This window comes from Bufo gargarizans, chromosome 5, assembly GCF_014858855.1.
Source record: "Bufo gargarizans isolate SCDJY-AF-19 chromosome 5, ASM1485885v1, whole genome shotgun sequence".
Classification (NCBI taxonomy): Eukaryota; Metazoa; Chordata; class Amphibia; order Anura; family Bufonidae; genus Bufo; species Bufo gargarizans.
The window spans coordinates 1,699,862-1,844,040 of record NC_058084.1 but is presented as its reverse complement, the minus strand read 5'-3'; the positions used below and the strand labels follow the sequence as shown (position 1 = coordinate 1,844,040).

At 48.8% G+C, this 144,179-nt stretch overlaps 2 protein-coding genes across 2 annotated transcripts; one reads left to right on the top strand and one right to left on the bottom strand.

Moving 5' to 3' along the window:
• The first annotated feature begins 25,026 nt into the window (after nt 1-25,026).
• LOC122939645 (alanine aminotransferase 2-like) lies at nt 25,027-45,044 on the top strand. Its single transcript, XM_044295770.1, has 12 exons — nt 25,027-25,160; nt 25,391-25,574; nt 38,849-38,938; nt 39,034-39,142; nt 39,316-39,449; nt 40,357-40,600; nt 43,005-43,084; nt 43,170-43,306; nt 43,384-43,558; nt 43,655-43,810; nt 44,084-44,196; nt 44,272-45,044. The coding sequence occupies exons 1-12, from the start codon at nt 25,048-25,050 to the stop codon at nt 44,360-44,362; spliced, it is 1,626 nt and encodes a 541-aa protein (XP_044151705.1). The 5' UTR covers nt 25,027-25,047; the 3' UTR covers nt 44,363-45,044.
• A 5,403-nt stretch (nt 45,045-50,447) lies between these two features.
• LOC122937768 (alanine aminotransferase 2-like) lies at nt 50,448-142,194 on the bottom strand. Its single transcript, XM_044292803.1, has 12 exons — nt 142,106-142,194; nt 113,158-113,288; nt 112,595-112,684; nt 111,594-111,702; nt 97,663-97,796; nt 61,859-62,102; nt 60,726-60,805; nt 55,990-56,126; nt 53,035-53,206; nt 52,510-52,665; nt 50,861-50,973; nt 50,448-50,677 (listed from the first exon to the last, which is right to left on the bottom strand). Exons 1-12 carry the CDS (start codon nt 142,167-142,169, stop codon nt 50,587-50,589), a joined length of 1,521 nt encoding a protein of 506 aa, XP_044148738.1. The 5' UTR covers nt 142,170-142,194; the 3' UTR covers nt 50,448-50,586.
• Between the last annotated feature and the right edge of the window lie 1,985 nt (nt 142,195-144,179).

Below are 144,179 nucleotides of genomic sequence, written 5' to 3'. Positions count from 1 at the left end.
CCGTCCTTGGTGTGCTGTCTCCAAACCACTGATATAAGAGTTATTACAGTAGGACATAATACAGCACCTCATATGTGCTCTCCTTCTGGACGACCTCATCAGGACATGACAGGACAGGACAGGACGTCCTCCAGACAGGAATGTGCCAGATGTTCCAGCTTGTTGTGTCCTCACAGTGCCCCTCGGAAGAAAGTGTGGCAGCTGCAGCGACTGCTCATAGTCATCAGGGGGTCACTCCAATATGCGCCAATCTTCAGATCTGGAGTATAAGGATTATTATTGGTTCCTTGCAGTCACCTGACATGCTGGGTCAGACAGAACCTAAATCCCTGATCCTGCACTTGTAACCCTGACCTCATATCTTCATCCTGGACTTGTGACCCTGACCTCATATATTCATACTGAACTTGTGGTCCTAGCCTCATATCTTCATCCTGGACTTGTGACCTTGACCTCATATCTTCATCCTGAACTTGTGACCATGACCTCATATCTTCATCCTGAACTTGTGACCATGACCTCATATCTTCATCCTGGACTTGTGGTCCTGACCTCATATCTTCATCCTGGACTTGTGGTCCTGACCTCATATCTTCAACCTGAACTTGTGACCCTAGCCTCATATCTTCACCCTGGAACTGTAACCCTGACCTCATATCTTCACCCTGGAACTGTAACCCTGACCTCATATCTTCACCCTGGAACTGTAACCCTGACCTCATATCTTCACCCTGGAACTGTAACCCTGACCTCATATCTTCACCCTGGAACTGTAACCCTGACCTCATATCTTCACCCTGGAACTGTAACCTTGACCTCATATCTTTATTCTGGACTTGTGACCCTGACTTTGTATCTTCATCCTGGACTTGTTACCCTAACCTCATATCTTCAATGACCAATTCCCTATAGATGGGTCTCAGTACACACAGAGCAGCTGCCCGCTGGGGAATGAGGGGGATAATATTTCCTGGCTGCTGTAACCTGAGGCCTGGACCCACGTGTTACATACTTTCTCCCTCCAAACCGTGTGACCGTTAGCTTATAATCCCCAAAAGACCAGTAAGGAGAACGGTCTGCGGCCACCACACACACACAAGCCGGACAGCTACAGGTAAGGGGGTAGAGAGAGAAGGCAGGTGGCCCTAAGGTAGCAGGTTCTGACTAGAAGTCACTGTTCTGTTATCTTGCAGCTGATATCTAGAATAGTCCGAGGTTGAATCTATAGATCTAACCACCCAAGAATTACCTGGAGCTCCTGACCACTACCTAACCACCGATGACATCACTGGCGGAGCATCCCAGAGAATCATGCTGGATAGGCTTTATAGATTTGTATAACCTGTAGCTCTCATTCACTGACAACAAGCAGTGATCTTGAAATTGGTGAAGAGGAAAAATGTAAAGTCTATTAGATAGAGAACTTCTCACTATATAATAGTGAAGCTTCGTTTGCATAGAGACGCTTTTCTCGATAGGGACGTCCACCGACCTACAGACATCCCATCAGTTCTGACCCCTCAGATGTGGTGTTACCTCTGACTCCTTGCGGACTTGAATATGTTGAAATCCATCATGCTCAACCAGATTCTTAGCTAGAGGTTCAGCACAGGATGGGCCAAAAAATACATCCATCGTCTGAGCGCGACCTCCGGGACAGCGGTACCCTCACGCAGACCTCCGGGACAGCGGTACCTTCACGCAGACCTCCGGGACAGCGGTACCTTCACGCAGACCTCCGGGACAGCGGTACCTTCACGCAGACCTCCGGGACAGCGGTACCTTCACGCAGACCTCCGGGACAGCGGTACCTTCACGCAGACCTCCGGGACAGCGGTACCTTCACGCAGACCTCCGGGACAGCGGTACCTTCACGCAGACCTCCGGGACAGCGGTACCCTCACGCAGACCTCCGGGACAGCGGTACCCTCACGCAGACCTCCGGGACAGCGGTACCCTCACGCAGACCTCCGGGACAGCGGTACCCTCACGCAGACCTCCGGGACAGCGGTACCCTCACGCAGACCTCCGGGACAGCGGTACCCTCACGCAGACCTCCGGGACAGCGGTACCTTCTCGCAGACCTCCGGGACAGCGGTACCTTCTCGCAGACCTCCGGGACAGCGGTACCTTCTCGCAGACCTCCGGGACAGCGGTACCTTCACGCAGACCTCCGGGACAGCGGTACCCTCACGCAGACCTCCGGGACAGCGGTACCCTCACGCAGACCTCCGGGACAGCGGTACCTTCTCGCAGACCTCCGGGACAGCGGTACCTTCTCGCAGACCTCCGGGACAGCGGTACCTTCACGCAGACCTCCGGGACAGCGGTACCTTCACGCAGACCTCCGGGACAGCGGTACCTTCACGCAGACCTCCGGGATAGCGGTACCCTCACGCAGACCTCCGGGACAGCGGTACCCTCACGCAGACCTCCGGGACAGCGGTACCTTCAGAGTTCAGAAAATAATATAAAAAAAAAAAAAACTAAAAACATTTTAATGGAAAGAGGCTTAAAATAACAGCAGTGAGGAGTGAAATTGGTTTCTTTTGGCCCTTTTTTTGAGACAGGAGGGCGTCAAATGTTGCACATGTTGGTTATAGGGCATTTCCTTCTGAAATGCTGGGGGAAATGAGTAGTTTCAGACATTGTTCTGATGAAGAACCTACTTTGATTAAAAAGAGGGGGAAAACATACAGAGAATTGTAGCAAATGATAGGCTGCTCAGCTCAAATCTCAAATAACTTGAAGTGTCAACCAAAACCTGAAAGACACAGGAGGAAGCGGGGAACTACTGTTCAAATGGATGGAAGAATCACCAACATGACAAAGGCTCAGCCAATTGTCAACTTCAGAGAGATGAAAGAAGCTCTAAAGTCACCATTGATGTCACGACCCTTGGCTAGGTCGCGACTCTGTCTGCACGTGCGGTTGCCTTGGGCAATGTGGTTTGCATGTGAGGCATTTCCCCATTTTGGTGTGCACGGGGTTAAGGTGTGTCTGCTAGGTGTGGTGGGTGTGACCTCAGGCCTCCTATGTTGGTGTGTTGAAGCCTGTGGTCAGTGTGATTTTGGTGTCTGTCTGTGTAGGAGCTCTGCTCCCTGGCTGAATGTCTTAGTCTGTGTGAGCCACCCTTATTCGTTATATTGTTTACCTTGCCCTCGCTGTGTGTCCCCTCCGGTGTGTTTCTCCCCCACCTGGTGTATGTTGTTTTGGTCTGGTCTTTGTTTGGAGGTTTATATGTTGGTGTGCCTGCTCCAAAAGGGGCTCGCTTTCCTGGAGGGGTTTAAGCAATAGCAAAACTGTGGGCTTCCCAGCCTAAAGCCGTCCTTCCATCTCGGCTGCGGCAGGTAAGTGTGGATAGCATTTGTTTTGTTGCTGTGTTACTTACCTGCTGTACTGCTTATCCCATAGTCTTGCACCCTGACAGATACTGGGCCTCTGGGGACACCATTCAAGTGGTGAAGGATGAATGGGTGGTCTCTGCCCTGTCATCAGGTCTAGGGTACAGCAGGGATACCTAGGGTTCTAGGTTAGTGAGCATGAGCCCCCTTACCTTCAGAGGCGGCTCATGCACTAGGTGTCTAGGGAGATTTCAGGGTTGCATTAGGAGGTGACCTGTTCCTTGCTATCTGGCGTTGCAGCCGCTGTCATTGCACGGTGGGGGGGGGGGGGGGGTTCCCTTCTCCCAGTCATGACAATTGAGCACTTCTATAATCAGAAGACAATGAACTGAAGCCAATGATCACCTCCAGAAAGATGACAGAAGGTCTGGATTCACTAGAGAACACTGCCACAATCAAAAAAGAGGATGTAATGAAGCCAATGATCACCTCCAGAAAGATGAAAGAAGATCTAAAAAGTCACCAGTGAGTCCTGCTACAATCAGAAGAAGATGAAGTAAAGCCAAGTTACCAGCAAGAAATCCCTGCAAAGTCCTGAAAAAAACATGTCCTGAAGAGGTTAAAATCTGCCAAGGAACACATTGACTGGCCCAAAGAGAAATAGAGCCACATTCTGTGGACTAACGCTGGGTTCACACCTGAGCGTACTCTGTATGCGCGATTTTATCGGGCGTTTACATAAGTGGCTCCGGAAACAAGCAAATGCCCATTGTCACGCGTTCCTGGAAGTCTATGTGCGGGAACGTGCGACATTACGCCCCAAAGAAGCTCCTGTACTTCTTGGTGCGTAGGGCGTTTTACAGCGCGTGCGTACGCGCTGTAAAACGCTCAGGTGAGAAGCGTGCCCATAGGGAATCATTGGTTCTTGCCTGTTGAGTGTTTTATAGCGCCTAGGAACGCGCTGTAAAACGCTCAGGTCTGAACCCAGCCTGATTCAGAACTGTTCTTCTTCAGTCTGATGGCCACGCACAGTAGACACCCCCGGGCACTGAATTCAGGCCTCAGGCCACTGTGAAGACAGTAAAGCACCATGGTGCTAGGCCTTTTTATTGCATACATGGATCCGCGTGAAGAGATCAGAATACTGGAGATCATGTTGCCTATGCCGAAGAAGAAATGCCTTGAAATGGGCGATTCAACACGACAATGACCCAAAACGCACCAGTAAGAGAACACGATTGAGGTAATGGAGAGGCCCCTCCAATCCCCAAGCTCCATCCCATAGAGGAATTGTGGGGTGACATCAAAAATGTGGCTTCTGAGGAAAAAAAACTAAATGCAGAAGAAGAGTGGACTGTAGTGGAATGGTCCCGGACATGGACCTATTCAGCTCCAGGTGGCACGCGGTTCTCACAATGGTGATGCTGCAAAATGTTAGATCAGTAAATCAGAGTAAGGGACATCTCCGACATTTCCTCAGTTTATATATTACGTTTGAGTTTTTAAAGAAAAATCCTGGAGCTTCTATATTTACGAGCAGCCAAATATTCCTTCACACGAGATGGGCATTTCCATCCAGGTATCATTTGTATCTTTTTCTAATCTGATGTGTTTTCTGTGTATTCTGAGACCTCTCCTTTCTTGGCATGGTCGCAGCTATAACCCATTGTCTCCTATATACTGCCAACATAATACTGCCATATAGCATCCACATAATATAATACAATACTGTGACATAGCGCCTGTATAATTACTGCCATATAGCACCCACATATAATACTGTGACATAGCGCCCGTATAATACTGTCATATAGCACCCACATAATATTATACTCTGATATATCGCCCATATAATACTGCCATATAGCATCCACATAATGTAATACAATACTGTGATATAGCACCCACATAACACTGCCATATAGCACCCACATAATATAATACTGTGATATAGCACCCATATAATACTGCCATATAGCAACCACATAATATAATACTGTGAGATAGCGCCCATAGAATACTGCCATATAGCAACCACATAATATAATACTGTGATATAGCACCCATATAATACTGCCATATAGCAACCACATAATATAATACTGTGAGATAGCGCCCATAGAATACTGCCATATAGCAACCACATAATATAATACTGTGATATAGCGCCCATATAATACTGCCATATAATACTGCCATATAGCACCCATATAATACTGCCATATATCACCCACATAATATAATACTGCCATATAGCACCCACATAATATAATACTGTGATATAGCACCCATATAATACTGCCATATAATACCCATATAATACTGCCATATAGCACCCACATAACACTGTCATGTAAAGCCCACAGAATGCTGCAATTCAATGATGTCCACTGATGAGTAAGAGCTTGTGCCATGTCATACGTGGACATCACCGTACCGCCAATGGGGTTTGTATTGAGGACAGTTTGTGGTCAGCTGATGAAGATGCAGAAAGATCATGAAGTTCCTCCTGGAAAGGTCAAGTCCTGGTGAGGCCTCTCACCCCCTGCATCTTCTCCACAGGATATTAATACACTGAAGAATTGTGATCACTGAAGAAGGTCAGAGACCGCGGACAAAGGAAAACACGGAGGAGTGGTCCGAGAAGACACCAGAGACGACCCATGAAAAGGTGAGCCCCGGCTATAGAGGAGAGGACATTAGACAAATGGATACGATGAGGATAGTCCCAAGGTACAATGCAGATAGTTTATAGGAGAGGACATCAGACACAGGGCTATGAGGAGGAGAGTCCTGGGGTACAGTGTAGAGAGTCCAGAGGAGAGGACATCAGACACAGGACTATGAGGAGGAGAGTCCTGGGGTACAGTGTAGAGAGTCCAGAGGAGAGGACATCAGACACAGGGCTATGAGGAGGAGAGTCCTGGGGTACAGTGTAGAGAGTCCACAGGAGAGGACATCAGACACAGGGCTATGAGGAGGAGAGTCCCTGAGTACAGTGTAGAGAGTCCAGAGGAGAGGACATCAGACACAGGACTGTGAGGAGGAGAGTCCCTGAGTACAGTGTAGAGAGTCCAGAGGAGAGGACATCAGACACAGGACTATGAGGAGGAGAGTCCTGGGGTACAGTGTAGAGAGTCCAGAGGAGAGGACATCAGACACAGGACTGAAGAGGAGAGTCCTGGGGTACAGTATAGAGAGTCCAGAGGAGAGGACAGCAGACACAGGACTAGGAAGAGGAGAGTCCTGGGGTACAGTGTAGAGAGTCCAGAGGAGAGGACATCAGACACAGGACTATGAGGAGGAGAGTCCTGGGGTACAGTATAGAGAGTCCAGAGGAGAGGACATCAGACACAGGACTATGAGGAGGAGAGTCCTGGGGTACAGTATAGAGAGTCCAGAGGAGAGGACATCAGACACAGGACTATGAGGAGGAGAGTCCTGGGGTACAGTGTAGAGAGTCCAGAGGAGAGGACATCAGACACAGGACTATGAGGAGGAGAGTCCTGGGGTACAGTGTAGAGAGTCCAGAGGAGAGGACATCAGACACAGGACTGAAGAGGAGAGTCCTGGGGTACAGTATAGAGAGTCCAGAGGAGAGGACATCAGACACAGGGCTATGAGGAGGAGAGTCCTGGGGTACAGTGTAGAGAGTCCAGAGGAGAGGACATCAGACACAGGGCTATGAGGAGGAGAGTCCTGGGGTACAGTGTAGAGAGTCCAGAGGAGAGGACATCAAACACAGGGCTATGAGGAGGAGAGTCCTGGGGTACAGTGTAGAGAGTCCAGAGGAGAGGACATCAGACACAGGGCTATGAGGAGGAGAGTCCTGGGGTACAGTGTAGAGAGTCCAGAGGAGAGGACATCAGACACAGGACTGAAGAGGAGAGTCCTGGGGTACAGTATAGAGAGTCCAGAGGAGAGGACATCAGACACAGGGCTATGAGGAGGAGAGTCCTGGGGTACAGTGTAGAGAGTCCAGAGGAGAGGACATCAGACACAGGGCTATGAGGAGGAGAGTCCTGGGGTACAGTGTAGAGAGTCCAGAGGAGAGGACATCAAACACAGGGCTATGAGGAGGAGAGTCCTGGGGTACAGTGTAGAGAGTCCAGAGGAGAGGACATCAGACACAGGGCTATGAGGAGGAGAGTCCTGGGGTACAGTGTAGAGAGTCCAGAGGAGAGGACATCAGACACAGGACTGAAGAGGAGAGTCCTGGGGTACAGTATAGAGAGTCCAGAGGAGAGGACATCAGACACAGGACTGAAGAGGAGAGTCCTGGGGTACAGTATAGAGAGTCCAGAGGAGAGGACATCAGACACAGGGCTATGAGGAGGAGAGTCCTGGGGTACAGTGTAGAGAGTCCAGAGGAGAGGACATCAGACACAGGGCTATGAGGAGGAGAGTCCTGGGGTACAGTGTAGAGAGTCCAGAGGAGAGGACATCAAACACAGGGCTATGAGGAGGAGAGTCCTGGGGTACAGTGTAGAGAGTCCAGAGGAGAGGACATCAGACACAGGGCTATGAGGAGGAGAGTCCTGGGGTACAGTGTAGAGAGTCCAGAGGAGAGGACAGCAGACACAGGGCTATGAGGAGGAGAGTCCCTGAGTACAGTGTAGAGAGTCCAGAGGAGAGGACATCAGACACAGGGCTATGAGGAGGAGAGTCCTGGGGTACAGTATAGAGAGTCCAGAGGAGAGGACATCAGACACAGGGCTATGAGGAGGAGAGTCCCTGAGTACAGTGTAGAGAGTCCAGAGGAGAGGACAGCAGACACAGGACTATGAGGAGGAGAGTCCTGGGGTACAGTATAGAGAGTCCAGAGGAGAGGACATCAGACACAGGACTATGAGGAGGAGAGTCCTGGGGTACAGTATAGAGAGTCCAGAGGAGAGGACATCAGACACAGGGCTATGAGGAGGAGAGTCCCTGAGTACAGTGTAGAGAGTCCAGAGGAGAGGACAGCAGACACAGGACTATGAGGAGGAGAGTCCCTGAGTACAGTGTAGAGAGTCCAGAGGAGAGGACATCAGACACAGGACTATGAGGAGGAGAGTCCTGGGGTACAGTGTAGAGAGTCCAGAGGAGAGGACATCAGACACAGGACTATGAGGAGGAGGAGAGTCCCTGAGTACAGTGTAGAGAGTCCAGAGGAGAGGACAGCAGACACAGGGCTATGAGGAGGAGAGTCCCTGAGTACAGTGTAGAGAGTCCAGAGGAGAGGACATCAGACACAGGGCTATGAGGAGGAGAGTCCCTGGTACAGTGTAGAGAGTCCAGAGGAGAGGACAGCAGACACAGGGCTATGAGGAGGAGAGTCCCTGAGTACAGTGTAGAGAGTCCAGAGGACATCAGACACAGGACTATGAGGAGGAGAGTCCTGGGGTACAGTATAGAGAGTCCAGAGGAGAGGACATCAGACACAGGACTATGAGGAGGAGAGTCCCTGAGTACAGTGTAGAGAGTCCAGAGGAGAGGACAGCAGACACAGGGCTATGAGGAGGAGAGTCCTGGGGTACAGTATAGAGAGTCCAGAGGAGAGGACAGCAGACACAGGACTATGAGGAGGAGAGTCCCTGAGTACAGTGTAGAGAGTCCAGAGGACATCAGAGACGGGACTGTAACGAGGAGATGGCAGCAGATTCCAGTGGTTGTCACTCTTGTATCCGTACCATGCTGTTGTCACATTTTTACTCTGCTTTTGAGGGGCTGCACTGAGGAGACCAAAAGTTTCTCCCTTCAAAAAGAGAAGCTGAGAAGTTGTTACAGTGTGTCTGTGCAGGTAAGAGCCACCAGCCTGGCGTCCAGTACAGGAGAGAGCTATGCTTGTATATATGTAAGTAGACAGTTTTTTATGGTATACCTCCTCACATCAGAGATAACCCCCCCCATGTGTCCTAAAAAGTCTTGATCGGGAGATTCTAGTTTTCTTACTTCTGCACAGAAATTCATGAAAACCTCTATGAATATTGGCAGGATCTGCAGGAGATAGCATAATGGAGGCGACTGCAGAGGGTGCATGACCCTGGGAAAGCCAACCATCTTCTACAGGTGCCCCCCCCCCCCCCCCCTACTGTCGGCAAATCCTTCTCCAATCCCAGATCCTTTCTGTCTGATAGTGCATGTACCAGCCCCTCGCACACCATCATCCAATGTCTTACTCCCACCTCGAGTCTCTCACACCTCTGTGATGGAGGGCACCATGTCTTCTCCCTTTAGGTCAGTCTGCCCTCTGGGTTATACATGGCCGAAGTCATATCAGTTACTTTCCCCTCAAAACCCTTTCTGTCCCGCTCTGCGAACAACCAAGACCTCGTGACACTGAAGATCTTCTCTGCATCTATGGTGGCCAGGTCATGTGCAAAAAAAAAAAAAAAAAAAAAAGTTAAATTTCCCCCCAATTATTCTGCACTTAATACCCCATAATGAAAAAGTAAAAATAGAATGAGACAATTTTGCTAATTTATTGAAAAGGAAAAACTAAAATTTGGCCTGAACATAAGTCTTCAGCCCCTTTACCCGGGACATAAAAGTCTTCAGCCCCTTTGCTCTGATACTTGACATTTACCTCTGGTTCCTCCCATTTCTGGGATCATCTCTGAGACTTCTGCACCCTGATTGGAGTCACCTGTAGTAAATTCTGTGGCTTGGAGCTGATTTGGAAGGACTCAGCCCTGTCTATATAAGATCTCACGGCTGACGATGCATCAGAGCAAAACCCAAGCCATGAGGAGGAGAGAACTGCCTGTAGAGCTCAGAGACAGGATTGTGTGGAGGCGCCGATCTGGAGAAGGGGACAAAGCATTTCTGCTGCACTGAAGGTTCCCCGGAGCACAGGGGTCTCCAGAATTCTTACATGGAAGAAGAACTAGGACTCGTCCTACAGCTGCCGCCCCCAAACTAAGTAATCGGGGAGAAGGACCTTAGTAAGAGAGGAGACCGAGAACCCAATGGTCACTCTGGCCGAGCTCCAGAGATCCTGTGTGCAGATGGGAGAAACTTCCAGAAGGTCGACCATCACTGCAGCCTCCACCAATCTGGGCTTTATGGCAGAGCGGCCGGAAAGAAGCCTCTCCTCCGAAATGTCTGTAGGAAACCAGGCGCCGCTCATCACCTGCCCAATGCCATCCCTATAGTGAAGCATGGTGGTGGCAGCATCATGTCTGGAGGAAACCAGGCGCCGCTCATCACCTGCCTAATACCATCCCTACAGTGAAGCATGGTGGTGGCAGCATCATGTCTGTAGGAGACCAGGCGCCGCTCATCACCTGCCCAATACCATCCCTACAGTGAAGCATGGTGGTGGCAGCATCATGTCTGGAGGAAACCAGGCGCCGCTCATCACCTGCCTAATACCATCCCTACAGTGAAGCATGGTGGTGGCAGCATCATGTCTGTAGGAGACCAGGCGCCGCTCATCACCTGCCCAATACCATCCCTACAGTGAAGCATGGTGGTGGCAGCATCATGTCTGTAGGAAACCAGGCGCCGCTCATCACCTGCCTAATACCATCCCTACAGTGAAGCATGGTGGTGGCAGCATCATGTCTGTAGGAGACCAGGCGCCGCTCATCTCCTGCCCAATACCATCCCTACAGTGAAGCATGGTGGTGGCAGCATCATGTCTGTAGGAGACCAGGCGCCGCTCATCTCCTGCCCAATACCATCCCTACAGTGAAGCATGGTGGGGGCAGCATCATGTCTGGAGGAGACCAGGCGCCGCTCATCACCTGCCCAATACCATCCCTACAGTGAAGCATGGTGGTGGCAGCATCATGTCTGTAGGAGACCAGGCGCCGCTCATCACCTGCCCAGTACCATCCCTACAGTGAAGCACAGTGGTGGCAGCATCATGTCTGGAGGAGAGCAGGCGCCGCTCATCACCTGCCCAATACCATCCCTACAGTGAAGCATGGTGGTGGCAGCATCATGTCTGTAGGAGACCAGGCGCCGCTCATCACCTGCCCAGTACCATCCCTACAGTGAAGCATGGTGGGGGCAGCATCATGTCTGGAGGAGACCAGGCGCCGCTCATCACCTGCCCAATACCATCCCTACAGTGAAGCATGGTGGTGGCAGCATCATGTCTGTAGGAGACCAGGCGCCGCTCATCACCTGCCCAGTACCATCCCTACAGTGAAGCATGGTGGGGGCAGCATCATGTCTGGAGGAGACAGGGAGACCAGTCAGGGTGGAGGCAGCATCGTGTCTGGAGACCAGTACAAGTAGAAGTCCATAGGTTTCTGCAGAGTCCCAGCACTTCCAGTGTTGACCTGTCTTTCTTCTGCAGTACGCCCTGGACGCTGGATCTCAGCTTCTGGGCCACTTCCTGACTGGTGACCCATTGTTGTCCAATCAGTGCCTGGAGTTTGTCCACCTGCCTTTTGAGGATTGACCTCAGGTTCTCTGTGGGACTGAGATCTGCAGTTTCCTGGCCGTGGACCCAGGATTCTGTTCAGCAAGCCGCTTTGTCTTGTGACATGCTGGAAGAAGCATTCATCACCACATTGCTCCTGACATTTGTTTTTACGGCGTTCCCTGTGAGATAGGGCCGACCCCTGGGTACAGGTACATCACCCACTAAACCCTAACCTGACCCAGGGAGTAAATCAACTCAAACGTCCCTTTTATTTGTGTAATCACAATGGCTGTGAGCCGACACGCGGGTAGACCCTTTGTGGACATGTCTCCTGGCCGGGCGTCTCCTGGCCGGCACAATCTCCTCTCGCTCCCGGCACTGATTAGCAGACAGTCCGTTTCTGTCCCGGACCCCCATCTCAGTAATGCCGCAGAGAAAGGTTTGCGTTTCGATCGGACACTTTACCAGTAGTTGTCAGACCTGGGATTGAACGGCAATTCATCTGCTGACATTGACACGCGCTGGATACGTGGCCGGGTCTGTGGTGTAATCGGTGACTTCACTGATCCTCTGACAACGGTGAGAACGTGTCTGACCCGGTGTCAGCAGTTGTCAGATACTTAGCTATTTACACACTGACATTTCTGTGCCAAAGCTGCATGGCAGAACCAGTGCGCCCTTATTTTGGGAGCTGCCAGTTGTAGGATTTCCAACCCGTTACTTCACTGACACAAAGGCTTTGAGGACGTCGGCCAAATGCAGGGTTTACAACAGCAGATTGTCAGAGGTCACATTAACGGGAGGGAACCAGAGACGCTGGGAAAAGCCGATCGGCTTCCACATGCGCCCTGCGCTCCCAACCCGCCGGACGAACCTCAGCGAGGCAGGGCCTGTCCTGATCACGTGATGCGCAGGTCCTGCTCTGTGCTGTAGCTAATGAAAGATACTGACTGGCCATCGCGCAGGATCTGCGCAGCCAACATCTGCGCGCACACTTAGTGGGACGAGGAAAGACCACGTCACCAGTGGCCGGGCTGATACGCACCAGGGGGCCTGTCCTGATCACGTGATGCGCCCTAGCATTACCTACCGGGGAGGGAAAAACCTCACGGACTTGTCGGTCCATAGTCTAGATCGCTCTGCAGTAGGCACTTTTCCCTGTGGTAAATGTACCTTTTGCCAATACGTCAAAAAAATGAAAAACTTTAGTGAATTCTGTTGATAACAAAGAATATCCGATACGACAATTTATTAACTGTCAAACAAAAGGCATTTGCAGTGACCAGGGACGGGGGCGCTGACGCCACTTATGCAGTGGGTCAGGATATGGGTGGTTAATAGTCTATAGTTTGTTCGTGACGCCAATTGCAGCGTGACCAGGGTGCCATCACAGGGCCCTTTAAGCTGTTATAACGCATGTCCCAGGTTAGGAATGCCAGAGTGGTGTAATGGCCTATAAGGTCTCTGTGTGGTGGTGATAATGGTGTCAACGGTGTCTCCTACCTGGGTGCGGCTGGACTCCTGGATCCTGGCTCACTTGCAATAAATTGGGTGTAGTGATAGGAGGAGTAATAGAGGGATTTTGCAGCAGAAATTGATGTCCAGACCTTTGGTGGAGTTGTCTTTACTGAGGGTAACTTTCATCCAAGCAATGTACAGCTTTGGTCTTAGGTCCCAGCAGGTATTGGCAATGTCTGGCAGGAATGACTCTTCTGCTCTATAAACCTGGAGCTTGCAGGATAAGACATCTGCTTTGTAGCTCTATAACTGTGGCAGGAATTTGGCTTCTGCACTTCTATTTATCGTCTTCTTTGTGGGGTCTGAGTAGCTGAGGAGGAATATGGCTTCTCCTGGGTCTCTGGACTTTACTCACAGATAGGCTCACGGGGAATGCTTTATTCCTGGAACTGCAGTTGTCTGCTTGCTTCATCCAGCTGAGGCTGCAGGGCTCAGGCTGGGGATTTGAACAATATCTCAGCCGAGACAAGATCCTGGGTTTCTTCCCTATATCGGGGAGCTCCTAACACACACACACACACACCCTACCCTTAGCAGGAGGTGGGCTACACTGAATCTAACTTCCCTTCTCTCCCAAGCTACAGGATGTGGGAACAGTCCACACCTCCACAGAGGGGGAGCTAAGGTGGAATAAACCATTCCAGCCTAGATATACTAAACTCAAACTAGCTCCTTACCAATGCTGGTGAATATGGGAAATTAAAAGGAAATTTACATTTAACACAGTTTTAAATGCACAGTTGTGAAAACATGAGCAAAATGATATCATATGGCAATGCAACGGCTCTTAGAAGCCAGCAGCGGGGTAGAGGCGTGTAGTAACAACCCTGGGGGGGTCACACATTGTGTATGTAGCACAACGTCCCTGTAATAAGATCTATGTAGGAAAGACAATCCAAGAGTTTAGGCGTCGGATAGGCCAGCATTAAGTAGCATTAATACCAAAGCCGACAATATCTAGACGTGTCAGAGAATTCCGTGGTGGAGATCCCAGACGTCAGAGGCGATCTGGAGGTCCTCGTGTTTTAGGAAGAGACTAAACAGATTTATCGCCTTGATCCTAGCCCTAAGGGGCGGACTGAAGGGTTTGCGTTGTCGTCTTTCCTACAGGGCCAGTGAGGAGACATGGCGCACGCAGATATGTATTCAGTTATCTTCAGGTAGAATAATAAGGCGAGCCTCACGTGTATAGTCCACGATTCCCAGCCACGGTTCATACTGACGGGAGGGTACCTATGGCATACAGCACAAAACATGGCTGTATATAATAAAGAGCTATTAGCTGGGTGACCATATTCGTTCCAATTGGTGGCATCCACTTAGTGTGCAGCTTTGATGCTGCGGTTCTCTGTTCGTCCGTCCTGCACAGCTTATTGTATAGGCATCAGAATGTGCAGCCTTTGTGCTATGGCTATCCCCACGCCAAGGGACATAGTATGTCAGTCGGGCCCATTCTGTGTGGGCAGACACTTATACTTTCTAGCTGGTGCGTATCAGCCCGGCCACTGATGACGTGGTCTTTCCTCCTCCCACTAAGTGCGCGCGCAGATGTTGGCTGCGCAGATCCTGCGCGATGGCCAGTCAGTATCTTTCATTAGCCACAGCACAGAGCAGGACCTGCGCATCACGTGATCAGGACAGGCCCTGCCTCGCTGAGGTTCGTCCGGCGGGTTGGGCGCGGAGGGCGCATGTGGAAGCTGATCGGCTTTTCCCAGCGTCTCTGGTTCCCTCCTGTTAATGTGACCTCTGACAATCTGCTGTTGTAAACCCTGCATTTGGCCGACGTCCTCAAAGCCTTTGTGTCAGTGAAGTAACGGGTTGGAAATCCTACAACTGGCAGCTCCGTGCAGGGTTTACAACAGCAGATTGTCAGAGGTCACATTAATGGGAGGGAAGCGGAGACGCTGGGAAGAGCCGATCAGCTTCCACATGCGCCCTCCGCGCCCAACCTGCCGGACGAACCTCAGCGAGGCAGGGCCTGTCCTGATCACGTGATGCGCAGGTCCTGCTCTGTGCTGTAGCTAATGAAAGATACTGACTGGCCATCGCGCAGGATCTGCGCAGCCAACATCTGCTGCGCAGAAACAAATTCAGTCACCGGAAGCAGGCAGTTCTGAGAACAGCCCGATGAAGGCCCCCGGCGGCTGTTCTCAGAACTGCCTGCTCCCGGTGACCGCATTTGATTGCGGCACAGGCATAGGCAAGGACTTACCTGTGCATCGCCGGACGGGCAAGTCAAGATGGCAGCTCACATGTGTTCGTTGGCGAACACTGCGAACTGGCCATCACTGTCCGTGTACACAAAGGAGTGGCAAACAAAGGGTTTAACCTGCGTGTCGGCTCACAGCCATTGTAATTACACAAATAAAAGTGACATTTTAATTGATTTACTACCTGGGCCAGGTTAGGTTTGAAGCCATTTAGGCTTTAGAATATTCCCTATGAGATAAAACTGACCTGTTCCCTTCATTCTCCGGGTCAGTACGATTACAGTGATACCACATTTATATAGTTTTATGGGTTTTGTGTTTACAGCGTTCCCTATGAGATAAAACTGACCTGTTCTCTTCATTCTCCGGTCAGTACGATTACAGTGATACCACATTTATATAGTTTTATGGGTTTTGTGTTTACAGCGTTCCCTATGAGATAAAACTGACCTGTTCCCTTCATTCTCCGGGTCAGTACGATTACAGTGATACCACATTTATATAGTTTTATGGGTTTTGTGTTTACAGCGTTCCCTATGAGATAAAACTGACCTGTTCTCTTCATTCTCCGGGTCAGTACGATTACAGAGATACCACATTTATATAGTTTATGGGTTTTGTGTTTACAGCGTTCCCTATGAGATAAAACTGACATGTTCCCTTCATTCTCCGGGTCAGTACGATTACAGTGATACCACATTTATATAGTTTTATGGGTTTTGTTCTTACAGCGTTCCCTATGAGATAAAACTGACCTGTTCCCTTCACTCTCCGGTCAGTACGATTACAGAGATACCACATTTATATAGTTTATGGGTTTTGTGTTTACAGCGTTCCCTATGAGATAAAACTGACCTGTTCCCTTCATTCTCCGGTCAGTACGATTACAGAGATACCACATTTATATAGTTTATGGGTTTTGTTCTTACAGCGTTCCCTATGAGATAAAACTGACCTGTTCTCTTCATTCTCCGGGTCAGTACGATTACAGAGATACCACATTTATATAGTTTATGGGTTTTGTGTTTACAGCGTTCCCTATGAGATAAAACCGACCTGTTCTCTTCATTCTCCGGTCAGTACGATTACAGTGATACCACATTTATAGTTGTCTACAGCGCTTATTTTTTGCTGGGCAATCAATTATCCGTAACAACCTGCTGTATAAAAATATCACATGACCTAACCCCTTAGGTGGAGAACATAAAAAATAAAAACAGTGCCAAAAAAGCAATTTTTTGTCACCTTACATCACAAAAATTGCAACACCAAGTGATCAAAAAGGCATATGCCGCCCAAAATAGTACCAATCTAACAGTCACCTCATCCCGCAAAAAATGAGACCCTACCTACCCTCTGTCAAAAAATAAAAAAAGCTATCACCATCCGTATTTTTTGATGATCCGTTTTTTGCGGACTGCAAAATACTGAAAGACATGCGGTCGTGTGCGAGAGGCCTTTCCCATCTTTAGGTTCTCTTGTGATCCCAGAGCTCTCCCCGCAGACTCCAAGCCTCACTCCGCTTTGGAACTAGAGAAGTTATGGAGTCAGAAATTGGCAACGCAAAGAAGAGTAGTAAACAATAAAAACGAGATAAATGTGGTATCGCCGTAACCGCGCCGACCCACGGAATAAGGACCGCATGTCATGTTTAGCACATAGGGAATGCCCCAAAAACAAAAAAAAGTAGAATTTTTTTTGTTTGTTTTTTGTTTATTTCACCTGATAATTTTAGGTTTTGTGAAAATGGTGCAAAAAAATTTAAATAAAATAAAAGCCCTCACGGCTGAAGATGGAGAAGGTTACGGTTCTTGGAAGCCGGATGCTGAAAAACCGCTGCGGTCCTTAAAGCGAATGTGTCATCAGCGCATGACCTGCCGTTTAAATCACATTTTTTATGTTTAACATTTTAATTTATTGATGATGTTTTTAATTTTCCATGTATTCCATATATATAAACAAAAAAGATTAAATCCTGCAGTTTTTCTTGGTCTGTACTGATCACTTTACTGCAGTTATCTGCCATTCTAATCCTGCCTGTAATGATAACACCTCTGTGTATAGATACCACAGGATCCACCATTCACAAGAGGTGATGGTCAGAGCTCATCTACTCCACCTCCCTGCACAACGACCTCTGCACAGGTCACCGAGCATGCCCAGAAGACTCCCCTATGGGAGTCACTGAGGTCCCCCCCGACCACTGTGTCTATGGCCCATGGGGCTGCCATAAAGCAGTTTTATTAACGCTTTCTAAATGCTGTTAAGATCAGCTCAGGCAAGATGGCCGCCCCCATAATCATGTTCAAGATGGCCGCCCCCATAATCATGTTCAGGATGGCCGCCCCCATAATCATGTTCAGGATGGCCGCCCCCATAATAAAGTTCAAGATGACCGCCCCCATAATAAAGTTCAAGATGGCCGCCCCCATAATAAAGTTCAAGATGGCCGCCCCCATAATAAAGTTCAAGATGGCCGCCCCCATAATAAAGTTCAAGATGGCCGCCCCCATAATAAAGTTCAAGATGGCCGCCCCCATAATAAAGTTCAAGATGGCCGCCCCCATAATAAAGTTCAAGATGGCCGCCCCCATAATAAAGTTCAAGATGGCCGCCCCCATAATAAAGTTCAAGATGGCCGCCCCCATAATAAAGTTCAAGATTTTAGAGCTTTGCTACAGACCTGCAATGGCAATCATACTTGCCTCATCCCCGCTCCATCGCTACCCCCCGCCCCCGCTGTCTCTCCCGGTCCTGGGTCACGCAGCGTCCGGTTTGGCGTGACTGCTGCAGCCATTGACTTCAATGGTGAATATATTGAGCTTGGGAAGAGATGAGGGCAGTATAGTGGTAGGAGGTAATGTGAATGGAGTCCAGTAATCATTGGGTAATTCTTGTGTCCATTATTGAGAGAATTAAAACAACCGTCCTGTGCTCCTGAAATTGTCTTTACTGATACACTGGAACAAACCCTCAGCAGTGTGGGCAGGACAGGGGTCTGTGCTTCTGCTGCGCTCAGCTCACAGGTTCCCAGCTTCTTGGCGTCAATAGGCTGGTTCCCATTCATTGACAACAAGCAGAGATCTTGAGAATGGTGAGGAATGTACCATGAAAAGCCTTATTCAGAATGAAGTCAGATAAAACTGCCCATAGCAACCAATCAGAGCTCAGCTTTCACTTCTTAAGCAGCTCAGGTAAAATGAAACCTGCACTGTGATTGGTTGTTGGGGCAGCAGTCATAAATCTGCCCTGTAGACTATTAGGCCGGTGTGATTGGAGTTCATGGCGAGGTCGGTGAGTCGCGATTACATTCAGCGCAGACACAGGAGGTAATATTATTAACCCTCTCAACTCCAGCAAGCATCAGGTGAGGTTGAAGAAACTGGTGCAGATCCCACAGAGCTGCAGAGCATATCAGCCAATCAGAGTCCAGCTTTCATGTCTCAGCGACCCTTTGCAGAATTAAAGCTGTGTCCTGATTGGCCGCTACTGGTAACGGCTCTGTGGTGTTCCCCGCTGTGTTGGGGTGCTTTATGAACATGAGGGGGCGCCATGTGTCCGAGGGTCAGCATTGCCGCCATCTTTACTAGGTGGCTGTAGTTGTAGGTCTCCTCCCTGTCTGACAGGTTTGGGTTATGGTTTAGTCGCCCCACTGACCATTACCTGCTCACCCTCCAGTAAGATCTGCTCCATTTTACAGACTCTCCATATATCACCGCCTCCGCTGCAGCGCTCATTATACAACGGTGAGTTACAGTACACGTAGAGTTGGGATAGCATAGAATCCAACATGGCGGCCTCGGTGACCCCTCTAGCTGCTGGCCCTATGGCGCTCAGCTCTATCCCTCCACTAGGAAGGCACGGGGGCAGACGGACCATCAGGGGCATCGTCAGGCCTCACAGCAAATATGTGCCAAAGAGCAGGCGTAACGGTATAGGTGCGGTGTTATATACGGTATATAGGTGCGGTGTGGTGTTATATACGGTATATAGGTGCTGTGTCGTGTTATATACGGTATATAGGTGCGGTGTTATATAAGTGCTGTGTCGTGTTATATAATGTATATACAGTAGGTGCGGTGTGGTGTTATATACAGTAGGTGCGCTGTAGTGTTATATACAGTAGGTGCGCTGTAGTGTTATATACAGTAGGTGCGCTGTAGTGCATTGTGGTGTTACAAACTGTGCATACGTGCAGGGCTTTAGTGCTGAGAGCACTGTCTATGTGTGTCGGGTGCACTGTGTGTATGTGCTGGGTGCACTGTTTATACGTGCCAGACTATTCTGCCGGGTGCACTGATTATACGTGCCAGGCTGTAGTGCCAAGTGCACTGTGTGTATGTGCCAGACTATTCTGCCGGGTGCACTGTTTATATGTGCAGGGCTGTAGTGCCAAGTGCACTGTGTGTATGTGCTGGGTGCACAGTTTATTTGCCAGACTGTTCTGCCGGGTGCATAGTTTATATGTGCAAGGCTGTAGTGCCGAGTGCACTGTGTGTATGTACTGGGTGCACTGTGTGTATGTTAGGGGCTGTAGTGCCAGGTGCACTGTGTGTATGTGCGGGGCTGTAGTGCCATGTGCACTGTGTGTATGTGCCGGGTGCACTGTGTGTATGTGCCGGGTGCACTGTGTGTATGTGAGGGGCTGTAGTGCAGGTCTTCTGACACTTGCTCTCTGCTGTGTTGGGGGTTGTCAGGCTTCCTCCTATCACACGGCCAGGCTCTCGCACGCCCCCATAGGTGACACAACAGAGAACAAACATCTGGCGCCGGCTCCCAGTATAGCAGAGCTGACTCTGTGCTGTGATACAATCCAGTATGTACCGGGGAATCCTATACTGACCGCCCCCCCCCCCCCCACCACTGACAACCACACATCACATAGTGGAGGCACTGACCCCCCCCCCCCCCATCACTGACAACCACACACATCACATAGTGGGGTCAGTGTGATGTGTAAACCTGTGGTATTAGAGCTGGTGATAATTGTGGCGCCACGTCGTGTACGTCCACGGATCAATCCTCTGCGCTGAGGCAATCAGAAGACTCCGTAAATTGGACGAGTGATTCTCCATTCGGCCACCAGGTGGCGCCGCTATCTTGCACTTGTTGCCGTCCACACTGAGTTGCGATTTCTTACGTGTAAGGGCTCCTTCACGCGATCTGATGCCGCGCGTAATCCGCTACGTGAGAGCCGAGCCGCGCTCTGGTCAGCAGAGACGCGGATCAGTCACATGACAGATAACGCTCCGTGCCTCATCTTTTTACTTCAAAATCACAGTGACAACTGTATCTCACTGCACCGGCACCGACAGCGGGGCAGCCGCAGCGGATCCGGGCTCCGACAGCGGGGCAGCCGCAGCGGATCTGGGCGCCGACAGCGGGGCAGCCGCAGCGGATCCGGGCGCCGACAGCGGGGCAGCCGCAGCGGATTCGGGCGCCGACAGCGGGGCAGCCGCAGCGGATCCGGGCGCCGACAGCGGGGCAGCCGCAGCGGATCCGGGCGCCGACAGCGGGGCAGCCGCAGCGGATCCGGGCGCCGACAGCGGGGCAGCCGCAGCGGATCCGGGCACTGTCAGCGGGCCAGCCGCAGCGGATCCGGGCGCCGACAGCGGGGCAGCCGCAGCGGATCGCGGCCCCATTCACTTTAATGGTGTCTGTGATCCATCCGTCCCACAAGAAGAGAGGACAAGTTCTATCTTTTTGCAGAACGGAACCCCACGAAAGCGCTCCGTAGTGCTTCCGAAGGATTCCGGATTTGCAGACCCATTCAATACGGCCACAGGGGGCGCGCGGTCGTGTGCAAGAGTTGTCGCTGTTCGCACGGTCGTCTTATGCGGTGCACGATCTGCGCCATTTTCTTTCTATAGTTATTGTGTTGCAGACATTAGGGGGTCATTAGTTGCGATTTTCGGCCGCTGATCACACGTTGGCGTCTTTCTGTCTCGTTTACTTTTGTCCTCCCTGGTTTTTCGGCCACTTACGTGGTGCAATCAGATTGCGTGATTTAGCTGCGATTTTTGAGATACTGCGCCATACCTTGCATTCTGTTGTAATCCCGCAATTATACTGCAGCGTGACCGTGCCGCCGCATGCTGCTTCCTCCTCGGTAACTTCCCACCACCTGACGCCATCTTCTTAATTGCAGTTATAAGAGCTGCTAATTACCGGTAACGAGGTCCGCCCGGCAGACAGCAGCAGGTGAGGGGCAGCGCTGCGCCGCCGCCTCTAGTGGGGGTCAGTCACAGGAGCAGAAAACAGCAGGGTTTTTGTAATTTGGTGGAGGTTTTACAGGAGTATTAATAGAGGATTTGGTTGCGGTCTCTGTGCCTCCCCATTGTCAGTGACTGGAAACTCCTCGACTGGCTCACACGGTGCCTGGGAGGAATGTGTAACATCGAAGTCAATGGAGGACGTGTTTGGTGAGTTTTGAATGTGGGTTTAGCTGCTGAAGTGGCAGATTTTAGCCATGGCTGGAAGATATGCCTGGGTAGTCCTCTCTGCCTCCTGCGCCTGTCCTTGTTGGTCCTCGCCCCCCCCCCCTGCTCCTCGACACCCCCCCCCCCCCCCCCCATGGGGTGTAATATATACAGAGGTGGAGGGGATTATACACATGAGGTGTAATATACAGAGACAGAGGGGATTATATGATGAGGTGTAATATACAGAGGTGGAGGGGATTATACACATGAGGTGGAGGGGATTATATGATGAGGGGTAATATGCAGAGGTGGAGGGGATTATATGATGAGGGGTAATATGCAGAGGTGGAGGGGATTATATGATGAGGGGTAATATGCAGAGGTGGAGGGGATTATATGATGAGGTGTAATATACAGAGGTGGAGGGGATTATATGATGAGGTGTAATATACAGAGGTGGAGGGGATTATACACATGAGGCGTAATATACAGAGGTGGAGGGGATTATATGATGGGGTGTAATATACAGAGGTGGAGGGGATTATATGATGAGGTGTAATATACAGAGGTGGAGGGGATTATATGATGAGGTGTAATATACAGAGGTGGAGGGGATTATACACATGAGGCGTAATATACAGAGGTGGAGGGGATTATATGATGGGGTGTAATATACAGAGGTGGAGGGGATTATATGATGAGGTGTAATATACAGAGGTGGAGGGGATTATATGATGAGGTGTAATATACAGAGGTGGAGGGGATTATATGATGAGGTGTAATATACAGAGGTGGAGGGGATTATACACATGAGGCGTAATATACAGAGGTGGAGGGGATTATATGATGGGGTGTAATATACAGAGGTGGAGGGGATTATATGATGAGGTGTAATACACAGAGGTGGAGGGGATTATATGATGAGGTGGAGGGGATTATATGATGAGGGGTAATATACAGAGGTGGAGGGGATTATATGATGAGGTGTAATATACAGAGGCGGAGGGGATTATATGATGAGGTGTAATATACAGAGGTGGAGGGGATTATACACATGAGGTGGAGGGGATTATATGATGAGGGGTAATATGCAGAGGTGGAGGGGATTATATGATGAGGGGTAATATGCAGAGGTGGAGGGGATTATATGATGAGGGGTAATATGCAGAGGTGGAGGGGATTATATGATGAGGGGTAATATGCAGAGGTGGAGGGGATTATATGATGAGGTGTAATATACAGAGGTGGAGGGGATAATATGATGGAGCGTAATATACAGAGGTGGAGGGGATTATATGATGAGGTGTAATATACAGAGGTGGAGGGGATTATATGATGAGGTGTAATATACAGAGGTGGAGGGGATTATACACATGAGGCGTAATATACAGAGGTGGAGGGGATTATATGATGGGGTGTAATATACAGAGGTGGAGGGGATTATATGATGAGGTGTAATATACAGAGGTGGAGGGGATTATATGATGAGGGGTAATATACAGAGGTGGAGGGGATTATATGATGAGGGGTAATATACAGAGGCGGAGGGGATTATACACATGAGGTGTAATATACAGAGGTGGAGGGGATTATATGATGGGGTGTAATATACAGAGGTGGAGGGGATTATATGATGAGGTGTAATATGCAGAGGTGGAGGGGATTATATGATGGGGGGTAATATACAGAGGTGGAGGGGATTATATGATGGGGTGTAATATACAGAGGTGGAGGGGATTATATGATGAGGTGGAGGGGATTATATGATGAGGTGTAATATACAGAGGTGGAGGGGATTATATGATGAGGTGTAATATACAGAGGTGGAGGGGATTATATGATGAGGTGTAATATACAGAGGTGGAGGGGATTATATGATGAGGTGTAATATACAGAGGTGGAGGGGATTATATGATGGGGTGTAATATACAGAGGTGGAGGGGATTATACACATGAGGCGTAATATACAGAGGTGGAGGGGATTATATGATGGGGTGTAATATACAGAGGTGGAGGGGATTATATGATGAGGTGTAATATACAGAGGTGGAGGGGATTATACACATGAGGCGTAATATACAGAGGTGGAGGGGATTATATGATGGGGTGTAATATACAGAGGTGGAGGGGATTATATGATGAGGTGTAATATACAGAGGTGGAGGGGATTATATGATGAGGGGTAATATACAGAGGTGGAGGGGATTATATGATGAGGTGTAATATACAGAGGTGGAGGGGATTATATGATGGGGTGTAATATACAGAGGTGGAGGGGATTATATGATGGGGTGGAGGGGATTATATGATGGGGTGTAATATACAGAGGTGGAGGGGATTATATGATGAGGTGTAATATACAGAGGTGGAGGGGATTATATGATGAGGTGTAATATACAGAGGTGGAGGGGATTATATGATGAGGTGTAATATACAGAGGTGGAGGGGATTATATGATGGGTGTAATATACAGAGGTGGAGGGGATTATATGATGAGGTGTAATATACAGAGGTGGAGGGGATTATATGATGGGTGTAATATACAGAGGTGGAGGGGATTATATGATGGGTGAGATACAGAGGTGGGGGATTATATGATGGGTGGAGGGGATTATATGATGGGGTGTAATATACAGAGGTGGAGGGGATTATATGATGAGGTGTAATATACAGAGGTGGAGGGGATTATATGATGAGGTGTAATATACAGAGGTGGAGGGGATTATATGATGAGGTGTAATATACAGAGGTGGAGGGGATTATATGATGAGGTGTAATATACAGAGGTGGAGGGGATTATATGATGAGGTGTAATATACAGAGGTGGAGGGGATTATACGATGAGGTGTAATATACAGAGGTGGAGGGGATTATATGATGAGGGGTAATACGCAGAGGTGGAGGGGATTATATGATGAGGTGTAATACACAGAGGTGGAGGGGATTATATGATGAGGTGTAATATGCAGAGGTGGAGGGGATTATATGATGAGGGGTATGACTATTATATGATAGAGGTAGGTGTATATATGTGGTGCAGTGGGCACAGTTGGCAGCGGTCCAGTGGGGTGTTACCCTGCAGATGCAGTTTCCCGGGCTCTGCAGGTGTTTGCACCATGGCCAGTAGGAGAAAGTCCCTGTTGCTTCAGATTATCCTGCAGTGACTTGCCCCAGAGCAGGGAGGGAGGGGGCAGATGGCGGGGCGTCCCCTCTCCTATATAGAAGCACCGGCGGCGCAGAGTCGGCAGAGTCGGTGTGTGGAGCAGGTTCCAGGACCGGTTCTTCCAGTGAGTGCACACGTGTGGCAGTGAGTGCACCCTCAGCCCTCCCCCCCCCCCCCCCCCCCCTCTTCCGTCTCGTCCTCGCTGCTCTTAGATTCTTGCATTGTGTCTCTTGTGACTCATCTGCTGACAACTACCTCCTCTGCTCCGGTTCTAGACCCTGGGTTGTCATGAGTCTGCGGCGTCTTGTGGGGCCCTCTGGGGTTTGGGGGGGCCGCTCTGCTGCACTCAGTGCCCCTCGTTTGTCTTCCTTCAGGTCTCATTCAGGAACCCAGCTGGCAGAACAGAACCAGAACAGAATGCTGAGGATGTCTGAGAACGGGGCACAGGAGCGGATCCTGAACCTGGCGTCCATGAACCCCGCCATCAAGAGGGTGGAGTACGCCGTGCGGGGCCCCATCGTCACCAGGGCCGTGGAGCTGGAGAAGGAGCTGCAGCAGGTAGGGACGGAGGGCTCCGCAGGGGAGGATGAGGGGTACGAGGCGTAGTCCTGCCTCAGTACTGACTGCAGGAGGTGTGCTGTGCCTCGCACCTCAGTACTGACTGCAGGAGGTGTGCTGTGCCTCGTACTTCAGTACTGACTGCAGGAGGTGTGCTGTGCCTCGTACCTCAGTACTGACTGCAGGAGGTGTGCTGTGCCTCGTACCTCAGTACTGACTGCAGGAGGTGTGCTGTGCCTCGTACCTCAGTACTGACTGCAGGAGGTGTGCTGTGCCTCGTACCTCAGTACTGACTGCAGGAGGTGTGCTGTGCCTCGTACCTCAGTACTGACTGCAGGAGGTGTGCTGTGCCTCGTACCTCAGTACTGACTGCAGGAGGTGTGCTGTGCCTCGTACCTCAGTACTGACTGCAGGAGGTGTGCTGTGCCTTGTACCTCAGTACTGACTGCAAGAGCTGTGCTGTGCCTCATACATCAGTGTGCTGTGCCTCGTACCTCAGTACTGACAGTTGTCCGCTGCTGGAAGCCCCACGTTTACACTGTAGTCAGGAAGTGAGGTTTGAGGCATCTGCAGTGTTGGAGGCACAGATGGCTCTCAGATGTGGATAGTACACAGTGAGCGGCCGGGCAGTGGTCCCCTCAGTCCCCGGGGCCTCTGCTGTGTTACTTTAGGGAGAGGCGCGTGAACGCCCCCAGCCCTTCCACCCCCTCTTATTTGGGGTCCTATACATGCGGCAGGGGTGGTGCATATGGCCGGTCTTATTCGCTGACCCGTGCCCCCGCTTATGACGCCTAATGTGTGTATCTGGGGGTCATTCACCTCGTCCTCCGCACGGACAACAAACCTGCCTGCTGCTCCCACTGCTACATCACTGCTATTCTACCACATTAATGCCGCCATCACAGCATAGTTCCTCATTACACCCTGTAACTCCTAGCTCTGCTATTCCAGACCACTGCACCCTGTAATGCACAGCTCTGCTATTCCAGTATGACACCACTGCACCCTGTAATGCACAGCTCTGCTATTCCAGACCACTGCACCCTGTAATGCACAGCTCTGCTATTCCAGTATGACACCACTGCACCTTGCAATACACAGCTCTGCTATTCCAGTATGACACCACTGCACCCTGTAATGCACAGCTCTGCTATTCCAGTATGACACCACTGCACCTTGTAATGCACAGCTCTGCTATTCCAGTATGACACCACTGCACCTTGTAATACACAGCTCTGCTATTCCAGTATGACACCACTGCACCCTGTAACTCCTAGCTCTGCTATTCCAGACCACTGCACCCTGTAATGCACAGCTCTGCTATTCCAGTATGACACCACTGCACCTTGCAATACACAGCTCTGCTATTCCAGTATGACACCACTGCACCTTGTAATGCACAGCTCTGCTATTCCAGTATGACACCACTGCACCTTGTAATACACAGCTCTGCTATTCCAGTATGACACCACTGCACCCTGTAACTCCTAGCTCTGCTATTCCAGACCACTGCACCCTGTAATGCACAGCTCTGCTATTCCAGTATGACACCACTGCACCTTGCAATACACAGCTCTGCTATTCCAGTATGACACCACTGCACCCTGTAATGCACAGCTCTGCTATTCCAGTATGACACCACTGCACCCTGTAATGCACAGCTCTGCTATTCCAGTATGACACCACTGCACCCTATAATACACAGCTCTGCTATTCCAGTATGACACCACTGCACCCTGTAATGCACAGCTCTGCTATTCCAGTATGACACCACTGCACCCTGTAATACACAGCTCTGCTATTCCAGTATGACACCACTGCACCCTGTAATGCACAGCTCTGCTACTCCAGTATGACACCACTGCACCCTGTAATACACAGCGCTGCTATTCCAGTATGACACCACTGCACCCTGTAATACACAGCTCTGCTATTCCAGTATGACACCACTGCACCCTGTAATGCACAGCTCTGCTATTCCAGTATGACACCACTTCACCCTGTAATGCACAGCCCTGCTATTCCAGTATGACACCACTGCACCCTGTAATGCACAGCTCTGCTATTCCAGTATGACACCACTGCACCCTGTAATACACAGCTCTGCTATTCCAGTATGACACCACTGCACCCTGTAATGCACAGCTCTGCTATTCCAGTATGACACCACTGCACCCTGTAATGCACAGCTCTGCTATTCCAGTATGACACCACTGCACCCTGTAATACACAGCTCTGCTATTCCAGTATGACACCACTGTACCCTGTATTACACAGCTCTGCTATTCCAGTATGACACCACTGCACCCTGTATTGCACAGCTCTGCTATTCCAGTATGACACCACTGTACCCTGTATTACACAGCTCTGCTATTCCAGTATGAGACCACTGCACCCTGTAATACACAGCTCTGCTATTCCAGTATGACACCACTGCACCCTATAATACACAGCTCTGCTATTCCAGTATGATACCACTGCACCCTGCAATACACAGCTCTGCTATTCCAGTATGACACCACTGCACCCTGTAATGCACAGCTCTGCTATTCCAGTATGACACCACTGCACCCTATAATACACAGCTCTGCTATTCCAGTATGACACCACTGCACCCTGCAATACACAGCTCTGCTATTCCAGTATGACACCACTGCACCCTGTATTACACAGCTCTGCTATTCCAGTATGACACAACTACACCCTGTAATACACAGCTCTGCTATTCCAGTATGACACCACTGCACCCTGTAATGCACAGCCCTGCTATTCCAGTATGACACCACTGCACCCTGTAATGCACAGCTCTGCTATTCCAGTATGACACCACTGCACCCTGTAATGCACAGCTCTGCTATTCCAGTATGACACCACTGCACCCTGTAATGCACAGCTCTGCTATTCCAGTATGACACCACTGCACCTTGCAATACACAGCTCTGCTATTCCAGTATGACACCACTGCACCCTGTATTACACAGCTCTGCTATTCCAGTATGATACCACTGCACCTTGCAATACACAGCTCTGCTATTCCAGTATGACACCACTGCACCTTGCAATACACAGCTCTGCTATTCCAGTATGACACCACTGCACCCTGTAATACTCAGCCCTGCTACTCCAGTATGACACTACTGCACCCTGCAATACACAGCTCTGCTATTCCAGTATGACACCACTGTACCCTGTATTACACAGCTCTGCTATTCCAGTATGACACTACTGCACCCTGCAATACACAGCTCTGCTATTCCAGTATGACACCACTGCACCCTGTAATACACAGCTCTGCTATTCCAGTATGACACCACTGCACCCTGTAATGCACAGCTCTGCTATTCCAGTATGACACCACTGCACCCTGTAATGCACAGCTCTGCTATTCCAGTATGACACCACTGCACCCTGTAATGCACAGCTCTGCTATTCCAGTATGACACCACTGCACCCTGTAATGCACAGCTCTGCTATTCCAGACCACTACACCCTGTAATGCACAGCTCTGCTATTCCAGTATGACACCACTGCACCCTGTAATGCACAGCTCTGCTATTCCAGTATGACACCACTGCACCCTGTAATACACAGCGCTGCTATTCCAGTATGACACCACTGTACCCTGTATTACACAGCTCTGCTATTCCAGTATGACACCACTGCACCCTGTAATGCACAGCTCTGCTATTCCAGTATGACACCACTGCACCCTGTAATACACAGCACTGCTATTCCAGTATGACACCACTGCACCCTGTAATACACAGCTCTGCTATTCCAGTATGACACCACTGCACCCTGTATTACACAGCTCTGCTATTCCAGTATGACACCACTGCACCCTGTAATGCACAGCTCTGCTATTCCAGTATGACACCACTGCACCCTGTAATGCACAGCTCTGCTATTCCAGTATGAGACCACTGCACCCTGTAATGCACAGCTCTGCTATTCCAGTATGACACCACTGCACCCTGTAATACACAGCTCTGCTATTCCAGTATGACACCACTGCACCCTGTATTACACAGTTCTGCTATTCCAGTATGACACCACTGCACCCTGTATTACACAGCTCTGCTATTCCAGTATGATACCACTGCACCCTGTAATACACAGCTCTGCTATTCCAGTATGAGACCACTGCACCCTGTAATGCACAGCTCTGCTATTCCAGTATGACACCACTGCACCCTGTAATACACAGCTCTGCTATTCCAGTATGACACCACTGCACCCTGTATTACACAGCTCTGCTATTCCAGTATGACACCACTGCACCCTGTAATGCACAGCTCTGCTATTCCAGTATGACACCACTGCACCCTGTAATGCACAGCTCTGCTATTTCAGGGTTGCTCTGACAGCATCACATGTATAAAGGGGAACTTGCGGCTGCCGTCCTCCGGAGGACTCGGCTCCTCTGTTCTGCTGACGTCTCCTCTTCCTCCTGCACCTCATAACAGGCCGGAGGGCTGAGGGCCAAGAATCTGCCCCTGGCTCTGGCGCGGCTGCCCCTGGCTCTGGCGCGGCTGCCCCTGGCTCTGGCGCGGCTGCCCCCGGCCCCGGCTCTTGCGCGGCTGCCCACATTTCCAATGACAGTCTCCATTCTCCTGTTTTTAGGTATGTGTCAGTCTTCACTGTAGTTCTAGCATTCTGTTCATGAACCAGATAGCACTGGATGAACATGGCACGGAATTCTGGGAGCGAGGTGACTGGCGGACCCTCAGATTTTCTCCTTCTGTTGCTGATCTTCGGTGAAGCAGTTTGGGGGTTTGTGGATCTTGGGCCCCGGACTGACGGTCAGTCTTAACCCCGCGTGGGTTAGTGGGCAGCCGCCAGGACCATGTGGCCCCCGGAATGTGAGGGATAGTGAGGGCTGCTCCCAGAATTCCTGGCGTTCCTTTCTTCCCTCATCGCTATTCATTGCCATGGTAACTAGGACGGTCCATTCAGCCGGACAAGACTTTTGTGCTGGGGGCCACACTTAACCCCTGAAGCCCCAGGCAGGGTCGATCTCCCCACCATATTCCCGCGAGTGCGGGTGTCACTAGCTGGGTCCGGATCTGGGGGGTCCTGAATCAGACTTGGTGTTGAATTCCTCACCAAGATCGCTGCTTGCTGTCAGTGACTGGAAAGATTAGCAGCTAAACATTAAAAGTGGGTCTTGGTCTGTTCCCAGTTTCACAGGTGGTACCTGCACCGACACACTGTAACAGCTGATGCTGTGTTCATCTGAGAGGATTGTCTGCACTGATGCATTGTATGAACAGAACTAGGTCTGAGTGTAACCTCTAAAGGTTTCATTCACTGACAACAAGCTGAGATTATGAACTTAAATCCAGTCGGTTATGAAGCTCCAGATTGCTTCATGTACAGGACTACGCCGGCCCTTTAAAGGGGCACTCCAGCTTTCTCATTGACTTTATTCAATTTCTCATATTTTCAAGATCTGCTTGCTGTCAGCTACAATGTATCAGTCTAGAGTCCGGAGCATTGTCCGCACTGATACAGACCAGAACCAGCTATGAACAGGTTCACTGACAGCAAGCAGAGGTCCACAGTCCATTAGGAGCTGCAGACCCAGTGTGGTCTGCCGTCCTCCGCTGGTCACACGCCCGCTGCAGCCATTCCTCTGACTCAGGGGTCGTGTCGCTGGCACCAGGATACGGTTGTGTCTCACATTAGTAATGCCCACTGGCACCAGGATATGGTCGGGTCTCACACTAGTAATGCCCACTGGCACCAGGATATGGTCGGGTCTCACACTAGTAATGCCCACTGGCACCAGGATATGGTCGGGTCTCATACTAGTAATGCCCACTGGCACCAGGATATGGTCGGGTCTCATACTAGTAATGCCCACTGGCACCAGGATATGGTCGGGTCTCACACTAGTAATGCCCACTGGCACCAGGATATGGTCGGGTCTCACACTAGTAATGCCCACTGGCACCAGGATATGGTCGGGTCTCACACTAGTAATGCCCACTGGCACCAGGATATGGTCGGGTCTCACACTAGTAATGCCCACTGGCACCAGGATATGGTCGGGTCTCATACTAGTAATGCCCACTGGCACCAGGATATGGTCGGGTCTCACACTAGTAATGCCCACTGGCACCAGGATATGGTTGGGTCTCACACTAGTAATGCCCACTGGCACCAGGATATGGTCGGGTCTCACACTAGTAATGCCCACTGGCACCAGGATATGGTCGGGTCTCACACTAGTAATGCCCACTGGCACCAGGATACGGTTGGGTCTCACACTAGTAATGCCCACTGGCACCAGGATATGGTCGGGTCTCACACTAGTAATGCCCACTGGCACCAGGATATGGTCGGGTCTCATACTAGTAATGCCCACTGGCACCAGGATATGGTCGGGTCTCACACTAGTAATGCCCACTGGCACCAGGATATGGTTGGGTCTCACACTAGTAATGCCCACTGGCACCAGGATATGGTCGGGTCTCACACTAGTAATGCCCACTGGCACCACGATGCGGTCACTTCTACTCTGGCATCAGGGTACATTAGAGTCTTGCACTGGTAATGATTTCTGGCACCAGGATACGGTCGTGTCTCGCACTAGTGCGATAGTGACGTCACGTGTCTCGTACCTGGGCGCTGACGGTGATAACGGCGCTGCGCGGCGGTTGGCTGCCGATTCTCACACCCCTGTGTTTGCTCAGAATTAATAAGTGATCTCCTCAATTTCACTTGCACTGGAGATAAACTTCTGCTGACTGCAGAGACGCCCAGGAATGTGACTGGTGGACGGGCAGAGATCAGGGGGGACTGGGTGCCCTCTGTACCCATCCTCTGCGTGCATCGCCACTTAACCTCTTAACTCCCAAACAAGACTGACTTACAGCAAAGTTAGAGAGACGTGGTACTGTGCAGTGTATATATACAGGAGAGAAGTGGTACTGTGCAGTGTGTATATACAGGAGAAGTGGTACTGTGCAGTGTATATATACAGGAGAGAAGTGGTACTGTGCAGTGTATATATACAGGAGAGAAGTGGTACTGTGCAGTGTGTATATACAGGAGAAGTGGTACTGTGCAGTGTATATATACAGGAGAGGAGTGGTACTGTGCAGTGTGTATATACAGGAGAAGTGGTACTGTGCAGTGTATATATACAGGAGAAGTGGTACTGTGCAATGTGTATATACAGGACAGGAGTGGTACTGTGCAGTGTATATATACAGGAGAGGAGTGGTACTGTGCAGTGTATATACAGGAGAGGAGTGGTACTGTGCAGGAGAGGAGTGGTACTGTGCAGTGTATATATACAGGAGAGAAGTGGTACTGTGCAGTGTATATATACAGGAGAAGTGGTACTGTGCAGTGTATATATACAGGAGAAGTGGTACTGTGCAATGTGTATATACAGGACAGGAGTGGTACTGTGCAGTGTATATATACAGGAGAGGAGTGGTACTGTGCAGTGTATATATACAGGAGAGGAGTGGTACTGTGCAGTGTGTATATACAGGAGAAGTGGTACTGTGCAGTGTGTATATACAGGAGGAGTGGTACTGTGCAATGTGTATATACAGGAGAGGAGTGGTACTGTGCAGTGTATATATACAGGAGAAGTGGTACTGTGCAGTGTGTATATACAGGAGAAGTGGTACTGTGCAGTGTGTATATACAGGAGGAGTGGTACTGTGCAATGTGTATATATACAGGAGAGGAGTGGTACTGTGCAGTGTATATATACAGGAGAGGAGTGGTACTGTGCAGTGTATATATACAGGAGAGAAGTGGTACTGTGCAGTGTGTATATACAGGAGGAGTGGTACTGTGCAATGTGTATATACAGGAGAGGAGTGGTACTGTGCAGTGTGTATATACAGGAGAGGAGTGGTACTGTGCAGTGTATATATACAGGAGAGGAGTGGTACTGTGCAGTGTATATATACAGGAGAGGAGTGGTACTGTGCAGTGTATATATACAGGAGAGGAGTGGTACTGTGCAGTGTGTATATACAGGAGGAGTGGTACTGTGCAGTGTGTATATACAGGAGAGGAGTGGTACTGTGCAATGTGTATATACAGGAGAGGAGTGGTACTGTGCAGTGTGTATATACAGGAGGAGTGGTACTGTGCAGTGTGTATATATATATATATACAGGAGAGGAGTGGTACTGTGCGGTGTATATATATATATATATATATATATATACAGGAGGGGAGGTACTGGGCGGTGTATATATATATATATATATATATATATATATATATACAGGAGAAGTGGTACTGTGCGGGTATATATATATATATATATATATATATATATATATATATACAGGAGAGGAGTGGTACTGTGCGGTGTATATATATATATATATATATATACAGGAGGGGAGGTACTGGGCGGTATATATATATATATATACAGGAGGGGAGGTACTGGGCGGTATATATATATATATATATATATATATATATATATATATATATATATATATATATATATATATATATATATACAGGAGAGGAGTGGTACTGTGCGGTATATATATATATACAGGAGAGGAGTGGTACTGTGCGGTGTATATATATATATATACAGGAGAGAAGTGGTACTGTGCGGTATATATATATATACAGGAGAGGAGTGGTACTGTGCGGTATATATATATACAGGAGAGGAGTGGTACTGTGCAGTATATATATATATATATATATATATATACAGGAGGGGAGGTACTGTGCGGTATATATATATATACAGGAGAGGAGTGGTACTGTGCGGTGTATATATATATACAGGAGGGGAGGTACTGGGCGGTATAATTATACACAGTACAGACCAGAAGTTTGGACGCACTTTCTTCTCATTCAAAGAGTTTTCTTTATTTTCATGACTATGACAATTGTAGATTCGCACTGAAGGCATCAAAACTATGAATTATCACATGTGGAATTATATACATAACAAACAAGTGTGAAACAACTGAAAATATGTCATATTCTAGGTTCTTCACAGTAGCCACCTTCTGCTTTGATCACTGCTTTGCACACTCTTGGCATTCTCTTGATGAGCTCCAGAGGTAGTCACCTGAAATGGTCTTCACTTCACAGGTGTGCCCTGTCAGGTGTAATAAGTGGGATTTCTTGCCTTATAAATGGGGTTGGGACCATCAGTTGCGTTGTGGAGAAGTCAGGTGGATACACAGCTGATAGTCCTACTGAATAGACTGTTAGAATTTGTATTATGGCAAGAAAAAAGCAGCTAAGTAAAGAAAAACGAGTGGCCATCATTACTTTAAGAAATGAAGGTCAGTCAGTCCGAAAAATTGGGAAAACTTTGAAAGTGTCCCCAAGTGCAGTCACAAAAACCATCAAGCGCTACAAAGAAACTGGCTCACATGCGGACCTCCCCAGGAAAGGAAGACCAAGAGTCACCTCTGCTGCGGAGGAGAAGTTCATCCGAGTCACCAGCCTCAGAAATCGCAGGTTAACAGCAGCTCAGATTAGAGACCAGGTCAATGCCACACAGAGTTCTAGCAGCAGACACATCTCTAGAACAACTGTTAGGAGGAGACTGTGTGAATCAGGCCTTCATGGTAGAAGATCTGCTAGGAGACCACTGCTAAGGACAGGCAACAAGCAGAAGAGACTTGTTTGGGCTAAAGAACACAAGGAATGGACATTAGACCAGTGGAAATCTGTGCTTTGGTCTGATGAGTCCAAATGTGAGATCTTTGGTTCCAACCACCGTGTCTTTGTGCGACGCAGAAAAGGTGACCGGATGGACTCTACATGCCTGGTTCCCACCGTGAAGCATGGAGGAGGAGGTGTGATGGTGTGGGGGGGCTTTGCTGGTGACACTGTTGGGGCATACTGAACCAGCATGGCTACCACAGCATCTTGCAGCGGCATGCTATTCCATCCGGTCTGCGTTTAGTTGGACCATCATTTATTTTTCAACAGGACAATGACCCCAAACACCTCCAGGCTGTGTAAGGGCTATTTGACCATGAAGGAGAGTGATGGGGTGCTGCGCCAGATGACCTGGCCTCCACAGTCACCGGACCTGAACCCAATCGAGATGGTTTGGGGTGAGCTGGACCGCAGAGTGAAGGCAAAAGGGCCAACAAGAGCTAAGCATCTCTGGGAACTCCTTCAAGACTGTTGGAAGGCCATTTCAGGTGACTACCTCTTGAAGCTCATCAAGAGAATGCCAAGAGTGTGCAAAGCAGTAATCAGAGCAAAAGGTGGCTACTGTGAAGAACCTAGAATATGACATATTTTCAGTTGTTTCACACTTTTTTGTTATGTATATAATTCCACATGTGATAATTCATAGTTTTGATGCCTTCAGTGCGAATCTACAATTGTCATAGTCATGAAAATAAAGAAAACTCTGTGAATGAGAAGAAGGTGCGTCCAAACTTTTGGTCTGTACTGTGCAGTGTGTATATATACAGAATAAGAGCCGCTACTGAGGATTACACCCAGTATACAGGACAGGAGAAGTGGTACTGTGCAGTGTCCTTATGTGCAGGAGAGAAGTGGTACTGTGCAGTGTCCTTATGTGCAGGAGAGAAGTGGTACTGTGCAGTGTCCTTATATACAGGACAGGAGAAGTGGTACTGTGCAGTGTCCTTATATACAGGACAGGAGAAGTGGTACTGTGCAGTGTCCTTATATACAGGACAGGAGAAGTGGTACTGTGCAGTGTCCTTATATACAGGACAGGAGAAGTGGTACTGTGCAGTGTCCTTATATACAGAGAGAAGTGGTACTGTGCAGTGTCCTTGTATACAGGACAGGAGAAGTGGTACTGTGCAGTGTCCTTATATACAGGACAGGAGAAGTGGTACTGTGCAGTGTCCTTATATACAGAGAGAAGTGGTACTGTGCAGTGTCCTTGTATACAGGACAGGAGAAGTGGTACTGTGCAGTGTCCTTATATCCAGGAGAGAAGTGGTACTGTGTAGTGTCCTTATATCCAGGAGAGAAGTGGTACTGTGTAGTGTCCTTATATCCAGGAGAGAAGTGGTACTGTGCAGTGTCCTTATATACAGGGGAGAAGTGGTACTGTGCAGTGTCCTTATATACAGGGGAGAAGTGGTACTGTGCAGTGTCCTTATATACAGGGGAGAAGTGGTACTGTGCAGTGTCCTTATATACAGGGGAGAAGTGGTACTGTGCAGTGTCCTTATATACAGGACAGGAGAAGTGGTACTGTGCAGTGTCCTTATATACAGAGAGAAGTGGTACTGTGCAGTGTCCTTATGTGCAGGGGAGAAGTGGTACTGTGCAGTGTCCTTATATACAGAGAGAAGTGGTACTGTGCAGTGTCCTTATGTGCAGGGGAGAAGTGGTACTGTGCAGTGTCCTTATATACAGGACAGGAGAAGTGGTACTGTGCAGTGTCCTTATATACAGGACAGGAGAAGTGGTACTGTGCAGTGTCCTTATATACAGGGGAGAAGTGGTACTGTGCAGTGTCCTTATATACAGGACAGGAGAAGTGGTACTGTGCAGTGTATATATACAGGACAGGAGAAGTGGTACTGTGCAGTGTCCTTATATACAGGACAGGAGAAGTGGTACTGTGCAGTGTCCTTATATACAGGGGAGAAGTGGTACTGTGCAGTGTCCTTATATACAGGACAGGAGAAGTGGTACTGTGCAGTGTCCTTATATACAGGGGAGAAGTGGTACTGTGCAGTGTCCTTATATACAGGACAGGAGAAGTGGTACTGTGCAGTGTCCTTATATACAGAGAGAAGTGGTACTGTGCAGTGTCCTTATGTGCAGGGGAGAAGTGGTACTGTGCAGTGTCCTTATGTGCAGGGGAGAAGTGGTACTGTGCAGTGTCCTTATATACAGGACAGGAGAAGTGGTACTGTGCAGTGTCCTTATATACAGGACAGGAGAAGTGGTACTGTGCAGTGTCCTTATATACAGGGGAGAAGTGGTACTGTGCAGTGTCCTTATATACAGGACAGGAGAAGTGGTACTGTGCAGTGTCCTTATATACAGGGGAGAAGTGGTACTGTGCAGTGTCCTTATATACAGGACAGGAGAAGTGGTACTGTGCAGTGTCCTTATATACAGAGAGAAGTGGTACTGTGCAGTGTCCTTATGTGCAGGGGAGAAGTGGTACTGTGCAGTGTCCTTATATACAGAGAGAAGTGGTACTGTGCAGTGTCCTTATGTGCAGGGGAGAAGTGGTACTGTGCAGTGTCCTTATATACAGGACAGGAGAAGTGGTACTGTGCAGTGTCCTTATATACAGGGGAGAAGTGGTACTGTGCAGTGTCCTTATATACAGGACAGGAGAAGTGGTACTGTGCAGTGTCCTTATGTGCAGGGGAGAAGTGGTACTGTGCAGTGTCCTTATGTGCAGGGGAGAAGTGGTACTGTGCAGTGTCCTTATGTGCAGGAGAGAAGTGGTACTGTGCAGTGTCCTTATGTGCAGGGGAGAAGTGGTACTGTGCAGTGTCCTTATATACAGGACAGGAGAAGTGGTACTGTGCAGTGTCCTTATATACAGGGGAGAAGTGGTACTGTGCAGTGTCCTTATATACAGGACAGGAGAAGTGGTACTGTGCAGTGTCCTTATGTGCAGGGGAGAAGTGGTACTGTGCAGTGTCCTTATGTGCAGGGGAGAAGTGGTACTGTGCAGTGTCCTTATGTGCAGGAGAGAAGTGGTACTGTGCAGTGTCCTTATGTGCAGGAGAGAAGTGGTACTGTGCAGTGTCCTTATGTGCAGGGGAGAAGTGGTACTGTGCAGTGTCCTTATATCCAGGAGAGAAGTGGTACTGTGCAGTGTCCTTATGTGCAGGGGAGAAGTGGTACTGTGCAGTGTCCTTATGTGCAGGAGAGAAGTGGTACTGTGCAGTGTCCTTATGTGCAGGGGAGAAGTGGTACTGTGCAGTGTCCTTATGTGCAGGGGAGAAGTGGTACTGTGCAGTGTCCTTATGTGCAGGAGAGAAGTGGTACTGTGCAGTGTCCTTATGTGCAGGGGAGAAGTGGTACTGTGCAGTGTCCTTATGTGCAGGAGAGAAGTGGTACTGTGCAGTGTCCTTATGTGCAGGGGAGAAGTGGTACTGTGCAGTGTCCTTATGTGCAGGGGAGAAGTGGTACTGTGCAGTGTCCTTGTATACAGGACAGGAGAAGTGGTACTGTGCAGTGTCCTTATATACAGAGAGAAGTGGTACTGTGCAGTGTCCTTATGTGCAGGGGAGAAGTGGTACTGTGCACTTGCAGTCTCTTATCGCCCACTTTCTGTTTCTTAGGGTGTGAAGAAGCCGTTTACCGAAGTCATTAAAGCAAACATTGGAGACGCTCACGCTATGGGCCAGAAGCCGCTCACTTACCTTAGACAGGTGAGGCTGCAGTACACGCGACTTCCCCCGGAGGAGCTGCAGTGTGAAGATGGCGGCCGTGTCTTCCTATGACCCGGGCTGTTTTCCTCTTGCAGGTCACCGCCCTCTGTTTGTACCCAGAGCTCCTGAATGACAATAAGTTCCCGGAGGACGTGAAGCAGAAGGCGGCGCGGATCCTGCAGGCGTGTGGGGGGAACAGCATTGGTGAGTGTGGCTGCGCGGCCTGTGGGCGGCTTCGCAGGAGCTTGGTATAGGCAGGAAGTGGCAGAGGAACTGGCAGACCTGTCCCTTCATGGTCAGATGCTGCCCCCATAGTGGCACATGGGAGAGGTTGGTTTCTTGTAGGTGGGGTGTTCACACTGTGTCCCTCCTCGCAGGCTCCTACACCGCCAGTGCAGGTATAGAGGTCATCCGCCAGGACGTGGCCAAGTACATAGAGAGGAGAGATGGCGGCATCGCTTGCAACCCCAACAATATTTTCCTGTCCACCGGTGCCAGCGACTCCATCATGGTAAGAAGCGGCCCCCGACTGAGCCCACACTCCCCCGTCCCTCCATCACATGACAGTGGAGCACGCGACTGTCCCCCGACATCTCCCCATCTCTGCTGCCTTTCTGAGATTTCACTTACCCTATTTTCCTTCTTCAACAGTTAGCACCTCTGCTTGTTGTCAGCAAATAGAAATAATTTAACTTTCATGGTCTGAAGGTCTGCCTTGACCTAGTCTTCATGAACGGTTAACCGACTGTAGAGGAGAACCCTGAATGTTTACATTCATTGACTATGGTGATCTGTATGGGGGTGATGGTGGTGGTGATCTGTATGGGGGGATGGTGATCTGTATGGGGGTGATGGTGGTGGTGATCTGTATGGGGGTGATGGTGATTTGTATGGTTATGCTCTGTATGGGGGGGATGATGGTGGTGATGGTTGGGGTGATTTGTATGCTGGTGGTAGTGGTGATCTGTATGGTGGTGATGATCTGGATGGAGATGATGAAGGTGGTACTGATGATACAGTGCAGCATGTGAATGGGGTCATTCATCTCCAGCAGACCGTCTGTGTTGGGGGGGGGGGGGGATGTTCCCTCGGGATGTTCTGTCCCTGGCAGTGCCCTCTGAGGTCCTGGCACCGCATTCCTTGGCCTCGCAGCCTCTTTGTTCGCTTCTCCTCTGGTTTCACTTCAGTTTTTTTTTTCTTCCTGTTCTTTTATTTTCTAAAAAACAAACAAAAGCAAATGTAACTCTGTAAGAAAGTGCATCACCCTGGAGGGTCTGACACCTTCTATATGAGCATGTAATGATGAGTTGTCAGGGGCTGCTCGTCCACAGGATCGGGGGGTGATTAACCCTTGTGGTGCTGTAGTCTGGAGGGAGAGCCGGTCTAATGGTTCCTCACCTCTGTGTCTTCTCCAACAGACGATGCTGAAGCTGCTGGTGTCGGGTCAGGGCAACTCTAGGACCGGTGTCCTCATCCCCATCCCCCAGTACCCCCTGTACTCCGCAGCACTGGCAGAGCTGGAAGCTGTGCAGGTGAACTACTACCTGGATGAGGAGAACTGCTGGGCGCTGGACATCAAGGAGCTGCGAAGAGCGCTGGCCGAGGCGAGGAGGCACTGTGACCCCAAGGTCCTGTGCATAATCAACCCGGGCAACCCTACAGGTACCACCATGATGAGACCCCTGTGATGGGGCAGCCTGGGGTCCCCGATGTCTGGTATATACCAAGCAGACTGAAGCCCCTGCTGATTGGGGGGGGGGGGGGGGGCCAATGGGATGGTGTCCCCGCCGTATATACCCGGCAGACTGAAGCCCATGCTGATGAGGGGGGGGGGGGGGGGGAGCCTGGGGTCCCCACTGTCTGGTATATATCAAGCAGACTGAAGCCCCCACTGATGGGGGGGCAGCCTGGTGTCCCCGCCGTATATATCCGGCAGACTGAAGCCCCTGCTGATGGGGGGGGGGGGGGCAGCCTGGGGTCCCCACTGTCTGGTATATACCCAGCAGACTGAAGCCCCTACTGATGGGGGGGGGCAGACTGGGGTCCCCACTGTCTGGTATATACCCAGCAGACTGAAGCCCCTACTGATGGGGGGGAAGACTGGGGTCCCCACTGTCTGGTATATACCCAGCAGACTGAAGCCCCTACTGATGGGGGGGGGGGGCGGCAGACTGGGGTCCCCACTGTCTGGTATATACCCAGCAGACTGAAGCCCCTACTGATGGGGGGGGGCAGACTGGGGTCCCCACTGTCTGGTATATACCCAGCAGACTGAAGCCCCTACTGATGGGGGGGAAGACTGGGGTCCCCACTGTCTGGTATATACCCAGCAGACTGAAGCCCCTACTGATGGGGGGGGGCAGACTGGGGTCCCCACTGTCTGGTATATACCCAGCAGACTGAAGCCCCTACTGATGGGGGGGAAGACTGGGGTCCCCACTGTCTGGTATATACCCAGCAGACTGAAGCCCCTACTGATGGGGGGGGGGGGGGGGGGGGGGCGGCAGACTGGGGTCCCCACTGTCTGGTATATACCCAGCAGACTGAAGCCCCTACTGATGGGGGGGGGGCAGACTGGGGTCCCCACTGTCTGGTATATACCCAGCAGACTGAAGCCCCTACTGATGGGGGGGAAGACTGGGGTCCCCACTGTCTGGTATATACCCAGCAGACTGAAGCCCCTACTGATGGGGGTGGGGGGGGGGGGGGGCGGCAGACTGGGGTCCCCACTGTCTGGTATATACCCAGCAGACTGAAGCCCCTACTGATGAGGGGGGGGGGGGCAGCCTGGGGTCCCCACTGTCTGGTATATACCCAGCAGACTGAAGCCCCTACTGATGAGGGGGGGGGGGGCAGCCTGGGGTCCCCACTGTCTGGTATATACCCAGCAGACTGAAGCCCCTACTGATGGGGGGGGGGGGGGGCGGCAGACTGGGGTCCCCACTGTCTGGTATATACCCAGCAGACTGAAGCCCCTACTGATGAGGGGGGGGGGGCAGCCTGGGGTCCCCACTGTCTGGTATATACCCAGCAGACTGAAGCCCCTACTGATGGGGGGGGCAGACTGGGGTCCCCACTGTCTGGTATATACCCAGCAGACTGAAGCCCCTACTGATGGGGGGGAAGACTGGGGTCCCCACTGTCTGGTATATACCCAGCAGACTGAAGCCCCTACTGATGGGGGTGGGGGGGGGGGCGGCAGACTGGGGTCCCCACTGTCTGGTATATACCCAGCAGACTGAAGCCCCTACTGATGAGGGGGGGGGGGGGGGCAGCCTGGGGTCCCCACTGTCTGGTATATACCCAGCAGACTGAAGCCCCTACTGATGAGGGGGGGGGGGGCAGCCTGGGGTCCCCACTGTCTGGTATATACCCAGCAGACTGAAGCCCCTACTGATGGGGGGGCAGACTGGGGTCCCCGATGTCTGGTATATACCAAGCAGACTGAAGCCCCTACTGATGGGGGGGGCAGACTGGGGTCCCCGATGTCTGGTATATACCAAGCAGACTGAAGCCCCTACTGATGGGGGGGCAGCCTGGTGTCCCCGCCGTATATATCCGGCAGACTGAAGCCCCTACTGATGGGGGGGCAGACTGGGGTCCCCACTGTCTGGTATATACCCAGCAGACTGAAGCCCCTACTGATGGGGGGGGGCAGACTGGGGTCCCCACTGTCTGGTATATAACCAGCAGACTGAAGCCCCTACTGATGGGGGGGCAGCCTGGTGTCCCCGCCGTATATATCCGGCAGACTGAAGCCCCTGCTGATGGGGGGGGGGGCAGCCTGGGGTCCCCACTATCTGGTATATACCCAGCAGACTGAAGCCCCTACTGATGGGGGGGCAGCCTGGTGTCCCCGCCGTATATATCCGGCAGACTGAAGCCCCTGCTGATGGGGGGGCAGACTGGGGTCCCCACTGTCTGGTATATACCCAGCAGACTGAAGCCCCTACTGATGGGGGGGCAGCCTGGTGTCCCCGCCGTATATATCCGGCAGACTGAAGCCCCTGCTGATGGGGGGCAGACTGGGGTTCTCGCTCTAAGTTTTGCCGTTTTCTTTCTTCAGGTCAGGTGCAGAGCAGGAAATGCATTGAGGACGTGATTCGCTTTGCTGCTGAAGAAAAACTTTTTCTCATGGCTGATGAGGTGAGTAGTCATGCCCCCCCACCACCACCCCCATTCTGCGGCACAGCCTGATATGAGGGGTCCCACTAACGTCTCTCTCCCATAGGTCTATCAGGACAATGTTTATGCCCAGGGCTGCTCCTTCCACTCCTTCAAGAAGGTTCTCTTTGAGATGGGCCCCAAGTTCTCTGATGTGGTGGAGTTGGTGTCCTTTCACTCCACCTCCAAGGGGTTCATGGGCGAGTGAGTACTAACGGCTCCATGGATATCTTGTGGGGAGTCCCCCCTGTTTGCACTGAACACCTTGTGTCTCCCCCCAGGTGTGGTTTCAGGGGCGGCTACATGGAAGTGGTCAACATGGACCCAGCAGTGAAGGAGCAGTTGACAAAGTTGGTGTCTGTGCGCCTGTGCCCCCCTGTTCCTGGGCAGGCTTTGCTAGATGTGATTATGAACCCCCCTCAACCTGAAGAGCCGTCCTACAAGCAGTATATGGCGGTAAGACCATAGGAAGCGTGCATGTGGAATGCTACTGGATGATGGGGCAATGGTGGCAAGAATGTGGACGATCACTCCATACGTCTTCACTTCCAGGAGAAACAAGCTGTGCTTGGTAATCTGGCAGAGAAGGCACGGCTGACGGAAGAGATCCTGAATCAAGCCCCTGGGATCCAGTGTAATCCTGTCCAGGGAGCCATGTACTCCTTCCCAAGAATTGAGATCCCAGAGCGAGCTGTCAAACTGGCCCAGGTAATGTTCGCAGCCATGAGTCCTGCACAGAATGTACGTCTAATCATTTCCTCTTTACCTGCCCCCATAATGTGGTCCATCACAAGGTGGAGAATGTATATCCAAGTGCTCTACAAGATGCCTCCAAGGACACATGGAGTTGGAGTAAGCCGTACATAAGGTGTATGGCCGCCTAACGTGCGGCCTGTGCCTTCCTAGCTTCATGGAGTCATCTCCTCTCCCTCCTGATTTCAGATGTTCAGTCCTCATGTCCATTTCTCATCCTTCTCCCAGGCTGAAGGTCAGGCCCCGGACATGTTCTTCTGTATGAAGCTGCTGGAAGAGACTGGAATTTGTGTTGTACCAGGAAGCGGGTTTGGCCAACGAGAGGGGACCCACCACTTCAGGTAGGCACAGAGCTGGTCTTGTGGGCTGGTGGCCTCTCGCCATCTTCACTTTGACTGAATTCCTTCTTCCCTCAGGATGACCATTCTCCCACCGACAGATAAGCTGAGGATCCTCCTGAAGCGGCTGAATGATTTCCACCAGAAGTTCATGCAGGAATACTCGTAGGCGAGGTCTGGGGCCTCCTCCTCCCAGGAGCCGCTGGGTAGACAGTGGGGGGCCTGTAGTTGGGGTCTTAATTTTTGGTAGTTCCCATTCTTGCACCTTATTCCTCTGTCCCCGTCCCTGTGAGCGCCCGGCGGCCTGCACCTTCCCCACCACCTGATCCCGATTCTGTTTCTCTCCCCAGAATTTCTGCATGTTTTGGGATTTAAGGCCATTTTAGAGCATGTTCTGGTAGTCGCAGACGCCTGGCTGATTGTACCGTACAATATCCTGCAGGTAATGCCCTGATTTACGGTATAATCAGAGGCGTGAGACAGGCACGTCTCGCTGTTCACCTTAAGTCACATGGTGCCTATGAACTGTGTGATGGGATCACTCGGGGGTGCCCCCCAATATCTGCCGCCTAGCGTCATACCCGCAGAGCCTTGACTGGATAATAGCCCCCCTGATGATGCTGCTATGCAAAATGTCTGAACCTGATTGTCCTCCCCCGGCCAGTGGAGGTGTCATGTACCAGGTCCCTCCTGGTGCGGTGGGTTAAGCGCCAAACCCAGATGTGCCAATTATCGCCCCCTGCTGGCGGGCAGTTTGTATACAATGAACACGGCCAGTGATTTGCTGCTGACAAGGGCTAATAATGTGCGATGTCTGAACTGTGATCAATAAAGAGAAAACTGTGACTGTCTGAAGCCTCACTGTTCAGTTATGCATCATACCCCCCAACAACTGTCCACGACACCTTCTACAGACTCTGCAATGTGTCGCTCCCATCCTCCCTGACCCCAGGAGCTCACAATCTAATCTCCCAGTCTCACAATGAATCACTCCCATCATCCCTCAGCACAGAATCTGGATGTTCTTGGTTAGCGCTGCGAGATAGCTGCTGATCCCCACCCTGACGGTGTACCCAGCGGATGCATCAAAGGGGCGTGGCCATATGGTGCATAGTGTGCAGGTGAGGAGGAGACAGGTCGGAGCTGGTGCAGCACCATTAATGTTCCCCTGAGATGCCCACTCCCCCCCCCCCCCCCCCAGGCTTCAAGACCCCCGAAATTCACCCAAGAGCTGATGCTGGGTGAGAGCTTCAGGGGGTAATGTTACCTCCCAAGCATCAGGTATAACTGCTGCCTCTGCACCCCTATTGCTGTAGAACTACAAGTCCCAGCAGCACGCCTCCAGTCACCATCTATACGGCTAGAAGTCCACATCCTCAGCATTTCTGAGGGATACATTTCCTGCACTGACACATTGTAACAAACTATTAGGCTGGGTTCACACGGGCGTCACATTTTGGCTCCGGATGCGTCCCGGGTGCATTGCGGCAAACCTGCGTGAGTAGGTACGCAATTGCAGTCAGTTTTGATTGCGTTCCGTTTTTATCGCGCGGGTGCAATGCGTTTTGTACGCGCGTGATAAAAAACTGAATGTGTTACCCAGACCCGAACTTCTTCACTGAAGTTCAGGTTTGGGTTCGGTGTTGTGTAGATGTAATTATTTTCCCTTATAACATGGGGAAAATAATAGCATTCTGAATACAGAACGCTTAGTAGAAGGTCAATTGAGGGTTAAAAATAAATTAATTAACTCACCTCCTCCAATTGATCGCGTAATTGCCGGTCTTCTGTTCTTTCTTCAGGACCTGTCAAAGGACCTGTGGTGACGTCACTGAGCTCATCACATGGTCCATCACCACGGTGATGGACCATGCGATTGGACCATGTGATGTGACATCACCACAGGTCCTTTAGCCGGCAGCTCATGATTAAAGAAGTAAGAAGAGATCGGCAACTACACGATCAAGAGGAGGAGGTGAATTAAGCAGGGATCTTAAAAACCGAAGAATGAGGTATCCCCTGATCTGCTGGTCCTGTGCTTGGTGCAGCGCCTCCTGCGTCCCTCAGATCACCCACCCTGGCTTACGTGGGTGACATGCGTCCTCTTGTGCCCCCTTCCTCACCATCACATGCCGGGCTCTATAAGGGTCTATTCGCTTAGAGGTACGTCCTAGCTTACCCCAAGCTAGGTGAAGGTGTGCAGGGCCACGTCTCTTCGGGGTATGCACAAGCCAGCCAGAGCATTCTAAGCTCAGCTGGACATGGAGGCCAAAGCCTAGAGCCTCAGAAGCCAGGAGGAGTTTTCCCTGGACAAATCTAGAGACATTCCAGACTTGTGAGGGGAAGGAGCCGGTATGTCCTGTGTCTTTGGGATCATGTGCTGTTGCTACACAGGGAGGACCAAGTGGTAAAGTCACAAGCAGTGCTAACATCTTTAAAGGGTAACCCCGCTGCTAAAAGACATGTTCCTAAGTGCCCTAAGGGGAATGTGACGCTACCAGTTCAGTCATCAAGGTGACGAAGCGTAAAGCATAATTAGACCTTGTTGTATGAAGGGAATACAGGTAAAGCCACCCTTCTGTTTGCGGGGGTTTCATTGCATAGTGGCGGGATTACAGAGTGAGGTCATCCCCGCGCTTTCTTTGGTACTAGACCTCAGTATATTCAAAAGAAAGCCGGGAATGAGTGTTTGAGTGTTTGTTTTTTTTCAGACCTTTTGGTTCTCTTGTTTATATCGAGAAAAGGTGAATGGACACCCTACTCATATGGGCAGAGACCTAGTGGTAGCCATTGCTGTATCAGTCAGTAATGGTCTATATTCTCATGCATCACTCTAACCTTCCTTGGATACCCTTAGAGCACCTCCTAAGCACAAGTCGAGGACGGCTTGGTTTTAAGTAAGGGGGAATGTAACTCCCCAGAGTGGTGTTACCACTCCTACGCCTTGCTTCCATCTGTGTATTGTGATAAAGTGCACAGTAGAGGTATTGTGGGGGGTGTATTTCACCAGGTGGTCCAGCATAGCTAGGTGAGATAACTGAAATCCAGAAACGGTGCTGCTTCAGCGAGGCATAGCTTGCTGGAGATTGTTTTGTTTAAAGTTGTATGGGCTGGATTTCTTTGGACTGGGAGACAGATTGGCAGTGGGATTCTCTCGGTCCACACCCCTAGTCCATTACAGGTATTCCCTTTAGCTGAGGAGATCACAGGTGAGGTCAGCTGGGCTGTAATCAAGGAGGGATTAGACAAGCCTCTGTGTATTACTGTGGGAGGGGAAGTGGCCCTACAGAAAGGGTTGGAGCCCGAGACCCTGGGTGTAAACTGCGTTTTTGAGGTGAGTCAGGGAGAAGACCTCTGTACTATCTAGAGCCCAGACGGGCAGGTGTTTATTTTGGTCTATGTTTGTGCTGAAGTGCCAGAATGAAGCACCATTTGGACTTGAACTCTGTTGTCAGAGGAGAAATCTGTGATTGGGACCCCCTGTGAGAGAGCGATCCCTTACTATTGGTGGAGGATGCGTGCGGTGTCCATGGAAAAAGGGCACAACGATTGTTGCTATGGGCAACGGTGGGTGCTGCTGAATGCTGCTAATCCAGACACTTGCTATCTTGCATGAAACTGAGTTGGTCATTTAAAGGGTCGGAAGCCCAAGTAAAGAGACTGACCTATTGAGAGCTATTCCCCCCCCCCCTCCCCCCTTTTGGTTTGTTAATCTAATGTCCTGGGTAAAATCTGCAACTACAATGCAAAGTGCATCAAGTGGCATGAAGGAAATGATGAAGTAGCTGGTGCAGGCTAGCAACAGGCCATGGAGCAACGGCAAAGGTTGAATGCAGAGGATAAAAAGAGACAAACAGACCATGGCACAGCAGCATAACAGGCCATGGCACAGCAGCATAACAGACCATGGCACAGCAGCATAACAGGCCATGGCACAGCAGCATAACAGGCCATGGCACAGCAGCATAACAGGCCATGGCACAGCAGCATAACAGGCCATGGCACAGCAGCATAACAGGCCATGGCACAGCAGCATAACAGGCCATGGGACAGCAGCATAACAGGCCATGGCACAGCAGCATAACAGGCCATGGCACAGCAGCATAACAGGCCATGGCACAGCAGCATAACAGGCCATGGCACAGCAGCATAACAGGCCATGGCACAACAGCAACAGACCATGGCACAGCAGCATAACAGGCCATGGCACAGCAGCATAACAGGCCATGGCACAGCAGCATAACAGGCCATGGCACAGCAGCATAACAGGCCATGGCACAGCAGCATAACAGACCATGGCACAGCAGCATAACAGGCCATGGCAGAGCAGCAACAGACCATGGCACAGCAGCAACATACCATGACACAGCAGCAACAGGCCATGGCACAGCAGCATAACAGGCCATGGCACAGCAGCAACAGACCATGGCACAGCAGCATAACAGGCCATGTCACAGCAGCAACAGACCATGGCACAGCAGCATAACAGACCATGGCACAGCAGCATAACAGGCCATGGCACAGCAGCAACAGGCCATGGCACAGCAGCAACATACCATGACATAGCAGCAACAGGCCATGGCACAGCAGCAGGAAACAAATTGTATGTTAATAGAGCAGATTGCTGCACTTAGACTGCTGTGACTCAACCCCAACGAGTGGAGGGGATCCCCCAGTCACTGATAATGTGAGGAGGGTTGTGCAGCGGGCCTTGCAAAATATGACACCTGATGATGGCATTGAGGCCTACTTCACTGTGTTTGAGAGAGTGGCGGAAAGAGAGAGGCTCCCAGCTGCAGAGTGGGCAGAGGTGATTGCTACATTTTAAACAGGGGAACCCTAAAAAGCCTACCATGACCTCAGGGAGCAGGATGTCCAGGACTATAGCAAGTTAAAGTTGGAGATCCTTGCTCGCCTTGGAGTCACCCCAGCGGTACGTGCCAGGAGGGTCCGCGACTGGAACTGGAATGTTTGATCTGGTCCATTTGGTGAGAAAATGGCTGGAGCCAAAGACCTCTACACCGGCGGAGATCATGGAGAGGCTGGTGGTCGACCATTACTTCAGGGCCCTCCCTGCAGAGCTGCAACGCTGCGTTGGACATGGAGATCCCAAGACTGCTGACCAGCTGGTTACCCTGGTGGAAAGTTTCCTAACGACTAAAGATTACCTCAGTGATGTTCCTACTGTGCCAGCAACTCCCAGAAGTGCCAGATCCGTGACATCCGTGGGTAAGAGAGTTCCAGCTGGTGAAAGTGTGTGGGAAAATACAAGAGGGAGCAAGGCTCTGGAGGTTGGGCATGGTCAAAAGACTGATCGTGAATCCCAGGGGCAATCTGGTCCTAGAAAAGTCTTACCGCATGGAAAACCAGGGGTGCCAGTAGAGTTGATGAGGGCGAGGGTGTGTGTGTAAGGGGCAGCACCAATCTTAAAGTTGATGTGTTTTGCCTTGATGATCAGTTTTTGTGTGTTTTTCTCCATGAAGATCTGACTACTGAAGGTCTGGAAGGAGGAAAGCAAGATGGCAGCTCTTCACAGGGCACATGTTGAAATCTGTAATATAGGAGAGGGGAGACTCAAGTGGTCACAAACTGCCGGTGATGATGTCACTAGGTGGAGCTGCTGAAGGCCTGTTAAAAAGGGGTATCCTCCCACCCAGAGGGTTGTTTTCAAGGATTTCCTGATAGCCACAGTCCCTGAAGAGCGGTCCAGAGAGACAGAGGCTAGAGGGAGTGCTGCCTCCGAGTTCAGTGGGGGAAGCCATTATTGTGCACCAGTGGTTGGTGGTGTGGAGGGTTTAGAGCCCCATTAGAAGCTGAAAGTAGCGGGCCCAGTAGAGCCCCATGGATGCATCAGGCCCCAGAAAGCCATCCGGTTCAGTGTAACGTACCAACCATTGTGCCTCTGCCTGAGAGAACCGGTAACCATCATGCATTTGCCATCTCTGCTGTAGAGCGCACATTTTGCGCTGTTTCCTGGCTGTCGTCTACTCTTTCGTGCACCTGTCCTGGACTCGAGACTGGTAACAGTGCCACAGTTACAGTACCTGCCACAACCACCTATACATCGCTTCTGTCTCTCTAGCTATGGATCCCCTCTGACTATGGATGTCCTTTGGTAGTTCACAAATAACGGTATGGTTCGTCCACCCAGGATTATTTTGTGTGGTGGCTCACTCGTTGTGACATCATCAGTCCCCTGCAGCCTCCATGTATTACATCATTGTCTTTACGTCTTAGATAATGGACAAGGAAACGTTACGACATAAATTCTGTTTATTAAAGTGCAGCTTGGTCCTGGATTTCCCCATCTGCAGAATATTTGGGTGAGTTCTGGTGTCTCCTGAGAGTGGGGGGATGGGGCGATGAGGAGCGTGACCCCCAGATCACCGACTGTCAGGAATATTCTGTTGTAAAGCGTGTGTGGAATTGTATGATCTGCTGAAGAATGGACTTCAGCTCATCGATGGGATGGGTAAGAGTGATCCTGGGAGACAAAAAAGAGATCGATGACATCACACTGCGCAGTTGGGGGACTACTATCTGTGGGAGCACTCTACCACTGAAAGTGAGACTCCGTATATCCCACATTACTTCACTTTCTCAAGTTCCAGCCCACCTGTTTCTATGGTTCCTTCATTCAAACTCTGTGTGAAAGATGATGACATACCTGAAGTGGTAAGTCCCCGCAGCCTGTCCAAAGCTGTTACCAGCACACAGCACAATGCCAGTGTCTTCCAGTAAAAGATGGCAATAGAGGTCATCAGGTTCCTGACTCCGGTCCTATGTGCATTGAAAAAGGAGTGTCACCTTAGCTAGGGATGGAGTGTCCACCACCTTATGTGGTATCATAGTGACTAGGGATGAAGTGTCCACCATCTGGTGCAGTATCATGGTGACTAGGGGTGAAGTGTCCACCACCTTGTGTGATATCAGTGACTAGGGATGAAGTGTCCACCATCTGGTGTAGTATCATGGTGACTAGGGGTGAAGTGTCCACCACCTTGTGTGATATCAGTGACTAGGGATGAAGTGTCCACCACCTTGTGTGATATCAGTGACTAGGGATGGAGGGTCCACCACCTTGTGTGATATCAGTGACTATGGATGGAGTACAATCTTGTGTGATATCAGTGACTAGGAATGGAGTGTGTACCTTCTTGTGTGGTATCATAGTGACTAGGGATGGAGTGTCCATCACCTTGTGTGGTATCATAGTGACTAGGGGTGAAGTGTCCACCACCTTGTGTGATATCAGTGACTAGGGATGGAGTACAATCTTGTGTGATATCAGTGACTAGGAATGGAGTGTGTACCTTCTTGTGTGGTATCATAGTGACTAGGGATGGAGTGTCCATCACCTTGTGTGGTATCATAGTGACTAGGGATGGAGTGTCCACCACCTTAAGTGGTATCATAGTCACTAGGGATGAAGTGTCCACCATCTGGTGTAGTATCATGGTGACTAGGGGTGAAGTGTCCACCACCTTGTGTGATATCAGTGACTAGGGATGAAGTGTCCACCATCTGGTGTAGTATCATGGTGACTAGGGATGAAGTGTCCACCACCTTGTGTGATATCAGTGACTATGGATGGAGTACAATCTTGTGTGATATCAGTGACTAGGAATGGAGTGTGTACCTTCTTGTGTGGTATCATAGTGACTAGGGATGGAGTGTCCATCACCTTGTGTGGTATCATAGTGACTAGGGATGGAGTGGCCACCACCTTGTGTGGTATCATAGTAACGAGGGATGGAGTTTCCACCACCTTGTGTGATATCAGTGACTAGGGATGGAGTGTCCACCACCTTGTGTGGTATAGTGACTAGGGATGGAGTGTCCACCACCTTGTATGGTATAATAGTAACGAGGGATGGAGTGTCCACCATCTTGTGTGGTATGATTGTGATTAAGGATGCAGTGTCAACCACCTTGTGTGGTATCATGGTGATTAGGGATGGAGTATCCACCACCTTATGTGGTATCATTGTGACTAGGGATGGCATGTCCACCATCTTGTGTGGTATTATAGTGACAAAGGATGTAGTGTCCACCACCTTATGTGGTATAATAGTGACTAGGAATGGAGTGTCCACCTTCTTGTTTGGTATCATAGTGACTAGGGATGGAGTGTCCACCACCTTGTGTGGTATCATAGTGACTAGGGATGGAGTGTCCACCATGTTGTATCATAGTGACTAGTAATGCAGTGTCTACAGTTGCAGATGCAACCCTATCCTTGAAGTGGAGAATTGTGATGGGCATTTTAGGTTTATGCTCCCTGTGACCATTTGCCTGCTATGACTATGGTGATACCTGCGCCAGTCTGATAGCCCTGTCTGGGATCTGGACTTTGGCAAAAGCGTACAGGGCTCCTTGGATGGGATTGCATTGGATTCCAGGGGCCCGGTTCAGGATTTCCTCTGTGATCTTGGCTTTCTCTGCCAGATTATCGAGCAGCATCTGCTTCTCCTGGAAAAAAGATGTTGCACCCAAAATCATCAGCACTCGACTCGTCACAAAACCGCTGCCCCCAGTAACCAATCAGACTGTTCTGTTTTTTGTTTGTTTGTCTATGGAGATCCTTGGTAAGGAATCATTATGGTCTATTGGAGTCCTGGGGGGAGGGGGTCATTGTTGTCTATAAAGATCCTAGGTAAGGGGGTCATTGTGGTCTATAGGTGTTCTGTAGACGGGGTTACTGTGGTTTATGGGAGCCCTGGGGGAGGGGGTCACTGTGTTCTATGGGAGTAAGGGAGGATCAATAGTGTTACAACAGAGAGCTATCACATTGGCTTCTTCCTGGGGTCATACCCTCTCTTTGCCCACTACTGCTCTCACCTTCATGAAGGTCTCATAAGAGCGGTCTCCGGGTTGTGGGGGATCTAGGACCGCTTCCATCATCAGCACCCCAATGATGGGTGGGATACTGAATGATTTCAGGATGTAGAAAACCTCAAAAACTGCAGGATCAACGTTCACAAACTCAATGTATCCGGCCCGTGGCCCGCACCTTATAGACGGAGAGAAGGATGAGTCCATAGAGTTATCTGTATGAAGGAGGCATAGAGAGAGAGGGTACAGAGATGGGGGGAGAGAGAGAGAGAGGGGATAAAGAGAGAGAGAGAGGATAGAGAAATGGAGAGAGAGAGAGAGAGGGGGGTACAGAGATGGGGAGAGAGAGAGGGGGTACAGAGACAGAGATAGAGAGAGGGGGTACAGAGATAGAGAGGGGGTACAGAGATAGAGAGAGAGGGGATAGAGAAATGGAGGAGAGAGAGGGGGGATAGAAAAGAGAGAGAGAGAGAGAGAGAGAGAGAGAGGATAGAGAGAAAGGGAGAGAGAGAGATAGAGAGAGAGAGGATAGAGAAATGGAGAGAGAGAGAGGAGAGAGAGAGAGAGAGAGAGAGAGAGGATAGAGAAATGGAGAGAGAGAGAGAGAGGATAGAGAAATGGAGAGAGAGAGAGAGAGCAGAGAGAGGATAGAGAAAGAAATGGAGAGAGAGAGAGAGAGAGAGAAGAGGGAGATAGAGAAATGGAGAGAGAGAGAGAGGAGAAGGATAGAGAAATGGAGAGAGAGAGATAGAGAAATGGAGAGAGAGAGAGAGAGCGAGAGAGAGGATAGAGAAATGGAGAGAGAGAGAGGGGATAGAGGGAGAGAGAGAGAGGGGGGGATAGAGAAATGGAGAGAGAGAGAGAGAGAGAGGATAGAGAAATGGAGAGAGAGAGAGGGGATAGAGAGAGAGAGGAGAGAGAGGATAGAGAAATGGAGAGAGAGAGAGAGAGAGGATAGAGGGGATAGAGAGAGAGAGAGGATAGAGAAATGGAGAGAGAGAGAGAGGGGATAGAGAGATGAATGGGGAGAGAGAGATGAAGGGAGAGAGGGGATAGAGAAATGGAGAGGAGATAGAGATGGAGAGAGAGAGGGATAGAGAGATGGAGAGAGAGAGAGGGGGGATAGAGAAATAGAGAGAGAGAGAGAGAGAGAGGGGATAAAGAGAGAGAGGATAGAGAAATGGAGAGAGAGAGGGGGATAGAGAGATGAATAGAGAGAGAGAAATGGAGAGGAGATAGAGATGGAGAGAGAGAGCGGATAGAGAGATGGAAAGGGCAGAGAGAGAGATGAAGGGAGAGAGAGGATAGATGAAGGGAGAAAGGAACAGATGAGAGAGAGGGGGGATATAGAGGGGATAGAGAGATGGAGGGAGAGGGGGGTAGAGAGATGGAGGGAGAGGGGGGTAGAGAGATGGAGGGAGAGGGGGGTAGAGAGATGGAAAGGGCAGAGAGAGAGGGGATAGAGAGACGGAAAGAGATAGGAGGGAGAGACGGGGTACAGAGATGGGAATAAAGAGCGGAAATAGAGAATTGGAGAGAGGGGGAGTGAGAGAGGTGATAGATGAAGGGAGAGAGTGATGGAGGGAGAGAGGAGAGAGAGGGGGGATGGAGGGACTGGGGAGAGAGAGAGGGAATAGAGATAGATAGGGAGATTGAGAGAGGGGATAGAGAAATTAAGAGAGCAGAAAGAGAAGCAATAGCGAGATGGAGTGTCACGGTCCCTTCTGTGACAGATGTCAGGAGATCAAGGAGACTGGCGGAGCGTCGAGGAATCAGCCTCCTTGATTACTCTTTATTCAGTGTTTGTGACCTCATCCCCTGTTTCAGGTGTAGCTTAGTACTCATTACTCTACCCTATTTAGTGTTGCCCCATCCTTCTGACTGTGCGGTACATAGCTTCATTTGGGTTTGGCAGAGCTGGTGTGAGGTCGTCTCTGGTGTTCCTGCTCGTCCATCACTACAGAAGTTAAGTGTCGCGTTTGTTTTTTCTCTTCCTTGCTTGTTGTTACAAGGCCTCAGGGAGACGCCTGTTCCTTCTTCGGGGAGGGAACGGGTTGCCTCAGCCCTGACAATATTCTTAGGGATCTCTAGGGTCTCCAGGGTCCCAGGTTCCAGGGTATGGGCATTTCTACCTTCAAGGGTGCCCATACGGTTAGGAGTCAGGGCCAGGAGTAGGGTTACTAGGACTGTCCCTAGCTTTGAGGCCTAGTGGCTTTCCCTTTCCCTCCTGGTTGTCAGTTTGGTGTTTCCTCCTATACCTCATCTGTGACATGGAGAGAGCGGATAGAGAGAGGGGAGAGAGCGGATAGAGAGAGGGGAGAGAGCGGATAGAGAGAGAGGAGAGAGCGGATAGAGAGAGAGGAGAGAGCGGATAGAGAGAGCGGATAGAGAGAGAGGAGAGAGCGGATAGAGAGAGGAGAGAGCGGATAGAGAGAGAGCGGATAGAGAGGAGAGAGCGGATAGAGAGAGAGAGGAGAGAGCGGATAGAGAGAGAGGAGAGAGCGGATAGAGAGAGAGGAGAGAGCGGATAGAGAGAGCGGATAGAGAGAGAGGAGAGAGCGGATAGAGAGAGGAGAGAGCGGATAGAGAGAGGAGAGAGCGGATAGAGAGAGAGCGGATAGAGAGAGGAGAGAGCGGATAGAGAGAGAGAGGAGAGAGCGGATAGAGAGCGGATGGAGAGAGAGGAGAGAGCGGATGGAGAGAGAGGAGAGAGCGGATAGAGAGAGAGGAGAGAGCGGATAGAGAGAGAGGAGAGAGCGGATAGAGAGAGGGGAGAGAGCGGATAGAGAGAGAGAGGAGAGAGCAGATAGAGAGAGAGGAGAGAGCGGATAGAGAGAGCGGATAGAGAGAGCGGATAGAGAGAGGGGATAGAGAGCGGATAGAGAGAGCGGATAGAGAGAGCGGATGGAGAGGGGAGAGAGCGGATGGATAGAGCGGATAGAGAGCACATTTCTTTCTCACTCTCCGGCGATGCCCTTGGACATGGAGTAGACTGATATCAGCTGCACTCGCTCTGAATACTCAGGTCCCATTTGATAGAGAACTTTCTTAAAAGAATGGAAAGAAACTCCTGGACCAAAGACAGTCTCCTGATAAACCTGCGGGAGACGCCCAGAAGATGAATGAAAAACTGTACAGATAAAAAACATCCTGACTCCTGAGAGCACGTGCATCATACAGTCCCCAAATAATACCGCCAAATAGCAACCATACACCACTGCAACCCCATACAGTGTTCACATAATACTGCCACATAGTAGGTACATAATGCTGCTACGTAATACCCACATATTAGGCTACTTTCACACTGGCGTTTTGGTTTCCGTTTCTGAGATCCGGGGCTCAGCCGTCCAAACGGATCAGTTTTTCCCTAATGATTTCTGAATGGATGCGGATCCGCTCAGAATGCGTCAGTTTGCCTCCGTTCCGTCTCCGTTCCGCTCTGGAGGCCGCCTGCAGCGTTTTGCTGTCTGCCTGACGAAACTGAGCCAAACGGATCCGTCCTGACGCACAATGTAAGTCAAGGGGACGGATAAGTTTTCACTGACACAATAGAAAACGGATGAGTGTGAAAGAAGCCTTACTTTCTCCATACCGTGTTCGCGGGCCCTACTGGCCGCCACCATCCCTACTGATCTAGACTGGGATGTTTCCCAGCTACAGGCGTTTATCGCGATCCTCAGGACGACCGTGGCTTGGAAGAGGTTAAATAGTAAATGCCATGATGCTGATGGAAACACATAGGGCCTGAAGGGTGAACAGATAATAAACACAATGCCCAGCTCGCCGCGCGTCCTGTATCCTCCGCGCACGGAGCGAACCCGGTACGTTCTCACCATATAGCAGCAAAAAGGTCCAGCTCTACGGAGGAGTCTGCTGCTGGGTCTTTATTTTCAGTAACAAATGTGGACACCATCGCCCCCCCGCCGCGCACATTGACGCGTTTCAAACTATACCGTTCTTAGTCGTAACTGTGTGCCCTGCCTGACCCTCGGGTTTACATAGATCCATCGCCCCTGAAAAGGAGGGGGACGGGAACCACACCCCGAGGACGAGGCAAAGCCACAGCTACATTTGACATCATATTAAAAAACAGCCATTAATCCCCAAAAATGCGAAATATGAGGTACAAAATACAAAAACACCTACAGTCAGGTCCATAAATACTGGGACACGGACACAATGTAACATTCCTGGCTCTATACAGCACACTGGATGGGAGATGAGACGGACAAGATGTGCTACACGCCTCCGTTCCGTTTTTTTTTTTTTTGCGGATAGGATGGGGATCCATTCTTTTCAATGGGTCAGGAAAAAAATGCTGATAGTTCATCCGTTTGTGTTCCACGTCCGTTGTTTGTGTTTCCCTTCAGCAAAAAAAATTGTGCATGTCCTACTTTTTTCACATTTGTGGACAAGGATAGGCATTTATTACAAGAGATCTGTGGGAAAAACGGATCCTCCCCAAAAAACGGATGCCGCATCAGTTTTTTTTTGCGGATGCAAAAAACAACTGTCATGTGCATGAGGCCTTACCTGCAGACTGTCAGCTGTAATCTGAGGTATTTACATCCATTTATACGGTTTTTGGACGGAGAAAATACCGCAGCATGCTCCGATATTTTCTCCACCCAACATTCTGGAGCACTTGCTGGATCCGGCAAGCTCTATACAAACAGATACCATTTTTAGACGGATCCGGCCCCAGACCTTTAAAAATGGAAAAAATATAAATACCGGATCTGTTTTTCCAGATGACAACCGCAGAGACGGATCCGCATCCTGGTATCTGTTTGTATAGAGATTTCCGGATCCAGCAAGTGCTCCAGAATGTTGGGTGGAGAAAATATCGGAGCATGCTGCGGTATTTTCTCCGTCCAAAAACCGTACAGTGACTGAGCTGGAGGCGTCCCGATTCGTCCTGATCGGATCGCTCTCCATTCAGAATCCATTAGGATAAAACTGAGCGCCTAAGACGGAACTCAATGCCGGAAAAGTGCGACAGTGAAACCCGCAGATCTGCCGGACCTGCAAGAAATGTTCACAATTCGACACACAGTGAGATGTTCCGATACAAAGTTACATTAGCGGTAACGCGGTGGGCGTCATTCCGTCATTACCGGCACAGTCTGCGATCTGAGGTACGTGGGGAGCGCTAGCAGAGAAGTCAAACCACGGTTGCGGGAAGATATCCGTTATATTTCCGATCCCTCAGCGACGGGAAGATCAAATTACAGAACATATCGCAGTTTAAATCGCTTCTGTACGTTTGCGATTGGGAAGGCAGCGGTCCGGCCCAGAGGGCGACGGGATCAGATCGTGCAGCGGGCGGCGTATCGGATCTGCAGACTGAATACCGGACAGAAAGCCTTGTGCGCCCAAGCTGAAAGAGCAGTGATCCTATAGTATCGCGGGTCTGAGCGAGCGGCGGCCGCGGCGGGTTCGCTGGAAGGTTTCTCTTTATCTTTTATCTTCTCTTTCGTTTGCCTTTTATTAGTTTTCACATTATGCAAAACGGCCGATGATGATGATGGCGGGTCCGATCTGGGATGCGGGAAGTGATCGCAGGATGTCACCTCGTCCTAGACAGGTAGCGGTTTGTGTATTTTGTGCCTCGTATTTCGCACTTTTCTGGGATTTATAGCTGTTGTTTTTTAATATGATGTCAAATGTAGATAAAGGGAGCAGCACAGGACGGAGCTCGCGCTGGGCCTCATCCGCAATCTGCAGTCGCGCTGGAACTTCTCTCTGCTGCTTACAGCATTGGAGGTCTAGAGCAGTGATGGGGTTAAAATCCCTCAGAAACATAATGGAGACTTAAAAGATCACAGATATAATACACCCCGACTGATAGTGGCTCCTGTTACTCTCCTGTATGTGTGATGCTGGCTCCTGTTACTCTCCTGTATGCTGTGTACTGCCCTCTACATGTATCAGGATGAGCTGCACCCTTGTATCCCGGGTGATGCTGGCTCCTGTTACTCTGTTACTCTCCTGTATACTGTGTACTGCCCTCTACATGTATCAGGATGAGCTGCACCCTTGTATCCCGGGTGATGCTGGCTCCTGTTACTCTCCTGTATGCTGTGTACTGCCCTCTACATGTACCAGGATGAGCTGCACCCCTGTATCCCGGGTGATTCTGGCTCCTGTTACTCTGTTACTCTCCTGTATGCTGTGTACTGCCCTCTACATGTATCAGGATGAGCTGCACCCTTGTATCCCGGGTGATGCTGGCTCCTGTTACTCTCCTGTATGGGTGACGCTGGCTCCTGTTACTCTCCTGTATGCTGTGTACTGCCCTCTACATGTATCAGGATGAGCTGCACCACTATATCCCGGGTGATGCTGGCTCCTGTTACTCTCCTGTATGCTCTGTACTGCCCTCTACATGTACCAGGATGAGCTGCACCCTTGTATCCCGGGTGATGCTGGCTCCTGTTACTCTGTTACTCTCCTGTATGCTGTGTACTGCCCTCTACTTGTACTAGGATGAGCTGCACCCTTGTATCCCGGGTGATGCTGGCTCCTGTTACTCTGTTACTCTCCTGTATACTGTGTACTGCCCTCCACATGTATCAGGATGAGCTGCACCCTTGTATCCCGGGTGATGCTGGCTCCTGTTACTCTCCTGTATGCTCTGTACTGCCCTCTACGTGTACCAGGATGAGCTGCACCCTTGTATCCCGGGTGATGCTGGCTCCTGTTACTCTGTTACTCTCCTGTATGCTGTGTACTGCCCTCTACTTGTACCAGGATGAGCTGCACCCTTGTATCCCGGGTGATGCTGGCTCCTGTTACTCTGTTACTCTCCTGTATACTGTGTACTGCCCTCTACATGTATCAGGATGAGCTGCACCCTTGTATCCCGGGTGATGCTGGCTCCTGTTACTCTCCTGTATGCTGTGTACTGCCCTCTACATGTACCAGGATGAGCTGCACCCTTGTATCCCGGGTGATGCTGGCTCCTGTTACTCTGTTACTCTCCTGTATGCTGTGTACTGCCCTCTACATGTACCAGGATGAGCTGCACCCCTGTATCTCGGGTGATGCTGGCTCCTGTTACTCTGTTACTCTCCTGTATGCTGTGTACTGCCCTCTACTTGTACCAGGATGAGCTGCACCCTTGTAGCCAGGGTGATGCTGGCTCCTGTTACTCTCCTGTATGGGTGATGCTGGCTCCTGTTACTCTGTTACTCTCCTGTATGCTGTGTACTGCCCTCTACTTGTACCAGGATGAGCTGCACCCTTGTATCCCGGGTGATGCTGGCTCCTGTTACTCTCCTGTATGGGTGATGCTGGCTCCTGTTACTCTGTTACTCTCCTGTATGCTGTGTACTGCCCTCTACTTGTACCTGGATGAGCTGCACCCTTGTATCCCGGGTGATGCTGGCTCCTGTTACTCTCCTGTATGGGTGATGCTGGCTCCTGTTACTCTGTTACTCTCCTGTATGCTGTGTACTGCCCTCTACTTGTACCAGGATGAGCTGCACCCTTGTATCCCGGGTGATGCTGGCTCCTGTTACTCTCCTGTATGGGTGATGCTGGCTCCTGTTACTCTGTTACTCTCCTGTATGCTGTGTACTGCCCTCTACTTGTACCAGGATGAGCTGCACCCTGAACAGCTTATTTATAGAGAATCGGCATAAACTCTGCCCTTTCATTGCCCGCTGGTCTGGGCCGTGGTTTGGCTTCACCTCGTCAGCGAGGATCAGGAGGTTCTCCTCGGCCGCCAGCTGAACGAGCTCGGTGATCTTCTCCATCGTCAGGACGTGTCCTGGAGGTCACATAATTCCTTCAATAAGACATCATGTAATAAGATCTCAGGACTATTATAATGTATGAGCCAAAAACATCAGATCTGCCCGACTGTGGGTCCCTGCACAGAGCTGGGGGGACTGTGAAGGGCACTAGTCACCATGCCACGTGTATTGTAGGCACTAGTCACCATGCCACGTGTATTATAGGCTCTAGTCACCATGCCACGTGTATTATAGTCACTAGTCACCATGCCACGTGTATTGTAGGCACTAGTCACCATGCCACGTGTATTATAGGCACTAGTCACCATGCCACGTGTATTATAGGCTCTAGTCACCATGCCACGTGTATTATAGTCACTAGTCACCATTCCACGTGTATTACAGGCACTAGTCACTATGCCGCGTGTATTGTAGACAATAGTCACCATGCCACGTGTTGTTATAAGCACTAGTCACCCTTCCCTGTGTTAGTATAGGCAACAGTAACCATGCCACGGGTTATTATAGGTACTTGTCACCATGCCACATGTTATTATAGGCTCTAGTCACCCTGCCACGTGTTATTATAGGCACTTGTCACCATGCCACATGTTATTATAGGCTCTAGTCACCCTGCCACGTGTTATTATAGGCACTAGTCGCTATGCCACGTGTTATTATAGGCTCTAGTCACTATGCCACGTGTTATTATAGGCTCTAGTCACCAGGCCACATGTTATTATAGGCACTAGTCACCAGGCCACGTGTTATTATAGGCACTTGTCACCATGCCACATGTTATTATAGGCTCTAGTCACCCTGCCACGTGTTATTATAGGCACTAGTCGCTATGCCACGTGTTATTATAGGCTCTAGTCACTATGCCACGTGTTATTATAGGCTCTAGTCACCAGGCCACATGTTATTATAGGCACTAGTCACCAGGCCACGTGTTATTATAGGCTCTAGTCACCAGGCCACGTGTTATTGCCGGCACTGGTTATTATTGGTGGCTCCACACTTCCTGGGTTCTGTATCTGAAGGACACACCGTCCATCTCAATCATCATCTCTGTTAGGGTTCAGTACCTGTGGGGTTCCCCGGGTTTATGACGCAGAGCGCTTTGGGGTTACAGCGCCTCCTGGCTGCAGAAAGGGACTCCCGAATACTGGTGACACTGACGGCCCAGCTGCGCCCCTCATCCAGGTAATAGGGGACCATGACTGCACCAGTCAGGGTGATGGTGTCCATGTAGAGCGGGCAGTGGGGCACAGGCAGCAGGATCCCCGTCTTCAGATCCTCCTCATCATTCACCACCAAGGATAATACATTCTGTACAAACGGCAGTCAATGTTGAGAGTATTAGTCTTATCCAGATAAAGAAGGTACATCCAAACATCTGATGAGACTACTACTCCTATCCAGCAACCAGTCGCTGATGATGTCGCTGGAGCAGGGATGGTCACAGCTGATGTAAATCTCGACAACCACTTGTGGGACGGAATGAGCTCAGGCAGTAGTCGGTGGCCGGCCGGTCTCCCGGCTCTGCTGTACTCAGGAGGGAGAGAGAAAAGCTCTTCATATACAATATGGACTCCCGGTGTAAATCTACCGCGTCTACGGACTGATCCGGAGGCACAATGTGTCCTATGCTCCAGTCACCTCCAGAGCTGCGTCACCATTCACATCCTATCTATACACTGACAACAGCCAAAGCTGCCTCCCGTTACCTGTGGAGCAGTGCACTATGGGAGATGCAGTCAATTCCAGATTTCATCACCGTTTGTTTTTCGCTGTATAATAACCCGTCCATTCTGCATCAAATCATCTGTATAGCGCCACCTACTGCTGGTCCCCTCCCTTAATTCTCTGTCCACCTCACTGATGAGTAAAACATTCTCAGTTCCATTCTTCAACTGCAGCTGACAGGACACACCCCTAAAAGGACACACCCCTAAAAGGACACACCCCTGAGGTGCCAGCTTGAAATAAATCTAGCAGAGCAGTTGGAAGAATGAATGGGGAGATTTCTGGATCCATGTGAGGTGCAAGGCTGGTCCTAGCTTTGTTAGAATGAGATCTAGGGACATTTATTAAAGCCTTTACAACATTATTAGGGGCAGGGCTTAGCGGGAGGGGGCGGGGCTTCAGAGAGTCTGCCGCATTTACTATAACTTTCACCAGAAAGTGGCAGAAGTTATAGCTGAAGTCTAAGCCAGCGACAGGGCGACTTCAGTACCTGGCGCACAGCAGCCACCTACATCTTAATAAATTAGCGCCTCTTAGGCCACCAGGGGATCAAGACTGGAGTACGGATATGCCAGTAGTGATAAATGTCCCTTATTGTCATGTTCTATATGATGTCTGACTTCGATTGCTTACATGAATCATGGGAGCACCCCTTCAGTTCACAAAAAACTGAAAAACTCCTGCAAACGAAAAAGCTAAAACATTCTGTCTGTAACAGAATCAACCAGGGAGTACTAAGGAGCATAATGTACACACTGGAGCCACCACTAGAGGGAGCTCAGGAGATTACTACATACAGATATATACAGCCACCACTAGGGGGAGCTCAGGAGATTACTACATACAGATATATACAGCCACCACTAGAGGGAGCTCAGGAGATTACTACATACAGATATATACAGCCACCACTAGAGGGAGCTCAGGAGATTACTACATACAGATATATACAGCCACCACTAGAGGGAGCTCAGGAGATTACTACATACAGGTATATACAGACACCACTAGAGGGAGCTCAGGAGATTACTGCATACAGATATATACAGCCACCACTAGAGGGAGCTCAGGAGATTACTGCATACAGATATATACAGCCACCACTAGAGGGAGCTCAGGAGATTACTACATACAGATATATACAGCCACCACTAGGGGGAGCTCAGGAGATTACTACATACAGATATATACAGCCACCACTAGAGGGAGCTCAGGAGATTACTACATACAGATATATACAGCCACCACTAGGGGGAGCTCAGGAGATTACTACATACAGATATATACAGCCACCACTAAGGGAGCTCAGGAGATTACTACATACAGATATATACAGCCACCACTAGAGGGAGCTCAGGAGATTACTACATACAGATATACAGCCACCACTAGAGGGAGCTCAGGAGATTACTACATACAGATATATACAGCCACCACTAGAGGGAGCTCAGGAGATTACTACATACAGATATATACAGCCACCACTAGAGGGAGCTCAGGAGATTACTACATACAGATATATACAGCCACCACTAGAGGGAGCTCAGGAGATTACTACATACAGATATATACAGCCACCACTAGGGGGAGCTTAGGAGATTACTACATACAGATATATACAGCCACCACTAGAGGGAGCTCAGGAGATTACTACATACAGGTATATACAGACACCACTAGAGGGAGCTCAGGAGATTACTGCATACAGATATATACAGCCACCACTAGAGGGAGCTCAGGAGATTACTGCATACAGATATATACAGCCACCACTAGAGGGAGCTCAGGAGATTACTACATACAGATATATACAGCCACCACTAGGGGGAGCTCAGGAGATTACTACATACAGATATATACAGCCACCACTAGAGGGAGCTCAGGAGATTACTACATACAGATATATACAGCCACCACTAGGGGGAGCTCAGGAGATTACTACATACAGATATATACAGCCACCACTAAAGGGAGCTCAGGAGATTACTACATACAGATATATACAGCCACCACTAGAGGGAGCTCAGGAGATTACTACATACAGATATATACAGCCACCACTAGAGGGAGATCCGGAGATTACTTTATACAGATATATACAGCCACCACTAGAGGGAGCTCAGGAGATGACTACATACAGATATATACAGCCACCACTAGAGGGAGCTCAGGAGATTACTGCATACAGATATATACAGCCACCACTAGTGGGAGCTCAGGAGATTACTGCATACAGATATATACAGCCACCACTAGAGGGAGCTCAGGAGATTACTGCATACAGATATATACAGCCACCACTAGAGGGAGCTCAAGAGATTACTGCATACAGATATATACAGCCACCACTAGAGGGAGCTCAGGAGATTACTGCATACTGATATATACAGCCACCACTAGAGGGAGCTCAGGAGATTACTACATACAGATGTATATAGCCACCACTAGAGGGAGCTCAGGAGATTACTGCATACAGATATGTACAGCCACCACTAGAGGGAGCTCAGGAGATTACTGCATACAGATATATGCAGCCACCACTAGAGGGAGCTCAAGAGATTACTGCATACAGATATGTACAGCCACCACTAGAGGGAGCTCAGGAGATTACTACATACAGATGTATACAGCCACCACTAGAGGGAGCTCAGGAGATTACTACATACAGATATATACAGCTACCACTAGAGGGAGTTCAGGAGATTACTACATACAGATATATACAGCCACCACTAGAGGGAGCTCAGGAGATTACTACATACAGATATATACAGCCACCACTAGAGGGAGCTCAGGAGATTACTACATACAGATATATACAGCCACCACTAGAGGGAGTTCAGGAGATTACTGCATACAGATATATACAGCCACCACTAGAGGGAGCTCAGGAGATTACTACATACAGATATATACAGCCACCGCTAGAGGGAGCTCAGGAGATTACTATATACAGAAATATACAGCCACCACTAGAGGGAGTTCAGGAGATTACTGCATACAGATATATACAGCCACCGCTAGAGGGAGCTCAGGAGATTACTACATACAGATATATACAGCCACCATTGGAGGAGCTCAGGAGATTACTACATACAGATATATACAGCCACCACTAGAGGGAGCTCAGGAGATTACTACATACAGATATATACAGCCACCGCTAGAGGGAGCTCAGGAGATTACTACATACAGATATATACAGCCACCACTAGAGGGAGCTCCGGAGATTAGTACATACAGATATATACAGCCACCACTAGAGGGAGCTCAGGAGATTACTGCATACAGATATATACAGCCACCACTAGAGGGAGCTCAGGAGATTACTACATACAGATATATACAGCCACCACTAGGGGGAGCTCAGGAGATTACTACATACAGATATATACAGCCACCGCTAGAGGGAGCTCAGGAGATTACTACATACAGATATATAAGGGCTCTACTAGAGGATGCCTGTATACAGCTCCCTCTAGTGGTGGCTATATGTATACAGTCAGGTCCATAAATATTGGGACATGGACACAATTCTAACATGTTTGGCTCTATACACCACAACAATGGATGTGAGATGAAGCGGACAAGGTGGGCTTTACCTGCAGACTGTCAGCTGTAATCTGAGGTATTTACATCCAGATCAGGTGAACGGTGCAGGAATTACAGCAGTTTGCATATGTTAAGGGACCAAAAGTAATGGGACAGAATAATAATATTTTGACAGTCTTCTTATAGAGGATAGTCCAGTTATACATCACTGGGTGGGGTGAGGTTCCTGCACCGCCAACACTTAAAACACAAATAAACTCCTGCCCGTCTAGGCGCTACCTAAACACAATACGTCCCTACCTCACTCATAGAGCTCAGTTGACACATGGACATTATATGGGGCTTTCCTCAGCCAACATCAATACTGCAGCCTCAAGGCTGTGGCAACTAAAGTACCTTTTGGGGGAGTGCGGCCCAGTAGTCCTCCAGACGCTGGGCGTGCAACCCTCGTTCTCTAGGTGTCGCTAGGTCCTCCAAACCTCAGGCTATTCAAAGCCTTGTGGCCCCTCAGTCCTCCTGACGGAGACCACACACAGAGCCTCTGCTTCACAGAACAGTCTCGCTCTCCCTCCTCAGACTGACCTCCTCTGAGGCACTTTATCCCAGCCTGATTACAGCAGGCCTCACCTGCGATCACCTCAGGTAGAAAGGAAAACCCATACTGGAAGGGTGTGGACTGGGAACTCCCTCCACCAAGCCTAGCCACCAGTCCAAGTAAAATCCAGCCCAGAAAATGTATACAGAAATGTCTCAGCAAACTATGCTTTACTGAGACCACTGCCACTCTCTGGATTTTATCTGTCTCACCATCTGAGATACCTGAAGTGGGACAACACACCTTCCAGCACTGTTCACATTACCACATATCCCCCCCCCCCCCTTCTTCAGACCGGAGGTCTGGGGTTTTCCCACACCGTACCATGCCCTCTGGAAGATGTGGTCAGTGTCACATATTTCTCTCTATTCTGCCACCCCCAGGCTAGCAGAGCTTGGTTTTTCATAAACACTGACTTTCTACCTAACAGACAGTGTCTAAGGGACTCCTCCTTCTCCTCTTTGTTGGAGAACTTTTTCTTAGCTTTCTGGCTTGCTCCTTTTCCAGATTTCTTCTTAGGTCCACGACCTCTAACTTCTGCAATCTTTACAGCCATGTTTTCCATGAGGAGCTCCAGCTTCCTCCTTTTGTTGGAGGTCCGGCTGGTCAGTTTTATACCACCCTTTAGCCGCTCTGGTGTCACCTGGTCACACTTGCTTTGTTTCTCTCTTCTACCAACAGAAAACACTTCTCTTTTTTCTTTACTCCCCACAGGGTTTATCTCCGGTTTGGATTTATCAACTTGTTCAGAAGAAACTTCTTCCATCTTCTCCAACTCATTGACGTTCTTCCCGACGTCATCGTTTGAGCTCATGAGATCCTCCATCTCTACTCTGGGTTGCTTGTTCAGCCTCTCACATTCACCTCGCTCCTCAAGCGTTTCTTCAAGGTCTCTAACCAAGGAGAGGGTCTTGGTCTCCTTCTCCCGAGCATCAGCCTCAGCTCGGTCATGTTTTTCGTCATATAGGGCCGAGCCGTACTTCTCTATATGAGACATAATTTGCCCCTGGTGGTCCAGGTCCACCATCAGATCATCCAATTCTCGCTGAAGTTTGTTCTTGGTTTTGCGCACAAACGTGATGGAAGCGCCCGGCTCTTTGGCCTCCTGTTCCAGCTGCTCCTCGCTTTGCTCTGCTGCAGCAGCAGATGTAGGAGTACCACCATTCTCTTTTGGACACCCTGTGGGGGTTCTACCCAGAGTCTCTTTAAGCACATTGTCCATGTCTACCGCAGTTTTCTGTGCTTCTTTGGAGCCTTTACTCTTCACCTGGATATCAGGCAGTAGATCCTTCAGCTCACTCATCTCTTTCTGATTGCAGCTGTACTGACACGTCTGGTCATCTACCACTGTCTGGTTATAGGTCTCAGTCACTAGGCTGACGTCTCCCCACTCAACTCTCGTCACGTCAGGTATAACTATTGTCTGGTCACTACTAGCAACTACTTTAATTTCGCAAGACCTTGACTGGGTAGCTTCTTTCTCTGAGTTGCTATTCGCCACGGCACATGCGTCACTTATATTACTTGTGTCATTATCAGTTCTGACCTCTAGGGGCACCGATGCGCTAGTCCTCACATCGGACACTTCCCCAGCAACCATAAAACCCCATGGGTACTGCATATCCACCCCTGGTACGTGTGGTACACCCTCTGGGCTCACAACATTAACCAGCATTTTTGTATCAGATATATTTTTACCAGGAGGGGGCATTTCTCTCCTGATCACATCCTGAAAGGGAAAAGGCATGTCAACATCATATACTTCACATGACCTCACATTTTCATTTTTCACTTCAACTACATCACTGTTTTCAATGGTCCTTTCCCTTAAAGGGACAGGTACAAGTTCTGTAGGAGTTTTTGCACTCTCTGCAGAAGTGTCTCCATTACTCCACAACTCCCAAAACAAGGGGAAATCAGGGCCCAAAACTACATCATGCACAAGCTTGTTTGCCACCCCAAACGTATAAGTCCCAGTTCCCACTGGAGTCTCACACTCCGTGAGAGCCAGTGGATAGTCCTTACTATCCGCACGATTGTTCCGCACATAGTCCCCAGCTACCAAGCTGGCATGTACCAGGCTCACCTGGCACCTTGCGTCCAACAACGCCTGGACTGAACTGCCATTCACAATGTTGCACATTTTTGGCGCGGTCTCTAGTCCCAGTGTCTCAACACCTCCTGGCCCAGCATATAGCAACTGCCGCCGGCTCACAGCACAGTTCACGGTCTCTGAGGTGCCAGGGCCCCGGTCAGTCACATGCCCAACCTCCAGAGCCGGGCTCACTGTCACGTGGTCTGCTACACCAGCAATTACAGGAACGGTCTTACCCATTGTCGCCTCGGGTTCGTCCCTCTCACGTTCGATACGTCCATCTCCACAGTAGACATCATCCTTTTCCAGGATATTGGGAACCTCCCATCTTGGATTCCTGGTCATAGGACAACCAGGTGCACACCTTCCCACTTGGCGACATCTCCAGCAGCACTCTCTTTGTTGCCGGACAGCTGCATGCTGTCGAGGTTGGTTGCCCTTAGCAACAGCATTACGGCATCTTCGCTCGTCCTCTCTAGGACTCTGTACACCTTGGCAGAAAACACTTGCACTCTTGGGAGCCGCACTGCTCTCCATCTCACTCTCTTCCCGTCGGGCATACACCACCTTTGCTTCCAACCGCATCCCGAGAACCTGCAGTTCTTGGCTCCTAGTCATGAGGTCACTGCCCAGTTCCTCCGCACAGCGGTTACCATGGGAAACGCCTTGGGTTAGGACGTCTCTTGGTTTGTCCAACCCGCACATGAGCTTTTCCTGCTCCTGTTGCCACATCATTTGCCTTTGGCTAGCCTTCAGATTGGCCCGCATCAGCTGCTTGGTGAAATCCTCTATCCACCCCATAGCAACAGATAGTCCTCTCTAGCAACACAGCAAAAGGAAGAAAAAAATTCTCTTTTTTTTTTTTTCAAACGGCCCTTTAAACTCCAGCACAGCAGGATTCAGCAGCACCTGCTCTTTCTCTTGTTGCTGACCCTAGCAAACCGACCGTTGCCCTTCTCTCATGGACAACTTGCACGCATCCTCCACCAATTGTAAGGGATCGTCTCTTTTCAGGGGGTCGCACTCACAGATATATCACCAGACAACGGATTTTCATGTCCAAACTGTGCATTTATTTTGACAGTCTTCTTTATAAAGGATAGTCCAGTTATACATCACTGGGTGGGGTGAGGTTCCCGCACCGCCAATACTTACAACACAAATAAACTCCTGCCCGTCTAGGCGCTACCTAAACACAATACGTCCCTACCTCACTCATAGAGCTCAGTTCACACATGGACATTATATGGGGCTTTCCTCAGCCAACATCAATACTGCAGCCTCAAGGCTGTGGCAGCTCCAGTACCTTTTGGGGGAGTGTGGCCCAGTAGTCCTCCAGACGCTGGGCGTGCAACCCTCGTTCTCTAGGTGTTGCTAGGTCCTCCAAACCTCAGGCTATTCAAAGCCTTGTGGCCCCTCAGTCGTCCTGACTGAGACCACACACGGGGCCTCTGCTTCACAGAACAGTCTCGCTCTCCCTCCTCAGACTGACCTATTCTGAGGCGCTTTATGCCGGCCTGATTACAGCAGGCCTCACCTGCGATCACCTCAGGTAGAAAGGAAAACCCATACTGGAAGGGTATGGATTGGGAACTCCCTCTACCAAGCCTAGCCACCAGTTCAAGTAAAATCCAGCCCAGAAAATGTATACAGAAATGTCTCAGCAAACTATGCTTTACTGAGACCACTGCCACTCTCTGGATTTTATCTGTCTCACCATCTGAGGTACCTGAAGTGGGACAACACACCTTCCATCACTGTTCACATTACCACATAATCATAAATCAAACTGTCACTTTTTAATACTTGGTTGCAAATCCTTTGCCGTCAGTTACAGCCTGAAGTCTGGAACGCATAGACATCACCAGACGCTGGTCTCATCCCTGGTGACGCTCTGCCTGGCCTCTACTGCCACTGTCTTCAGCTCCTGCTTGTTCTTGGGGCATTTTCCCTTCAGTTTTGTCTTCAGCAAGTGAAATGCTCAATCGGATTCAGGTCCGGTAATTGACTCGGCCATTGCAGAACATTCCACTTCTTTCCCTTAGACTCTTTGGTTACTCTTGCAGTATGCTTTGGGTCATTGTCCATCTGCACTGTGAAGCGCCGTCCAAAGAGTTCTAAAGCATTTGGCTGAATCATATTGATGGCAGGGAATTTTCCGAATGTAGAATTAGTCTCTTCGGACGTTGGCAGGGATTTTTCAAGTGGGAATTAGTCTCACTTGACGGTTTATTGAGTTACAGGATAACTCCGGATATATGTGAATGAGTTAAAGGATAACTCTGGATTTATGTGAAACAAGGAAACAAGGTACCAGGAATATATGTAAAGGAAAAAGTGAGGGAAACGCATACATCTCAATGCAGATGTTGGTTTCTAACTCACTAGGATTGTCTGTGGAGTGAATTGTTTAAAGAACATAACTGTACGGTTATAACTTGGAAGGTGACATTGATTACTGCAGTGTATTAAATCCATAAATGGTGTTGCCCATATTAGATATTTTACACGTGTTATAAGAATATTGTACTGGTGGAAAATCTGATTGTGCTGGCTTAATTGATCAGTACTAACACAATTACTTGCTGCTATTCAATTGCTGCTATTTCTACGCTGCTATTTCCACCTCACTGTTTGCTGCTCGAATATATGTATAGAGTTTATTGTCAATTGCATTAAGCATTATGGGTAACAGCGTGGGAAAGGATCTGGATGGTGAGCCAGAGACCAGACCCACACCGTTACATTTTGTATCAGGCACCTGTGGGATTAGTGTAACTGATCCATTTTGGGTAAATATCTGTGACCGCAGTCAGCAACTGTGTATTACGCAGATCAGCAATGTAGGTCCTCGCAATGAAGGGGACTGGGAGGAGGTTAAAAAAATGGTGGGGCTTCACCCGAAATATAACTATCCAGCCGGTGCCTGGGATGAAAATTATATGAAAACATGTTTTAAAAAATGGGAGAAAGCATTAAAAGAGTATAGGAAGAGATTTCCACCAACCCATCACATATACTTAAAACAGGATAAGGGGACAGTGAGTAAAGAGGAAGAAGTTCCATGGTCAGAAATTCTGCCCTCCTTACCAGATAAACCACCGGCATATGATGTGACGGTGTTAGAACCAGGAAAGGCAACACTCCCAGCTGTCTCTACGGAGGACATGCTACAAGACCCTTATGATAAGGTCCCCTGTCCAAAACAAGCAACCGCACCAGAATTATTATTATTTTCTGGTGAGAACCAAAAGAGAACCGGACTGTACCCGGATTTGGGAGATAGAGATTCCCTTTTGAGTACTGCAGTTATAGTGGCAGCAGCACTTAGGGAACAAAAAGATGTGGCTCCACAAGTCAAAGAGGCTCAGGAAAGGAGGAAGGAATATAGAAAAAGTGTGGACATTTATGTACAGGAGCTGACGCAACTGAGGGATAAACTAAAGATAGACATAGTCTACATTAAACAACTTCCCCTTCAGGGTGTCCTTCCCATCGCGTATAATCACGAGAACCCAGATGATACTGACCTTCCTAGTGAGGAAAGGATGGATGAATTAAAGGGCATTTTGGGAGGAGAGTGTGGGAAAACCAGAGCAGTGACTAACAAAAAAAAAACCTGCTGCTGACCGAGATAGAAAAACTAAGACAAGAGTACAGGAGGGTGAAAAAGGACTGGGAAACCAGAGCTCAGGAAGAATACAGTAGGAGAACTGAAACACAGATAGGGGCAGACAGTTTAGAACATGGTAGGCCCCTGGCAACCTCCACCCCTAGAGTACCTGGAATAATGCAACCCCTGACAGACATATTTTCCAAACTCGCTATAACACCTGAGGAAGGGGATAAGAAAGGCACAAAACTACAGCTCCCCATGATCACTGTAGGTGACACTGAAGTCCATATCCCTCTTCCTTTAGGATTAATGAAAGAACTGAAGGATATGTGTCCCAATCCAAAAAAGGACCCTAGAGCAGCAGCTATGTTTCTGCAGAAGTATACTGCAGGGAGCCAATTAACAATGGAGGATATTCAGATAATACTCTCAGCCATAGACCCAGACACTGGCTCCCAAATCGGGGGAACAATCACTATTAGGGGTGCCCAGAACGAGTCCCGTCCTTCATTATGCATTTTGTTCCAACTGATTGGCAAGTTTTACCACAAGTAATACTGCAAATTGATGGTATTACAGTTAATTTATTGCTTGACACCGGAGCAACGACTTCAAGCGTAAACAAAATAGACTTCATTAACGACAAATGCACCGAAGGAAGTTCTATGGGTATCAATGGGACGACAGTGATACATAAGGTGACAGCACCGCTCCCGGTTTGTACTCTTACGGGAGAACTAGTGACGCACATGTCTTTTGCAGTCCTGCTAGAATGCCCCGTTTGCCTATTAGGAAGGGATCTAATGGCAGCATTACAGATTTCATTAGTCTTTGACAAAAAGGGAAGACTGACAGCGACCTCAATGAAATGTGACCTGACAAACCCAAAGAGACGTGACATGAATGGGTTCTTTTTGAGCATACCAATGTCCCTGGAAAATCATCCAATCTGGGCTAAATGTAAAGACTCAGTAGGAACGATTAACTGTGAGCCCTACCGGCCCTGTTTGAAGGAGGGGGTTATGCCAACCTTTCAGAAACAATACCCACTGAGTGAGGAAAAGTTAGAGGGTATAAGGCCGCAAATTGAGAAAATACTTGCAGATGGGAATTCTTAGGAAAATTGTCAGTCCCTGGAATACACCGATAAATCCCGTAAAAAATAATAATGGCACATGGAGATTTGTACAGGATCTAAGGAAGGTAAACAAGGCAATTATCCCACTTCCCCCCTTGGTGGCAGACCTTACAGCTGTGTTTGGGGCCATTCCTGCGGGATTCAAATACTACACTGTAGTTGACCTCAGTAATGCGTTCTTTTCCATACCAGTGGCTTGGGATGCACAAAGTCTTTTTGCTTTTCAGTGGGCTGATGATGGTCAGGTGACTTGGACCCGTCTCCCACAAGGTTTTGGGGATAGTCCACCAGCCTTTTCTATTGTATTAAAGGCTACATTGGAAGATTGGGAACCAAAGAGGGGATCCACCTTAATACAGTACACAGATGACCTTTTACTCTCCAATTCGGAGTTTGAAGCCTGCGAAATAGATTCACAGAGTTTATTAGACCACTTGGCAAGCAAAGGACACCTGGCCTCGAAGAAGAAAATCCAATATGCAAGTACCCAGGTAGAGTATCTGGGGTGCATAATAGAGGCAGGAGAGAGAAAGATCTCACCCGCTAGAGTCAAGGCAGTGACCTCCCTAAGCAGGCCAGGGGACAAAGCTACAATGCTGTCCTTTCTAGGGTCAATAGTGTATTGTAGGCAGTGGATCCCTGATTGCTCCCATTGGGATTCAATCCTAAGGAAAACTACACTCACAGAAGCACCAAAGGTAGTGGAGTGGACAGAGGACAGAGTAGAAGCCTTTGAGAGATTGATTCGGTCCCTGACCCAAGCCCCAGCCTTGGCCCTGGCAGATTATGGAAAGCCATTCCAATTATACTGTGTAGTATCGGGAGAAACCTATGCAGCGGTTTTGACACAGACACATGGGGGAAGAAACAGGCCAGTTTCATACCTATCGAGAAAATTACCTCCTGTAGTTCTTGGAATGCCTCACTGTCTCCAAGCATTAGCAGCCGCGGCCATGTCAGTAAAAGATGCTACTAAGATAGTCCATGGGAATGTAATGGAACTTTTCACCACTCATACAGTTTTGTCCCTCCTTCAAAACATGACCACACAACACATGACAGCTCAGAGACTGTCCGGATATGAAACCATATTACTCAGTACGGCAAACCTGGTGATAAAGACATGTCCAGACACCTCACCAGTGATAAGATTTTTTCATACACTTTTGAGACTTAAGTGTGAAGGTTCTGACGAACAAGTAGACCCAACACCTGAACACAGATGTGATGAAGTGATCTTGTCATGCACAACACCTAGGAAAGATTTAAAGGACACGCCACAGACTGACAGTATAGATGTTTTTGTGGATGGATCATGCACAAGACCAGATGACAGGACATATCAAACAGGTTACGCAGTGGTCATGCTCCCAAATCAAGTGATAGAAGCTGAGCCAATTGTCACAACTTCGGCACAACAAGCTGAGCTGGTAGCGCTCACAAGAGCCTGTGAAATATTCGCAGGACACAAAGTGAATATTTATACTGACAGTAGCTATGCATTTGGAACAGTGCATGATTATGCATTAATATGGAAAAATAGGGGATATATCTCAGCAGATGGGAAGCAGATAGCGAATCAAAAATACATAGATCACCTGCTACGTGCAATTCAGTTGCCAGAAGCTATAAGTGTGATAAAAGTGAAAGGACACTCTGCAAAAGGAGATTATCAAGCTATGGGAAACAACTTAGCAGACAGAGCAGCGAAAATGGCAGCCAAGAGAGACACGAGAAGGGAAAGTAAGTTATTATTCATGACAGATTTTGAAAGTGAAAACTGGGTGTCAGTAGTATATCAACTTCAGAAGCAGTCTACCAGTGAGGACATCAAGTATTGGAAATCTCAGGGACTGCAGATGACAGGTACAGGTATATGGACAAAAGATCGGATATTGGGGGTTCCCACTGCATCAGCACCGCTCCTAATATCCTATCTTCATGGTCCTGGACATTTGGGAAAACAATACATATCAGAACATTACAAGTCACTGTTCTGTACACACCAATTGCAGAGATTGATAGACGATCTGGTCGACTCATGCATGACTTGTGCACAGAATAATGCTCAAGGAAAAGCACACGGACGACATGGGAATCTACCACCCCCTACAGGCCCTCTGCAAGATTTGCAGATAGATTACACACATATGCCAAAGCAACCCGGGAATATAAGATATCTCCTTGTAATAGTCTGTAGGTTCTCCGGATGGTGTGTAGCCATACCTACTTCAGGAGAAACAGCTGGTGTGACAGCTAGGGCATTGATAAATCAATGGATTTCAGTGTATGGACTCCCTCGGGTAATTCATTCAGATCAGGGACCTGCTTTCCAGTCCAAACTAATACAAGAACTGACGAAGATTCTGGGTTTCCAGTGGAAGCTCAATATAGTCTATCACCCACAAAGTGCAGGAGTCGTGGAAAGAATGAACCGAACCATTAAGGATAGGTTAAAAAAGGCTACTTCAGGAACATTGAAGGATTGGCTGAAATTTCTACCCGCCATTCTCTACCAAATAAGAACGACACCAAATAAACAGACAGGGTTGTCACCTTATGAAGTGTTATTCGGTAGACCCCCTAATACCCGTGAGGAACCAGATATTGACAGTAACATTTTTGCCTTGCAGGAGCAGTACGTGAAACATTTGGTAGGTATACTCTCGGAAAATCATGATAAGGTTGCTGTCACCTTTCCTCCTCTTTCCACAGACCCAACTCATCCATTCTTGCCTGGAGACAAGGTTCTGGTGAAACAACTGGCTGTCCGCCACAAGACTGGTCCAATATATCAAGGTCCATTTGAGGTTCTGAGAGTTGCTCGAACGGCTGTCCTTACTGACCAGAGTCCACAGTGGATACACGCCAGCCGGCTCAAGAAGACACCGGAAGGAGTCCTGAAGGAATTCCCCGGACAAGCATGAGTCTTTTGGACAAGATGCCTTCAAAGGAAATGACTTTGATCATACCCCCAAGCCTGCAAAGTAGATATGAGCAATGGCTAAGAGGCTATCCTAAACCACTTTGTCCAGAGGATCCAAAGACTATGCAGGACTTGTATGAGGAAGAATTTATGTTCAGGGAGTATACCAATGAACTAGAGACTGAGGACTTGAAAGATCAAAACTTTCCTGAACCATTTAGTAAGCAGATGATTCAGAGAATGAAAATGGTGTGTGGTATAAGGAGTGATCATATGGAATGGGAATTCCATATGATCAAAGAGGGGATTGTAAGGAAATTATGTCTGTATCCACACATACAGGTATATATATATTCAGCCTTATGTGCTTGTATTAATGTATACAGAGTTCCTCTTTAAAGGAAATATTTTATATTCTTATAACAACAAGGTCTAGTAACACAAGCTAGCAGGAAGTGGCTGTCTGAAGCTCAAAACCGCATGGCTAGAAAGAGATATGCACGCTTTGCAAAAGAATGCCACATTTATGATGAAGGTATCTGGAGAGAGAATTGCTGAATGCATGACATCATAGCTGCAGAAACATATATATGCATATATACCTTTTTACACTTATATCTAATATGTGCATTAGACATATATTTTACATTTGCTATAATACTGGTTATATAAGCATCTTGTATATTGACGTTCATCTTTGGTTTAGATAAGTGAAGGATGTTTTATCAGATAAATGTTGGTACAAAATAAACAAGGATGATTCCGCGAAATATTTGAACAGAGCGAAGGTTGACAAACATGGTGGTTAGATATCTAAATTCTAAGAATTATAAATGCGTCACATATGTACCTTGTTTCTAGGAAATTATCATGACTTTTTTTTACTTTGGCTGTATAAAGATGAAATTGATAAATTCGTTACCTGATTGGATTAAACTTAGGGGAGGTATATGCTAATTTTGTGGTTTGAAGCTATAAATTTTCTACGATGTCAAAATAAAGCAGCAACCATTTTATACCTATCAACGTGTATTGGTCTTCAGTGGTTGTCCGGCCGGTGATTCACCCACAGACAAACCAGGGGCTCCTTTCAATGAGCAGATATCATTGCCCGAAACCCTTCAGAATTCATCCGGCTGCTTCTGTCAGCAGTCACATCATCAATAAATACAAGAGAAGCAGTTCCATTGGCCGCCATACATGCCCACGCCATGACACTACGACCACCATGCTTCACTGATGAGGTGGTATGCTTAGGACCATGAGCAGTTCCTTTCCTTCTCCATACTCTTCTCTTCCCATCGCTCTGGTACAAGTTGGTCTTGGTCTCATCTGTCCATAGGATGTTGTCCCAGAACTGTGAAGGCTTTTTTAGATGTCGTTTGGCAAACTCTAATCTGCCTTCCTGTTTTTGAGTCTCACCAATGGTTTCCATCTTGTGGTGAACCCTCTGTATTCACTCTGGTGAAGTCTTCTCCTGATTGTTGACTTTGACACACACACACCTACCTCCTGGAGAGTGTTTTTGATCTGGCCAACTGTTGTGAAGGGGGTTTTCTTCACCAGGGAAAGAATTCTTCGCTCATCCACCACAGTTGTTTTCCGTGGTCTTCCGGGTCTCTTGGTGTTGCTGAGCTCACCGGTGCGGTCCTTCTTTTTAAGAATGTTCCAGACAGTTGTTTTGGCCGCGCCTGATGTTTTTGCTATCTCTCTGATGGGTTTGTTGTCTTTCTTCAGCCTAATGATGGCTTCACTGATAGTGACAGCTCTTTGGATCTCATCTTGAGAGTTGACAGCAACAGATTCCAAATGCAGATAGCAGACTGGGAATGACCTCTGGACCTTGTATCTGCTGATTGTAATTGGGATAATGAGGGAATAACACACACCGGCCATGGAACAGCCGAGAAGACAATCGTCCCATTACTTCTGGTCCCTTAACAAGTGGGGGCACAGATACAAACTGCTGTAATTCCTGCACCGTTCACCTGATCTGGATGTAATCCCCTCAGATTACAGCCGACAGTCTGCAGGTAAAGCTGACAGTCTGCAGGTAAAGCTGACAGTCTGCAGGTAAAGCCCATCTTGTTGGCCTTATTTCAAATCCGTTGTGGTGGTGTATAGAGACAAACATGTTAGAATTGTGTCCATGTCCCAATATTTATGGACCTGACTGTATATATATCTGTATGTAGTAATCTCCTGAGCTCCCTCTAGTGGTGGCTGTATATATCTGTATGCAGTAATCGCCTGAGCTCCCTCTAGTGGTGGCTGTATATATCTGTATGCACTAATCTCCTGAGCTCCCTCTAGTGGTGGCTGTATATATCTGTATGAAGTAATCTCCTGAGCTCCCTCTAGTGGTGGCTGTATATATCTGTATGTAGTAATCTCCTGAGCTCCCTCTAGTGGTGGCTGTATATATCTGTATGTAGTAATCTCCTGAGCTCCCTCTAGTGGTGGCTGTATATATCTGTATGTAGTAATCTCCTGAGCTCCCTCTAGTGGTGGCTGTATATATCTGTATGTAGTAATCTCCTGAGTTCCCTCTAGCGGTGGCTGTATATATCTGTATGCAGTAATCTCCTGAGCTCCCTCTAGTGGTGGCTGTATATATCTGTATGTAGTAATCTCCTGAGCTCCCTCTAGTGGTGGCTGTATATATCTGTATGTAGTAATCTCCTGAGTTCCCTCTAGCGGTGGCTGTATATATCTGTATGCAGTAATCTCCTGAGCTCCCTCTAGTGGTGGCTGTATATATCTGTATGCAGTAATCTCCTGAGCTCCCTCTAGTGGTGGCTGTATATATCTGTATGTAGTAATCTCCTGAGCTCCCTCTAGCGGTGGCTGTATATATCTGTATGTAGTAATCTCCTGAGCTCCCTCTAGTGGTGGCTGTATATATCTGTATGTAGTAATCTCCTGAGCTCCCTCTAGTGGTGGCTGTATATATCTGTATGCACTAATCTCCTGAGCTCCCTCTAGTGGTGGCTGTATATATCTGTATGTAGTAATATCCTGAGCTCCCTCTAGTGGTGGCTGTATATATCTGTATGTAGTAATCTCCTGAGCTCCCTCTAGCGGTGGCTGTATATATCTGTATGCAGTAATCTCCTGAGCTCCCTCTAGTGGTGGCTGTATATATCTGTATGTAGTAATCTCCTGAGCTCCCTCTAGTGGTGGCTGTATATATCTGTATGCAGTAATCTCCTGAGCTCCCTCTAGTGGTGGCTGTATATATCTGTATGCAGTAATCTCCTGAGCTTCCTCTAGCGGTGGCTGTATATATCTGTATGTAGTAATCTCCTGAGCTCCCTCTAGCGGTGGCTGTATATATCTGTATGTAGTAATCTCCTGAGCTCCCTCTAGCGGTGGCTGTATATATCTGTATGCAGTAATCTCCTGAGCTCCCTCTAGTGGTGGCTGTATATATCTGTATGTAGTAATCTCCTGAGCTCCCTCTAGCGGTGGCTGTATATATCTGTATGTAGTAATCTCCTGAGCTCCCTCTAGCGGTGGCTGTATATATCTGTATGTAGTAATCTCCTGAGCTCCCTCTAGTGGTGGCTGTATATATCTGTATGTAGTAATCTCCTGAGCTCCCTCTAGTGGTGGCTGTATATATCTGTATGCAGTAATCTCCTGAGCTCCCTCTAGTGGTGGCTGTATATATCTGTATGCAGTAATCTCCTGAGCTTCCTCTAGCGGTGGCTGTATATATCTGTATGTAGTAATCTCCTGAGCTTCCTCTAGTGGTGGCTGTATATATCTGTATGTAGTAATCTCCTGAGCTCCCTCTAGTGGTGGCTGCATATATCTGTATGCAGTAATCTCCTGAGCTCCCTCTAGTGGTGGCTGCATATATCTGTATGCAGTAATCTCCTGAGCTCCCTCTAGTGGTGGCTGTATATATCTGTATGCAGTAATCTCCTGAGCTCCCTCTAGCGGTGGCTGTATATATCTGTATGCAGTAATCTCCTGAGCTCCCCCTAGTGGTGGCTGTATATATGTGTATGTAGTAATCTCCTGAGCTCCCTCTAGTGGTGGCTGTATATATGTGTATGTAGTAATCTCCTGAGCTCCCTCTAGTGGAGGCTGTATATATCTGTATGCAGTAATCTCCTGAGCTCCCTCTAGTGGTGGCTGTATTTATCTGTATGTAGTAATCTCCTGAGCTCCCTCTAGTGGTGGCTGTATATATCTGTATGCAGTAATCTCCTGAGCTCCCTCTAGTGGTGGCTGTATATATCTGTATGTAGTAATCTCCTGAGCTCCCTCTAGTGGTGGCTGTATATATCTGTATGTAGTAATTTCCTGAGCTCCCTCTAGTGCTGTCAGGGCTGGAGTAGTGGGCCAGGTGTGGAACCCCTTGGCAGGGATGAAATAAGTCCAGAAATAGCGTAGTACAAAAGGATTATCCAATCGGATAGTCAGGTTCAGTTCCGGGTCGTGGCGGGCAGCAGAAATCGCAGTCGAAGGGTCAAGCAAAGGGTCGGTAGCCGGGAAGTCAGATTAAACAACAGGTTCACAGGAGGGAGCTGGGTGTTCACCATAAGGTAGAATAACTCAGCAATGAGTCAAGGCTCTGACCAGCTTTAAATACACAGGGAACCCAGGACCGCCCCCCCCCCCTGGCTGCCAGGGCAACCAGGAAGCTTCCCTAGTCAGAGGCCAATCATAAGGCTGAGGGCAAGTGGTGAAGGCTGAAGTCCTCCCCCAGCCCGAGTAGCACCTGTGGCTTGGAATGGCACGTGCGCACTACGCTCGCATCTCCGCGTACCCAGCGCTCGACCCACACACGCGCACTGGCCACACCAGCACCAGATGCCCTGCCAGGAGGAGGAGCTACCTGCACCCGATGCCCGCGCCTGCGAACCCAATGAGGAACGGCCCCCCTGGGTCCCTGACAGAGCCCCCCACCAAGAAGCGGCCGCCGGACACGAACCTGGGATCGCCGATCAGGATGAGCTCGGTGGAATGCTCAGACTTTGGCATCTGCATGAAGGTTACCTGCTGGCTCCCAGGAATGCTCTTCTGGCCCATACCCCTTCCAGTGGACAAGGTATTCCAAGACACCACGGTGCCTGCGGGAGTCCAGGATTCACTGGACTTCGTAGTCATCATCGTTATCCACCTGAATGGGAGCAGGAGGCACCGGCACTCTGCCCGCAAGGATGTTGGCACGGTAGGGTTTCAGTAGTGATACATGGAACACCGGATGGATGTTAAATAAGGCAGGCAAGCTTAGTCTCGCTGCGACGTCGTTGACCATTGAGAAGATGGTAAATGGTCCCAAATAGCGAGGGCCCAATTTCCTTGACGGGCAGGTCAGTTTGAGATGCTGAGAGGATAACCATACCCTATCCCCGCTTTTGTACTTGGGGCTCTCGGCGTGTCTCCGATCGGCCTGAGCTTTTTGCTGTTGCTGGGTTGTGCGGAGCTTCCACACTAGGGTACGTAGCAAACCCCGGAGACAACGGAGGCGCTGGGCCACCTCAGGTACGGGAATGTCCACAGGGAGGTCCGGAAGCGTAGACGGATGGTACCCCGTAATTCACGTAAAAGGGAGAGAGTCCCGTAGAGGCATGCTGCTGTTGGTTGTATGCATATTCTGCCAGAGGGAGAAGGTCCACCCAGTCGTCCTGCAGGTATGACGAATAGCAGCGGAGGTACTGCTCCAAAGTCTGGTTTGTCCTCTCTGTCTAGCCGTTGGACTGAGGATGATAAGCAGAGGACAGGTTGCGGGTGATATGGAGGCAGCGGCAAAATTGGCTCCAAAAACGGGAGGTGAACTGCGAACCTCGATCAGACACAATAGAGGAGGGGAGCCCATGTAGGCGGAACATGTGCTGTAGGAATAACTTTTGAGGTGCATTGGGCCGTTGGAAGGCCGGTAGTCGGAATAAAGTGGGCCATCTTGGTGCATCTATCTACTACGAATAAGATCGTAGTGTGGCCCTGTGAAGGAGGTAAGTCCACCACGATGTCCATGGCGAGGTCCCTCTAGGGTGTGGGGTCTTTTGTGCATGGCGCAGACAGTACATGAGCCCACAAAGGACCGTAGGGGAAGGTCACCAGAACTGCCTATGCACGCACTCCAAAGTGTTGTGTACTCCCCAGTGACCTGCTGTTGGGTGGTCGTGATGATGCTGCAGGACCAGTACCCGATGGGAGGTAGGCACGTAGATCTTTCCCTGATGGTAACGTAAGCCCTGCCTTTGTGGCAGGTGTGCTGCTTCCGACGATACGGTCATGCTGGCTTGTCGGATCTCTTCGAGTAACGAGTGTTGTGTAGCCAGAAAGTAGGTACTTGGAAGGATGGTCTCTAGAGGCGTAAGGACGGCATTGGAGTCATGAATACGGGAAAGGGCATCGGCCTTCCCGTTCTTTGATCCAGGACGATACGCTATCTGGAGGGTGAAACGGGAAAAGAAGAGGGCCCACCTGGCTTGCCGGGGCCGTAACCTCTTAGCAGTACGAAGGTATTCCAGGTTACGGTGATCGGTATACGCGGTTACCGGGTGCTTGGCTCCTTCCAGCAGATGCCGCCATTCCTCCAGCGCGTTCTTAATGGCTAGTAGTTCCCTTTCGCCCACATCGTAGTTGTGTTCTGCCTTGGTTAACTTGCGGGAGTAGAACGCCACTGGGTGTAGGAGTTGCTTCTCCCCTTGTCTTTGGGAGAGAACTGCCCCAACGGCTTTTTCTGATGCATCCGTCTCCAGGTAGAAAGGGAGAGCAGCGTCGGGTTGCGCCAGCACTGTTGGACCATTTATTGATTCCGTGGGATAGGCCATTCCAGGATGGCCTGAACCTTCTTGGGGTCCATCTCCACCTTTCCAGGAGACAGTATGTATCCCAATAATTCAATAGAGGGGACCTCAAAGATGCTCTTCTCCAGCTTCCCATAGAGATGATGCGTCCGAAGGCGCTGAAGGACTACTTTCACATGTCTCTCATGCTGCTGGAGTGTGTGGGAAAAGATAAGGATGTCATCCAGATACACTACCACGTATGTGTCCAGAAGATCGCAGAAGACATCATTGATAAAGCTTTGGAATGTAGATGGGTGTTGCAAAGCCCGAAGGGCATCACCAGATACTCATAATGGCCGAATCTGGAACGAAAAGCCCTCTTCCATTCGTCGCCCTCACGGATCCACACAGGATTGTAGGCCCCCCGGAGGTCGATCTTGGAGAACACTCTAGCATCCTTCACTCGGTCCAGGAGATCAGGGATGAGAGGGAGAGGGTATTTATTCTTGCTGGTGATGTTGTTAAGGCTCCGGTAGTCCACACAGGGCCGAAGACCCCCGTTGATCTTCCCCACAAAAAAGATACCTGCACCGACTGGGGAGGTGGATGGGCAGATGAAGCCCTTCGACAGACTCTCCTCTATATAATCCCTCAGCGCCCGGGTCTCAGGCTCAGACAAGTTGTATAACCGTCCGTGCGGCAGGTAATGTGTCTGCCCCCGCCTTCTCGAAGACATCCGCATATTCCTCGTACTTGGCGGGCAATACCCGAGAAGATGAGGCCAGGGCCAGCAAAGGGCCAGAAGCAGAGGAGATGCAGTGGGAGACACAGTAGGAGGACTGAAATATGACACGTCCCATGGCCCAGTTTATTTGGGGGTTGTGCTTTCGAAGCCATGGGATGCCCAGGATAACTGGAAACAGGGGACAGGGTACGATGTCCCATACAATCTCTTCAAGGTGGTGGCGACCAATGGAAATGGCAAGGGGGTGTGATTCCATGGAGACAGGTCCGGTTTTTAACGTACTGCCATCCACCATGTGGAGTCTGGACGGGTGTTCCTTGGGGCGCAAGGGTAGTCCCAGTTGCGTGGCAAGTTCAAGATCGAAAAAACAGCTGCTTGCGCCTGAATCGATTAAGGCCGCAAGTTCATGGCCAGTTCCGTTCAGCTGCAGGGAAACACATAGGGTTAGATGTGAAGAACCGTTGTATACAGGCATGTTCAGGAACACAGCGGAACTGACAGTCCTACCTGTAGGTGGTTTGATAGGGCAGTCTCTCAACATATGCCCGGGTTTGGCACAGTAGAGGCAGAGATTGAGAGTCCGCCTTCTGGACCTCTGACTACTCCGATCTGCATTAGTTCATCCGGGGCGAGGTCCCCCACTGTGGAGGATGGCCCAAGGACTGGAAATCGCCGTTCAGGAGGGGGCAGAGCGTGTTGCCTCTCCGTTCCCGGAAACGGCGGTCCAGTTGGGTAACCGTGCTCATCAGCCCTTCCAGAACCTTCGGGACCCCGATACGGGCGAGTTCATCTTTTAACTGGTCCGACAGACCGATCCGGAACTGGTCGATAAGGGCCAATTCATTGAGTCCAGTATCTGGGGCGATCTCCTAGAATTCCGTAATGTAGTCCTCCACTGGACGCCTTCCTCGCCAAAGGGAACGGAGAGCGCCCCTAGAGGTGGTCGTCAAAGAGCGCCTGCATGGCGGAAACAAAGAGGACAGCACTGGACTATCAGTTTGCAGGAGCTGATGGGCCCAGGTCTGTGGGGGTCCCGTGAGCAGGGAGATGGCTGTTCGTACCTTGACGTTGTCCGAGGAGTAAGTGCGGGGTTTCAAGGAGAACAGTAGTTTGCAGGAGATGAGAAATGAACGGCATTTCCTCCTGTCTCCAGAAAAGCGTTCTGGTAGGGCCACGGTGGGCTCACTGTTCACCATCTCTAGTGAGGGGCGTGGAACGGGAGGCGGTGAGGGTGGTAGTGCAGTGGCCTGGGCCTGGCGCAGCTCCTGGGAACTTATCCACCCCAATAGGTGTTCATGGCTGGTCTGCATGTGATGAAGGGCTTGCGCCACCAGCGTCAGTTGCTCGGACAAAGAAAGGGCACAGTCTGCAGGTCCCGCGGGTTCCATGGTCAGGCTGAGTTATTATGTCAGGGCTGGAGTAGTGGGCCAGGTGTGGAACCCCTTGGCAGGGCCGAAATAAGTCCAGAAATAGCGTAGTACAAAAGGATAATCCAATCGGGTAGTCAGGTCCAGTTCCGGGTCGTGGCGGGCAGCAGGACTCGTAGTCGAAGGGTCAAGCAAAGGGTCGGTAGCCGGGAAGCCAGATTAAACAACAGGTTCACAGGAGGGAGCTGGGTGTTCACCATAAGGTAGAATAACTCAGCAATGAGTCAAGGCTCTGACCAGCTTTAAATACACAGGGAACCCAGGACTGCCCCCCCCCTGGCTGCCAGGGCAACCAGGAAGCTTCCCTAGTCAGAGGCCAATCATAAGGCTGAGGGCAAGTGGTGAAGGCTGAAGTCCTCCCCCAGCCTGAGTTGCACCTGTGGCTTGGAATGGCACGTGCGCACTACGCTCGCATCTCCGCGTACCCAGCGCTCGACCCACACACGCGCACTGGCCACACCAGCACCAGATGCCCTGCCAGGAAGAGGCGGGGCTTCCTGCACCCGATGCCCGCGCCTGTGAACCCGATGAGGAACGGCCCCCCTGGGTCCCTGACAAGTGGTGGCTGTATATATCTGTATGCAGTAATCTCCTGAGCTCCCTCTAGTGGTGGCTGTATATATCTGTATGCAGTAATCTCCTGAGCTCCCTCTAGTGGTGGTTGTATATATCTGTATGTAGTAATCTCCTGAGCTTCCTCTAGTGGTGGCTGTATATATCTGTATGCAGTAATCTCCTGAGCTCCCTCTAGTGGTGGCTGTATATATCTGTATGTAGTAATCTCCTGAGCTCCCTCTAGTGGTGGCTGTATATATCTGTATGCAGTAATCCCCTGAACTCCCTCTAGTGGTGGCTGTATATATCTGTATGTAGTAATCTCCTGAGCTCCCTCTAGTGGTGACTGTATATATCTGTATGCAGTAATCTCCTGAGCTCCCTCTAGTGGTGGCTGTATATATCTGTATGCAGTAATCTCCTGAGCTCCCTCTAGTGGTGGCTGTATATATCTGTATGCAGTAATCCCCTGAACTCCCTCTAGTGGTGGCTGTATATATCTGTATGTAGTAATCTCCTGAGCTCCCTCTAGTGGTGGCTGTATATATCTGTATGCAGTAATCTCCTGAGCTCCCTCTACTGGTGGCTGTATATATCTGTATGCAGTAATCCCCTGAACTCCCTCTAGTGGTGGCTGTATATATCTGTATGTAGTAATCTCCTGAGCTCCCTCTAGTGGTGGCTGTATATATCTGTATGTAGTAATCTCCTGAGCTCCCTCTAGTGGTGGCTGTATATATCTGTATGTAGTAATCTCCTGAGCTCCCTCTAGTGGTGACTGTATATATCTGTATGCAGTAATCTCCTGAGCTCCCTCTAGTGGTGGCTGTATATATCTGTATGTAGTAATCTCCTGAGCTCCCTCTAGTGGTGGCTGTATATATCTGTATGCAGTAATCCCCTGAACTCCCTCTAGTGGTGGCTGTATATATCTGTATGTAGTAATCTCCTGAGCTCCCTCTAGTGGTGGCTGTATATATCTGTATGCAGTAATCTCCTGAGCTCCCTCTAGTGGTGGCTGTATATATCTGTATGTAGTAATCTCCTGAGCTCCCTCTAGTGGTGGCTGTATATATCTGTATGTAGTAATCTCCTGAGCTCCCTCTAGTGGTGGCTGTATATATCTGTATGCAGTAATCCCCTGAACTCCCTCTAGTGGTGGCTGTATATATCTGTACGTAGTAATCTCCTGAGCTCCCTCTAGTGGTGGCTGTATATATCTGTATGCAGTAATCTCCTGAGCTCCCTCTAGTGGGGGCTGTATATATCTGTATGCAGTAATCTCCTGAGCTCCCTCTAGTGGTGGCTGTATATATCTGTATGTAGTAATCTCCTGAGCTCCCTCTAGTGGTGGCTGTATATATCTGTATGCAGTAATCTCCTGAGCTCCCTCTAGTGGTTGTTGTATATATCTGTATGTAATAATCTCCTGAGCTCCCTCTAGTGGTAGCTGTATATATCTGTATGCAGTAATCTCCTGAGCTCCCTCTAGTGGTGGCTGTATATATCTGTATGCAGTAATCTCCTGAGCTCCCTCTAGTGGTGGCTGTATATATCTGTATGCAGTAATCTCCTGAGCTCCCTCTAGTGGTGGCTGTATATATCTGTATGCAGTAATCTCCTGAGCTCCCTCTACTGGTGGTTGTATATATCTGTATGCAGTAATCTCCTGAGCTCCCTCTAGTGGTGGCTGTATATATCTGTATGCAGTAATCTCCTGAGCTCCCTCTAGTGGTGGCTGTATATATCTGTATGTAGTAATCTCCTGAGCTCCCTCTACTGGTGGCTGTATATATCTGTATGCAGTAATCCCCTGAACTCCCTCTAGTGGTGGCTGTATATATCTGTATGTAGTAATCTCCTGAGCTCCCTCTAGTGGTGACTGTATATATCTGTATGTAGTAATGTCCTGAGCTCCCTCTAGTGGTGGCTGTATATATCTGTATGTAGTAATCTCCTGAGCTCCCTCTAGTGGTGGCTGTATATATCTGTATGTAGTAATCTCCTGAGCTCCCTCTAGCGGTGGCTGTATATATCTGTATGTAGTAATCTCCTGAGCTCCCTCTACTGGTGGCTGTATATATCTGTATGCAGTAATCTCCTGAGCTCCCTCTAGTGGTGGCTGTATATATCTGTATGTAGTAATCTCCTGAGCTCCCTCTAGTGGTGGCTGTATATATCTGTATGCAGTAATCTCCTGAGCTCCCTCTAGTGGTGGCTGTATATATCTGTATGTAGTAATCTCCTGAGCTCCCTCTAGTAGTGGCTGTATATATCTGTATGCAGTAATCTCCTGAGCTCCCTCTAGTGGTGGCTGTATATATCTGTATGTAGTAATCTCTTGAGCTCCCTCTAGTGGTGGCTGTATATATCTATATGTAGTAATCTCCTGAGCTCCCTCTAGTGGTGGCTGTATATATCTGTATGCAGTAATCCCCTGAACTCCCTCTAGTGGTGGCTGTATATATCTGTATGTAGTAATCTCCTGAGCTCCCTCTAGTGGTGGCTGTATATATCTGTATGTAGTAATCTCCTGAGCTCCCTCTACTGGTGGCTGTATATATCTGTATGCTGTAATTCCCTGAACTCCCTCTAGTGGTGGCTGTATATATCTGTATGTAGTAATCTCCTGAGCTCCCTCTAGTGGTGACTGTATATATCTGTATGCAGTAATCTCCTGAGCTCCCTCTAGTGGTGGCTGTATATATCTGTATGTAGTAATCTCCTGAGCTCCCTCTAGTGGTGGCTGTATATATCTGTATGCAGTAATCCCCTGAACTCCCTCTAGTGGTGACTGTATATATCTGTATGCAGTAATCTCCTGAGCTCCCTCTAGTGGTGGCTGTATATATCTGTATGTAGTAATCTCCTGAGCTCCCTCTAGTGGTGGCTGTATATATCTGTATGTAGTAATCTCCTGAGCTCCCTCTAGTGGTGGCTGTATATATCTGTATGTAGTAATCTCCTGAGCTCCCTCTAGTGGTGGCTGTATATATCTGTATGCAGTAATCTCCTGAGCTCCCTCTAGTGGTGGCTGTATATATCTGTATGCAGTAATCTCCTGAGCTTTCGCTAGTGGTTACTGTATATATCTGTATGCAGTAATCTCCTGAGCTCCCTCTAGTGGTGGCTGTATATATCTGTATGCAGTAATCTCCTGAGCTCCCTCTAGTGGTTACTGTATATATCTGTATGTAGTAATCTCCTGAGCTCCCTCTAGTGGTAGCTATATATATCTGTATGTAGTAATCTCCTGAGCTCTCTCTAGTGGTGGCTGTATATATCTGTGTGCAGTATTCTCCTGAGCTCCCTCTAGTGGTGTAGTGGTGGCTGTATATATCTGTATGCAGTAATCTCCTGAGCTCCCTCTAGTGGTGGCTGTATATATCTGTATGTAGTAATCTCCTGAGCTCCCTCTAGTGGTGGCTGTATATATCTGTATGTAGTAATCTCCTGAGCTCCCTCTAGTGGTGGCTGTATATATCTGTATGCAGTAATCTCCTGAGCTCCCTCTAGTGGTGGCTGTATATATCTGTATGCTAGTAATCTCCTGAGCTCCCTCTAGTGGTGGCTGTATATATCTGTATGCAGTAATCTCCTGAGCTCCCTCTAGTGGTGGCTGTATATATCTGTATGTAGTAATCTCCTGAGCTCCCTCTAGTGGTGGCTGTATATATCTGTATGTCAGTAATCTCCTGAGCTCCATCTAGTGGTGGACTGTATATATCTGTATGTAGTAATCTCCTGAGCTCCCTCTAGTGGTGGCTGTATATATCTGTATGTAGTAATCTCCTGAGCTCCCTCTAGTGGTGCTGTATATATCTGTATGCAGTAATCTCCTGAGCTCCCTCTAGTGGTGGCTGTATATATCTGTATGTAGTAATCTCCTGAGCTCCCTCTAGTGGTGGCTGTATATATCTGTATGTAGTAATCTCCTGAGCTCCTCTAGTGGTGGCTGTTATATCTGTATGTAGTAATCTCCTGAGCTCCCTCTAGTGGTGGCTGTATATATCTGTATAGTAATCTCCTGAGCTCCCTCTAGTGGTGGCTGTATATATCTGTATGTAGTCTCCTGAGCTCCCTCTAGTGGTGGCTGTATATATCTGTATGCAGTAATCTCCTGAGCTCCCTCTAGTGGTGGCTGTATATATCTGTATGTAGTAATCTCCTGAGCTCCCTCTAGTGGTGGCTGTATATATCTGTATGTAGTAATCTCCTGAGCTCCCTAGTGGTGGCTGTATATATCTGTATGTAGTAATCTCCTGAGCTCCCTCTAGTGGTGGCTGTATATATCTGTATGTAGTAATCTCCTGAGCTCCTCTAGTGGTGGCTGTATATATCTGTATGTAGTAATCTCCTGAGCTCCCTCTAGTGGTGGCTGTATATATCTGTATGTAGTAATCTCCTGAGCTCCCTCTAGTGGTGGCTGTATATATCTGTATGTAGTAATCTCCTGAGCTCCCTCTAGTGGTGGCTGTATATATCTGTATGTAGTAATCTCCTGAACTCCCTCTAGTGGTGGCTGTATATATCTGTATGTAGTAATCTCCTGAGCTCCCTCTAGTGGTGGCTGTATATATCTGTATGTAGTAATCTCCTGAGCTCCCTCTAGTGGTGGCTGTATATATCTGTATGTAGTAATCTCCTGAGCTCCCTCTAGTGGTGGCTGTATATATCTGTATGCAGTAATCTCCTGAGCTCCCTCTAGTGGTGGCTGTATATATCTGTATGCAGTAATCTCCTGAGCTCCCTCTAGTGGTGACTGTATATATCTGTATGTCAGTAATCTCCTGAGCTCCCTCTAGTGGTGGCTGTATATCTGTATGTAGTAATCTCCTGAGCTCCCTCTAGTGGTGGCTGTATATATCTGTATGTAAGTAATCTCCTGAGCTCCTCTAGTGGTGGCTGTATATATCTGTATGTAGTAATCTCCTGAGCTCCCTCTAGTGTGGTGGCTGTATATATCTGTATGCAGTAATCTCCTGAGCTCCCTCTAGTGGTGGCTGTATATATCTGTATGTAGTAATCTCCTGAGCTCCCTCTAGTGGTGGCTGTATATATCTGTATGTAGTAATCTCCTGAGCTCCCTCTAGTGGTGGCTGTATATATCTGTATGTAGTAATCTCCTGAGCTCCCTCTAGTGGTGGCTGTATATATCTGTATGCAGTAATCTCCTGAGCTCCCTCTAGTGGTGGCTGTATATATCTGTATGCAGTAATCTCCTGAGCTCCCTCTAGTGGTGGCTGTATATATCTGTATGTAGTAATCTCCTGAGCTCCCTCTAGTGGTGGCTGTATATTATCTGTATGTAGTAATCTCCTGAGCTCCCTCTAGTGGTGGCTGTATATATCTGTATGTAGTAATCTCCTGAGCTCCCTCTAGTGGTGGCTGTATATATCTGTATGTAGTAATCTCCTGAGCTCCCTCTAGTGGTGGCTGTATATATCTGTATGTAGTAATCTCCTGAGCTCCCTCTAGTGGTAGGCCTGTATATATCTGTATGTAGTAATCTCCTGAGCTCCCTCTAGTGGTGCTGTATATATCTGTATGTAGTAATCTCCTGAGCTCCCTCTAGTGGTGGCTGTATATATCTGTATGTAGTAATCTCCTGAGCTCCCTCTAGTGGTGGCTGTATATATCTGTATGTAGTAATCTCCTGAGCTCCCTCTAGTGGTGGCTGTATATATCTGTATGCAGTAATCTCCTGAGCTCCCTCTAGTGGTGGCTGTATATATCTGTATGTAGTAATCTCCTGAGCTCCCTCTAGTGGTGGCTGTATATATCTGTATGTAGTAATCTCCTGAGCTCCCTCTAGTGGTGGCTGTATATATCTGTATGTAGTAATCTCCTGAGCTCCCTCTAGTGGTGGCTGTATATATCTGTATGTAGTAATCTCCTGAGCTCCCTCTAGTGGTGAGCTGTATATATCTGTATGTAGTAATCTCCTTGAGCTCCCTCTAGTGGTGGCTGTATATATCTGTATGTAGTAATCTCCTGAGCTCCCTCTAGTGGTGCTGTATATATCTGTATGTAGTAATCTCCTGAGCTCCCTCTAGTGGTGGCTGTATATATCTGTATGTAGTAATCTCCTGAGCTCCCTCTAGTGGTGGCTGTATATATCTGTATGTAGTAATCTCCTGAGCTCCCTCTAGTGGTGGCTGTATATATCTGTATGTAGTAATCTCCTGAGCTCCCTCTAGTGGTGGCTGTATATATCTGTATGCAGTAATCTCCTGAGCTCCCTCTAGTGGTGGCTGTATATATCTGTATGTAGTAATCTCCTGAGCTCCCTCTAGTGGTGGCTGTATATATCTGTATGTAGTAATCTCCTGAGCTCCCTCTAGTGGTGGCTGTATATATCTGTATGTAGTAATCTCCTGAGCTCCCTCTAGTGGTGCTGTATATATCTGTATGTAGTAATCTCCTGAGCTCCCTCTAGTGGTGGCTGTATATATCTGTATGTAGTAATCTCCTGAGCTCCCTCTAGTGGTGGCTGTATATATCTGTATGCAGTAATCTCCTGAGCTCCCTCTAGTGGTGGCTGTATATATCTGTATGTAGTAATCTCCTGAGCTCCCTCTAGTGGTGGCTGTATATATCTGTATGTAGTAATCTCCTGAGCTCCCTCTAGTGGTGGCTGTATATATCTGTATGTAGTAATCTCCTGAGCTCCCTCTAGTGGTGGCTGTATATATCTGTATGTAGTAATCTCCTGAGCTCCCTCTAGTGGTGGCTGTATATATCTGTATGTAGTAATCTCCTGAGCTCCCTCTAGTGGTGGCTGTATATATCTGTATGTAGTAATCTCCTGAGCTCCCTCTAGTGGTGGCTGTATATATCTGTATGTAGTAATCTCCTGAGCTCCCTCTAGTGGTGGCTGTATATATCTGTATGTAGTAATCTCCTGAGCTCCCTCTAGTGGTGGCTGTATATATCTGTATGTAGTAATCTCCTGAGCTCCCTCTAGTGGTGGCTGTATATATCTGTATGTAGTAATCTCCTGAGCTCCCTCTAGTGGTGGCTGTATATATCTGTATGCAGTAATCTCCTGAGCTCCCTCTAGTGGTGGCTGTATATATCTGTATGTAGTAATCTCCTGAGCTCCTCTAGTGGTGGCTGTATATATCTGTATGCAGTAATCTCCTGAGCTCCCTCTAGTGGTGGCTGTATATATCTGTATGTAGTAATCTCCTGAGCTCCCTCTAGTGGTGGCTGTATATATCTGTATGTAGTAATCTCCTGAGCTCCCTCTAGTGGTGGCTGTATATATCTGTATGTAGTAATCTCCTGAGCTCCCTCTAGTGGTGGCTGTATATATCTGTATGTAGTAATCTCCTGAGCTCCCTCTAGTGGTGGCTGTATATATCTGTATGTAGTAATCTCCTGAGCTCCCTCTAGTGGTGGCTGTATATATCTGTATGTAGTAATCTCCTGAGCTCCCTCTAGTGGTGGCTGTATATATCTGTATGTAGTAATCTCCTGAGCTCCCTCTAGTGGTGGCTGTATATATCTGTATGCAGTAATCTCCTGAGCTCCCTCTAGTGGTGGCTGTATATATCTGTATGTAGTAATCTCCTGAGCTCCCTCTAGTGGTGGCTGTATATATCTGTATGCAGTAATCTCCTGAGCTCCCTCTAGTGGTGGCTGTATATATCTGTATGCTAGTAATCTCCTGAGCTCCCTCTAGTGGTGGCTGTATATATCTGTATGTAGTAATCTCCTGAGCTCCCTCTAGTGGTGGCTGTATATATCTGTATGCAGTAATCTCCTGAGCTCCCTCTAGTGGTGGCTGTATATATCTGTATGTAGTAATCTCCTGAGCTCCCTCTAGTGGTGGCTGTATATATCTGTATGTAGTAATCTCCTGAGCTCCCTCTAGTGGTGGCTGTATATATCTGTATGCAGTAATCTCCTGAGCTCCCTCTAGTGGTGCTGTATATATCTGTATGTAGTAATCTCCTGAGCTCCCTCTAGTGGTGCTGTATATATCTGTATGTAGTAATCTCCTGAGCTCCCTCTAGTGGTGGCTGTATATATCTGTATGTAGTAATCTCCTGAGCTCCCTCTAGTGGTGGCTGTATATATCTGTATGTAGTAATCTCCTGAGACTCCCTCTAGTGGTGACTGTATATATCTGTATGCAGTAATCTCCTGAGCTCCCTCTAGTGGTTGCTGTATATATCTGTATGTAGTAATCTCCTGAGCTCCCTCTAGTGGTGCTGTATATATCTGTATGTAGTAATCTCCTGAGCTCCCTCTAGTGGTGGCTGTATATATCTGTATGCAGTAATCTCCTGGACTTCCTTAGTGGTTGGCTGTATATATCTGTATGTAGTAATCTCCTGAGCTCCCTCTAGTGGTGGCTGTATATATCTGTATGTAGTAATCTCCTGAGCTCCCCCTACTGGTGGCTGTATATATCTGTATATAGTAATCTCCGGAGCTCCTTCTAGTGGTGGCTGTATATATCTGTATGCAGTAATCTCCTGAGCTTCCTCTAGTGGTGACTGTATATATCTGTATGCAGTAATCTCCTGAGCTCCCTCTTGTGGTGGCTGTATATATCTGTATATAGTAATCTCCGGAGCTCCTTCTAGTGGTGGCTGTATATATCTGTATGTAGTAATCTCCTGAGCTTCCTCTAGTGGTGGCTATATATATATGTATGCAGTAATCTCCTGAGCTTCCTCTAGTGGTGACTATATATATCTGTATGCAGTAATCTCCTGAGCTCCCTCTAGTGGTGGATGTATATATCTGTATGTAGTTAATCTCCGGAGCGCCCTCTAGTGGTGGCTGTGTATATCTGTATGCAGTAATCGCCTGAGCTCCCTCTAGTGGTGGCTGTATATATCTGTATAAAGTAATCTCCTGAGCTCCCTCTATTGGTGGCTGTATATATCTGTATGTAGTATTCTCCTGAGCTCCCTCTAGTGGTGGCTGTATATATCTGTATGTAGTAATGTCCTGAGCTCCCTCTAGTGATGGCTGTATATATCTGTATGCAGTAATCTCCGGATCTCCCTCTAGTGGTGGCTGTATATATCTGTATGTAGTATTCTCCTGAGCTCCCTCTAGTGGTGGCTGTATATATCTGTATGCAGTAATCTCCGGATCTCCCTCAAGTGGTGGCTGTATATATCTGTATGCAGTAAGCTCCTGAGCTCCCTCTAGTGGTGGCTGTATATATCTGTATGTAGTAATCTCCTGAGCTCCCTCTAGTGGTGGCTGTATATATCTGTATGTAGTAATCTCCTGAGCTCCTCTAGTGGTGGCTGTATATATCTGTATGTAGTAATCTCCTGAGCTCCCTCTAGTGGTGACTGTCTATATCTGATGGGTTATGCATTCTCCTGAGTCCCTTAGGGTTCTGTCTATATCTGTATGTAGTAATCTCCTGAGCTCCCTCTAGTGGTATCTGTATATATCTGTATGTAGTAATCTCCTGAGCTCCCTCTAGTGATAGCTGTATATATCTGTATGTAGTAATCTCCTGAGCTCCCTCTAGTGGTGGCTGTATATATCTGTATGTAGTAATCTCCGGAGCTCCTTCTAGTGGTGGCTGTATATATCTGTATGTAGTAATCTCCTGAGCTTCCTCTAGTGGTGGCATATATATATATGTATGCAGTAATCTCCTGAGCTTCCTCTAGTGGTGACTATATATATCTGTATGCAGTAATCTCCTGAGCTCCCTCTAGTGGTGGATGTATATATCTGTATGTAGTAATCTCCGGAGCGCCCTCTAGTGGTGGCTGTGTATATCTGTATGCAGTAATCGCCTGAGCTCCCTCTAGTGGTGGCTGTATATATCTGTATGTAGTATTCTCCTGAGCTCCCTCTAGTGGTGGCTGTATATATCTGTATGTAGTAATGTCCTGAGCTCCCTCTAGTGGTGGCTGTCTATATCTGTATGTAGTAATCTCCTGAGCTCCCTCTAGTGGTGGCTGTATATATCTGTATGCAGTAATCTCTGGATCTCCCTCTAGTGGTGGCTGTATATATCTGTATTGAGTAATCTCCTGAGCGCTCTCAAGTGGTGGCTGTATATATCTGTATGCAGTAAGCTCCTGAGCTCCCTCTAGTGGTGACTGTATATATCTGTATGTAGTAATCTCCGGAGCGCCCTCTTGTGGTAGCTGTATATATCTGTATGCAGTAACCTCCGGAGCGCCCTCTAGTGGTGGCTGTATATATCTCTATGGAGTAATCTTCTGAGTTCCCGCTAGTGGTGGCTGTATATATCTGTATGTAGTTATCTCCTAAGCTCCCTCTAGTGGTGGCTGTATATATCTGTATGTAGTAATCTCCTGAGCTCCCTCTAGTGGTGGCTGTATATATCTGTATGTAGTAATCTCCTGAGCTCCCTCTAGTGGTGGCTGTATATATCTGTATGTAGTAATCTCCTGAGCTCCCTCTAGTGGTGACTGTATATATCTGTATGCAGTAATCTCCTGAGCTCCCTCTAGTGGTATCTGTATATATCTGTATGTAGTAATCTCCTGAGCTCCCTCTAGTGATAGCTGTATATATCTGTATGTAGTAATCTCCTGAGCTCCCTCTAGTGGTGGCTGTATATATCTGTATGTAGTAATCTCCTGAGCTCCCTCTAGTGGTGGCTGTATATATCTGTATGTAGTAATCTCCTGAGCTCCCTCTAGTGGTGGCTGTATATATCTGTATGTAGTAATCTCCTGAGCTCCCTCTAGTGGTAGCTGTATATATCTGTATGTAGTAATCTCCTGAGCTCCCTCTAGTGGTGGCTGTATATATCTGTATGTAGTAATCTCCTGAGCTCCCTCTAGTGGTGGCTGTATATATCTGTATGTAGTAATCTCCTGAGCTCCCTCTAGTGGTAGCTGTATATATTTGTATGCAGTAATCTCCTGAGCTCCCTCTAGTGGTGGCTGTATATATCTGTATGTAGTAATCTCCTGAGCTCCCTCTAGTGGTGTCTGTATATATCTGTATGTAGTATTCTCCTGAGCTCCCTCTAGTGGTGGCTGTATATATCTGTATGTAGTAATCTCCTGAGCTCCCTCTAGTGGTAGCTGTATATATCTGTATGCAGTAATCTCCTGAGCTCCCTCTAGTGGTGGCTGTATATATCTGTATGCAGTAATCTCCTGAGCTCCCTCTAGTGGTGGCTGTATATATCTGTATGCAGTAATCTCCTGAGCTCCCTCTAGTGGTGGCTGTATATATCTGTATGTAGTAATCTCCTGAGCTCCCTCTAGTGGTGGCTGTATATATCTGTATGTAGTAATCTCCTGAGCTCCCTCTAGTGGTAGCTGTATATATCTGTATGTAGTAATCTTCTGAGCTCCCTCTAGTGGTAGCTGTATATATGTAGTAGGCTCTTGTTTGGCTGTGTTCACATGTTTCAGTTGTGTTTGGCTGGTTGTTTTCTAATTGACCCTTGTGTGCACTGTTAATGCTCCGTCTATAAAATTCGCTCCATGCTGTTTTTTTCTCCCAGTGTTTTAAATAAGGATCTATTTAAGACATTAGTAAAGAAAGACCGTAAGGAAAGTACATTGGGTTTCTAATTGTATGGAAACCAGTATCAATCAGAATGCTGAATGCCACTCTGGCTGTGACTGGAGTGTAGATATGGAATATCTGTATCTAAATTTTGCTCTGATTGTGTTAGAGGTTAAGATATGATATATTGTAACAGTATTATTTCACTTGCAGCTCTGGCTGTGACTGGAGGATAATACCATGGTAAGAAGGACTCACCATCACAGCTTCAGAGGTTCCACTGCACACAATGATATTTCTGGGGGTGCTGGGGACCCCATCATCTCTCCTCTGTATGAACTTGGCAATGATGTGCGGGAGCGTCTTGGTTGTATATTCATGATTGTAGCCGCCTGTGGATACAGAGAGACAGTCAGAGGGCATCATGAGACTGCAGAGACCCAACCAGGACTGGTAAAGTCCAGTGCAGAGGAGCAAGATGAACGTGACCTAGGGTAATGACCACTACAGGCCTGCAACCCACACAGTGAGTACCTGCAGATCCCAGGAGGAGGCGACACTCACCTACAGACCCACAATCTACACAGTGAGCACCTGCAGATATCAGGAGGGGGCGACACTCACCTACAGACCCACAATCTACACAGTGAGTACCTGCAGATCCCAGGAGAGGGCAACACTCACCTACAGGACCACAATCTACACAGTGAGTACCTGCAGATCCCAGGAGAGGGCAACACTCACCTACAGACCCACAATATACACAGTGAGTACCTGGAGATCCCAGGAGAGGGTGACACTCACCTACAGGCCCACAATGTACACAGTGAGTACCTGCAGATCCCAGGATTGGGCGACACCTACAGGCTCACAATCTACACAGTGAGTACCTGCAGATCCCAGGAGGGGGCGACACTCACCTACAGGACCACAATCTACACAGTGAGTACCTGCAGATCCCAGGAGAGGGCAACACTCACCTACAGGACCACAATCTACACAGTGAGTACCTGCAGATCCCAGGAGAGGGCAACACTCACCTACAGACCCACAATATACACAGTGAGTACCTGGAGATCCCAGGAGAGGGTGACACTCACCTACAGGCCCACAATGTACACAGTGAGTACCTGCAGATCCCAGGATTGGGCGACACCTACAGGCTCACAATCTACACAGTGAGTACCTGCAGATCCCAGGAGAGGGCGACACTCACCTACAGACCCACAATCTACACAGTGAGTACCTGCAGATCCCAGGAGAGGGCGACACTCACCTACAGACCTACAATCTACACAGTGAGTACCTGCAGATCCCAGGAGGGGGCGACACTCACCTACAGGACCACAATCTACACAGTGAGCACCTGAAGATCCCAGTAGAGGGAGACACTCACCTACAGGACCACAATCTACACAGTGAGCACCTGAAGATCCCAGTAGAGGGAGACACTCACCTACAGGACCACAATCTACACAGTGAGTACCTGCAGATCCCAGGAGAGGGCGACACTCACCTACAGACCCACAATCTACACAGTGAGTACCTGCAGATCCCAGGAGAGGGCGACACTCACCTACAGACCTACAATCTACACAGTGAGTACCTGCAGATCCCAGGAGGGGGCGACACTCACCTACAGGCCCACAATCTACACAGTGAGTACCTGCAGATCCCAGGAGGGGGCGACACTCACCTACAGATCTACAATCTACACAGTGAGTACCTGCAGATCCCAGGAGGGGGCGACACTTACCTACAGACCGACAATCTACACAGTGAGCACCTGAAGATCCAAGTAGAGGGAGACACTCACCTACAGGACCACAATCTACACAGTGAGCACCTGAAGATCCCAGTAGAGGGAGACACTCACCTACAGGACCACAATCTACACAGTGAGTACCTGCAGATCCCAGGAGAGGGCGACACTCACCTACAGACCCACAATCTACACAGTGAGTACCTGCAGATCCCAGGAGAGGGCGACACTCACCTACAGACCTACAATCTACACAGTGAGTACCTGCAGATCCCAGGAGGGGGCGACACTCACCTACAGGCCCACAATCTACACAGTGAGTACCTGCAGATCCCAGGAGGGGGCGACACTCACCTACAGATCTACAATCTACACAGTGAGTACCTGCAGATCCCAGGAGAGGGCGACACTCACCTACAGGCCCACAATCTACACAGTGAGCACCTGAAGATCCAAGTAGAGGGAGACACTCACCTACAGGACCACAATCTACACAGTGAGCACCTGAAGATCCCAGTAGAGGGAGACACTCACCTACAGGACCACAATCTACACAGTGAGCACCTGAAGATCCCAGGAGAGGGCGACACTCACCTACAGACCCACAATCTACACAATGAGCACCTGAAGATCCCAGGAGGGGGCGACACTCACCTACAGACCTACAATCTACACAGTGAGTACCTGCAGATCTCAGGAGGGGGCAACACAAACCTACAGACCCACAATCTACACAGTGAGTACCTGCAGATCCCAGGAGGGGGCAAATTTCACCTACAGACCCACAATCTACACAGTGAGTACCTGCAGATCCTAGGAGAGGGCGACACTCACCTACAGACCCACAATCTACACAGTGAGTACCTGCAGATCCCAGGAGGGGGTGACACTCACCTACAGACCCACAGTCTGCACAGTGAGTACCTGCGACACTCACCTACAGACCCACAATATACACAGTGAGTACCTGCAGGTCCCAGGAGGGGGCAACACTCACCTACAGACCCACAATATACACAGTGAGTACCTGCAGATCCCAGGATGGGGGCGACACTCACCTACAGACCCACAATATACACAGTGAGTACCTGCAGGTCCCAGGAGGGGGCGACACTCACCTACAGACCCACAATATACACAGTGAGTACCTGCAGATCCCAGGAGGGGGCGACACTCACCTATAGACCCACAATCTACACAGTGAGTACCTGCAGACCCCAGGAGGGGGCGACACTCACCTACAGACCCACAATCTACACAGTGAGTACCTGCAGGTCCCAGGAGCGGGCGACACTCACCTACAGGACCACAATCTACACAGTGAGTACCTGCAGATCCCAGGAGGGGGCGACACTCACCTACAGGTTATTTTCACTGGCCCATCCCTGTGAAAACGCCCAGTTACTAGCAAGAAAATTGAGTGCTGCCCCTCCATGAGAAAATGGCGGAGAAATGCCTGAATAGAGCGCTGGAGGGAGCAGAGAATGCCCTCTCTGAAACACGCCAGGCGGAAGGGTAAGTCGGCCCCTTCTGTGACCAGGGACATGGCGGAGTTAGAGGCCCGCATCCAGGATCTCTGGGACCGGCACAGGAAGGGGCACAGAGTGGACCCCCTACCTCGGCTTCTCTGCACCCCTGGTGGAAGCCCCATAGTGTAACCTAATACCACTGACACAACCGATCGGTCTGGAGAGGACCAGCTAAATCCAGTGGAGCCACCAAAAATGGCAACGATTTATGACCGCCCGGTCTTCGCTTCCTCACACCAGTTATGGCCGAAATTAGCTACAGATATGAAAGCAGCCCGTTTAACGAGGACCCACCAGTGTAAGAAATATAACACGGATCTCACGAGGAAAATTATGATGAGTTGAAATACCTACCGGAGTAGGTCCGGAGACGCGGAGTGGTGCTTTCCTTCTGTAAGGAGAGGGGGTTCCGCTTCATTCGGGACCTCAGGTCGGTGAAGCGTCGAGATATGCTGAGCTACCTCCATAGTTTGTATGTTGATGAGGTGGTGGAGTTTACTCCAGCAGAGAACACATGCGGGCCCTACGCTACTGAGATTACGTGGCCCCTGCCTAACCCGGAATCCTGGGAAGACCCTGAGGATCTGGAGTCTGAGGAGGAAGAGAAAGACCCACCGCCTACCCATGCGTGGCCTCCTGTAAAGTATACGCCACCCTCCGCCCCGGCTCGGTATCAGTATGCTGGCGGGTTTGCCAGAACTAACAACGTGTGTCAACCTGCCATTGCCACCAGAGACCCCGATGTCCGGCCCAAGACCAAGCGGAGACGTCCTCGGACCGCACCAAAACCCACGCCTGTAAGGGATCCAGTGGGAGAATGTGTACAGCTCTTGGGGCAGCTTACCACCCAACCATGTCAGGAGACCCCTGAAAATCCTCCTGGACCACCGCCAGAGTTTACAGCAGCTGCGTCTCCTTGTGCGCTAAAGCCCACAGCATTGATCCCCCAGCCTCAGCTGAGAATGCAGCATCCATTTTCAAGAGACCCGTTAGTGGGCTGGAGCTCACTTCCGTAATGAGCCCTCAAAAAAAGGAGTACCGTCCAGAGCTTTCTTCCGAAGAAACAGATTCTGGGAGCCCCCTGGAGACAGATGACCCGTCTGAAGAAGATCCATCCCTGTGAGTAGGCCGGCTGGCCAGCATTGTGTACCCCCGCTTTGAGGGAGATAACTAAAGTGGAGATGGGGACTATTTAGCTAAGTGGGGACTCTTGCTGGTGTTCAGTGGCAGTTCCTCAAGCCACGATAGAGCCCACTGCCCTTCTAATGGTCTCCTAAGGAAGACTCCATATGCTGCTAAATCCCAGTTGCGCACGTTCGCGCCATTTTTATCCCCTTTTTACCCCCTTCTCAGGTTTCCTGCGGCTCTACAAATCAGGTTATGCAACATTTTAAGTCATGTGCCCAGAAGGACATTTTCTGTGTTTTATTCTATGCAACGCACAAGTTTTACAAGTCAGAGACTTTGCACTTTAATTTCCTATTGGATTAAAAATTTACAAAATGATACCCCAAGTCAGGGATGGACTTTGCCTTAGAGGACTTTGTCAGGGGCTGTATTAACCTCATGATAAATACTATGCCCATTTTCCGCCATCACCGTCAAGCAAAGACGCCCACTGTCCCTTTTGCGCCATGAGAACCAGGAGAAATGTGTATAACTGATACTGAATCTTAATAATGTGTATTGTCAGCCAAACTCTTTTGCCTATCTGAGCCTACTGAAGTAACGTAATATTATTATGCAATGTTGACTTATAAGATGTATAGGTGTGCAGAGCTTGTTTTATATCTTTCAGGTGACGGCGTAGAGATCCACAGCGTCTGGCAAGTCACGCGCTGAGGACGGCTTAGCTTAAAGTAGAGGGGAATGCAGTGTCCCACTAAGTGTTAAAAGGGGACACTTCAAACTATCGTGTATGTCATCTTATGTCATTGTTTATTCCCTCTGTAATAGCTGCAAACTCCTCACAACAGGCTGGTAACTGCATTTACACACAGTCATCACTAGGTGGAGCTGTCACATCATGTATATATATATAGTGAGAGGCAGGCATAGTGGGGCAGTTGGGAGGAGGATAGTGAAGGAGCATGCAACTGGTGTGTGTGCCCCTGGGCACTTCCCAGACAGGCCAAGATAGATGAGAAACCAAGCCCAAGGCCTACTGGTTCCCTTCTCTTTGTGGTGGCACTGTCCTGGAGTCAGAGACAAAGTGGACTTGTGGTATTGAAGCAACCTGTTCAAATAATGGAGCAGAAGAGCAATGCCTGCCGCTAGGGAGACCGCCCTGTTGGTTGTCAAATTCTAGTTCAGAAGATCCAAAGGACCTAAAAGGCTGAGTTGTCAGAGCTTACATTAAAGAAGGAAGGACAGTATCAGCCGTCCTCTCAGCCTTAGTTAGAGGCTGCACACCACCGCCTCACCGCGCCCGTTGTCTGGAGTTGCAGCTCGCCTCCATCATTATCTGCTGGATGTTATTTACCTCAAGGCAAATATTTCAAGTAAAATTCTTGTTGGTTCAACTCCTGCCTCTCTCTTTATTCTATACCGTCTATCAACGCACCACCTGGTCATGGCGTCATAAACCCCAGGGACCCTGTCTCCACGGCACCTTAAACGCACACCACCAAGGGCACCATCTGGCGGGAGTTCCTGGGCAACAAAGTGTGCCCCGAAGGAACTGGTTCTGTCCTTCCCTACACTGCACACCGGCCCAGGGAGCGCTGCTGGCCATGAGTAAAACAACTACTACCCCCATTGGCTCACTGTAGCTCACGTGTTGCCCCTGCGGCCCGATCACTACATGAGTACCTGCAGATCCCAGGAGGGGGGCGACACTCACCTACAGACCCACAATCTACACAGTGAGTACCTGCAGATCCCAGGAGAGGGCGACACTCACCTACAGACCCACAATCTACACAGTGAGTACCTGCAGATCCCAGGAGAGGGCGACACTCACCTACAGGCCCACAATCTACACAGTGAGTACCTGCAGATCCTAAGAGAGGGCGACACTCATCTACAGACCCACAATCTACACAATGTGTACCTGCAGATCCCAGGAGAGAGTGACACTCACCTACAGGACCACAATCTACACAGTGAGTACCTGCAGATCCCAGGAGAGGGCAACACTCACCTACAGACCCACAATCTACACAGTGAGTACCTGCAGATCCCAGGAGAGGGCAACACTCACCTACAGACCCACAATATACACAGTGAGTACCTTCAGATCCCAGGAGAGGGCGACACTCACCTACAGACCCACAATCTACACAGTGAGCACCTGCAGATTCCAGGAGGGGGTCACACTCACCTACAGACCCACAATCTACACAGTGAGTACCTGCAGATCCCAGGAGAGGGCGACACTCACCTACAGACCCACAATCTACACAGTGAGTACCTGCAGACCCCAGGAGGGGGCGACACTCATCTACAGACCCACAATCTACACAGTGAGTACCTACAGATCCCAGGAGGGGGCGACACTCACCTACAGGACCACAATCTACACAGTGAGTACCTGCAGATCCCAGGAGAGGGCGACACTCACCTACAGACCCACAATCTACACAGTGAGTACCTGCAGACCCCAGGAGGGGGCAACACTCATCTACAGACCTACAATCTACACAGTGAGTACCTACAGATCCCAGGAGGGGGCGACACTTACCTACAGACCGACAATCTACACAGTGAGTACCTGCAGATCCCAGGAGGGGGTGACACTCACCTACAGACCCACAATCTACACAGTGAGTACCTGCAGATCCCAGGAGGGGGCGACACTCGCCTACAGGACCACAATCTACACAGTGAGTACCTGGAGATCCCAGGAGAGGGCGACACTCACCTACAGACCCACAATCTACACAGTGAGTACCTGCAGATCCCAGGAGGGGGTGACACTCGCCTACAGACCCACAATCTACACAGTGAGTACCTGCAGATCCCAGAAGAGGGCGACACTCACCTACACGCCCACAATCTACACAGTGAGTACCTGCAGATCCCAGGAGAGGGCGACACTCACCTACAGGCCCACAATCTACACAGTGAGTACCTTCAGATCCTAAGAGAGGGTGACACTCATCTACAGACCCACAATCTACACAATGAGTACCTGCAGATCCCAGGAGAGGGTGACACTCAACTACAGGGCCACAATCTACACAGTGAGTACCTGCAGATCCCAGGAGAGGGCGACACTCACCTACAGACTCACAATATACACAGTGAGTACCTGCAGATCCCAGGAGAGGGCGACACTTACCTACAGACCCACAATCTACACAGTGAGTACCTGCAGATCCCAGGAGGGGGTGACACTCACCTACAGACCCACAATCTACACAGTGAGTACCTGCAGATCCGAGGAGGGGACGACACTCACCTACAGACCCACAATCTACACAGTGAGTACCTGCAGATCCCAGGAGGGGGCGACACTCGCCTACAGGACCACAATCTACACAGTGAGTACCTGGAGATCCCAGGAGAGGGTGACACTCACCTACAGACCCACAATCTACACAGTGAGTACCTGCAGATCCCAGGAGGGGGTGACACTCGCCTACAGACCCACAATCTACACAGTGAGTACCTGCAGATCCCAGAAGAGGGCGACACTCACCTACACGCCCACAATCTACACAGTGAGTACCTGCAGATCCCAGGAGAGGGCGACACTCACCTACAGGCCCACAATCTACACAGTGAGTACCTGCAGATCCTAAGAGAGGGCGACACTCATCTACAGACCCACAATCTACACAATGAGTACCTGCAGATCCCAGGAGAGGGTGACACTCAACTACAGGGCCACAATCTACACAGTGAGTACCTGCAGATCCCAGGAGAGGGCGACACTCACCTACAGACCCACAATATACACAGTGAGTACCTTCAGATCCCAGGAGAGGGCGACACTCACCTACAGACCCACAATCTACACAGTGAGCACCTGCAGATTCCAGGAGGGGGTGACACTCACCTATAGGACCACAATCTGTACAGTGAGTACCTGCAGATCCTAGGAGAGGGCGACACTCATCTACAGACCCACAATCTACACAGTGAGTACCTACAGATCCCAGGAGGGGGCGAGACTTACCTACAGACCCACAATCTACACAGTGAGTACCTGCAGATCCCAGGAGGGGGCGACACTCACCTACAGGCCCACGATCTACACAGTGAGTACCTGCAGATTCCAGGAGGGGGCGGCACTCACCTTCAGGCCCACAATCTACACAGTGAGTACCTGCAGATCCCGGGAGGGGGGGGGGGGGGTGACACTCGCCTACAGGCCCACAATCTACACAGCGAGTACCTACACAGTGAGTACCTGCAGATCCCAGGAGAGGGCGACACCCACCTACAGGCCCACACTCTACACAGAAAGTACCTGCAAATCCCAGGAGGTGGCAACACTCACCAACAGACCCACAATCTACACAGTGAGTACCTGTAGATCCCAGGAGGAAGCGACACTCATCTACAGACCCACAATCTACACAGTGAGTACCTGCAGATCCCAGGATTGAGTGACACCTACAGGCTCACAATCTACACAGTGAGTACCTGCAGATCCCAGGAGGGGGTGACACTCACCGACAGACCCACAATCTACACAGTGAGTACCTGCAGATCCCAGGAGGGGGCGACACTCGCCTACAGGACCATAATCTACACAGTGAGTACCTGGAGATCCCAGGAGAGGGCAACACTCACCTACAGGCCCACAATCTACACAATGAGTACCTGCAGATTCCAGGAGGGGGCGACACTCACCTACAGACCCACAATCTACACAGTGAGTACCTGCAGATCCCAGGAGAGGGCGACAATCACATACAGACCCACAATCTACACAGTGAGTACCTGCAGATCCCAGGAGAGGGCGACACTCACCTACAGGCCCACAATCTACACAGTGAGTACCTGCAGATCCTAAGAGAGGGCGACACTCATCTACAGACCCACAATCTACACAATGAGTACCTGCAGATCCCAGGAGAGGGTGACACTCACCTACAGGACCACAATCTACACAGTGAGTACCTGCAGATCCCAGGAGAGGGCGACACTCACCTACAGACCCACAATATACACAGTGAGTACCTTCAGATCCCAGGAGAGGGCGACACTCACCTACAGACCCACAATCTACACAGTGAGCACCTTCAGATTCCAGGAGGGGGTGACACTCACCTACAGGACCACAATCTGTACAGTGAGTACCTGCAGATCCTAGGAGAGGGCGACACTCATCTACAGACCCACAATCTACACAGTGAGTACCTACAGATCCCAGGAGGGGGCGACACTTACCTACAGACCCACAATCTACACAGTGAGTACCTGCAGATCCCAGGAGGGGGCGACACTCACCTACAGGCCCACAATCTACACAGTGAGTACCAGCAGATTCCAGGAGGGGGCGGCACTCACCTTCAGGCCCACAATCTACACAGTGAGTACCTGCAGATCCCGGGAAGGAAGGGGGGGGGGGTGACACTCGCCTACAGGCCCACAATCTACACAGCGAGTACCTGCAGATCCCAGGAGAGGGCGACACCCACCTACAGGCCCACACTCTACACAGAAAGTACCTGCAAATCCCAGGAGGTGGCGACACTCACCAACAGACCCACAATCTACACAGTGAGTACCTGTAGATCCCAGGAGGAGGCGACACTCATCTACAGACCCACAATCTACACAGTGAGTACCTGCAGATCCCAAGATTGGGTGACACCTACAGGCTCACAATCTACACAGTGAGTACCTGCAGATCCCAGGAGGGGGTGACACTCACCTACAGACCCACAATCTACACAGTGAGTACCTGCAGATCCCAGGAGGGGGCGACACTCGCCTACAGGACCACAATCTACACAGTGAGTACCTGGAGATCCCAGGAGAGGGCGACACTCACCTACAGACCCACAATCTACACAGTGAGTACCTGCAGATTCCAGGAGGGGGCGACACTCACCTACAGACCCACAATCTACACAGTGAGTACCTGCAGATCCCAGGAGGGGGCAACACTCACCTACAGGACCACAATCTACACAGTGAGTACCTACAGATCCCTGGAGGGGGCGACACTTGCCTACAGACCCACAATCTACACAGTAAGCACCTGCAGATCCCAGGAGGGGGCGACACTCACCTACAGGCCCACAATCTACACAGTGAGTACCTGCAGATCCCGGGAAGGGGGGGAGGGGTGACACTCGCCTACAGGCCCACAATCTACACAGCGAGTACCTACAGATCCCAAGAGAGGGCGACACTCACCTACAGGACCATAATCTACACAGTGAGTACCTGCAGATCCCAGTAGGGGGCGACACTCACCTACAGATCTACAATCTACACAGTGAGTACCTACAGATCCCAGGAGGGGGGCGACACTTACAGATCCACAATCTACACAGTGAGTACCTGCAGATCCCAGGAGGGGGTGACACTCACCTAAAGACCCACACTCTACACATTGAGTACCTGCAGATCCCAGGAGGGGGGGGCGACACTCGCCTACAGACCCACAATCTACACAGTGAGTACCTGCAGATCCCAGGAGGGGGTGACACTCACCTAAAGACCCACACTCTACACATTGAGTACCTGCAGATCCCAGGAGGGGGGGCGACACTCGCCTACAGACCCACAATCTACACAGTGAGTACCTGCAGATCCCAGGAGGGGGCGACACTCGCCTACAGGACCACAATCTACACAGTGAGTACCTGCAGATCCCAGGAGGGGGTGACACTCACCTACAGACCCACAATCTACACAGTGAGTACCTGCAGATCCCAGGAGAGGGCGACACTCACCTACAGACCCACAATCTACACAGTGAGTACCTGCAGATCCCAGGAGGGGGCGACACTCACCTACAGATCCACAATCTACACAGTGAGTACCTGCAAATCTCAGGAGGGGACGACACTCACCTACAGACCCACAATTTACACAGTGAGTACCTGCAGATCCCAGGAGGGGGTGACACTCGCCTACAGGACCACAATCTACACAGTGAGTACCTGCAGATCCCAGGAGAGGGCGACACTCACCTACAGGCCCACAATTTACACAGTGAGTACCTGCAGATCCTAAGAGAGGGCGACACTCATCTACAGACCCACAATCTATACAATGAGTACCTGCAGATCCCAGGAGAGGGTGACACTCACCAACAGGACCACAATCTACACAGTGAGTACCTGCAGATCCCAGGAGAGGGCGACACTCACCAACAGACCCACAATCTACACAGTGAGCACCTGCAGATTCCAGGAGGGGGTGACACTCACCTACAGGACCACAATCTGTACAGTGAGTACCTGCAGATCCTAGGTGAGGGCGACACTCATCTACAGACCCACAATCTACACAGTGAGTACCTACAGATCCCAGGAGGGGGCGACACTTACCTACAGACCCACAATCTACACAGCGAGTACCTGCAGGTTCCAGGAGGGGGCGACACTCACCTACAGGCCCACAATCTACACAGTGAGTACCAGCAGATTCCAGGAGGGGGCGGCACTCACCTTCAGGCCCACAATCTACACAGTGAGTACCTGCAGATCCCAGGAGGGGGGGGGGGTGACACTCGCCTACAGGCCCACAATCTACACAGCGAGTACCTACACAGTGAGTACCTGCAGATCCCAGGAGAGGGCGACACCCACCTACAGGCCCACACTCTACACAGAAAGTACCTGCAAATCCCAGGAGGTGGTGACACTCACCAACAGACACACAATCTACACAGTGAGTACCTGCAGATCCCAGGAGGGGGCGACACTCACCTACAGATCCACAATCTACACAGTGAGTACCTGCAAATCTCAGGAGGGGACGACACTCACCTACAGACCCACAATTTACACAGTGAGTACCTGCAGATCCCAGGAGGGGCGACACTCGCCTACAGGACCACAATCTACACAGTGAGTACCTGCAGATCCCAGGAGGGGGCGACACTCACCTACAGGCCCACAATCTACACAGTAAGAACCTAAAGATCCCAGGAGGGAGCGACACTCACCTACAGACCCACAATATACACAGTGAGTACCTGCAGATCCCAGGAGGGGGTGACACTCACTTTCAAACCCACAATCTACAAAGTGAGTACTTACAGATCCCAGGAGAGGGCGACACTCACCTACAGGACAATAATCTACACAGTGAGTACCTGTAGATCCCAGGAGGGGGCGAAACTCACCTACAGACCAACAATATACACAGTGAGTACCTGCAGATCCCAGGAGGGGGCGACACTCACCTACAGGCCCACAGTCTGCACAGTGAGTACCTACAGATCCGGGAGGGGGGGGGCGACACTCACCTACAGATCCACAATCTACACAGTGAGTACCTGCAGATCCCAGGAGGGGGCGACACTCACCTACAGGCTCACAGTCTACACAGTGAATACCTGCAGATCCCAGAAGGGGGCGACACTCGCCTACAGGCCCACAATCTACACAGTGAGTACCTGCAGATCCCAGGAGGGGGCGACACTCCCCTACAGATCCACAATCTACACAGTGAGTACCTGCAAATCCCAGGAGGGGGCGACACTCACCTACAGGCCCACAATCTACACAGTGAGTACCTGCAGATCCCAGGAGAGGGTGACACTCACCTACAGGCTCACAATCTACACAGTGAGTACCTGTAGATCCCAGGAGGGGGCGACACTCACCTACAGATCCATAATCTACACAGTGAGTACCTGCAAAACCCAGGAGGGGGCGACACTCACCTACAGATCCACAATCTACACAGTGAGTACCTGCAGTTCCCAGGAGGGGGTGACACTCACCTACAGATCCACAATCTACACAGTGAGTACCTGCAGTTCCCAGGAGGGGGCGACACTCACCTACAGGACCACGATCTACACAGTAAGTTCCCGCGGATCCCAGGAGAGGGCGACACTCACCTACAGGCCCACAATCTACGCCAACCTGCGGCTCTCCAGCTGTTGTAAAACTTCAACTCCCACCATGCCCTGCTGTAGGCTGATAGCTGTAGGCATTCTGGGAGTTGTAGTTTTGCAACACCTGGAGAGCCGCAGGTTGGCCATCCCTGATCTACACAGTGAGTACCTGCAGATCCCAGGAGGGGGCAACACTCACCTACAGACCCACAGTCTACACAGTGAGTACCTGCAGATCCCAGGAGGGGGCGACACTCACCTACAGGCCCACAGTCTACACAGTGAGTACCTGCAGGTCGCAGGAGGAGGCGACACTCACCTACAGGCCCACAGTCTACACAGTGAGTACCTGCAGGTCCCAGGAGGGGGCGACACTCACCTACAGACCCACAATCTACACAGTGAGTACCTGCAGGTCGCAGGAGGAGGCGACACTCACCTACAGGCCCACAGTCTACACAGTGAGTACCTGCAGATCCCAGGAGGGGGCGACACTCACCTACAGACCCACAGTCTACACAGTGAGTACCTGCAGATCCCAGGAGGGGGCGACACTCACCTACAGGCCCACAGTCTACACAGTGAGTACCTGCAGGTCGCAGGAGGAGGCGACACTCACCTACAGGCCCACAGTCTACACAGTGAGTACCTGCAGGTCCCAGGAGGGGGCGACACTCACCTACAGACCCACAATCTACACAGTGAGTACCTGCAGGTCGCAGGAGGAGGCGACACTCACCTACAGGCCCACAGTCTACACAGTGAGTACCTGCAGGTCCCAGGAGGGGGCGACACTCACCTACAGACCCACAGTCTACACAGTGAGTACCTGCAGATCCCAGGAGGGGGTGACACTCACCTACAGGCCCGCAGTCTATACAGTGAATACCTGCAGATCCCAGGAGGGGGCGACACTTACCCACGGATCCATTGTTCATGTTCTTCAGGATTGTATGGGCTCTGGTCTTGGCGTCTTCTGGGAACTGACCACTTTCCAGCAGCTCTGGGTAGGTGCATAATGCGGCCACCTGGAGAGGAGATAATCAGGTTGACCTTCAGAAACTGGAAAGGACGTCTATTCACTGTAATAACAGTCTGCGACTTTTTCATACACCATTTCAAGATCTCTGCTTGTTGTCAGTGAATACAGATATTCTTCTTTTCGACCAATAGCTAAAACCTGCCCTGACTTAAAGGGTCACTGTGCTTTTAGAAAACCTTTGTCATGTTATTGTTAGTGACATATCAAAGTTTAGATTGGGGGGAGGAAGCGAGATGGACTCATTGGAAGGTCTCTGGGCCTGTCTGGCTCCCGCCTCGTGCAGCAGAGACAGAGAGCGCCTCTCTCCCCTGATTCTGGAGATTGTGGGGGTGTCAGCGCTCAGACCCCACTGAGCTAAACTTTTAATATGTCCCTATAAAAGTGTTCATAAAGCACAGTGACCCTTTAATACTGCTCCCACGTCATAACAACATGATCCATCATCAGAACAATAAGATCTGTCAACAGAATGATGGGATCTGTTATCTGAAAAACAGGATCCTTCATGAGAACTATTGGATCTGTTATCAGAACAACAGGATTGGTCGTCAGAAATTTAGGATCCATAATCAAAACAATAGGATTCATTATCAGAACAACAGGATCCATCATCTGATCAATAGGATCCGTTATTATAATAATAGGATCCTCCATCAGAAAAATAGGATCTATCATCAGAACTATAGGATCTGTCATCAGAACAAAAAGATCCGTCATCAGAATAGGCTCTTCCAACAGAACAATAGGATCCGTCATCAGAACAATAGGATCCATCATCAGAACTAAAGGATCTGTCATCAGGACAATGATCTTATGTTTATAGCAGTGAGTATGGCGCCATCTCTGCTGGACAATATGGCCGCCACCTCCAGACTTACCTGGCGGACGAAGGTGCTCGGCTTTTGACCCATCGCCTGAATGTCTCCAAAGAAGCAGGGCGTGATCTTTGTGAAGGGTTTGTGGATCCCCTGCAGTAAGGAATGATGAGAGTTATATGATGAGAGTAACATATATTGTTGTTGGTGGGATCCAGTAACATATTGCTGGGAATCCAGTATCTTATATTATTGTTGGTGGGGGGTCCAATAACATATTGCTGGGGATCGATCCAGTATCTTATATTATTGTTGGGGGGGGGGGGGTCCAGTAACATATTGCTGGGGATCCAGTATCTTTTATTATTGTTGGTAGTGGGGGGGGGGGGGGGGGGCAGTATCCAATATCTTAAATTATTGTTGGGGGGGGGGGGGCAGTATCTTATATTATTGTTGGGGGGATCCAGTAACACATTGCTGGGGATCCAGTATCTTATATTATTGTTGGGGGGGGGGATCCAGTAATATATTGCCGGGTTCCAGTATCTTATATTATTGTTGGGTGGATCCAGTAACATATTGCTGGGGATCCAGTATGTTATATATCAATACATGATACACTTTACCTCTTGAATTTCCCTCTGGATCTCTTCCGCTCGGGTGGATAGAGATCCCAGGATCGGGACCCTGGCAGCTCGAACCTTCTGATTCATTGATCTCAGGGTCAGCAGCTTCTCGCGGGAAGTCATTCTGATCTCTGCAAGATCCAAGGTGAAGAGAAGGGGCAAGATTTCAGTATGGCCGACACCCCAGTATTAGAATACACCTGACAACCCAATATTCTCATACACCTGACACCCCCGTATTTTCATACATCTGACACCCCAATCTTATCATACACCAAATGCCCCAATATTATCATACATCTGACACCCCAATATAATACACCTGACACCCCAGTATTATCATATACACCTTGACATTCCAGTATTATCATACACCTGACACCCCAATATTATCATACACCAAACGCCCCAGTACTATCATACACCTGACACCATAGTACTATCATACACCTGACACCCCATTATTATCATACACCTGACACCCCAATATAATAATACACCTGACACCCCAGTATTATAATACACCTGACACCCCAGTATTATAATACACCTGAAACCCCAGTATTATCATACACCTGACACCCCAGTATTATCATACACCTGACACCCCAGTATTATCATACACCTGACACCCCAGTATTATCATACATCTGTCACCCCAATATTATCATACACCAAACGCCCCAGTACTATCGTACACCTGACATCATAGTACTATCATACACCTGACACCATAGTACTATCATACACCTGTGACCCCCAATATAATAATACTACCTGACTCCCCAGTATTATCATACACCTAACACCCAAATCTTATCATACATCTTACACCCAAATATAATACACCTGACACCCCAGTATTATCATACACCTGATGCCCCAATATAACCATATGCAGTGGACGAGTTTGGGGTGGCCCCAATGCTACGCTGGGTTCCTTGGACACCGTTGAAGTATCACCATGTGTTGCTGCTCTCTGGAAAGGATGGTAAGGAGTGGTGCACCCCAATAGGAAATAAGTTCAGGGTCTGCAGTAACCAGGGGGCTTCTCTACTGGAGGAATTCAGGTGCAAAACAAAACAGGCGAGGCATAGGGCTGGCTTCTCCACTCTCCTCCCTAGGACCAGGCATAGGGCTGGCTTCTCCAGTCTCCTCCCTAGGACCAGGCATAGGGCTGGCTTCTCCAGTCTCCTCCCTAGGACCAGGCATAGGGCCGGCTTCTCCACTCTCCTCCCTAGGACGAGGCATAGGGCTGGCTTCTCCAGTCTCCTCCTTAGGACCAGGCATAGGGCCGGCTTCTCCAGTCTTCTCTCTAGGACCAGGCATAGGGCTGGCTTCTCCAGTCTCCTCCTTAGGACCAGGCATAGGGCTGGCTTCTCCAGTCTCCTCCTTAGGACCAGGCATAGGACTTGCTTCTCCAGTCTCCTCTCTAGGACCAGGCATAGGGCTGGCTTCTCCAGTCTCCTCCTTAGGACCAGGCATAGGTCCGGCTTCTCCAGTCTCCTCTCTAGGACCAGGCATAGGGCTGGCTTCTCCAGTCTCCTCCCTAGGACCAGGCATAGGGCCGGCTTCTCCAGTCTCCTCCCTAGGACCAGGCATAGGGCTGGGTTCTCCAGTCTCCTCCCTAGGACCAGGCATAGGGCTGGCTTCTCCAGTCTCCTCCCTAGGACCAGGCATAGGGCTGGCTTCTCCAGTCTCCTCCCTAGGACCAGGCATAAGGCTGGCTTATCCACTCTCCTCCCTAGGACCAGGCATAGGGCTGGCTTCTCCAGTCTCCTCCTTAGGACCAGGCATAGGGCTGGCTTCTCCACTCTCCTCCCTAGGACCAGGCATAGGGCTGGCTTCTCCACTCTCCTCCCTAGGACCAGGCATAGGGCTGGCTTCTCCACTCTCCTCTCTAGGACCAGGCATAGGGCTGGCTTCTCCAGTCTCCTCCATAGGACCAGGCATAGGGCTGGCTTCTCCAGTCTCCTCCCTAGGACCAGGCATAGGGCTGGCTTCTCCAGGCTCCTCCCTAGGACCAGGCATAGGGCTGGCTTCTCCAGTCTCCTCCCTAGGACCAGACATAGGGCTGGCTTCTCCACTCTCCTCCCTAGGACCAGGCATAGGGCTGGCTTCTCCACTCTCCTCTCTAGGACCAGGCATAGGGCTGGTTTCTCCACTCTCCTCTCTAGGACCAGGCATAAGGCTGGCTTCTCCACTCTCCTCCCTAGGACCAGGCATAGGGCTGGCTTCTCCACTCTCCTCCCTAGGACCAGGCATAGGGCTGGCTTCTCCACTCTCCTCCCTAGGACCAGGCATAGGGCTGGCTTCTCCAGTCTCCTCCCTAGGACCAGGCATAGGGCTGGCTTCTCCAGTCTCCTCCCTAGGACCAGACATAGGGCTGGCTTCTCCACTCTCCTCCCTAGGACCAGGCATAGGGCTGGCTTCTCCACTCTCCTCTCTAGTACCAGGCATAGGGCTGGTTTCTCCACTCTCCTCTCTAGGACCAAGCATACGGCTGGCTTCTCCACTCTCCTCCCTAGGACGAGGCATAGGGCTGGCTTCTCCACTCTCCTCTCTAGGACCAGGCATAGGGCTGGTTTCTCCACTCTCCTCTCTAGGACCAGGCACAGGGCCGGCTTCTCCACTCTCCTCCCTAGGACCAGGCATAGGGCTGGCTTCTCCAGTCTCCTCCTTAGGACCAGGCATAGAGCTGGCTTCTCCAGTCTCCTCCCTAGGACCAGGCATAGGGCTGGCTTCTACAGTCTCCTCCCTAAGATGAGGCATAGGGCTGGCTTCTCCAGTCTCCTCCCTAGGACCAGGCACAGGGCTGGCTTCTCCAGTCTCCTCCCTGAGATGAGGCACAGGGCTGGCTTTTCCAGTCTCCTCCCTGAGATGAGGCACAGGGCTGGCTTCTCTGGTCTCCAGTGGTCCCTAATTTCAGCACACTAGAGGCTCTGACTGCTCTCCTTATATACCATCTGTAGCTAGACTGGAACCTTCTAGTGGGAGGGGTGGAGTGGAGAAACTCAACACAAACAGATACAATGTTTCAACTCCCATCTGTCATAGACTTACATTAGAGCTTAAATGATACTCAATGGCAATGAAACAGCAGAGTTTCCAGACTTAAAGGATAACTGTCATATTTGTTTTTATTTGCCAGTCTATTAGAGCTCGGCATGTATACCTGAGTTAGTCTGTCAATGATTGTCAGAAGATCTGTAATCACCGTATAATAACAGCTTTCATTAATGTCCCCGTCCCTTTCCACTGCTCCATTAACAGACGGTTGCTGGGGCTCATCTGTCTCCGGCTAAGAAGACGGAGGGGCGGTCCTTCACACTGCATGCCTGCATTAGGCTTCAGAGTGAGGGGGCGTGTCTCTCAGTAATCCAATCTGATTGGCTGTCAGGAAGCAGCTGGCTACAGCATGTTTGTATGTGTGTCATGCTTCGGTGTGGGAGGGAAACCTACACTGAACGTAGGAGGAAAAGGGGTGAGGGGAAAAGGCCTGGAAACTAGGGAAAGGAGCAGCTCACCTCCTAGAGAAACCCTAATCAACGTCCTGACTGACTGCCAGTATGAACTGACCCCAAAGGTAGGTGAGTTCATACACCGGAACCTAAAGTCCTAACTCACCCTGTAGGACCCTGGTACTAATGTCAGGACAAGAGACAACCTGTTCCTCCAAATGGTAGGACAGACAGGAGTATGCTTTATTTACAGATGCCTAACCAGGCAATGGAACCTATCTTGACCCAGGTGTAAATTAATCAATAAATTAAGGAATGTCGCACTAAGACACTGAAACCACACCAGGTGCTCCTGTGAATTGAGACCACTCTCTCAATACAGTAAATTATTTAAAATGAATAAACAGGGCACTCAAGGATAACAGAGACCAGGTACTATAAGCAAATATTAGCTTTTATTACTACAACGAAAAAAGTTGATAAAACAATGTAGCACAATGTATCACAAATATAACAGATAAAACTATGTATCATAAGGATTGTAACATGGGTAAGCTGTAGACAGAGTAAATTGTGTTTGATGACCAGCTGATAAATGTTCAAAAATGCGATCTAAATAGGCCTCTTAGTCCAATGGGAATGACTCCGAAAATAATGTCAGTATTTCATTAACTGCAGTATTTCAAATAAATATGGCGACGTCACGCCAAAGCAATCTAGGTAGCGGCGTCCCGCTCCTGAATAGCTTGCAAAGAGAGATAATCCGTTACCTTTCCTTCGACCTGTTGTTCATCCGATGATATTACTTTGAGCCTTCAGGTGTTTTTACTCCCAGAATATGCCTTTAGTTGTTTTTAGCACTATTCCATCAGGATATTGGGGTCGGCTCGTTTTTTCGGTTGCGGTCGGTTGGTTGGTAAATTCAATGTTTCAGTACAGCAATGGGGTGTAGCACCAGACGCGTTTCGGGGTTCAACCCCTTCCTCAGTGGCATGCTTCACCCCATTACACACCCCTCTTTTATACTGAGTATTCCTTGCTTTAATTGGTCCCATTTTGGTCGTAACTTCCTGTTTGTCAATCAGCTCAGGTGTTCACCCTTGCAGCTCTGACATAAGCATAATGTCTTTTAAAGGAGATTTGTCAAAAGTAGCAAGGCACCAAAAAAAGTCTTTTTTAACGTCTTTAGCAATTGACTGTAGTTCTGCAATTTCATCCAATTATATATCTCTGACTGCCGCATGTTATGGTACAAAAAACGCATCTACACCTTGTGCGTTTTTGATGCGTTTTTGATGCGTTTTTTGTTTTTGCATTTTTTTTTTTTTTTTTTTTTTTTGGGTGAATAAGAGCAGAACTAGTTCTACCAAAGACGTATTACTCGTATACAACTTCAAAATTAGAATTAAATTCCACTTTCAGGGGATACTTTGTAACCCAGTAGCTGTTTGCAACATATCACACGCATATAACAAATGACATCACTTATACAACCATATATAGATCAGATTTTCGATTAAAACATATTATGAACACAAATAGAGCATTTTAAAATAAAATAATAAAACTCCAAATACTATATAAAAAAAGTTAAGATAGGGGATGTCCTGTGGTGGGCATAATGTCATATAAAGAAGATTTGTCACAAGTAGGGAGGCACCAAGAAATCATCTTTTTTAGCGCCTTTAGCAATTGAGTATAGTTCTGCAGTTTCATCCAATTGTATTACTCTGACTGCCGCATGTTATGGTCCAAAAAAGCGCATCTACACCTCATGCGTTTTTGATGCCGTTTTGATGCGTTTTTTGTTTTTACAGTTTTTTTGGGTGAATAAGAGCAGAACTAGTTCTGCCAAACACATCTTACTCATATACAACTTCAAATTTAGTGAAAAATTGAGAAAAATTCCACTTCCAGAGGATACTTTGTAGCCCAGTGGCTGTTTGCACCATACCACATACATATAACAAATGACATCACTTGTACAACCTATAAAAAATCAGATTTTCGATTCAGACATATTATGAGCACAAATACAACATTTTAAAATGAAAAGTGTTAAAGCACAGTGCACCACCACACTGATGAAAACGTTACCTGGACCATTATAAGGAAGGAGAGATGTGCACTCTCCCCCTATATGCCTGTAGGCGTGTGCCTACTAGTGTCACTATAAGGGCCAATCACTACCGTAGCACCGTTTGCGGTATCACTACCCGCTGAGAGTGGTTGACATAGCAACCTTATAGGGTGGTGGGAGACTGGAGATATCAGCCCACTATACACATGGCGCATTACGCGTCTCAATTGATCTCAGACTGGGATTTGTAGAGACTAAAACCGCAAAAGGGACTCAGTGCCCAGCAGTGAATGCCCAAAATAACTTGATTGTACAAATGATCCAAGCACCGTCGGCCTGCTGACCGCTGGGTGCTGGTTAACAATGGAATGGTGCACAGCAATTAAAAAACTAGCACTGCCCCCCGACATGTTTCGCCAGTATTCTGGCTTCTTCAGGGGTGAATGGGCAGCCATGAATGACCCCAGCCACCTAGAGGTTTAAATAGTATATGGGCTGATTGACAGAATAACCATCCTATCAGACGCAAAACGCATGGCACAACCAACCAATCAGGGCCATAGGCACTCCCCCACACCATTCCGATTGGAGTACCGAAAATCCGTCGCCTGCTGTACACGTCATCGGTGACGTGCTGCGCCCAGAGTGACTGCGCGAAAACTTAGGCTATGTCCGCTAAAACTACATTAATGCGCATGCACCCGTCGCCCACTAGACACGTAATCAAAGACGTGCTGTGCCCGAAATACCTGCGCGAGCACTTGGAATACATACACTAGTTCTGTGGGACTGCGCATGCACTGCGCTTTGTGTAGATGCACACGGACTTGGACATGGAAAGAAAGGTGAGGGGAGAGAAAAGACCTGCGCAAATGAATGATGCGCCAAGACTTAGAGCTGAAAACTGTTGTGGATGAGATCGAACGCAAACCTCACAATACAGCGCTATACAAATGAGCACCATACTAAGGGCTACTGCGTATGTGCCCACTAATAGGCAGAACAACAGGAGACATAGTTGCTCATCTGCTCAGCTAGTTCCTTTAAAGTACAGACCAAGGAACAGAAATAACCTAACAGCGCAGGTTTAATACATCTTGGCCATAAAGCAGTTACAAGTGTTCATAACACTAGCTGGAAATGGCCAACTACAGGTGGCAGTATGACACGTCCTCTGAATAAACAGAAAAAGGTGATTGGTTGGGTGACATATGCATTGGTAACAGTAGGTATGCATTTTGTCCAGGACAAGTGTCAGTGTTTATATTTTGCTACTAACATGACACTAAATATTCTAACATGGCCCTTTTGGTCAGATCAATGGCTGGGGTCCACAAAACCTCTTGGCTCAATGTCGGGATGTATCTAGGAAAAGTTGGCAAATAGACAAACAGAAGAACAAATAACAAAACAAGAAATTACAACCCTCCTTAATTATCCAAGAAACACAGTGAAGGCAAATCCTTCATAGAGCCCTTTGGGGCTGAGACTGTCGAGCCGATAGAGCCACCTAGTTTCTTCTTGCAATAGGATGGCATCCAGCAAACCACAAAAAGACTAAAGCTATAAACCGCACAGCATGGTGGGAGAAGTCACAATAAATAGGGAAGGTAAATTGACCACATAAGCAACACCTGAAGCAAGGGTTGTGGCCATTACCAGAAACAACACAAACACAAATTGATCCACAAGGAACCTGTCAGATCAAACCACCATTCACATCAGTTGCCGGTACCCATATCCTCTCCTCTGGTCCATAACACTTTCAGTGAACAAGATACTGGAGATCTACAGAGAACTCCAGAGTCAATAATCTTGGCGATCTGAAATTCCAAACTACCGTCCATCATGACAGGAGCGGGTGGCAAGAAAGACGGCTCCAAAGGTTCAACATATCTCTTCAGCAAAGATTTATGAAACACATTAGGAATTTTCAGAGCCTGAGGAAGTTCAAGACGAAAAGTTACAGGATTAATAATGGCAGAGATCTTCTATGGACCAATAAACCTTGGACCCAACTTCCAAGAAGGAACCTTCAACTTAATGTTTCTTGTGGACAGCCACACAGAATCACCCACTCTTAGGTCTGGACCATTCATACGTTTCCTGTCAGCCGCACGTTTATACTTGTTGCCCATATTCATCAAGTTATTTAGAATTTTTCGCCATATAGAAGACAATGGTGACGAAAAACATTCCTCCTCAGGAATACCAGAAGTATCTGAACCTGAAAATGTGCCAAACTGCAGGTGAAACCCATATGCCCCACAAAACTGCGACTTCCCAGTGGACTCCTGTCTACGATTGTTTATGGCAAACTCTGTCAGTGACAAAAACGAGGACCACTCACCTCTCAAGTAAGTCTCCAGACTCTGATTAGTGCGCTCCGTCTGTCCGTTCGACTAAGGATGAAAAGCCGAAAAAAATGACAGTTGTACCTCCAGTTGAGTACAGAACGCCTTCCAGAATCTGGACACAAACTGAGTCCCACGATCCGAGACCACGTCAGAGGAGGAATGGCTTGTTGTTGCAGTGCTTCACTATGTGCGTGCCTTCTCTAATATTTCACAGGATGTTAATGGAAAGAAACGCCTAACAAAGCTAGTGTGTGCTTGCTGGAAGTTGGTGGAAGACGTATATCAGTCTTATTGGCTTGGAGTTTTGCGCAGCCCCTTTCATATATAATCTGGTTAAACAAATCAGGAATCAAAGGAAGGGGGTAAGGATCACAGACAGTAATCCGATTGAGCTCACGGAAATCCAGACATGGCCTAAGGGTTCCGTCCTTTTTTTTTAACAAAGAAAAACCCTGCAGCCACTGGAGACTTGGAAGGTCTTATGTGTCCTTTAGCCAAACTCTCGGTAATATACCCTCTCATGGCCGTTCTTTCGGGTCCAGAAAGGTTATACAATCTAGATTTGGGTAACTTAGCTCCAGGAATAAGGTTGATAGGACAATCACATTCCCGATGCGGAGGTAAGTCCTGGAATCCACTCTCAGAAAATACATCGGCAAAATCAGATATAAAAGAGAGTAATGTCTTAGTGGTTAATGCAGAAAAAGATGTATTCAGACAATTGTCAACTCAATAATCACCCCAATCCAGAATCTGTCTCTCTTGCCGATCGATGGATGGATTCTGCTTGCTTAACCACAGTAAACCCAGAACCACCGGAGCAGGGAGACCCTCCAACACAAAACACGAGATGAATTCCTAATGAAAGTCACCCACTCTTAATCGAATGTCAGGCACCATCTGAGATAAACCCTTCTGAGTTAGAGGTGCAGAATCAATAGCAAAAACCAAAATGTTTTTCTCTAATGCACTCAGTGACAACCCGTGCATACGGACGAACGGAGCATCAATCAGGTTCACCTGCGCTATGCCAGACCTAGCAGGGGAGTTATATGTGAGGTCACGGTGTGAGCAATAGGTGGGCCGAGGTAAGTACAGTTCTGGTTACTCACGGTTATGTCGTCCCTGGGCGGCTCGCATAAGTGAAGAGGAGAACGGCACAAGGATTCTGTGGGGCACACTCTGGTGTAAGGGGCACTGGCCAGATGGTGTTCGAGGTGCCCTTGGTGGTCTGTATTAATGTGCCTGTGGCGAGGTCCCTTGTAGTCGTGACGCCAGTACCTTTTGTGGAGGTACAACCATTTACTGTAGTGTCAATGGAGGAACTTGAGACTGAGACGAGTAGGATGAAACTCCAGATGGCTCTTTACTGATGATGACTCCTGGTTACATCCACAGGCATTAGACAGTCTCCTGATACAGTCCGCCATTAGGCACAGTCTCCCAGACATACGGGGAAAGGGAAATGCAAGTCCTCAGTGAAGTACCGGCTCTGGTAATAGATAAGAAGCTACTGGTCAGACTGGGCTGGTGATAATGGACGTCTGACACTGGTCACAACTCCGGCCTGATCCTAATCCTTGGTTGAAGGTGCTTCTCTGAATCCTGGAACTTCTATTCCAATGCTGTTCTGACAGTTGGAGTTTGAACTGGAGGTGCGGATGCTTCATGCTGTCTCCTACACCTGGTACGAAGGTGCCTAATAAGTCCTCAGGTAATGATTATCCTGCTGATCCTTTGTCTTGCATAAACGTGATAATTCCTTAGATACTCGGCTGCATACAGTTTAGACATTGGTCACCCTGGAGGAGCGATCTATAGCAGTGGATTGCTCACCTCTAGGAAGAATACTTGCAGGCCTTAACCCTGGACTGTGGAGCCGACAGAGCAGAGAGGCTGGGAAGAGGCCTCCCTCCAGATATCCAGCTACATGGCTGCTGCTTTCTGACTATGGAGAGACCTGGATGGCACTGAACTCTCACTGGATTGACCTGAGCTCAACTGAACATTGTTTGAACTGCTCAGCCTAACTTAGGTCTGAGCTAAGCGATATACACACTGACACTGCCCCATCTAGTGGAGAAACAAGTGTAGTGCACCCTGACTAGGCCTGTGTAAAGGATCTCTGCATACAGAATCACATTGAATATGACAGGAGATGGAAGTACGAAATGCAGGCATATCACATTAATACATAATTAAAACACGTTTGCGGTGCCCGCGGTCACGTAGTGGGACACTGCACACCCCTGCCCCACTATCGATAAACACCTCAATGCCCACAGGCTTGGACTCTAGTGCCACCTCGTCAGTCAGGAGAAATCGGGTACTACCAGTCAAAGACAAATGCAAGTTCTCTGACTCCCCTCTCACCCCTCCAAGAGTCAGATGACAAAATGTCCCTTTTGTCCGCAGACAAAACACACTCCCTTCCTATGACTAATACTCCTGAAAGAAGATCCAGGAGTACCTCCCCCTAATTGCATGGGTTTGTCCTCTGACCTAAACCCAGGAGTATCTTCACCCAAATTGCCAGAGGAAGACGACATGTTATGTGAAAGTACATCCTGAGAGTGGGGGCCCCTAGATCTCTCTCCCAGGCGTCTATCAATGCGTACAGCAAGATACGTAGCGGCTTCCACAGCCCACCTCCTAAACTCAGAGTGCAGCGGACTATTACCGAGGCCCGGGGTCTCTTCTACAGGTGTTATGAGAGTTTTTAGAGTTTTTGTTGTGACGCCATTTGCATTTCAGCAACGAGGGATTACCTCCCCCTATGTAGAAGGTGATGGTGGAACCCAGGTGTAGAATGCCGGAGTGGTGTAAGGGTTGCCTATAGTGCTCCTTTAAAGTTTTTTACTTCTCATCTTTGGCCAAAACGAGCAGACAGCGCTCTGCTGGCTGGCATACAGCCATCCCCTTACAGGGGGTAAGCTGGATACAACCTCTCCCCAAGGAGGAGAAGGCTAGACTGACTTCTGCAGGCTCGTCCAGGAGGGATGAGGGCATGCTGCTTCCCCAACAGGGGGTAAGCTGGACACCACCTGTCCTCAAGGAGGGGAAGGCTAGACTGACTTCTGCAGGCTCGTCCAGGAGGGACGAAGGCCTGCTGCTTCCCCAACAGGGGGTAAGCTACTCTGCACACCACCTGTTCCCAAGGATGGGAAGGCTAGACTGACTTCTGCAGGCTCATCCAGGAGGGATGAGGGCCTGCTGCTTCCCCAACAGGGGGTAAGCTACTCTGAACACCACCTGTCCCCAAGGAGGGGAAGGCTAGACTGATTTATGCAGGCTCATCCAGGAGGGATAAGGGCCTGCTGCTTCCCCAACAGGGGGTAAGCTACTCTGCACACCACCTCTCCCCAAGGAGGGGAAGGCTAAACTGACTTCTGCAGGCTCGTCCAGGAGGCATGAGGGCATGCTGCTACCTTAACAGGGGCTAAGCTGGTCACCACCTGTCCCCATGGAAGGGAATGCTAGACTGACTTCTGCAGGCTCATCAAGGAGGGACAAAGGCCTGCTGCTTCCCCAACAGGGGGTAAGCTACTCTGCACACCACCTGTCCCCAAGGAGGGGAGGCTAGATTGATTTCTGCAGGCTCATCCAGGAGGGACAAAGGCCTGCTGCTTCCCCAACAGGGGGTAAGCTACTCTGCACACCACCTCTTACCAAGGAGGGGAAGGCTAGACTGATTTCTGCAGGCTCGTCCAGGAGGGACGAAGTCCTGCTGCTTCCCCAACAGAGGGTAAGCTACTCTGCACACCACCTGTCCCCATGGAGGGGAAGGCTAGACTGATTTACACTCACTAAACTCCACCCTCTCCAGAGAGTCTGGAATAGATGGAAAGGTTCCACTCCACGGAAACTAGCTCTGCCAAGATTGCTGCCATCTGCTGGTGAACCAGGCACATAACACTTTAACAGTCATTTGGAAGGAAATATATGTACATATTATGCAGGACATGATATTAGATGTACCAAATGACACAGGATATACCATTAACGATAGTGGGGGCCAGACAAAGGTGGTAATGCCCTCTGGGGCATTACAAGAGCAATAGATCTCAGCAGGATGCTCTGCCTAACGAAGGCCACGTAACTTGGTCTCAGCCAGGGAGGTCTGATTCGGGTCATCATAAATGAGCCCCAAAGCTCTGAATAATTCATCAACTGACCAGAGAGACTGTGATCCGGTCGGCAGAGAAAAAGCCCAAGGCTGATCATCCTCTTTAAGCAACGAAATAACCACACCAACTCTCTGACTCTCATCCCCAGATGAGTGTGGACGTAAATTAAAGTTCAATTTGCACACCTCCCTAAACAAAATGAAATTATCACTCCCCCCAGTGACACACTCTGTCAGAGAGGGCAACTTTTGGTTCAGGACTGGACTGGTAACCACCACCACCACTAGGACCAGCAGCCTGTGGTCTCTGGATCTGCGAGACGGTCGTGCGGAGGTCAGCTACCTCCAAAGATAGCCCCTGCAGCTGTCCGGCCAGTGCAGCAATAGGATCCATGGCTACACGGACACAAGCAAAAAATGACGCTTTGGTGGTTTAATATGTCACGCTTCGGTGTGGGAGGGAAACCTATACCAAATGTAGGAGGTAAAGGGTGAGGGGAAAAGGCCTGGAAACTAGGGAAAGGAGCAGGTCACCTTCTAGAGAAACACTAATCAAAGTCCTGACTGACTGCAAGTATGAACTGACCCCAAAGGTAGGTGAGTTCATACACCAGAACCTAAAGTCCTAACTCACCCTGTAGGACCCTGGTACTAATGTCAGGACAAGAGACAACCTGTTCCTCCAAATGGTAGGACAGACAGGATTCTCCCTCAGGCCTAAACACAAATGACAGAGAAAAGAGGCACACAAGTAAATCCACACAATAAACAAAAGGGGAAGACGATACTTAACTTCAAATGGCTATGGAAACACAGGAACTCCACCGAGATCCAAACACGAGCAAACCACAACAAGACTGAAGCTATAAACCGCACAGCATGGTGGGAGAAGCCACAATAAATAGGAAAGGTAAAATGACCACATAAGCAACACCTGAAGCAAGAGGCATGGCCATTACCAGAAACAATTAGACCAACCTATAAGGAAGAACTCACTCAAATGGTATGTAAGATAACACTGGGGTCTGGTATACTATACTCAACCAAGCAAAAGAACCAGACCAATAACCCCAAAGAAGATGAAAAATGCACATATAAAATACAGTACAGACCAAAAATTTGGACACACCTTCTCATTCAAAGAGTTTTCTTTATTTTCATGACTATGACAATTGTAGATTCACACTGAAGGCATCAAAACTATGAATTATCACATGTGGAATTATATACATAACAAAAAAGTGTGAAACAACTGAAAATATGTCATATTCTAGGTTCTTCAAAGTAGCCGCCTTTTGCTTTGATTACTGCTTTGCACACTCTTGGCATTCTCTTGATGAGCTTCAAGAGGTAGTCACCTGAAATGGTCTTCCAACAGTCTTGAAGGAGTTCCCAGAGATGCTTAGCACTTGTTGGCCCTTTTGCCTTCGCTCTGCGGTCCAGCTCACCCCAAACCATCTCGATTGAGTTCAGGTCCGGTGACTGTGGAGGCCAGGTCATCTGGCGCAGCACCCCATCACTCTCCTTCATGGTCAAATAGCCCTTACACAGCCTGGAGGTGTGTTTGGGGTCATTGTCCTGTTGAAAAATAAATGATGGTCCAACTAAACGCAAACCGGATGGAATAGCATGCCGCTGCAAGATGCTGTGGTAGCCATGCTGGGTCAGTATGCCTTCAATTTTGAATAATCCCCAACAGTTTCACCAGCAAAGCAGCCCCCCACCATCACACCTCCTCCTCCAGCCGAGGGAGATGGCCGCTTGAGAAGTGTTCTCTTGAGCCCTATTAAGCGACTTGCTAGCTACAATGAACTGACACCTGTCACAGCCGTCTGTCATCGGAGTATTGGTCTCCCTCCTTACACCCATGATGGCTAGAGGGAAAAGATCCGTCAAAAAGCAAGGCAAATTGGACTTTTTTGTGGAAAGGCTCAGGAACCAAGATGGCTTGGGCTCGCCCGCATCCACACGCTCCTCAGGATCCGCGGAACATGTTTCTCCAGCGACTACTCCGCTCCAACAGAGAAGCCCACTAGCCTCTCAACCTTCCTCTACGCACTCCTCTCCACCGGACAAGTCTCCCCAGGTCCAGCCTGAGACATACTCACCTGACCGGCGTAGTCCTCCCGGTTCCCAGGGCCGCCATGATGCCTCTCCCTGCCAGAGTCCACCGAAGCAGAAGCCGCGGCTCCAAGGGGACATGCTGAGATCTGCGGGGGTGAGTGATCGGGTTGCTTCGTCTCTGACGGACTTTCCCACTACAGATGAACCAGCTACTGGCAGCATAATCAAAGAAATGCTGGTAGTATTTAGCCGCTCCATGCACAGTGAAATTGCGGCCTTGCTGTCTCCCCTGCAGGCCTCCATTACAGAGGCAGACAAACGGCTCACCCATATTGAGTCTAAAATGGGAGACTTTGCGGCATCACACAACCACCTTGTAGATGCTCACGAGGAGCTAACCTCAGAAGTCGAGCGACTAAAAAACAAAGTGGTGGACCTAGAAGACAGGTCCCGCCGCAATAACATCAAGCTTCGGGGCATACCTGAAGATATATTGCCTAGGGACTTAGAAGCCTATATCCTTGACCTTATGCGGTCCCTTCTGCCAAATGCCAGTGACAAAGATCTCACGCTGGATAGGGCCCACAGGGCGGCCCGGCCGAAACATCTCGCCGATTCCGTCCCTAGGGACGTCTTAGCCAGGGTTCATTTTTTCCATATTAAAGAACTGCTTATGAGCGCATCCAGAAAGACGGGTTCCCGGCTCTGAGATCTAAATTTTTGCTGATTTATCCGCCCCTACTCTCCAGCAAAGGAGAGCCCTGGCCCCCTTCACTGCCACCCTACGCGACCACAACATACCCTACCGTTGGGGTTTCCCCACCAAGGTTCTAATCCAACATCAGGGTACGCTACATGCAGTGCATTCCCTGGAATCAGGAAGAAAACTCCTGGTGGATTGGAACATTTCCATGAAAGAACCTCCTGATCTCCAATCAAAAGGCCCGGGATCTATCGCTATGGACTGGCAGACGGTCTCATCTAGGCGCAAGCCACATCGCTGACTGGTGATCTGTCAACTTGTTTGAGTGTCATCCTAAATTGGTTGGGCTCGGTATCCTAAATTGGTTGGGCTCGGTGCGGTCATTCGGGTAGAAACCGCCTCACAAGCCCATACCATAGTGCCTGATGGTTTTCAGGTGCCTTTTCACAGTAATTGTTTTGTCCATATTATTTTTTATGTTTTGTTCTTGTTGCTTTAACATGTTCCTTCCTTGTCCTCCTCAAGTACTAATAGCCATCAAACCGCTGGGATCAGAACTGTGGATCATGTGTGATAGGGCTTTTGCTCACCCTCTCCCACTATATCTAGGAAAATATATTACAGACCCGCCTCTCCCTCCTCCACCATGGTTCTCAAGATTGCCGCTTTAAATGTTAAAGGGCTGAATAGCCCATTTAAGAGATCTATGATGTGGAGGGAAGTCCGTGAATTGAAATGTGATATATTCTGTGCTACAGAAACACACCTGCTAAAATCCGATGGACATAGGATCCATCACCCTAGATTCCCACACATTTATCACGCCCATTATTTGAAGAAGCAAAGAGGAGTCCTGGTGGCCATAAGTAACACGCCTTTTCCCTGAAATCTTCTGTTCTGGATCCTGGCGGTAGATATGTCATTTTAATATGCTCTATTAATAACATTGACTACACTTTGGTCTTCCTATGCGCCCCTAATAGGCATGAGTTATCCTTCCTTCGCCGCCTGGCTTCAAAGGTGCGTGGGCTGAGGTCTGGCCATGTGATCTGGGGCGGAGATTTCAACTCCATCTTAGACTCAAGGGTAGACACCACGACCCCCTCCAGAGATGTTCCTGGAGCTGTTAATTCTCTATTCTTGCAAGAAGATCTGTATGACATTTGGAGACTTCAACATGGGTCCGAGAGAGACTTCTCCTTCTCAGCGGCATGTCAATCTTATTCTAGAATTGATATGTTTCTGACCAGCAGATCAGTGATTGCTAATACGACCTCGTCGTCCATTAATAGACCACATGGTCAGACCACGCCCCAATCACCCTGACGCTTAAGGAAACCCACCTAACCAAGCCCTATTCTCCATGGCGCAATAACACTTATGTAATTGACCACCCTTCACTCTCCCAAGAAATCAAATCAGCATTGATAGAGTTCTTTCAGATAAATGATGGCTCTGTCACTAACCCTTCCACCCTTTGGTGCGCCCATAAGGCGTATATCAGAGGCGTCTTCATTAAAATTGGCAGTAGACTCCAGAGAGAACGAAAAGAGAATATAGATAAGTTATTAAATGAGATCAAGAAACTGGAATCTCTTAATAAGTCCTCAGTTTCTTCTACACACTCAGAAAAACTTAAATCACTTAGATCCCAGTTGACTGCATGTCTCCTTTACAAGCATGAACTACGCTTGAAAAGGACACAGGCTGCCTTCTACTCTCAGGACAACAAGGCGGGTCGCTTGCTGGCTAATCGCTTAAAACAAAGAGCAGCTAAGTCCAAGATTCCCTATCTCCTAGACCCATCCTCTGGGAAGAAAATTGTATCTCCAATGGATATTGCTAATTCATTTGGAGACTTCTATGCCTCCCTCTATAATCTGTCCCCCCAGAAACTAGCCACACCACCGCCCTATTATAGGGTCTTCTTTGACCAGCTCTCCAAACACATGCTGCACTCCAATCAGCCAGAGATACAGGATTCTTCCCCAAAGAAATGCTTGAAGCATTAAAGCATTAATAGCGACCATTCCCAAACCCAATAAGCCAACAGATGACCCGAAAAATTTCCGCCCCATATCCCTCTTAAATACAGACATAAAGATATTCGCTAGGATCCTTTCAACCAGATTAGCCCCCCTCATCCCCTCACTGGTGCACTCCGACCAAGTCGGCTTTGTCAAAGGCCGCCAAATTCAGGAAAATTCTACAAACCGGATTCCCAAAAAGTTGGGACACTAAACAAATTGTGAATAAAAACTGGATGCAATGATGTGGAGACGGCAAATGTCAGTATGTTATTTGTAATAGAACGTAGATGACGGATCAAACGTTTAATCCGAGTAAATGTATCATTTTAAAGGAAAAATACATTGATTCAAATTTTCACGGTGTCAACAAATCCCCAAAAAGTTGGGACAAGTAGCAATAAGAGGCTGGAAAAAGTAAGTTTGAGCATAACGAAGAGCTGGAAGACCAATTAACACTAATTAGGCCAATTGGCAACATGATTGGGTATAAAAAGAGCTTCTCAGAGCGGCCGTGTCTCTCAGAAGCCAAGATGGGTAGAGGATCACCAATTCCCACAATGTTGGCAGAAAGATAGTGGAGCAATATCAGAAAGGTGTTACCCAGCGAAACATTGCAAAGACTTTGCATCTATCATCAACTGTGCATAACATCATCCGAAGATTCAGAGAATCCGGAACAATCTCTGTGCGTAAGGGTCAAGGCCGTAAAACCGTACTGGATGCCCGTGATCTCCGGGCCCTTACACGACACTGCACCACAAACAGAAATGCTACTGTAAAGGAAATCCCAGAATGGGCTCAGGAATACTTCCAGAAACCATTGCCAGTGACCACAATCCACCGTGCCATCCGCCGTTGCCAGCTGAAACTCTACAGTGCAAAGAAGAAGCCATTTCTAAGCAAGATCCACAAGCTCAGGCGTTTTCACTGGGCCAGGGATCATTTACAATGGAGTGTGGCAAAATGGAAGACTGTTCTGTGGTCAGACGAGTCACGATTCAAAGTTCTTTTTGGAAATCTGGGACGCCATGTCATCCGGACCAAAGAGGACAAGGACAACCCAAGTTGTTATCAGCGCTCAGTTCAGAAGCCGGCATCTCTGATGGTCTGGGGTGGCATGAGTGCGTGTGGCATGGGCAGCTTGCATGTCTGGAAAGGCACCATCAATGCAGAAAAATATATTCAGGTTCTAGAACAACATCTGCTCCCATCCAGACGTCATCTCTTTCAGGGAAGACCCTGCATTTTTCAACAAGATAATGCCAGACCACATTCTGCATCAATCACAACATCATGGCTGCGTAGGAGAAGGATCCGGGGACTGAAATGGCCGGTCTGCAGTCCAGATCTGTCACCTATAGAGAACATTTGGCGCATCATAAAGAGGAAGGTGCAACAAAGAAGGCCCAAGACGATGGAACAGTTAGAGGCCTGTATTAGACAAGAATGGGAGAGCATTCCTATTTCTAAACCTGAGAAACTGGTCTCCTCGGTCCCCAGACGTCTGTTGAGTGTTGTAAGAAGAAGGGGAGATGCCACACAGTGGTGAAAATGGCCTTGTCCCAACTTTCTGGGGATTTGTTGACACCATGAAATTCTGATTCAACATATTTTTCCCTTAAAATGGTCCATTTTCTCAGTTTATACTTTTGTTCCGTGATTTATGTTCTATTCTGAATAAAATATTAGAAGTTGGCGCCTCCACATCATTGCATTCAGTATTTATTCACGATCTGTATAGTGTCCCAACTTTTTTGGAATCCGGTTTGTAGAAGAGTCCTAAATATACTTTCTCACCTCCATAAAAAGAAAACCCCAGCACTTTTCATGACACTAGACGCTGAAAAAGCATTTGACCGCATCTGTTGGTCGTTTTCCTTAGCGGTTCTATCCAAAATGGGCACAGCGGGTCCCATCCTTGCTTCTATACAGGCCCTGTATAAAGATCCTTCTGCTAGAGTATGGGCTACTTTCACACTAGCGTTCGATCGGATCCGTTCATATTAATGCAGACGGTGGCTCCGTTCAGAACGGATCCGTCTGCATTATAACTTAGAAAATTTCTCTAAGTGTGAAAGTAGCCTGAGCGGATCCGTTCAGACTTTACATTGAAAGTCAATGGGGGACGGATCCGCTTGAAGATTGAGCCATATGGTGTCATCTTCAAGCGGATCCGTCCCCATTGACTTACATTGTAAGTCGGAACGGATCCGCTCGCCTCCGCACGGCCAGGCTGCTCGCAGCGCTCAGGTGTCCGCTCACTGAGCGGAGCGGAGGCTGAGCGCTGGCAGGCGGATGCAGTCTGAGTGGATCCGCCTCCACTGAGAATGCATTAGGGCCAGACGGCTGCGTTCAGGGCCGCTTGTGAGAGCCTTCAAACGGAGCTCACGAGCGGACACCTGAACGCAGGTGTGAAAGGAGCCTAAACGGGTCCCTTTCCAGACCCTTCACTATTTCCAATGGGACCAGTCAGGGCTGCCCCTTTTCCCCTCTTATGTTTATCCTATCTATTGAACCCCTTGCCCAAGCGCTGCGGATGGAAACAAAAGTGTCAGGGGTCCAGATCAAAGATCGCACTCATACGCTGAGTTTATATGCAGATGATGTGATACTCACGCTTACTGATCCTGAATCCTCCTTATCCTCAGCCCGAGACATTATTTCCCAATTTGGCAGACTTTCTTATTACAAATTGAACTCATCCAAATCTCAGGCCCTACCCCTCAATCTGGACTCTCAAACGATCAAAACCCTTAAAGAAAAGTTTAACCTAGATCGGCAACCTGACCAAATTCAATATTTGGGCACCAATCTCACCTCCTCCATCCACTGTCTATACCCGGCCAATTACCCCTCCCTTCTATCTGGACTAAAAAAGGACCTAGAGCAATATAGCAAATTTGAAATATCCTGGTTGGGTAGGTTGGCCACATTCCAAATGTTTGCCTTACCTAAACTCCTCTGCCTCTTTAGGGTTCTCCCCATAAAACTTCCCGTATCCTTTTTCACCCAGTGTAACAAGTTATTAAATGCCTTCTTGTGGCATGGACCCAGAATAGCATCAAAAATATTGCACGCCAGAAGACAATTAGGTGGCATTAGTTTACCTAATATTCATGATTACTACCTAGCGACGCAAATAGCCCAATTGGAGAGCTGGTGGAAGATGGACTTCACTAAACAGTGGGCCCATATTAATTCCACGGAGGTCCCCGGGGGTAATTTGAGAGCTTTACTGATAGCCTCGTTATCTAGGTCCTACATAAGACCCAACTTGTCCTTCCTTGCCTCAAATGCCTTAGATTGCTGGATTAGCTACCACACTCTCACCTCCAAAGAATATCACCCCAGTCCAGGTCCTCTCCCGCTAGCCATTCTCGACTCATATCTCATCCCTGATTTCGGAGTGGAAAATTGGAGTAAATGTGGTATAACAGAGATTTTCCGGTTATTTCAAGGAGCTCGCCTATCCCCCTTTGAGTGTCTACATCACACCTTTAAGCTTCCCAATGTAGAATTTTACAAGTATCTTAGAATCAGGCATTTCCTAGCTGAAAACGCCACTGAAACAGCTGTTAGCACTATGGTCACTACCGAGGCCGCTGTCAAAAACCCTTCGTCCCTTGCATTCCCTGTTCAATTGCAAAGACACTTTTGTTAAGTCCACACCACTTATATCATGGGAGCGAGATTTAAAGTCTAAATATACGCCTTCACAATGGCAATCAGCTTTTAAGTACATCTCTAAGAACATCACCTGTGTGACCCAATATGAGTCGTTTATCAAAACCACCCTAAGGTGGTATTTCACCCCTGAAAAGCTCCATATGATTTATCTGTCTGTCTCCCCCCTATGCTGGCGGAACTGTGGCCACAGAGGCCCGTTGTTTCACGTATTATGGAACTGCCCGATAGTTAAACCATTTTGGTCTGAGGTCTTTTCCTTGATCTCAGATTTAATGTCAGTTCTGTTTATTCCCTCCCCTGTGATAGCATTGCTGATGATTGGTATCACAGATATACCCATGGTCTACAGGGGGTTAGTCTGCCATATCCTCTGTGGCGAAACCAACCTCGCCACTGGGTTTTGGAGAGGCCTGTTTGCCAGCCTCTTGCCCCAGGATTACGGCCCTTTAAGATACTTTTACTAACTTTTAAACCCCTGAACCTATTCAAGTGAATTTTGGATAGGTTTGTCCCCAAGTTATACTGGTTAAATTGATATAAGTTATATGTATGTACAATGTAACCTCACAAAGTTGTAACAATTTATAAGAAGCGTAGGAGATAGTTGAGTAGATACAGAAATTGACTCAATTATCTCCTAGACAGAGGGGAGGAATATGCTGGGTGTGTTTCTATTGTCCCATTGTGCCATTGTCCCATTGTGTGTTTAAATGGTGATGTCTGTCCTGTTGTCTCCACATGTGTATTGGCGATTTCCCTTTGTCCTGGGAGATAATTGAATTGCTCCTTGGGTGTCTCCAGGGCAGAGAGGAGAAAACCATGATGCATTGTGGGGATGTGTTGTGTCTGTGTATCCTGAATTGCTACATATCTGTCCTGTGTCACAGTCTTCCTTCTGGTCCCCTAGGGGAGTGTCCACCAGATGGGGACCTGCATAAATACGGGCGGGTAGCCCTCAATAAAGAGAGGCTGCTTTTATTCCTTCATGAAGTTTTGGCTCATGTTTGGGGAATGGGATAACTACACTCTTGGGGATTGCTATATCACAATACTCCCCTGAGTAGAAGCTCTTGTAAGAGCTTGTTCATGGCTCCTGCTCTCTGGATGTAGGAGAGGTTCACCCACTCTAAGCTGAAGCCCGGTCTTGGGTCCAGCGTGGGTGGAGGACGGTGAGACCCCAACCAAGCTGCGTCGGTTCGTGGGGTCTGCAGTGCGTACGGTGTCAGGTGGAGTGCTCCTCGGAAAGCACTAGGAGCATCTATCGACGGAGGTACCCGGTCGGGGTTCCAGGCGTTCCGTTACATCCTCCTCTCAGCTAAATTAGCTAATACTTCAAAGTGGAAATCTCTGCACCCCCCACAATGCTCAAAGTAACCCAAAGGGTAAATAAGACCTGTCTCTATGAACAAATTATGGCCTCTGTAACTCGTAGTACCACGAAGGTTGAGAAAACCTGGCGAGTGTGGAAGACCTCAAAATATATGTCCTCCTAATCTTCCCCACTGAGTAATGGCGGAACCCTTTATTCACATGTTCCCTTCTTTCCTCTCCCTCCTATTGGTACACCCTGAGGAATTGTTGATAATTTCACTTCTTTTGACATGCATGTGTTGATTTATATTTGACTCACACTTGATTGTAACCACTTGCGACTATGTAGTAGCTGCATTGATGGTCATTTACTGAAATATCTTAATAAAAAATTATTGACTCTAAAAGACACAGTGGTTGGAACCAAAGATCTCAAATTTGGACTCATCAGACCAAAGCACAGATTTCCACTGGTCTAATGTCCATTCCTTGTGTTCTTTAGCCCAAACAAGTCTCTTCTGCTTGTTGCCTGTCCTTAGCAGTGGTTTCCTAGCAGATCTTCTACCATGAAGGCCTGATTCACACAGTCTCCTCTTAACAGTTGTTCTAGAGATGTGTCTGCTGCTAGAACTCTGGGTGGCATTGACCTGGTCTCTAATCTGAGCTGCTGTTAACCTGCGATTTCTGAGGCTGGTGACTCGGATGAACTTCTCCTCCGCAGCAGAGGTGACTCTTGGTCTTCCTTTCCTGGGGCGGTCCGCATGTGAGCCAGTTTCTTTGTAGCGCTTGATGGTTTTTGTGACTGCACTTGGGGACACTTTCAAAGTTTTCTCAATTTTTCGGACTGACTGACCTTCATTTCTTAAAGTAATGATGGCCACTCGTTTTTCTTTACTTAGCTGCTTTTTTCTTGCCATAATACAAATTCTAACAGTCTATTCAGTAGGACTATCAGCTGTGTATCAACCTGACTTCTCCACAACGCAACTGATGGTCCCAACCCCATTTATAAGGCAAGAAATCCCACTTATTACACCTGACAGGGCACACCTGTGAAGTGAAAACCATTTCAGGTGACTACCTCTGGAAGCTCATCAAGAGAATGCCAAGAGTGTGCAAAGCAGTAATCAAAGCAAAAGGTGGCTACTGTGAAGAACCTAGAATATGACATATTTTCAGTTGTTTCACACTTTTTTGTTATGTATATAATTCCACATGTGATAATTCATAGTTTTGATGCCTTCAGTGCGAATCTACAATTTCCATAGTCATGAAAATAAGGAAAACTCTTTGGATGAGAAGAAGGTGCGTCCAAACTTTTGGTCTGTACTGTGCAGTGTGTAGTTTATTAAGACATAATCAAATAACAAAAAATAGAATGACATAAGGCACAAGGATAGAGGAGGGTGGGGGGCCCACATTACCAGTATTATCATACACCTGACACCCAGTATTATCATACACCTGACACCCCAGTATTATCATACACCTGACACCCCAGTATTATCATACACCTGACTCCCCAGTATTATCCTACACCTGACACCCCAGTATTATCCTACACCTGACACCCCAGTATTATCATATGTCTGACACCCCAGTATTATCATACACCTGACATCCCAGTATTATCCTACACCTGACACCCCAGTATTATCATACGCCTGACACCCCAGTATATCATACACCTGACACCCCAGTATTATCATACATCTGACAACCCAATATTATCATACACCTGACTCCCCAATATTATCATACACCTGACTCCCCAGTATTATCATACACCTGACTCCCCAGTATTATCATACACCTGACTCCCCAGTATTATCCTACACCTGACACCCCAGTATTATCCTACACCTGACACCCCAGTATTATCATATGTCTGACATCCCAGTATTATCCTACACCTGACACCCCAGTATTATCATACGCCTGACACCCCAGTATTATCATACACCTGACACCCCAGTATTATCATACATCTGACACCCCAATATTATCATACATCTGACACCCCAATATTATCATACATCTGACACCCCAATATTATCATACACCTGACTCCCCAATATTATCATACACCTGACTCCCCAGTATTATCATACACCTGACACCCCAGTATTATCATACACCTGACACCCCAATATTATCATACACCTGACACCCCAGTATTATCATACACCTGACCCCCCAGTATTATCATACACCTGACACCCCAGTATTATCATACATCTGACTCCCCAGTATTCTCATACACCTGACACCCCAGTATTATCATACACCTGACAACCCAGTATTATCATACACCTGACACCCCAGTATTATCATACATCTGACACCCCAATATTATCATACACCTGACACCCCAGTATTATCATACACCTGACTCCCCAGTATTATCATACATCTAAAAACCCCAATATTATCATACACCTGACACCCCAGTATTATCATACACCTGACACCCCAGTATTATCATACATCTGACACCCCAATATTATCATACACCTGACACCCCAGTATTATCATACACCTGACACCCCAGTATTATCATACGCCTGACACCCCAGTATTATCATACGCCTGACAACCCAGTATTATCATACACCTGACTCCCCAGTATTATCATACGCCTGACAACCCAGTATTATCATACACCTGACACCCCAGTATTATCATACATCTGACACCCCAATATTATCATACACCTGACACCCCAGTATTATCATACACCTGACTCCCCAGTATTATCATACATCTAAAAACCCCAATATTATCATACACCTGACACCCCAGTATTATCATACACCTGACACCCCAGTATTATCATACATCTGACACCCCAATATTATCATACACCTGACACCCCAGTATTATCATACACCTGACACCCCAGTATTATCATACGCCTGACACCCCAGTATTATCATACACCTGACCCCCCAGTATTATCATACACCTGACCCCCCAGTATTATCATACACCTGACACCCCAGTATTATCATACATCTGACTCCCCAGTATTATCATACATCTGACACCCCAATATTATCATACATCTGACACCCCAATATTATCATACACCTGACACCCCAGTATTATCATACACCTGACTCCCCAGTATTATCATACACCTGACACCCCAGTATTATCATACACCTGACTCCCCAGTATTATCCTACACCTGACACCCCAGTATTATCCTACACCTGACACCCCAGTATTATCATATGTCTGACACCCCAGTATTATCATACACCTGACATCCCAGTATTATCCTACACCTGACACCCCAGTATTATCATACGCCTGACACCCCAGTATTATCATACACCTGACACCCCAGTATTATCATACATCTGACAACCCAATATTATCATACACCTGACTCCCCAATATTATCATACACCTGACTCCCCAGTATTATCATACACCTGACTCCCCAGTATTATCCTACACCTGACACCCCAGTATTATCCTACACCTGACACCCCAGTATTATCATATGTCTGACATCCCAGTATTATCCTACACCTGACACCCCAGTATTATCATACGCCTGACACCCCAGTATTATCATACACCTGACACCCCAGTATTATCATACATCTGACACCCCAATATTATCATACATCTGACACCCCAATATTATCATACATCTGACACCCCAATATTATCATACACCTGACTCCCCAATATTATCATACACCTGACTCCCCAGTATTATCATACACCTGACACCCCAGTATTATCATACACCTGACACCCCAGTATTATCATACACCTGACCCCCCAGTATTATCATACACCTGACACCCCAGTATTATCATACATCTGACTCCCCAGTATTATCATACACCTGACACCCCAGTATTCTCATACACCTGACACCCCAGTATTATCATACACCTGACAACCCAGTATTATCATACACCTGACACCCCAGTATTATCATACATCTGACACCCCAATATTATCATACACCTGACACCCCAGTATTATCATACACCTGACTCCCCAGTATTATCATACATCTAAAAACCCCAATATTATCATACACCTGACACCCCAGTATTATCATACACCTGACACCCCAGTATTATCATACATCTGACACCCCAATATTATCATACACCTGACACCCCAGTATTATCATACACCTGACACCCCAGTATTATCATACGCCTGACACCCCAGTATTATCATACGCCTGACAACCCAGTATTATCATACACCTGACTCCCCAGTATTATCATACGCCTGACAACCCAGTATTATCATACACCTGACACCCCAGTATTATCATACATCTGACACCCCAGTATTATCATACACCTGACTCCCCAGTATTATCATACATCTAAAAACCCCAATATTATCATACACCTGACACCCCAGTATTATCATACACCTGACACCCCAGTATTATCATACATCTGACACCCCAATATTATCATACACCTGACACCCCAGTATTATCATACACCTGACACCCCAGTATTATCATACGCCTGACACCCCAGTATTATCATACACCTGACCCCCCAGTATTATCATACACCTGACCCCCCAGTATTATCATACACCTGACACCCCAGTATTATCATACACCTGACACCCCAGTATTATCATACATCTGACACCCCAATATTATCATACATCTGACACCCCAATATTATCATACACCTGACACCCCAGTATTATCATACACCTGACTCCCCAGTATTATCATACATCTGACACCCTAATATTATCATACACCTGACACCCCAGTATTATCATACACCTGACACCCCAGTATTATCATACATCTGACACCCCAATATTATCATACACCTGACACCCCAGTATTCTCATACACCTGACACCCCAGTATTATCATACACCTGACACCCCAGTATTATCATACGCCTGACACCCCAGTATTATCATACACCTGACCCCCCAGTATTATCATACACCTGACACCCCAGTATTATCATACACCTGACACCCCAGTATTCTCATACGCCTGACACCCCAGTATTATCATACGCCTGACACCCCAGTATTATCATACACCTGACACCCCAGTATTATCATACATCTGACACCCCAATATTATCATACACCTGACACCCCAGTATTATCATACACCTGACTCCCCAGTATTATCATACATCTGACACCCTAATATTATCATACACCTGACACCCCAGTATTATCATACACCTGACACCCCAGTATTATCATACACCTGACACCCCAGTATTATCATACACCTGACACCCCAGTATTATAATACACCTGACTCCCCAGTATTATCATACGCCTGACTCCCCAGTATTATCATACACCTGACTCCCCAGTATTATCATACACCTGACACCCCAGTATTATCATACACCTGACTCCCCAGTATTATCATACACCTGACACCCCAGTATTATCATACACCTGACACCCCAGTATTATCATACACCTGACACCCCAGTATTATCATACACCTGACACCCCAGTATTATCATACACCTGACACCCCAGTATGATCATTCATCTGACTCCCCAGTATTATCATACACCTGACTCCCCAGTATTCTCATACGCCTGACACCCCAGTATTATCATACGCCTGACACCCCAGTATTATCATTCATCTGACTCCCCAGTATTATCATACACCTGACACCCCAGTATTATCATACACCTGACACCCCAGTATTATCATACATCTGACACCCCAATATTATCATACACCTGACTCCCCAGTATTATCATACACCTGACACCCCAGTATTATCATACACCTGACACCCCAGTATTATCATACGCCTGACACCCCAGTATTATCATACGCCTGACACCCCAGTATTATCATACGCCTGACACCCCAGTATTATCATACACCTGACACCCCAGTATTATCATACACCTGACACCCCAGTATTATCATACACCTGACACCCCAGTATTATCATACATCCAGTCTACTTAGTGTAAGCTGCACTCAAAATCGAATGTCCTCATCACCCCAATGCAATTATCTACCACCCCCATCATCCCGGTGTAACATACATCTACTATCCCCATCATCCTGGTGTTACATACATCTACCACCCCTATCATCCCGGTGTTACATACATCTACCACCCCCATCATCCCGGTGTTACATACATCTACCACCCCCATCATCCCGGTGTTACATACATCTACCACCCCATCATCTCGGTGTTACATACCTCTACCACCCCCATCATCCCGGTGTTACATACATCTACCACCCCATCATCTCGGTGTTACATACCTCTACCACCCCCATCATTCCGGTGTTACATACCTCTACCAATATCATCCTGATGTTACAGACATCTACCACCCCCATCATCCTGGTGTTACATACATCTACCACCCCCATCATCTCGGTGTTACATACCTCTACCACCCCCATCATTCCGGTGTTACATACCTCTACCAATATCATCCTGATGTTACAGACATCTACCACCCCCATCATCCTGGTGTTACATACCTCTACCACCCCCATCATCCCGGTGTTACATACCTCTACCACCCCCATCATTCCGGTGTTACATACCTCTACCACCCCCATCATCCCGGTGTTACATACCTCTACCACCCCCATCATCCCGGTGTTACATACCTCTACCAATATCATCCCGGTGTTACATACCTCTACCACCCCCATCATCCTGGTGTTACATACCTCTACCCCCATCATCCTGATGTTACAGACATCTACCACCCCCATCATCCCGCTGCCTCCCTCTCTCAGGACGGGCCGCCTGCGGTCTCATTTCTTGTAGGAGGAACACTCTGATTACGTGACAGTAAAACCTAAGCTTTATTAATACCTTGTATCGATGTATTGGAGCCCAAGGGGCCAGTGTTCAGTAAAGTGGCCCCAACATCGCCCAGGGTCAGCTCTGCTCGACCTAGGGATCAGGGTCGCCCTTCTCAGGGTGGGTGCTCCGCCATGTCTGGCTATAGGGTGTAGCAGTGCGCTCTGGGGCCACTATACTGAACACCGGTCCCTTGGGCTCTCAAGCTGATACTTTGTTTTTCATACATTGATACAAGGTGTCCTGTTTTGGGCGTTCACATACATGTGTCGCCCCCACATTACCTGGTTTGTGGGTGCCTGGAGGAGCGGGGTGCTGGCTGCTGCTCGGACTGTGGCTGGAGGACATCTGGGGTGGGTTAATCTGGTTACAGTTTAATCTGTGGAGGGCTCACTTATTAACCGCCCCTGGCACAGGTCGCTCCTAGTATACTGAGCAGCAGGGAACAATCTGACCCAGGGCACAATCTGACCCTGTGCACAGCCTATCCATTACCTGTGTATGATGGGGGTGGTTGTTCTGTGATTGGAGTGATACACAGTCTGCAACACCAGCTGACAGAACCAGCACCCCCCCCATGCACAGTCTGTGTCGGGTACTGCAGCTCAGCCCCTCAACCCGTGTGTTGTAGAAATATTAATAGTTGTAATCAGCTCGCATCAAAGTTTGTGTAAGGAAAAGGTAAATCCCTTATTCCCTCAGCCGCAGTCAGAGACAGACCCCGGTGTTACCATATTGAATGAATTCTTGCTGAGCACTCCCCCCGCCCTGCTCAACCTGCTCAAAGGGTGTAAAAGGGGCTGGCCCAAGACAAGGACACAGGAAGTGATGACACAGGAAGTGAGGACATACAGGAAGTGATGACATGTCAAAGGACAGGGAGGGGCAATCAATGTGGCCGGACAGACAATGCACACACCCCATCCCTGTATAAGGAAGGATGAGTCATGTCCATTGTCTGACCAGCCAGGTGGCCGCCCACCCCCCATCACTGTCAGCATGGACCTCAGTCAAAAAAAAGTGACCAGTATCTAGTGAAGATCATTCTACTGGTTCTTATAGGTTTGAGACCATCTGTGAGACATTGCTACGGCTATTGTCAGTATACGGTACGAGTATACCAACAAGGCTGATATGCATGTCTTAAAAGCAGATATGTATCCATAAAGGGATAACGAAGCCGCAGCAGATGTATAATATGTATCTCTCGTTATGCAGACTTCATCTGTAACCAACTAGGCGAAACGCGTCGGGACGGTCAGGAGTGTCAGTCTGACACATGACCTGTATACTTGCTACATTACTTACTATTTTTTGCACTGCTTGTTATTGGGTGGGTTCTCGCCACTTCACTGGGGGGCTAGTCATGCACTTTATTGTTTATTTTCTTTTGTCATCTATATTAGCCTAGATCTCATCATAGGGCCAGCATTTTATATTGCTGAATTTATTCCCCGTGCTAGGGTTATCTAGGGGTTAATAGTAGGCACGAGACACGGGATCGCCCCTATCGGGGCCGCTATTCCGTTTGCAGGTAGGGCAACAATAATTGGGCTAGTATCAGGGACATTGCCCTAATATTAAACACTTGTCTCCCATCCTGCAAACGTAGGCTAGTGGAAAGATCATTTCCACATTTAGTTTTTTTGATTTATTTTTTGATTTATATTTTCTTTCTATACTATAAAGGTTCATTGGCTTTTATGATTATTATGTTTTAGAATTATTGGTATTTCTGTGAAGTTCCAGCTATCCCTATATGCGGACGACATCCTACTTACCCTCGCCCACTCCATACTGCAGGAGTTCAGACGTCAGTCGGGGTATAAGGTCAACACCCATAAAACTGAGGCTCTCCCTCTTAATGTTCCTCAGGTGGCCCTCAGCGCCCTTAAGGCCAGCTTCCCTTTTAATTGGAGGGGAGATTCCATATGGTACCTGGGTGTGGACCTTACCCCCCCCTTTATGTTGAACTGTACAAACACAATTTTCATTGCATTTACAGGGAGATTAGAGAACTGCTCCCCAAATGGCTCTCACTCCAGTGGGGTCTCGCTCTGGTAGACAGGCTGTGGACACAGTACAGAGGCAACCACAAAGTCTTTAACTTAAACAGTTCGGTGTTTATTCCCACATAAGGAAAAACAAAAATGACCGTTCACAGTCTTGGTGTTTGTACACACCATGCAATGTCCATAGAACAAAATCTTCACCTGGTTAGCAGTTTTCCACCCGCAGTCCACAGCAGGCTTTAGTGCCTGTTTCCCGGCATGCGGCTCTCAGCCCTTTAGCACAGCACCAAATCACAGGTCCCAAAACACAGAGACCCCCCAGCTTCTCTGCCAGATGGAGGATAAT

What these genes read in the sequence shown, in the direction of transcription:
- LOC122939645 (XM_044295770.1), top strand. Translation starts at nt 25,048, where the DNA reads ATGGCGGGGCGTCCCCTCTCCTATATAGAAGCACCGGCGGCGCAGAGT. An exon ending in GTGTGGGGGGAACAGCATTG is followed by an intron (nt 39,143 to 39,315) that starts GTGAGTGTGGCT and finishes CCCTCCTCGCAG; the next exon opens with GCTCCTACACCGCCAGTGCA. An exon ending in GAGGGGACCCACCACTTCAG is followed by an intron (nt 44,197 to 44,271) that starts GTAGGCACAGAG and finishes TTCTTCCCTCAG; the next exon opens with GATGACCATTCTCCCACCGA.
- LOC122937768 (XM_044292803.1), bottom strand. Translation starts at nt 142,169, where the DNA reads ATGTCCTCCAGCCACAGTCCGAGCAGCAGCCAGCACCCCGCTCCTCCA. An exon ending in CGAGCACCTTCGTCCGCCAG is followed by an intron (nt 111,703 to 112,594) that starts GTAAGTCTGGAG and finishes TCTCCTCTCCAG; the next exon opens with GTGGCCGCATTATGCACCTA. An exon ending in CATGAACAATGGATCCGTGG is followed by an intron (nt 97,797 to 111,593) that starts GTAAGTGTCGCC and finishes CTGTATCCACAG; the next exon opens with GCGGCTACAATCATGAATAT.